The sequence below is a fragment of the Lampetra planeri genome, chromosome 26 (genome assembly GCF_965212315.1).
Source record: "Lampetra planeri chromosome 26, kcLamPlan1.2.h2, whole genome shotgun sequence".
Taxonomy (NCBI): Eukaryota; Metazoa; Chordata; class Hyperoartia; order Petromyzontiformes; family Petromyzontidae; genus Lampetra; species Lampetra planeri.
The window spans coordinates 10,824,786-10,968,964 of NC_136132.1; the positions used below are offsets into that span (position 1 = coordinate 10,824,786).

Consider the following 144,179-nt stretch of genomic DNA (forward strand, 5'->3'; position numbering starts at 1 on the left):
TAAAATAATAAAAATGAAGTGAATAAAAAGAATACAAATATCACGACGTTTCGATTGCAACACAAGCAATTGCCATCAGGTGAAAAAAGAGGGGGAAAAGCTGCTGATGCAGGCTGTTTAAAAGATTTGAAATGGGTGTAGCCCAAGGGTCATAAACCTAAAAACTTTACCGAAAGACCCAAAGAATATTAATTCCTGCAGTCACGAAAGCTTTAAGTAAAAAAAACAAGCTTTTAATATAATGTGTAACGTTAAATTCGCATCAGGCACTATGGTATAAATAAGTGCTGTCTCCAACTCTTATGATCTCTCTCTTTGTGCTATTTTAGTGTTGAAGGACAGACTTCTAAACTTCTTTATGGCACACACTGTTAATTATCTTAATACACAATCCCTATCACACTAAGGGGTATATGGTCCCCTCACCCGTTACCCTCAGAAGGTACAGCCTCCGGACCTTGCAGGCTATCTAATCTCCCTGCTATCCCAGCGTCCTCTGGCTGGACCTAGGGGATCTCTCCCCGACCACTGGTTACTGAGCCCTAGCCCTGATAGGGGCTGGAGGGCTTGGTCCAGGGTCCTAGACGTCTTCAGCCGACTTGGGTCTTCGTGTAGCAGAACTCCTCCAGAGCTCTCAGCGCTCTGGCTTTTATACCTGTTCGTGGCCGGGTTGTCCAATCCCCGGCCACCTTGTGGGACCCTCTGATTGGTCCTTCCCAATCTGGCGTTTGGATCCTACCTCACCCCATTTGACCCTGACCGTTTGATTGAGCGGGAAACCCTTGTTTACGATCCGCTCTCTCACAGTTTGCGAACAGCGAGTAGTTAACACCACTACACTATGAAGGGCAATTGCCTGAAACGTCGCCTCTTGCATAGTTTCCCTTTAAAGGCCATACAGTGTTATTGATTCTGATTCTATTTATGAGCATCTTTAACACCGTGTGCTGTGACGTCATGTTGTCGATAGGGGTTGACACAAATCTGTGGGTTTGTTGACGTCACGCTTTTGTTTGACACATTTTGACCAATACAATACAGTAAATGTATTTTTTACAGGCGCATTGTTAAACACCATTTAAATTAATTCTAGATTTGAAGCTTTCGTGACTGCAAGGAATCATATTCTTAGGTTTTTTCGGTAAAGTCACGTAGGTAAAACATCAAAATTAATGAAAATAAAATAAAACAAAAAATCACGACGTTTCGGAGGCAACACAAGTCTCCGTCATCAGGTGGGACCGTCACAGCCGAATTAGCTGCATCACTTGTGTTGCCTCCGAAACGTCGTGATTTTTTGTTTTATTTTATTTTCATTAATTTTGATGTTTTACCTACGTGACTTTACCGAAAAAACCTAAGAATACCATTTAAATTCAATGTTTTTTTAAAAGAGTTATCAAGCTATCTGTCGATGCTGCTGCGTTGGCAGCGGTGCATACAATGAAGGAAGACATTCTACAAGGACACTGGCCTTAATGGGGGGAAAAATATAAAACTGTAATCTTACCTATGAACGTCATTTTTTGTCTGTCTGTCCGTTTCTCTGTCTGTCTGTAGATACACACTTGCGAAGGATTTGGCTCACAAACCGTGGGGTGAATGTATAAAAAAGTGGCCAGGTACCATGCCGTAAGCCCCATGGTGAGCCAGCACTATTCTGTTTCCCCATCCATCAACTTTAAAGTAGTTAAAGTAACAATTTAGTGCAATTTATTATTATTTAATTATTTCATCGTACAGCACTAAAGCTGCCCGAGGGTTGCCCCGAGCAACGCACACGTGTCATCGGTAGAGGGGCTGGGATTTCTAATTTGCGTTCAAAATGCAAAACAAATACACACGACGCTGAGGTAAATTCATCAAAGTATCATGTCCTCTTCTCCCCCCACCCCAATGTGTGCACTTACTATTTTCGGGTCGGTAGATACTAATATTATAGGGCTTAGTATTATTGTAGCGCGGGCGAGGGGATGGTGGGGGGATGGGTAGCGGCCCAGCTCCCAGCCTGCCAAGGTGCCACCTCGGCCGGCTGGGCAATCTAGGCAAGGCCAGGGGCTCTGTACGGGACTAGGCTTCACCAAGGCACTCTGTCAGGTTAGTAGTTTGTGCTATAGAGTCGATATATACTGATATAGAGTCAGCATGTACTACTGTAGTGATAGAAGGTACCACCACAGTCAATATGTACTGCTGTAGTCATAGCAGGCACCACCACAGTATGAACTGCTGTAATCATAGCAGGTACCACTACAGTATGCACTGCTGTAATTATAGCAGGTACCACCAGTCAGTATGCATTGCTGTAACCACAGTATGCACTGCTGTAGTGATAGCAGGTACCACTACAATTGGTATGCACTGCTGTAGTCATAGCAGGTACCACCACAGTCGTTATGCACTGCTATAGTGAAAGCAGGTACCACCACAGTCGGTATGCACTGCTGTAGTGATAGCAGGTAACACCAAAGTCGGTACGCACTGCTGTAGTGAAAGCAGGCACCACCGCAGTCGGTATGCACTGCTGTAGTAATAGCAGGAACCACCACAGTCGGTATGCACTGCTGTAGTTACAAGCAGGTACCACCAAAGTCGTTATGCGCTGCTGTAGTGAAAGCAGGTACCACCAAAGTCGGTATGCACTGCTGTAGTCATAGCAGGTACCACCGGAGTCAGTATGCACTAAAGGCCGACTGAATTTCGGTTTCGGTTTTGGTTTCGGCGCCGAAAGTTGGCAAATGGCCACTTTCGCCATACTTTCGGTTTCGGCCAAAAGTAAATTTTTAACTTTCGGTTTACTTTCTAGATTTGAAGTTTTCGTGACTGCAAGGATCCATACTTTTGCCTCTTTCGGTAAAGTCACGTAGGTAAAGAAAAAAAAAACATTAAATCACGACATTTCGATTGCAACACAAGCAATCATCATCAGATGTGAACACCACAGCAAGAAAATTTATACTAAAGTGGGAGAGATGCCAGGAGGCTATATAAGTCAAAAAGGGGGGGGGGGGGTTGGGAGGGGAAATGGTGGGGCAGGGGGGAAAGGGAGCGAGGGGAGCAGTGCTGCTAATTTGCTTTGGGTGCCCTCATTGGTTTTAGCTGCAGTCGTAGCGGCTGCGTCGCTCTCTTTCTCCCTCCCCGCGCATCTCTAGCTCACTCGGTCTCTCGCTTCTGGCTCCGCCTACTTCCCCTCCTACCCACCCAGTTTCACATTCCCAGTCCCTGGCGTCAACGAGGCGCCCTCCACCGCATCGATACGGCGAGGCCGCGCTTATCCGGCAGAACCCGTACCGCCTCAGCCCGGCGGAGAAGGAGCACGTGCGGCTCGCGGACGACGAGATGCTCACCGCGGATGTCATCTTGCCGTCCACCAGCCCATGGGGAGCCCCATCGTGCTCGTTAAAAAACAGGATGGCAGCTTGTGTTTTTGCATAGATTTACGCAAGCTGAATAAGATATCCGTGGCAGACGCATATCCCCTCCCGCGGATGGACGATTCCCTAGATGCTTTGGCGGGCGCACAATGTTTTTCCACCTTGGACCTCCTGTCTGGGTTTTGGCAAGTACTGCTCGGCGAAGCTTCTAAGGCAAAAACTGCTTGCTGTACACCTCAAGGCCTCTTCTATATTAACAGGCTTCCGATGGGGCTCCACTCCACTCCGGCCACGTTCCAGTGGCTGATGGAGCGGGTCTCCAGTGGGACTCTTGCTTAATATACCTCGATGACGTGATAACTTTTAGTCGGACGTTTGAGGAACACCTCGTCCGGCTACACGCCGTCTTCCTGAAAATGTGGGCGGCGAACCTAAAGTTCAAGCCGCAAAAGTGCCACCTGCTCCAGAAGTCTGTACGCTACCTGGGGCAATTCCAGCATTGCAACGGACCCCGACAAGACGGCGTGTGTCCGGAGCTGGCCTACCCCCACCTCGGTGGGGGAGGTCCGCAGTTTTATTGGCTTTGCGTCGTACTATCGTCGTTTCGTCCAAGGGTTCGCCACCATCGCTAAGCCACTTCACGCCCTGACAGCTAAAGGCCGGAAGTTCTACTGCTGAAAGGAGGAGGCCGCATTCATCGCGCTCCACGTTGCCCAGGTTAACGCGCCCCCCCTCCGCTACCCCGACTTCTCCGTGCCATTCGTCCTGGACACGGACACGAGCAACACCGGCATTGGCGGAGTCCTGTCCCAGGTGGTAGACGGGGTGAAGTGCGTTGTAGCTTATGGCAGCAGGGTGCTGCCACCACCCGCACAACGCTACTGGGTTACGCGCCGAGAGCTCCTCCCAATTGTTGTTTTCATCTAACAGTATAGGCCCTACCTGTATGGAAGGTGCTTTTTGGTGTGCTCGCGGCGCTGCAGTACGTGCTGCGTGTGGACCAGCCTGCGGGCCAACTCTCACGCTGGCTGGAAATCCTACAGGAGTATTCCTTCATGGTGTCATACCGGAAGGGGGCCCAGCATTTGAACGCGGACGCCCTGTCGTGACTGCCGCCGAGCGACAGGTGCACGTGCTTCCAGGGCTCGGGGCGCTGTAGGGTGTCCCTCAGCGGTGTCCTGTGTTGCCATTTTCAGGTACCTCGCAACTAGCGGACCCCAGGCCACCTCGGCCCTGGCCCCCCGGCCTTAGGACAATGTCAACCCGGCTGGCCGAATGGCTGATCCCGGAGTGACACCGGGCTCACTGGGATGCTCACGGTGCCAGCTGGGGGCCTCGGGAGGGGGAGGTGCAGCCGCATACGATGGGCCGGACACAAGGACTGGTTCACGGCGGATTTTGTGACCACCCTACGCGCGCCCACACACCGCTTCGGGTGGTCGGGGTTCTGGTTGTTGCAGGGGTTCTGTTGATTTTGTCCTTGCTCTCTTTCCTCACATTTCCATTGTCCCCTCACATCCATGTATATCGTGTATATGTGGTACAGGTGGGCTGGGGTATTTATTGGGGTTCATGTTATCGTTGTGTGTGCAAGTCGATGTGTGTGTGGGTCGATGTATGTATGTGTGTCGTGGTGACGTCACCGCCACTTAGTGGCGAATGGCGGTTGTTGTTGTTGTTGTATGTGTGTGAGTTGCTGTTTGAGTGTGTGTGTGCGGGTCGATGTATGTGTGTGCGGGTCGATGTATGTGTGTGTAAGTCGATGTGTGTGTGTGTAAGTCGATGTGTGTATGTGTGAGTCGATGTGTAAGTCCATGTATGTGTGTGTAAGTCCATGTGTGTGTGTAAATCGCTGTAAGTCGAACTGCGTGTGTATAAGTGGATGTGTGTGTGAGTAGATGTGTGTGTGTGTGAGTCGATGTGTATAGGTTCATATGTGTGTGTAAGTCGATGTGTGTGTTTGAGTTCATGTGTGTGTGCAAGTCGATGTGTTTGTGTGTGTGGGTCGATGTCTGTGTGTGTGCAAGTCGATGTGCGTGTCTTTTTCGCCCGGGCAACGCCGAGTACTTCCCGCTAGTGGCTCATAAATATAATGCAGTGGATGTTTATCCAATGGTGGATAGACCTTGGCTCATGGTGATGTGGACATCGATATTCAGCAGTGGATAGACCATGGCTCATGATCCTGATGTACACGAGTTTGTACTTTACCAGCACCAGTGTGACACATGACACAGCACTGTGGACACGTGTCATTGCTTGAATGAAACATTAGGCCGCTATATGTTTTTGCTGGGTACGTGACCATTAATAATGAACTAAAATATATTATTTCCCACTTACAACGCATCGAATGCATCATAGCGCGATTTATAATTTACGGAAAAGTTTATACTCGGGCTAATAACTAACAATCATACTTAATACAGAATTTTTTGGTTAGATCGCGTAAATGTCGTTAAACCTGCCACCACCCGACACAGCCAATTAGCTAAGTTTGTCACGTAAACAGAACATGCCCATTGGTCACTAGTACAGCACACCGGTGTATTGATATTGGTTGTGAAACCCTACGTGTTAAACAATCATACTATAAAGATGGACACGATACAAAATACAATCCATACGACAAGACACATATAAGACAATCATATTTTGTATGTTACCAGGTAAAGCCCACTGAGCTATGTAGCTCTTTTTCATAGATACTTGGCCACAAATGATAGCTTAACGAAGTGGCGGCTTACCGTGTGGAAACTTACAGAAGCCAAAAACGCGTGATGTTGATTCTCGATGATTTTGGAAACATGAACCCCAAACTGCAATGATTCAAACACTCGTTTAACTAGCGGTGAATCGCTCAATTTGTGGCTAAATTTCAGTTCCGAGCATTAACTACGCAAGAGTGGGAGCGGACGTGTGACGCTCTCTGCTGTGCGTGGGGCAGAGCGCCACTTGAAAGAGGGCATCTCAAGAGGCAGCTCTGGGATATCCGCTTCTGAGGGCCGTTCCTCTATCTGCGAAACACGCGAACGGACTTATCTCCTGCTCAAGCAGATAAAAAAAAGACCAAAAATTATTTTAAAATGTGAGGGCAAGTCCATCCACTTCTAGGTTTCTGAAGTGTTAATGACCGTGTCGAGTTTGTCATGTCCTTCGATAAGGCCACTGTGCTCCCGTTGAACAACTCTTGCGGTCACAACTGCCGTTCACCACCCATAGTGGTGGTGATTTCACCAACTGCGTTTGTGCCAGGCTAGGTGCACCTCATCGTTACAAAGACGCTCACGGAGACACAACGGACCAAGGAAATTGTATTAATTTGCAAATTCTCATTTAAAAAAGTTACGCAAATCGATTTCACGCGGCATCGGAAAAAAGAGTAAATGGACTCGGGACGTCTCCCCCACGGCGATTCGGACGCCATGGCCCTGAAATTAATGCCCCATTAGTGGACCCAGGACGAATTCGATCTCAAACCGAACAGAGCAGTGTGGTGGATGTGCGCTCTCTCACTTGCTCATTCAGTGGCATTTGTAAGCCAAATAAAATTGATATTGCATTGCAATCGTTGCTCACCAACAGCATGTTGTGTTTGTGGATTTGTATGTGTATGCGCATATGTGTGTGTGCTGCGTGCGTATGTGGGCAGCGGAGTAGTGGTTAACACACACTGGCAACCCGAGTCAGATTCCCGCTCACGGCTAACATCGGTGATGAATATCTGAACCTGGTCCTGGACGTCCCCTAAGGTCGACTCAGCCTTAAATGAGTACCTGGTATGGTGAGTAAACATCAGCAATGGGTAGACAAAAACGGCCGGCCGGCCGGGCGTGTTGCTAACCACCCACCCCTTCGTGTGCTGGGTTGGTCTGCACAGGTGCTCGCTAACAACACTTTCCCCAACAATCTGTTAAGGCTATATTGGAGGCATTTTTCTCTTTGTGTGCTTGTGTGTCTGAGTACACGTGTGCATGTGCCTGCGTGCGTGCGTCTGCGTGCGCGTGTGCTTGCGCGTGTGTATGTGCATATGAGTCTGCGTGCGCATGTGTATGTGTGCATCATCACAGTCCAATGCTCTTTCACCAAATTCTGACAGTGCAGCAGCAGCTGCTGATTTGACGTTTACGAAACGGAATCTCGGGAAACGCGCCGCTACAATCAGTCGCAGTCGGCGCCAATTCGTCACTGACACGCAATCTCACGGCGCTACAACACGAAATGACCACGACGCCTAACCACAAAGCCGCACACCCACCACCACCACTACCGCGACGGTGAGACGTGACGCCACACGGCACCGCACAAAACCGCCGCCTCACCCCACCCCCGCCCCTGGCGGCGGCCTACAGCTTGGCCTTCCTTTGGAAGAAGCCTGCGATGGCGGCCATGCAGTCTTCGGACTGCCAGCGCTCAATGAGGCACTGGCACTCGCGCAAGTTGGCCGCATGCAGTGCCTCCCGCTCCGCGTCGCGTGACAGCTGCTTGGAGAACGCCAGGGACTGCGCACGCAAACGCGACGACACATGGTTAGTTTGCTTGTTCTTACCCCCCAGCCCCGGCACCTCCGAATAGCACGGTTAGTGATGTACGGTACGAAAGAAGTTCAACGCACGTACATGCCCTGCGACGCGACCTCGTTAAGCGGAGCGGCGCAAATGGCCATCGTCGCGCTTCGCACAGTTGGAGCATCGTTCGTACGGAGTAATAAAAAGTAATCCAAACTACAAAAACTTTTAATATTTTTACTGTACCAGGTAAGGCTTATTACGTGGATATGTATAGCAGCCAAATACTTTCATGCATGCATGTTGATTCAGACTCTTTCAGGAGGGTCCTGCCAAGTTTTTGCAGCAGTGGGCGGCAATGTTTGCTGCGTGTGATCCCAAGCGAGTCAATTCTCAGGTCATTCTTGTTCAGCACTGGGATGCTTTTGGGCCAATTCCCATTACAGTGAAAAACAGTTCAATCGTACACCTTACCGCGTGTTTTTTTACCATTATAGGAAATCTGAGAAGCCGGAGGAAACCCATGCAAAACACAGAAAAGGCACCCAGAGTCGGGGTTCGAAACCAGGTCCTTCTTGCTGCGATACATGAGCGTTAACCGCTGCGCCCCCCCCCCACCCCCACCGTGCCCAACTGAGCAATTTGCACAAAACAATAGAAATGATGGAACAACGATGGAACCATGCACCTTCTTGGGCAGTTTGGCCAACGTTTCCAAGCGAGCCCACACCTCCCGCTGGAAGCTGTTGTCGGGGTAGACTTCGGTGACAAGGCCCAGGTCGCACGCCTGCTGGGATGTCAGCCTCTTGTTGAAGAGAAGCATCTCAGTGGCCTGGGAGATCGTGAGGACAGGGTGCGCGTGAGACGGACAGAGGAAGACGAGCAGGAGAATGTGCGCACGTAGCATGCACTTACATGTTACGTGCGGATGTGTGTTGTTTATATGTGTTGTCACTCTGTGAATGTCCGAAACACCTGGAATTCTATTGGCTCAAGTAGACTCACACAAAGACCAGTAAACTCGCCCAGAGACCCACAGACTCAGTGGAGACACATTGGGCATGTTTCTCTGCTAATGCTCCAAAACTGGAATCCCATCGCTTCATGCATCCTTTGGTTACTCCTTTTGTCCAATCAGAATTTGATGCCGAGCTCTCTATTCTTCTTGATAACCTCACATGCAATTACCATTTGACCTATACCCTAGGAATGTATGTGGGTAGTCCAGGTGGTGCTGGTGGGTAGGAGGAGGAGCTGATATTACTGACAACGCTGCTGGCTAGCGGCTTGCGCGCTCGCATGATATTGGCGATCCTGGTGGTGTGCTAAGCCTCTGGAGGCAGTGGGCCAAGTGGCGTCGGTATGGGCAGCGAGCGCCAGGATGACAGGGCACGGCATGGCAGAGCTCACCTTGGCGGCGCCCATGAGCTTGGGGAAGATGTAGGAGGAGCAGCCTTCGGGGCTCTGACCCAGCTGGCTGAACGGGGTCTGGAACGTCGCCTTCAAGGGAGACAGAGCGAGCACCGTGAGCACGCACCAAGATACTAAAGAGCTATTAAACAATTTTTATTTTACCAGGTAAGGCCTACTGAGCTATGTAGCTCGTTTTCAGAAGCCACCTGGGTATCACAAATGATAGCGTAACGAAGTGGTGGCTTATCGTGTGGATCGAACCCACTACCTCCTGTATACCAGGCGATGGAGAAAACATCTCACCACCGGTGGCGCCTCCATTCTTCATGCAGGCAAATCGTACGCAAACGTTACTTGAGGCTAATGGTCAAAAGAATCAAGAGTACAATCGAGGTAGGCCAAATAATACGGAAAATATAGATGTAAAAAAAAGACTTGCAGATCAAAACAGTACTGACACAAAAGACAAGGTGTATGTGTGTGTGTGTCTGTGTAAGCACGTCTTTCTGAAGTCGACTACGAAGCGTAAGAACCCACCTGTTGCGAGATCGGACGACGAAGACAGCACGGAAGAGGTCCCTGCAATGTCCCCGGAGTCCGGGGCCCCGGAGATGCGCCCCGTGGAGCCTGGCCAACCCGTGCAGGAGGTGGTGGCCGTGGCCGGCCACTCACCACAGCAGGAGAGCTGGTGACTCCTCACCAGCCAGTTCGGCCAGCTGCTGCAGTCGGCCATGTATCTCGTCTCCCTGATGTTGGAGGTGGTAGCCCAGCTGCGCGTGCCCGTCACTTTTTTGGAGCGTTTTCTCAACGGACGCGACACAGCAATCGGCCGCCATCTTGCCCCTGGGTGCGCTGCAGTAACCAGGCGCCATTTTTTATGCAACACAGCAACCGGGCGACATTTTCTCCCAAGATGCGACACAGCAACTGGGCGCCATTGCCTCTGCTGCAGCGATGCCGCCGAGTGCATCTTCGGGAGCGCCCACGCCAGGCTTCAGCTCCGGCTCTTCCAAACTTCGTCGCCTACTGCCTGTTCGTCCAGCTGGCGGAGACTGGAAGTCCTTTCAAGGCCGGTTCGATGCGGCTTACGCCTCGGTCAGGTGGCCTATGGACGAGGCCCTCAAGGTACTCCTGACGGCATTAGATGATTCTCTAGCCGCATTAAATTTGATTCCGCCTGCGGACAGGGCAACGCTCCCCATGGCGTACGCCCAAATGGCTTTTATTTTTGAGCCGCCCTCCAGCGCACGCCAGAAGTTCTTGCTGCGGAGGCGAGGCTTAGATGCCTCTCGCCTTCCGCAGCTATTATTGGCGCTGAGTCGGGCGGCCTACCCCAATATGGATTGTGCGGCACTCAACTCATGTGGGAACTCGGTGTAGTTTTGGCTATAGCGGAGGAGGCGGACATCTCTTCCCTTAAAGTGGCGCAGGGGATCCAAGCACACCTCGGTCTGTGCCAGTGGCCTGGTGTGGCAGCGTGCGCAGGGAACCCAGGTCCAGCGAGGGCTGGCACGCCGCAGGACGAGAATCATCTTCCCGCAATCGCTGCACGCGACCAACGCTGGAGAGGCGCCAGGGGCCGCCGGCCGGAGCAGCGTCCACCATCTGCTTCCGCTGTCGCCAGCTTGGCCACATCGCGATGGGCTGCCGCAACGCTCCTGGGGCCTTCGGCGGGACGTCGTCTCCCTCCGCCTTCACATCAGCGTCATCATCTGGGCCTCAGGCAAGTCGCGGCGCATCTGCCACTTGGCCGCTCCTCCCACCTCACATCTAGTGAGGATAGGGTTCATGATCACCAGGGTACCACTAAAAGTTTGGAAACGCTCGATGTTCACTCACCGTCGGTTTCCGGGTGACCTAAGCGGGTCCATCAATGGGCTGCGCTTGCGCATCGGGTTGTGGCGGCCGCGGCGGGTTCCTCCGCGGCCGCTGGTTACGTCCAAGGGGTGTAAGTCCGGATTTTGGTGGACATGGGTGCATCGGTCACCATTATATCGGAATGCATTTTCAGGTTGTTCGATTGAGGCCTGTACAAGGGGCTTGCATTGCCGCTAATGGAGGTAGTTTAGGTATATTGCGTCACATTGTTGCCTCCATTAGAATTGGTCATATTGAATTGGAAGGCCCCGTCTTAGTCTCAAAGGCGTTGGCAGTGCAATGCCTTTTGGGCACAGATTTCTTGGCCAAAATTCCATGAAAATATTGATTGACCAGGGTTGTGTGGAGATGCCATCGGGCTGTCGTTTGAACTTTTTGCGTTCCCCCACCTTGTTGACTCCTCTTGCTGCCAGCATACGAGCTTTGGCTAGGGATTCCATGAACATTGCACCTGGGTCCCAAATATTGATACCGCTGAGGTTGCACAAACCCCTGAAATTTCATACGCCAGAGGCGGGCATCCTCTTAACTCCCACTAACTACTTTTCGCGGACTTCCTGTTTGGTGGGTTCCCTGATGGTCGTGTTGAAGGACCAGGAGCCCTTTCTACAAATTCTAAACGCGGGTCCTTCGCATGTAATTGTTCCGGCCGGCACCGTTTTGGCGCACGCGACCCCAGCTCTCCCACCAGACGACGCCATGCCGGTTGAGAGGGTTGTGGCTGGCGTAGTACAGGATGGAAAGCCCGACGATTCCTGGATTGATGCGTTTTGTCGGGAAAATGCCCTCTTGGCCCTCGAGGAGCAGCAGCGGCTCCGTGCGCTTATTGAACGATTCACCGATGTCTTCAGTCACAGCAAATTTGATATCGGACCCACGTCCTTATTAGAGCATCATATAGACACGGGGAATTCACCCCCCATTCGGCTGAATTCCCATCGCTTTATCCCTAGAGAGAAGGATCATGTCCGTTTGGCCGTTGATGAGATGTTGGCGGCAGACATAATCTCTCCTACTACTAGCCCTTGGGACACCCCTTATTGTGTTAGTCAAGAAACGGGATGGGAGTCTCCGTTTCTGCATCGACTTTCGTAAATTAAAAAAGATTTTGGTGGCAGATGCCTATCCCCTTCCTCGCATGGACGATTCGCTTGACGCCCTCTCGAGTGCGTGGTTCTTTTCAACCCTATATTTGCTTTCGGGCTTCTGGCAATTGCCATTGGATGAGGTCTCCAAACCCAAGACTGCGTTCTGCACACCCCAGGGGCTATTCCAATTCAATTGGCTTCCTATGGGCCTCCACTCGGCCCCCGCCCACCTTCTAACGCCTCATGGAGATGGTCTTGGTGGGTCTCCAGTGGGAATCTTGCTAAATTTATTTGGATGATGTCATCGTTTTCAGCCGCACGTTTGACGAATACTTGCATCGTCTCGAGTCGGTCTTCGTCAAAGTGCGTATTGCTGGCTTGAAATTTAAACCCTAAAAGTGCCATTTGCTGCAGCCATCGGTGAAGTATTTGGGCCACATTGTTAGTATGTCAGGTGTCGCCACAGACCTGGAAAAGACGGTTTGCATCCGTGCGTGGCCGACTCCCACATCTGTCGCGGAGGTTCGCAGCTTCATTGGCTACGCCTCGTATAACCGTCGCTTTGTGCGGGATTTTGCGACTGTTGCGAAACCACCCCACGCGCTCTCCGCTAAAGGCCAAAAGTTTCATTGGGGCAAGGAGGAGGAAGCAGCGTTTGTCGCACTTTGAGCATCCCTGGCAGATGCGCCCATCCTGGGGTATCCTGACTTCTCCCTGCCCTATGTGCTCAACACTGATGGCAGCGACACGGGTAAAGGGGCTGTACTTGCCCAGGTGGTCAATGCCACTGAAAGGGTCGTGGCGTATGGCAGTCGCGTGTTGTCCCCCCGCAGAGCAGCATTACTGTGTGACTCGTAGGGAGCTGCTTGCCATCGTGTTTTTCGTGCAATTGTATAGGCCCTACTTGTATGGCAGGTGGTTCACTGTTCGGACAGATCATGCGGCCCTGCATTATTCCTTGCACATCGATCAGCCGTCCCGCTGGCTTGAGGTGCTGCAGGTATTTGACGTCACCCACAGGAAGGGGGCACAGCATGGAAATGCGGATGGCAGGTATGCGTGCATGACGGACTCGGGTCGCTGCAGGGCCCCAATTGACACCGGGCTCCAGTTGGTGGTGAAAGCCGACACGGCTCCCCCTTCCGGGTGTGTCGCTGCACGTGGATTTCGGCCTAGGTCTCCCTCGGGATGAATGGTCTCGCTTGCAGATGGAGGACACCTCTCTGGTAAAGCTGCGACGCCGTGTTAAGTCGGACGGCCGTTTTTCCTCTCCGTCGACCGCCCCGGTTATTACCCTGCACGACGGCCTACCTATACGCTGAGATACGGAGCTGGAGAGATATTGTGTGATGGTGCCCACTGTCCTACGAGGGAAACCGACTCGTGCAGTTCACGAGAAGTTGATGTACCTTGGGTTCCACAAAACCTTTTAAACTCTTAAGCGGGATTATTACTGGCCGGGCGTAGAAAGCGACGTGGCACTACTTGTGAGTGGCTGCCACGATTGTGCACAGCAGAAGGCCCCGGTTGTGCGTGATCGGCTCCCGCTACAGTCCATCCAAGTTTCCCGTGTGAATTAACTTGTGGCCCTCGACATTTTGGGCCTATTTCCAACTTCCCAACGGGGCCATAAGTATCATTTGGTTGGGGTAGAATACCTCACACGTTGGCCCATGGCGTGGCCTTTGCAAAACCCATCGGCCTCGTCTATCACCGATGCCTTTTTGCATGGGTATGTTTTAGATAAGCGTGCCCCTGAACAACTGTTAACCAATCAGGGTCTGAACTTTTCTTCCCGGTTGCTCAAGGTCTGTGACCTCCTCGGCACCGAGAAAATACAGACCTCACCCTACCACCCTCAAACCGACGGGATGGTGGAGTGGTTGAATTGCACCCTCACATCCATGCTGTGCCACGTGAGCGCGTCTCAGTTGGACTGGGACCTGTTTATTCTGGGTGTCCTTGCTGCGTACAGGTTGGCCCCTCACTCCGCAATGGGGTTTTCACCCTTTTACGTAATGTACGCGAGGGAACCGGAGCACCCGATGCACATGCAAATGGGCCTGGGGCCGTCTAAAAAGGGATCCGCTGTGGCCGCTTCGATGAAGGTCACGCTCGACAGGCTGCATGAGGCACGATAAGCGGCTGTGGAAAATTCGGCCAGCCGACAAGCAGCTAACGAACGCTCACAAAAGCATCAGGGTTCTGGGCTGCCATGAGTGAAAGGGGAGAAGGCGTGGCTACATTGTTCCCAGGTGCCCATTGGGACGTCCCCAAAATTACATCGCCCTTGGCAGGACCCTATTGAGGTCGTGGAGGTCCGCCGGCCACAGTGTGTGCTCATCCGCTTCAGTCGCCGGCATTGATTTGTCCACCCGTCTAGGTTAAAAAGATACGTGTTACCTTGTCTTGTTGAATCATCCCCACTTCCGGAGCGGTCGGTGCTTGATGCGTCCGACGAGCAGGGCCGCCCTAGCCGGGATGCTATGCAGTGTTAGCCCTCTGTCTGTCCACCCACAGAACCCCTACGAGTAGCTCCCGAGGCACCGCCTGTTGGCCCCTTGGTGGCGAGGCCGACGTCGACGGGTACTCCGCCTACTCTGACACCGGACGCTGCCTGGGGGAGTGGACCGGCTGCACATACGCGCTCCAGGGGCACTCTTTTTCGCTGACCACCTCCCCTTGGGCACGTTGTCGTTGGACACCAGCCGACGCTGACGCGTGGTTGGCGCCTTGCACTGCAGGCTGAAGGCCTTCCTACACTTGCCCTCCTGCCTTATCATCTTGTTCACCCGCAGTTGGCTCTGCCTTCCCACCTCCATTTACGTCGTTATTGTTGATGTTGTAGTTACAATTGTTCTGATTGTTGGTTGCTGGCTTTACGCATTGGCCCCGATGCGGGGCAAATTTAGTATAATTAGCAGCCGGGACGGCAGATTTTTTTTACGAGGGGGGGGGGGGGGTGATGTAGAGGAGTAGTGTGATGTCATGTCATGGGTGCTGTAAGGGGATAACTTCGGAAATAGGGGCGGGTACAAGTGAAGGGGAGGAGCCACCCAAGGGGTACTTAAGGGTAACCCCGTGACGAAGGCGGGGTCGTTGTGGGAGCCCGGAGTGTGGATCGGCTGCAGGAGGTCTCTCCCGCTCATGACCGGACAGTGTTGGCTGAACCCCCGTCCGGGGTCCACGAGTGGAAGAGCCGAAGAGATAGCGGAGTGTAGGGCTCCAAGAAGTCTGTGAGAATTGGCTGAGAGTGAGTGGGGTTCTTCTTTCCTCGGCCGGGCAGTGTTGGATGAACCCCCGTCCCGGCCCGAGTGAGAGAGCCAAAGTGATAGCCGAGGTTAGGACGAGTAGAGCTCGGGGGTCTATGGGAAGGACCGAGTATAGAGAACACCTACCCCTGGTGTGAGCCTGAGTCTTTAAACAGTGTTAATAAATGGCGAAAGCCCTTACAAGAAGTTCCGTCTCCGCGTGGTTCTATGACACAACGCATTTATTTGTATAGGAGAGCGGTGGAGCAGCGGTTAGTGCGACACGTTGCAAACCTGGCGACCCGAGTTCAGTTCCCGCTCACGAGCAATATCAGTGGCGAATATCTGAACTGGTCCTGGGCCACCCCATAGGTCGACTCATAGACTTAAACGAGTACCCAGTGCTGTGTGTAAAAACATCAGCAACGGGGAGACAAAGGCGGTCAGGGCGGCAATGGCCTTGGCCATTCACGCCCACGTGTGTGTGCCGAGCCAACCTTCAATAATGCCTGCTACAACAGCGCTTGCCCCAACAGTCTGTTAGAGGGGCTATCCCCGGGGGATCCCTTGTGATGTAGACATGCATGTGGGTGGGTGGCCTACCCTGCTGGTGGCATAGACGGCGTCGTAGAGGCCGAGCAGCGTCACCGCCACGCCGACCGCCGGGCCGTTCACCACCGCCACCAGTGGCTTGGGGAATTCGATGAAGGACGACACAAACCTACTGCTCGCGCAGAGGTGAACAGCCATCGTTACCAACGCCAACCAAATGCCCCCATCACCGTCGTCCGTCGCTAGCCACCCCTCCCCCCCCCCCGCCGTCACCATCATCCATCACCCATCATCATCGCCAATCACCAGCATCTATCCTCACTGCTGCCCTTTACCACCGATAACTACCACCACTGTAGTGCATAAACAGCACTGACCATCATCGTCACTACTCGTCACCCGCCACCACCACCAATCACGACCTCCGCCACCCATCACCACCACCGCCACCACTGCCACTCACCACCATTGTCCATCACCACTGGCATTTATCAATCACCATCCGCACCCAACAACAGCACCACCTTTGACCACCACTGCCACCCCCTCACCCACTCCCCCCGGCTCACCGCAGCACCTCGGCGGCATCGAGCGCCATCTGCTTGATGCCGCCTGGCGGCATGTTGGTGAAGTTGCTGAGGTCGTTGCCGCTGCAGAAGTAATCGCCGGCGCCTGGGGCAAGAGGTGCATGCGTGTAGGTGAACACACACACGTGCGCGTACGTGCTCGCTCCCACTCTCGCCGGTGCTCACACATACACACTGGTGCAGGTGCACACACGGCTACAGTGTTTCATTCACGGTGCTATGAGTCTGGTAACCCAAGAGCAACTCCCAGCCATGGCTATCCGACCCCTCCCCACCCCTTCACTAAGCCACACTGACCAGCATGAAGTACGATCAGACAAACCCCGTGCCCTCATTGCAGTGGATTGCAAAAAGGGCTGCAAACTAATGATGATGTAGAGCATTGGAACAAGCATATCTATATGTAGATGCGATGGCGTATGGGGAATCTCGCCTGTAATAACGGCAAACGCAGACTCGTCTTTCCCAGCCTCCTCCAACGCCTTCATGATCTCTTTGTACATCTGGGAGGCAACACAGGTACTCAAGGACCATTGCAACACATTGCACCTCTCATGCGTCGGCACTTGCAAACCCGACATCCTCCGTGACCGATGATATGCACGTCTCAAGTCAGATGGTGGCAGGAGTTCCCAGTGAGCTACTGGACCATTCTTTCAACGGCGAGTCAGCCGGGAGATAGCGGTGGCAACAAAGCACCACAGTGGTGATATGTTAACCACCTCGCGTGGTATGCAGGAGGTCGTGGGTTCGATCCCAAACCTGACGCCTGCTGTATATTTGGAGTTTGCGTGTTCTCTCTCCCCGTGGTGGCGTGGATTTTTATCCTGGCTCTCTGGTTTTTCCCCTCCACATTTAGAATCAACGTGCGTATATAGTATTTGGCTGCTGTAAATTTCCACACAATATGCCACTAAGTTAAGCTGTAATTTGTGGTCAGGTCGCTTCTGAAAAAGAGCTATATAGCTCAGTGGGCCTGATCTGGTAAAATAGAAACATTGTTTAGTTTAGAGTTGGGTTTGCAGGCGTCACCGTGGTGTTGATGGCGTTCTTCTTGTCGGGCCGATTCAGCGTGATCACTGTCATGTTGTTCTCACACTTCAGCTGCAGGGTCTGGTAAGCTGTGGCTCCGGCCTCCGTCGACGGAGCAGCAGGAGCCTCGGCCGCCACCAGCGAGTCGATGAGCTGCACGTACTTCAGCCGAGCCTCCTCCTGCCGGGGTTCAACGGTCGGGGTGAGGGGGTGGTGGTGGTGGTGTCATCACGAGCAATAGTGACTAGAGAGACGGCTCATGCGGTCAGTCGCTGGGGATCAAACCGAGCTGAGACCTCAATCTGTAAACTAAAACTAAACTATTTTTTATATGACCGGGTAGGACCCACTGAGCTGTTAGCTTCATTTTTTATAAGCGACCTAGCCACGAATAATAGCTCAACGAAGTGGATTAGCGTGTGGAAATTTATTGCAGCCATGCAAACTGCAAATATACAGGCGTCAGGGTTCTGGATCAAACCCACGACCTCCTGTATACCAGGCGAGGTAGTTAACAACTCACCACCATGGCGTCCTCTAACCCAGGATCTCAACATACATACAAAGGTGGTTGGGTGGTTCATGGGGTTAATCGTTGGAGACCAAATCGGGTTGAGACACCTCAATCCGTATTGCAACAACTGGTGAGATGTGGTAGCGCTGGCCATGACGATCTCTGGACCTTGACCTGGCATTGAGGTTGCCATGTGCGACTTGCCGTACTCCCCACCAAGAAAGATAAAGTGAGAGGTGGTCCAGGTGGGCTAACGGGGCTCATAATGGCCAGGTCAGAGATGGTGAACGGGCAACGGCTGAGATCTTGGGTTAGAGTGAAGAATGTAGCCCTCCTCGACGTAGCTGGGTCTCCTCAAATGTAGAGAGCCGATGGTCTCAGCCCATTTACCAATTGACCACGCGCAAAAAAATACGTCGCGTGATGGCTCAATCCAGCTCTGAGAATATCCATTTGATTGCCATGCTGCGAACATGTCCACAACAAAGCTGTCAGAATCTGAGAGTTTGTTATCCATATAAGAACTCAATTACAAGGTCAACCTGGTGAAGATGGCCTTAGAATGGAAAGATAACACGAGCACATGCGCTCTAAATGTTGGGATAATAATGATTGTATGTTTGAAATAGCTGCCCTCCTTTACGCCGGGGCAACTCAGAACTTGCATCATCTCGAAAATTTTGATAGGGCACCCTCAGTGGAAACTATCTCTGTGCGGCACCTGGCCTGCAAGTGGGTATTCGTCTGCCAGTAGGGGGCAATTGTTGCTGCGCGTGATCCGTAACCCCAATTGAGTAATTTTCGGGTATTTTTCGAATTGGCAAATTTGGACCGTGATGCCAGCACACAGGGCATCTTTAACGTCGACCTCGAAGCAGACAAGGGCGTATCTTTACAGTTAACACAACGGCGGTAATGACCAGGGTGGCCTGCCGGCATTTGAACCGGCGAACCTCCTGGGCCGCGTCACCGCCCCGTAGCCTCCCGGAAGCGACATGCGGCGATTACCTTGCTGAGGGGTCCCAGGTTCTTCCACGCCTCCCACTTCATTTTGTTGACAAAGTCCAGCATTCCGGGCTTGGGGGTGTTGCAAGACCCCTGCGTGGACTGAACGGACACAGCAGGGCACATAAAGACCCACCGCCAACGCTCAACCACAGCGCCAAACCGACGGCTCAAAATAGAAATCGCCACCGACGCCGCTTCTACACCTCCCCCGCACCCAAAAATAACATTTGGCGGCTGGCTCAGGCTGCCTCCAACGCCATGGAAATTCCATCCGGGCCCAGCAGGGGGAAAACGTCCTGATAACGATTTCTGTCAGCAAGCGGCGCTGCAGATAGCAGCTTACGGGGAGGCCGGCGGAAAACTACTGACCGCTTCCGTCAAAATGCTGCCTTGCAGCAGGAAACAAAGACAAATATTCCCCCTATAGCCTCAACAGACTGTTGGGGCAAGTGCTGTTAGCGAGCACCTATGATGGCCGGCACGGCACACGAGCAGGTGGGTGGCCAGCAGCATGCCCGGCCGCCTTTGTCTCCCCAGTGGTGATGTTTACACATTGCACCAGGTAATCATTTAGGCTGAGTCGACCTACGGGAGGCCCAGGACCAGTTCAGGTAATCGTCACTGGTGTTGGCCATGAGCGGGAATCGAACCCGTGTCGCCAGGTTCATAGCGCAGCGCGCTTACCGCTACACTACCACTCTCCACCCACAGCAGGATACACACACGCACACACACACGCGCACGTAAGTACGGTGCTTTTGTAAAATATCTAATTATGAGAGGGAGGTGGGGCTGAGCCTTCGGTACGGGGGGCTTGGGCCCCCCCTCCAACCTCCTCCCACGGGACTGCTGCACCTGTACTCTCTCTCTTTCTATATCGCTCTTCATGTCACAGTCGACCCCTCCTTCTCTCCGCGTCCGTCTCTAAGAGGCCGTCTTCTCTGCACACCTCTTACTTTCCGTACAAGGGTGTTTCCCCTCTGGCCGGCCGCTATTTACCTCGGTGTGTGGTGGTGGTGATTGGGGTTGGGGTTGTGGTGATTGTGAACACAGCAACCCGACTTCGATTCCCGCTCACGCTAACACCAGTGACGGTTATCTGGACCGGTCCTGGGACTTCCCGAGGTCGACTCGGCCTTAAATGAGTACCCGTTGCAGTGTAAAAACTTCGCCACTGGGCAGACAAAGGTGGTCGGGGCGTGGCGCTGGCTACTCAGCCCCTCGTGTGCCATGCCGGCCTTCATAGGTGCTATTTGCTAACAGCAGTTGCTCCAACAACCTGTTAAGGCTATACGGAGGATTTTTGTCGTTGGTGGAAGTGGTGGTGGTGATTGGGGTTGGGGAGGTAATGGTGGGGGGTGGTGGTGATTGGGGTTGTGGTGGTGGCAGTGGTATGGGGGTGGTAGTTGGTGGGGGTGCGGGTACCACCTGCTTGAAGAGTGCGTAGATCTGGAGTTTTGCCTCATTTCCTGGGTCCGACGTCAGCTGTCCCAGCCGCTGCTTCGCCGCCTCAAACTCGGCCTCACTCGCCACGGGACGCATGGCCACGGCGGAGCTGCAGAGGCTGGCACAAGGATCGTCTCTCCACGGCACTGTCCTGCACGGCGGTGACGACGACGACGCGGAGGATGAGCACGTGATCAAGACGACGCGACGTCTCACCGCTCCGCGCTCCCGAGTGTGATCTCTCGAGTAAAAAAAATACTATTTTTATTTTTAGCAGGTAAGGCCTACTGAGCTATGCAGCTCTTTTTCAGGAGTGACCTGGCTACAAAGGATAGCCCAACGAAGTGGCTTATCAAGTGGAAATTTATAGCGGCCAAATACTCTAAACGCATGATGTTGATTCTAAATGTGGAGGGGAAACACCAGAGGACCCGGAGAAAAATCAACACGACCACGGAGAGAACAGGGAAACTCCATATATATAGGCATCAGGGTAAGGATCAAACCTACGACCTCCTGTATACCTGGCGAAGGAGTTAACTCGCCGCCGCAAGCGTAGAATGCGCAACGCGGCACAGCTTATAATCGCGCTCGGAGCAAGAATGATTCACAGGCATGGAAAACCACGGATGAGTCGCAACGCAGCCAGAACCAATGCCAATAATTGGCCAAGCTCTCTGGTTCTATGTCGGGATGTTTGGCCAACTCCATATGGGACATCTTCAGACTCCCAATTAAATCACGACTCATACCTAAAACCCACGCAACTACCGCAGGCATCTCTCAACTCCCAACAACTTCTGAAGACGGCCGCAGTAGCGCGTGGCGAAAGCCCGAGAGAAGATATGCTCAGCAAGAAATACCACACTCGGATCATGAGTGGCAGCGAAAACCTACACGTTGAATCCTCCGGAGGGACAATGCCACCGACGCCGCCGAGAAGTATGGCTGGCGTTTATGCTGTGAACTCTGTACCACTTTGCCAATCATCACTGATCAGTGGTAACGGTGGAGCGGGTGAATGATTTACCTGCTGTTGTTTTTCCTCGCGGTGCAGAACTGAACTCTAAAAGGGACGCGAGTCTGGATCGCCAAGCTCATCCCTTAAACAGGAACGACTCTGGAGGAGTCCTTGGTGCCATCGTCTTTCCACCGTGATATGCGAGAGCTCATCCTTGTGCTAATTTTGGCTCTTTAGTTAAAAGAGAAACGACGGATAAACACCTGGTGTGCTGTGCTGGACTATGCCCCAAATGTCTATGCTCCCGACTTCACCAACTTGCACTGACCAGTACGGTGAAGTATGGCCAAATAACCTTGATGACCCGCATGGCTTTGGGAGGCCCTCATCCAACAGTTTATTGACAAAAAAGGGATGTCTGTACATGTGCACCGCAATGAAGATCATGACAATGTCGACAGCAGTGTGATGATGATCAGGGTTTGAAAACTATTGTAATGCTGTCACTGTCCGCCAAATAGGTTCGAGAGAGTAACCAGGCAGGCCGTAGCCAGCCGGCAATCCTATTTTGAGTTTGAGTGGCAGCAGTGTGTCTGTACTTTGAACTTCTTTCGCACCGTATGTAGCCAAATGTGCCAATCAGAGGTGCAGGGGGAAGGACAACAAACTAAATACAAAAATAAGTTATCATGCAATGAGTTTTCAATCAAAATAATAAAAGTGCATAGCTCCAGTGGCTTCCTAATATCAGAAGAGCGTTTCCAGATGGCCACAGAAGAGCATCTGAAAGCGCACAATGTTGCGCTGTCTCTGTTCAATGGCCAGCCAAAATCCGCTGCTGTGTGGATGAACCGGAGTTCGTGTGGTGATTTATATGCTCCTTGATGAGATTAGCAAGGTATTGTGGTTCATTTGTGGCAAGAGCTTTAAAAGTGGCGACGCTGATTCCATTAAAAGTTGCTACTCACTCTCCCGTCCAGGTCACGCCTTCTCGTGAAACCCGACTCCTGCCGACGAGACAGCGTGTCGAATCCAGTCCAGAGTTTGCACGTGTTTGAACCAATGCCACTTGAAATTATGGGCTCCAAGATGGCCGCATGGCAAGCTTAGCTGATGGAATGTGTAATAGAAAAATGCCCAAATGAGATTATATATACATGGCTGTGCAGTGCACTTATGCAACTCGCAAACAACTACACCACCCCCCTCCCGCCTCTCTCTCTGGTGGTGACTTTGGCTGAGGTTGTGGTAACGCTGGGTGAAGGTCAACGGGTGTGTGGATTTCTTGGGCTTCACAGCCAAATTTCCAATCGCCTGCAGGAAAGCAGTTTAAACCCCAGGACCCATCCACCGACTTGTTGACCTGTGATGGTTCTAGACTACCGTGTGTGGTTTAGATGTTAGGGTTCTCTTCTTCTTTCGTATGACTGATGTACTATTTTTTTTTTATCAGAGAAGGCCCACTGACCTATACAACTCTTTGTCAGAAGCGACCTTGCCACAAATGATAGCTCAACGAAGTGGCTTGTCATGTGGAAATGTATAGCAGCTAAACACTCTAGCGCATGTTTCTAAATGGGGAGGGAAAAACCGGAGGACCTGGACAAAAATCCACGTGACCACGGGGAGAACGTGCAAACTTCAAATATAAAGGCGTCAGGGTCGGGATCGAACCCACGCCCACATGTCTACCAGGAGAGGGAGATAACATCTCGCCACCGCTGCAACTTCACATTCAGGTGGTCAAGCCAGACAACCGCGTCAGGAGCAGCGGAGTGCGTCACCGTGATGTTTCCTTCGTATTTGCGGATCGAGCGTTGGATGTGAGGGTTAGGGCTGTGTCGAGACCACTGGTGCAGCCTCCTCCCCATCATCATCTCTCCTGACCCCGTGCTCCCGCTTCTCCAATCCGTTTCCACTCTCCCATTTTCTTCTCTCTTCCCCCACCCATTCCCATTTTTTCCATTCACTATACAGGATCCTTGTGACTCTTACTTCCCTTTCCCGTGGGGCGGGTGTCATGGGTAAAACGTTGCTCGTGTCCGTGAAATATTGTGGGCGCTATGACTCGCATTATTATTCTTATTGCAGCATTAGCATGTACCTACAACAGCTATTGAAGATGGTCCGGGATCAAAGTAATACAACAAATAGGTGGGTGGGAGTCGGAGTGCTCTTGGCAATGTAACTCTGTACACCTCTACCTAATTACATGGCACTCTACATAATTCTTTGTGTCTTTTGGTAGTCACGTAGATACGTTAAAAATAATTAAATAAAACTACGACACAAGCGAGTGTCATCAGGTGGAATAAGTAATATTAAAAAATACTATTTAAAAACACGCTTTCATGAAATGTACCCTACTCGTAATAGCAGAACTCCACGACTCCAGGAAGTGGCCCCGAAGCTTGCCACGACATAAGGGGTCGTGGTGATTTACAGCCAACGTCACTTGAGCGTGGACAATTAGACCCAAGCCGAAACATAACATATAAAAAAGATAGTTAAAAAAAGTTTTGTTATGTTTTTATGCTAGAATATAGTATTGTCATCGGTATGACATAAGTATACCACGTTTGTAGTCGATACCACATTGGGAAGTGGGTAAAAATTGAGTTACGAGATTTGAGGATACAACAGAATTAATAAAAATCGTGTAATAAAAAGGAGGGGAAAGCAACTAAAGGCGAGACGCTTTAAAGGTTTAAAATGGGCGTAGCCCAAGCGTCCTGGTGTCAGAACGAAGTGGGAGGGGCACAAGTGCCCTCAGTCCAGCACAAGCGGAGAGGGTTACGTTAATGTGAAATCGGAGAATCAAGAGAAAGACGCGAACAACTTGTGGTACGCACAATGCAGGGGCGACACCGCAGGAACTGCAATTGCTGGTCCCATCTTTAGTAAAATAAAACTAACATCGGAAGGTGACAAGATGGAAACTTCACAGCTAGTTATGACTTAAACTTGTTAATGACGTCATTCCAACGATTGCTGAGTTGTGTACCCATCCTCGCGGTTGACGAGCGTTTTCGAAACGTCTCGGCCCGCAGCCGCCAAATCGCCGTCACCGACCTGAACGAAGCGCGGTGCAGCAGCAGCAGCAGCCCGCCCAGCTGAGCTCCAGCCGCCATGGCAAAGTGACGTCAGACCCGTGAGATGACGTCATGTAACCACCGCGGGCGCGTTGGTTACACGCCGGCACGTCACGCGCGAGGATGTAAGTGTGACGTCATGCAACGGGGGCGGGGGGTGCGGTGACGTCAGGAGTAGGTACGAGAGCTAAGAATCGGAAAATGTATTTACACTGCAGGAATCCGATGAGCTGTGAAGATCTTTTTTTCACAGATGTGGGTCAGTGTTTATAACCGAATAAAAAAACAAGCTTTTAATATGTGTAAAGTTGAATTCGCATCAGGCACCAGGGTATAAATAATTGCTGTCTCCAACTCTTATGATCTCTCTATTTGTGCTATGAAGAAGGGCCATTGCTTGAAACGTCGCCTCTTGTATAGTTTTCCTTTGAAGGCCATAAAGTGTTATTGATTCTGATTCTATTGACGCGCGTGTTTAACACCGTGTGCTGTGACGTCATGTCGCCGATAGGGGTTGACACAATCTGTAGGTATGTGACGTCACGCTTTTTTGACACTTTATTTTACCTGAAGACGATTGCTTGTGTTGCGATCGGAACGTTACCATTATATCTACGTGGCTTTACCGAAAGACCCAAAGAATATTAATACAATACGGTAAATGTATTTTTTTACAGGAGCATTGTTCAACACCATTTAAATTCAACGATTGCTTAAAAAAAAGAGTTATCAAGCTATCTGGTGATGCTGCTGCGTTGGCAGCAGTGTGCAAACAATGAAGGAAGACATCGATTATAGAAGGACACTGGCGTTAATGGGGGAATTTTTTTTAACTGTAATAGTCTATAAGATAAGAAGTAAACGAAATTTCGTAAATCGGAAAGGCTTTTTCCATTAATTTAATAAAAAAAAATTTGCATTCGTATATTCCTCACCTAAAAAAGTACACCTATATCACTTGTCAGAATAATAATAAAGCACTTAAATATTAAAGCGATTTAATCATAATTAATGTTAAACAAGTACTGTATTAACCTCATCAGGGAGCTCACCGTGAGATGTGCCGCGTGTTGAAATGACTGGCAAGGTGATGTGGGACGCGTTAGTGCTGCCACTTGCAGGGATTCCGTGACGCTGCCGGCGATCAGAATCAGAATCATTATTTAGTCTGCAGGAGTAAATCTGAAGAGCTATGAAGTTCTTTCTCACAGATGTCCGGTAGCGGATGGATGACGACGCAGTCTCCCGGGTGGCTTCTCGTCTGACGATCTCGTGGCGAGCGCGTGGCATTTTTGTCGACGGTGGAAAATGTTGTCCGGAAATTTTGGTCAAATAATTTCACGAGAAATTTCGTAAAACCACACTGGCTCACAGCTACACACCGGCACTCAGATTGGCACACAAATACACTGACACACAGATACAACACTGGCACACGCAGGCATACAAATACACATTTACTAATGTACACACAATGTCCAACGTGTCTAATCAATACTAAACTCACCACGCAGTTCACCAGCACCCAGTATAAAACCCACTACACAACTCACCAGCACCCAGTACTAAACTCACCACGCAGATCACCAGCACCCAGTACTAAACTCACCACGCAGTTCACCAGTTTCCGAGCGAGATCATAAGCTACGCGTGTGCGTGTGTGTATCTTTTACAGAGTTTTATTCAACACACGACACGATACCTTACGACTGTCACCGTGAGCACACACACGGTTGGCACAACGCTGAACCAAACAGATTCTCTCCCGTTAGATCGGATTGCCAGCTTGTTTATGGATTATTGTTGTTTTATTTTTCAGTAGCATTCAGCAGTAGTCACGCCAACTTGTAGCGCGCTCTAGGCCTCGGCAAGGTAAGGTCATTTACCCTTCTTACCGGGTAAACGGGTAAAGGTCAAGGGGTAAGGTAAAGGTAGCTCGGAAGAATTACCCGGTAGGGTAAAGGTAGGCTCGTTGCTTTTCACCTTTTACCTTACCTGCTAAAGGGTAAAAGGTAGGGTAGAGTGATTGTATTGTGGTAAGGTAAACGGTAAGGTAAAGGTAGGCTCTCCTCGAGAGAGGACGACTCAGGGACGCGAGATGGAGGAACCGCAGATGAGCGGGGGAAGGCAGCAGCAGCATCCACGCGATGAGCTGGGGCTACCAACAATTGCCCGCCCCCTCCCCAAGCTCTGCATCCCTCTATATATTAAGGGCGCCACGGTAACGAGATGTTAACTACCTTGCCTGGCATGCAGGAGGTCGTGGGTTCGATCCCGACCCTGATGCCTGTATATTTGGAGTTTGTGTTTCTCTCTCTCTTTTCCCGTGGTCACGTGGATTTTTCTCCGGGTTCTTTCGATTTTCCCCTCCACATTTTGAAACATGCGTTTCGAGTATTTAGCTGCTATACATTTACACGTGCTGATCAGCACTTCGTTGAGCTATTATTTTTGGCCAGGTTGCTTCTGAAAAAGAACTGTTATAGCTCAGTGGGCCTTACCTGGTAACATTAAAATAGTAAATAGCAGTAAGGTGTTATCGGCCAATTGATTGGTTTTCATAACCGAGGGAGGAAACCAAAGCACCCAGAGAAAACCCACGTGTGCGTGCGAAGGGGCAACGCTCTATCCCGTACAGACGGAACAGATGGAGTCCACAGTTTAGCTCTAGCGCCTTTTTCAGGCAAACCCACGGAATGGCTCCCTCCTCGACGCCCACGGGAAGGGAGTTTCACAACATCTGTGCGGTGATCCACCAACTCCCGCTGCTGCCTCCACAGTGCTGGATTACAGGCAACCGTGCATCGTCACGGCTGCCCGGTCATATAGAGGAGTGCTGGCGCAGTGGTTGGCGCACTGCACTTACCGGCCAGGCCACGTGCGTTCCATTGCTGCCGACCACGGCATTCGTCACCAACGCGCACTGCCCAGAGTGGTGAAGTATGGTCAAACAACTCGCACGACCCAAACGGCGTGGGGTGGCCTTCATCCAGCAGTGGATGGAAAAGGGCATAGACGTATTTATGTACTGTATCTATGGACAGAGTGCACCCACCTTCGAAACAAAAACGGACTGACTTCACGCTGGTGCAAGTGCAATTAGCGAGCACCTATTAAGGCCGTCACGGCGCGCGGCGGCGTGATGTGGCCTATAGCCCCGTACCACACCCGACCACCTTTGTCCGAACAGTGCCGATCTGTACACACAGCTCCACGTGCTAATTTAAGGCTGAGTCGACCTAGGGATCTCGACGACAAAGTTGAAGGCCGTCCAAACTCGTGCCACCACGGCCCCCCTCCCCTGAGCCAACCTTGCACCTCCGATTAGCACGGTTGGCTACGTACGGTGCGAACGAAGATCATCATACGGTCCGTGCATAGTGGGGCTGGAGGTTACTTATGACCTAAACACTAATCTCATGTCAAACCCGAACCCATGCAGCTCAGGTTCAACCCCCTATCCTAACCCCTACCCGAACCTTCACCCTAACCCGTACCCTAACCCCTGTCCTAACCTTTACCCTAACACCTCCCATAACACCGGCTCAACTCCCAATGCGAGAGAGAGTTCCATCACAACAATGCGCGCTACGCACTCGGTCTAGGGCTCGGCAACCTCCGGCTCCGGAGCCGCGTGCGGCTCTTCAAGGACTGCTGCTTCGTGGCATCATTCACATCGCATTGCGGCTCTTCAAATATTGATGGGGGTTTTTTTTTTTTACCGAATTCGAAAACAATGTCTCTGCTTGTTATTTTACTTGCAGACCCCTGCGCCAAGCACAATCCACGAGGCAATGTGCACTGGTGACTGTGCACTAGTTACTATGTACTAGTCAATGTGCACTACGTACACGTCACCGTGCACTATTAGTCGTGATGTACGAGTGAGTGTGCACGAAGTACTATCCACTATGTACGAGTTGCTATTTACTAGTCAGTGCGCACGAATGTACTTGTCACTATGTACCAATTGCTATTTACTAGTCACTGTGCACAAAGTACTGGTCACCGTGCACCGGGCACCGTGGTGGCTGGCGCTGCGCACTAGGAGCGCGTCATGATGAAGAATACGAGCGGGTCGAGGCACGTGCTGAGCGCCGTCACCTGCAGGCACATCTCGTTGAGCATGTACCAGCGGTGCCTCCCATCGCAGCCCGCTCCCGACGCGTCTGCCTGCGCCGCCACGTAGGGCAACCGCGTGGCGTGGTAGGGCCCGTAACACACCACGAACGCGGCGAACATCCACAGCAGCTTGAGCAGCGCCCTCATCTCCACGCTCGCCGCCCCGGGCGTCCCCGGCCGGCGTCCCCCGGCGCCGCGCCGCAGACGCCGGCCCAGGAGGCAGAAGCCGACGACGAACGCGACGCACGCGATGGCGTAGAGCGCCGTGAGGGCCACGTTCACCCGCAGGACGTAGGGCTCCTCGACTCGACCGCTGTACTCGAAGCAGGCGGACTCCTTCCTGGCCGCATCCCTCGTCGTGTTGGTGCCGATGATCTCGAGGTACACCGGGGTCGCGAGCGCCAGGCTGAACACCCAGGCCAGGGCGCACACGGGCAGCGTGTAGGCACGCAGCACCGCGCGCGCCACGTTCCCACCGCCGCCGCCCCCCGCGCCAGAATCGCCGTGCCGTCGCCACAGCTGCACGAAGCGGTAGACGCAGAGGCAGACGAAGAGGAGCACGGAGACGTACATGTGCACGTAGAGGAGCGCCGACACGGCCGAGCAGAAGCCGGCGCCGAACGGCCACGAGCGTTGGCGCGCGTAGTGGACGATGCGAAAGGGCAGGCTGAGCAGCAGCACGGCATGCGCGGCCATCAGGTTGAGGCCGAACACGGCCGGAGCGCTCTTGAGGTCGCGGGACGCGGGCCCCAGCACTCGCCAGCACGCCAGGCCGTTCCCCACCACGCCCAGTACCAGCAGGGTGCTGTAGAAACCGATCATCCCCTCATTGGAGCCCTGCGGGAGGAATTTGCAGTGCTCCGGTGGCATGCCCGCTGCCCGCTCCCTTTGCTCCGTCATGCAGAGGATTCGGTGTCCTGTTTGTTTCGAAACACTCAGCAGCAGCGCGCTCCGCTGTGGGCCGGTTCGATGATGGCCGTTGTCCTCCTGGACACGCGGAGCAGGAGGCGAGGTTCCACGGAGACTCGCGAGATGGGACGAGTTTTGTTTTGAGATGGAGTTGGAGGTCAAGCAGTGACCTCAGCCTGGAGGGAGCTGCATCTTTTGGGCAAGGGACCTTCCCTTCCTAGTCCCTCGTCAGAGCACAGATGGGTGCCACCTGCAGTCACAACACCAACGCACGACCAGCGATAGTCAATTCGTGCGTGGGATTTTGTTCTCGATGGGTGGGGCGGTAGCGCAGTGGATTGCACATTGAACCCCTGGCTATCCTGGGATCAATTCCCAGCCATGATTGCCAACCGGTGATGAGTGGTCTAATCGATAGAGGGGCGGCGACCCGTCCATACAGGCGAACTTGGCAGTCGCCTAGGGCGCCAAGTTAAGTTTGTGCGCCAAATTTGAGGGGGAAAATAAAATAAAGAAGATGTCAGTATTTTAATTCCCGTGCGCGTACAGAGGGAATATTAATTTTCATGAATTTCTCAATATTCCTGAGAATCTATTGGTTGGACAGACGGACGGACGGGACCAAACGAATCATTACTCCTCTGTTTAAAAAAAAATCTGCTTACAAAACATTACACGGAAAATATGGGCCGAAATGTCTCGCAGTTTAGCAAAAAAAACCTCAGCCTGGAGCTGCCTTTGGGGTTTGGGGCGCCGATTTCGCGACGTGCCCAGGGCGCCAGCCGCTGGCAGCGAGGGTAGGGCCGCCCATTGCTGGGCCCCACACCTCCCCACCACCTTCACCCACCTGCATTGACCAGTGTGGTGAAGTTTGTCATCAAACAACCTTCGTGCAGCAGTGGGCTGAGAACGGCTACAATTATTATTCATATTTTCATTGCGGAATGTAATTTCCAAAGGTAAAATGCAGCATTTAAACGGTCTTGACATCCAGACATGACATCACTTTTGAAACACGCGGCTATGGTTTGGCCATCTCAGGCTGCTACCGACCAGTTGAACACCCGGTTCGAGTTCAGGGCCCGCGTCGGCGAAGATGGAGCTTTCTCGCGCACATCCTGACCGGGAATAGATCTCGCGCCACCGCTGTCCGCGCACACGCAGAAGAAGTGTGACGCGTGGTGAGGTAAGCAAGATAGAGAGAGATAGAGTCAAGGAGAGAGTCAAAGAGTCGCACAGAGAGTCAGAAGAGAGTCAGAGAGTCGAACAGCGAGCAACTCAAAGCGAGAGTCAAGGAGAGAGGCAAAGAGTCGAACAGAGAGTCAGAAGAGAGTCAACGAGAGCGTCAAAGAGAGGGTCAAAGAGTCAAACAGCGAGACACTCAAAGCGAGAGTCAAGAAGAGAGGCAAAGAGTCGAACAGAGTCAAAGCGAGAGAGTCAAAGCGAGAGTCAGTCAGTCAAACGAGTCATCGAGCCTTGGGTGGGAGAACAGTCAGGTTGCCAGTTGACGCACATAGAGACCCATAGACTCAAGCAGATACCCATAGACTCACATAGAGACCCATAGACGCACCCAGAGACCCATAGACTCACGCGGAGACCCATAGACTCAAGCAGATACCCATAGACTCACATAGAGACCCATAGACGCACCCAGAGACCCATAGACTCACGCGGAGACCCATAGACTCAAGCAGATACCAATAGACTCACATAGAAACCCATAGACGCACAAAGAGACCCATAGACGCACAGAGAGACCCATAGAGTCAGACGGAGACATTTAGGCTCAAATAGAGACCCATAAACTGACAGTGACGCAAAGACTCGCGGTCGAGATCCAAGCGCTCAGAAACACAACAGACTCGCACAGAAACACAACAGAAACACAACAGAAACACAACAGACTCGCACAGAAACACAACAGAAACACAACAGAAACACAACAGACTCGCACAGAAACACAACAGAAACACAACAGACTCGCACAGAAACAACAGAAACACAACAGAAACACAACAGACTCGCACAGAAACACAACAGAAACACAACAGAAACACAACAGACTCGCACAGAAACACAACAGAAACACAACAGACTCGCACAGAAACACAACAGAAACACAACAGACTCGCACAGAAACACAACAGAAACACAACAGAAACACAACAGACTCGCACAGAAACACAACAGAAACACAACAGACTCGCACAGAAACACAACAGAAACACAACAGACTCGCAGAGGTAACGGTGCGGCTCGGGTGTGCAGGTACGGGCGCAAAAAACCGCGAGTCGAAGTTACGCAACGCTGCGTAAGCGTATGCTGTAAGTACTGTGTGTACTGCCGTGATGGAACTCACGTGGCTTGAGTACTTGGTCACAGCGCTCATCGTCCAGCCCGTGTGCGGGGAGCCCAGAAGCTTGGTACAGCCGAAAGCACGCGGTCCCGCCCTGCGAACGGTCTGTGGCGGGACTTCTGGCTTTTCGATGGCGTGGGGGGGGGGGGGATGGGTTACATACGGCAAGAGGGTAATGGTAATGTATGTGCTCACACACACACACGCGCGCGCGTGAGTGAGTGTGTGTACACGGACGCAAACGAGTGAATCGGTTTCCGTTCAGTTTCGCAAAACTCTAATCTCCACGCCGGGTGCCTTATCGGCCATGCAGCGAACGAGGGCGGGAGGACGGTGGGGGCGGCGATGAGGGCTGTGACGTGTGCACATTGAACTTTTTTCCCACCGTACGTAGCCAACCGCACTATTCGTGGGTACGTGGAGTGATGGGAGCATTCGATGTTGGTGGGGGCATGTAAAAGGGGGTGGGGGGTGGGTGATGGGATGATGGTGGTGCTGGGAGGGTGGTGATTGGAGTTTGGTGGTGAAGACGATGAGAGCTTGATGGTGGGGATGATGGGATGATGATGGGAGGATGGCGATTGGAGGATGGTGGTGAAGACGATGTGAGCATGCTGGTGGGGATGATGTGAGGATGGTGACGGGAGGAGGGTGGGTGTGTTGGTGGTGTGGGGACGTGTGTGCGTGGTGGGGCAGTGGTTTGGTCGCACACTCAACGTTTCCCACAGCCTATTTCCCGTCACACGCATGCTACTCTGGGGCGTGATTATGGCGGCAGCAATGGGTTCGGGAGCTAAATGCCAATGTCGAGGTCTGCCGCTGGCCACGACGGGAGGGCCCTCAGGAGAGAGAATTCGTGTCGCTTTGCTGTTCCTCGCCCGTTGAAGAAGCGCAGGCTACAGTGGTTTACTGTATGATCCATAGTGTGGATTGCATGGCTGCAATTGTACTACTGTGGCTGACGTCTTTAATTGTATATCTACGTGTCTCCCAAGGGTCTCTGTGCATCTCTGTGTATCTCTATGGGTGTCTGTGCGTATCTCCACAGGTATCTAAGGTTATATTTGTGCCTCTGTAACTTTACTACGTGGCCCATAGTGTGGGTGGCATGGCTGCAATCGCACTACTGTGGCTCGTGTCTTTAACTTTCAACAAGGGTAGCAGTGCGACACGTTACGAAATTACGATTTTATTGGTTCTGAAGTATGGTACGCTATTATGCTGCGATACTTTTAAATTAGTGACGCTACGGTTTTACGGTAGGATATTTATTCACCAGGTATGGTAGGAGAAGCACGCTTTTTTTGGGTCGTACCCTTCTCGTACCAACTCAGGTGGTCGATTAATTCGAAGCTAAGTTTCTTCATTTCTGATAATCGTACTCCCCTCTTGGCTTTAAAGAAGGCTGTAAGAATTTAACTCACGAGTTATAAAAAAAAATACAGCAGGCAAAGATGTATTCATAATATAGTTTTTTTGGGTTCGATCGCGTAAATATTAATGTCCTTAAAACCGCCACCACCCGACACAGCCAATTAGTAAGAGTTGTCACATAAACAGAACGTGCCAATTCGTTACTAGTACAGCACATCGGTGTGTTAGAGAGCAAATTCACAACATTTACAATCTGAGTACGATGTTTCGCCAGTAATTACAACTCGGCAACAATTACAACTAGCATCATCAGGCAGACAGCCACAAATCTGGTTGCCCGCCTGATGATGCAGGTTGTAAAAAAAAGACTATATTATGGATGATATTGGTCGCGAAAGCTATCATACCTCAGTGGGCCTTACTTGGTAACATAAAGAATAGTTTATAGTTGTTTGATTAGTTTATAGTTTTATAGCATGGGCCTGCTGTTGATGTTGTGATGCGGTTGATGGTTACCCACCGCAGTGCCTTCGACGAGGAGGAGGAATTTCAAAGCCAGGAGGTGTGCGATGTTCGGCTTGCCGAATTTGGTGTTTATTCTTCTTCTTATTATTATTATCTGTACTCATGGCATCGCATGGACGCTGTGAGAGGTCGAGGGAAGAGGACGAAAAAGCCTCGCCGATCACTGCCTCGTGGCGGCACTCGCTGGCATCACACGGATGCTGCGAGCGGCTTGAGAAGGCAGGACGGCGGGTGGGGGGGGGGGTCTTGGCGGACAAGATGTTGAAAAGATCTCTTTCGAACAGCCTCAGGCTCCCCTTTATTTCCCCCCTAACTTCAAAAGCCCGGGGTTGCATTGTACCGCACGGCCAATCGTGCGCCTACCGTTGATTACAGCCCTGACATGGATCCCGCTAAGACAAGCTGCGTGCGTTCATGGCCGATCCCTACTTCAGTAGGGGACGTGCGTAGTTTTGTAGGATTCGCTTCCTACTATCGACGTTTCGTCGCGGGCTTCGCGTCCATTACCAAGCCCCTCCACGCTCTTATGGCCAAGGGGGCAAAATTCAATTGGGGCAATGCAGAGCAGGCCACGTTTGACGCCCTTCGAGAGTGTCTGGTCAATGCCCCTCCCCTGAGTTATCCTGATTTTTCGGCGCCGTTCCTTCTGGACACGGACGCCAGCAATACAGTCATAGGGGAGGTATTGTCCCAGATCATCGATGGCGTCGAGCGTGTGGTCGCCTACGGAAGTAGGGTGTTGTCGCCCGCTGAGCAGCGATACTGTGTCACCCGTCGAGAGCTGCTGGCTATTGTTTTATTTGTACAGCAATACCGACCGTACCTGTACGGTAGAAAATTTACCGTACGCTCCGACCACGCTGCCCTACAGTATGCCCTCAGGGTTGAACAGCCGTCTGGTCAACTCTCCCGCTGGCTAGAAGTTCTTCAAGACTACTCATTCACCGTTATCTACCGTAGGGGTGTCCGACACGGCAACGCCGACGCGCTTTCGCGGATGTACGGTCGGGCCGCTGCAAACAGCCAGTAAATAACGCGCCTCCGTCCTTCACCGCGGCGGCCGAGGGTGTGATGGATCCCCTTCTGGAAACCGCCGTGCCCGCCGCCAAGGACGCCTTGTTGGGCCACGACTCTGACACGTGGGGCCGCCTCCAGGTGGAGGACGGTTTCCTCCTTGGGATACGCCGTCGAGCCAGCGAGGTCCACAGGCAAGGGGTTTCTGAGGGGCCAGTCTCTTGTTGTAAGGGATGGCCTGCTCATGCGATGGGATGGCAGCAACCAGAAATACAAGTTGGTCGTGCCCACGTCCCTGCGCGGGAGGGCTGTGTTGGCCGCCCACCAGCGTCTTTTACACCTGGGGATACAAAAAACCCTTGCCACGCTCCGGCTGGAATTTTTCTGGCCGGGCATGGCGGGGGACGTCGCTAACTTACTTCAAGGTTGCCCCCAGTATGCTCGGCGAAAGCCTCCCTCTAAACCGTCATGCCCGCCCCTTCAATTAATTCATGTATCCCGCGTGAATGAGCTGGTTGCGCTTGATATCTTGGGGCCTTTTCCTGTCACTCCCCGTGGTAATAAGTACCTATTGGTTGGGGTTGAGTACTTCACCTCCTGGCCTATGGCCTGGCCGCTCCCCAACCAATCGGCGGCAGCCGTCATGGAGGCCTTTCTCCAGGGCTATGTCCTCGATAAGGGCGCTCCGGTGCGGCTGCTGACCGATCAAGGGAATAATTTTTCGTCCACCTTGTGGAGATCCCAATCTTCTTGCGATTCGGACACCTCGCCTTACCACCCACAAACTGACGGCAAGGTTGAGCTAAACAGGACGTTCACCGCTATGCTAAGCCACCAGGTGTCCGAATCGCAAGAGGATTTGGATATCTGCCTACCGAATGGCACCTCATGCGGCTACAGGGATTTCCCCATTTTATTAGATGTATGGCAGAGAGGCCAATCCCCCAGTGGATGTTCAATTGCGTCTCATGCAGGCCTCCCTAAAATCCAAGATCGCCCAACACATTCGGTCCGATGTCCAAAAGTCGGTAGAGGTGCGAGAGGCGGCGAAGCACAATTCGGAGGCCCGCCAATTAGCCAACGAGCAACTGCGGAACCTCAGAGTTTCCACTCAAAAGTGGTCTGTGGGTGACAGGGCATGGCTCCATTGCCCCCAAGTGCCACTGTCAACATCACCGAAGCTATTGGCACCCTGGAGGGGCCCGGTCGACATTGTGCGGGTCGTTCGACCACAGTGTGTGAAGGTCCGCCACGAGAAGTGGTGCTGGTTTGTGCACCCGTCGCGTCTCAAACCCTTCTTTCCTCATCACATACACCCACTCCACGCGGGGGCCAAGGGCGTAACGTGTCCGACGAGCCGAGTCGTGCGATCGCTGAGCCTAACCTTCAGCCCAGCCGTGTTGTTGCTCCCTCAGACGCCTCGGGAGTAGCGCCTCGGTGGTGCACTGCCCCAGCCACTGCGGACACCTCCCGCTCGGCTGACACATCACTGCAGGACCCCCATCCTCCGCTTCATGCAACCCCGCGGCCACGTCTTCCCCCCGGTGCTCACGATGGTCCATCTACCAGAACTCGATCCAAATCTAAAACTTTCTCCTTAACACTGCCATGCTCATCCGGCTCTCAGGTCAGCTCGAGGCAGTGCCCTGAAGACGAAGACAGAAGGCCGGCTAGGCTAGGACCCCGGGACCCGACGTCCTTCTAAGGGCCGGGGCCGAGCGCGGAACAGTGGTCAGACCTGCACCTTGGCTGGATCGGGTCAGTTAGCCTCCCCGAGGTCACCCTTAGCCGGAGGGCTCTGAGTTAGTTCCAGTGATAGGGCACGTTAGCTCGGACGCTATACCCCCCTAGAGAGCGGGGTAAGAGCATTGTGTTACCTTGTTATAAATAAATGTGTTGCCTCTAAAGTAACGTCTCAAGTCTCCGTGGAACCCACTACAGAAGTAACCAGAGGTGTGGACTCGAGTCATGTGACTTGGACTCGAGTCAGACTCGAGTCATGAATTTGATGACTTGCGACTCGACTTGGACTTGCATAACAATGACTTTGTCCCACCTATGAGATGTGGACTCGAGTCATGTGACTTGGACTCGAGTCAGACTCGAGTTATGAATTTGATGACTTGCGACTCGACTTGGACTTGCATAACAATGACTTTGTCCCACCTCTGGAAGTAACAATTGCTGATATGATCTGTTGGCTCTCTCTCCAAATCATTGGCACTGCAAAAAGCATAGATTTACTTTTCCTGTTCAACCACTGGTGAAGATTTGTTGCACAAGTGTTGCAGCATATGTGTGGGGCCCACATCTTGTCCTGATCTCCAATTTTGCAGCACAAATCAAGGTGATAGGCTTTCTTAACGATAGCGTTTATAATGCGTTTTTGTGATGCAAAGGTCACTTCATCACAAACATAGCAGAATTTACCTGCTTTGTTCACACAAGTATGAGGCATCTCTGCTCACTTTGGCTTAACAGATTTGTGTCCCTATACGAAATAAAACACTGACAAATAATAGAGGACGACACTGTATGATTTATAGAGCTGATATAGCGCAATTTGTTCATCAGAGGGATGTAAGCCTATACTTTGTGGTTCTTTCGGTAACTAGGCACTGCTTTTTGCAGTGCCTAGTTATGATTGCATCATGCATGACTTCTAGGAATAACATGATGCAATTCATATCATGTGTAGGGGTGTTAATCAGCACTCCCCATCCTGTTGGCTGCTAGCTCCCCCTTCTTGTCAACAGGAGGCGGAAGCACTATCACGCCAGTGTTAGTGACCATGGCCCAAGGGCCAACGACAATCCCTGGGAAGCGGATCCTGGGACACATTCCCCGGACCCCGGGAGGGGGGACTGGGGGATGATGTCACCTTCCAGAAAGTTCTGGAAGGTAGGCGTGGCTAGGGCGGAGCAAGCCACGAACCAGTACATAAGCCGGACCTCTCAAGGGTCTGTCTCAGTCATCTCCAAGCCGAAGACTGAAGACCTGGGCTGAAGTTAAGACCCTGTTGGACCACAAGCTCCATCATCCTTCTAACGGGCCGGAGCTCAGTGAGGCCAGTGGTCAGGACCCGAAGACCCCGGCACGGTCGGGTCAGCGTAGCCTCCCCTAGGGCCCAGCCGGAGGACAGGAAGTCAACGGGGTCCCCAGTGCTCGGGCCCGTGTGTCCGGAGGCCATACCTCCCCAGGTATCGGGTAAAGGGGCCGCTACCCCTTTGTGTTAGGGACCTTGTAAAATAGATTCCTAATAAATATCGTGTTGCCTCGCAAGAAGTTATCCGTCGATTATTACTCACTACACATGTATGATGCAATACCAGGTTCAGATTGAATCATTCATTATTTTGTTCAAAAAGGAAGTATTGTCCAAACCCAGTCAAATATGTATTTGAGTAATTTCTCGTTTAAATTGAGATCCATTCCATTTATAACTCACTTTTCGTCCGTCATTCTCATGTCAAAGGTCGTACATACTGACCCAGAAGCATATATTTAAAACTAGAGCCAATCAACAATTTTAAGCTTCATTTTCATACTCAGTGACCCAGTATTAGTAAAGTTGGACTACATTTATTTCGGAAGCATTTTGCCTGTAGACGAGTATAATCGTCACTGGTGTTGCCCGTGAACGGGAATCGAACCCGGGTCGCCTGGTTCGTACCGCAGCGCGCTAACCACTACACTTCCCACACACACGTGTATTTGCATGCACACAAACATGCACACGTACAAGTATATTCAAAAGATAAATATTCCCTGGAAAGCCTTAAAAGTCTGTCGGGGAAGGTGCTGTTCGCGAGTAGGCCAGCACGGGAACACGACGGGGTTGAGGGGGGGGAGAGGGGGGCTGCACCGCCCCCGGCCGCCTTTATCTCCCCACTGCTGATATTTACACACCGCACCAGATACTCAATTTAATGCTGAGTCGACCTAGGGGATGCCCACAACCAGTTCAGATATTTCATCAACCGATTTTGGTTGTGAGCGGGGTTTTCAGAACTCGGGGCACCGGGTTTGTAGCGCAGTGCTCTGACCGCTGCACCACCGCTCCCCCGTACACTGGGTTTCAGAATCAGAATCTATTTTTTCTTGGAGAAATCCGATTGGCTCAGAAGTTCTTTTTCACGGATGTCCAGCACAGGGAAAGTTCCTTCTGCTCTGCTGCTCCTCTGGCCGTGTGAACGCCCTACCCGGTGTTGCTTGTGAGTCAAAGTGGCTTGGTTAAGACCCCCACGTCTCAACACCCATTCATTCTCTCTCTCTCGAGATTCCTTTGGTATGAATTCGAGTCTTTTTGTCGAGCAAAGCCTGCACTCTGCTGATAAGGCACCGCGTGTCGAAACCGGACCAAGAGTTTTGCTCGCCTTGCAACATTGCTGCGGTAAAATGATTTGTAAAAACATATATGTGTTCATATATTTTATGTGATATAAGGAAACAGTGTGGTAAATGATTACAGCCATGAGCACTCCACTGCTGGATGAAGGCCTCCCCATGTCGTCCCATCCATCACGTATGCAGCAATCCACCAAAGACAAAGACCCCCCGTACAACCTTCTTCACCAGACTGTCGGGGCAAGTGCTGTTGGCGAGTAGCACCCATGACGGTCAGCATGGCACGCGACGAGAGGGTGGGTGGCCCACATTATGCCCGGCCGCCTTTGTATCCCCAGTGGCTATGTTTACACACCGAACCAGGCACTAATTTTGAGGCCGAGTCGACCTAGGGGACACCTGCGCACGTGCCCGCTGCTGTTACTGTTCCCATTATCCGCAGCGGTGGTGAACATGAGGTAAGGGTGAAACCGCGTGCGGTTCGGTAACGGGGGTGGGGGTGGGAATGGCACATTATTAAATTATTTCTTCCGCCTCGGAAAGTAACGGCCACCACGGAAATGAACACGGTGCCAATTTTGGGCCATGAAGCTCACCTCGTGAATCTGGTGACTGCTGTGGCAGTGGTGCGCGCAAGAATGCGTCAAGACGATTAGGCGGTGTCACTTTTGAAATGATGAATTGTAAATATATCTCATTATCTCGTTCAGTTTTAGGGCAGTGTTACGACTCACACGCGTTGTTGTGTGTGTGCGCGCGGTTGTATGGGGAGCGGTGGTGTAGCGGTTAGCGTGCTGCTCTCCTGGGCCTCCTCTAGGTGGGCTCAGCCTCAAATTAGTACCTGGTGCGGTGTGTAAGCATCGGTACGAGAAAGACAAATGCGGCCGAGCGTGGTGCTGGACACTCAGCTCCTCGTGAGCCGTGCCGACCTTCATGGGTGCTACTCGCTAACAGCACTTGCCCCAACTGTCTGTTAAGGCTGTATGGAGGATTTGTCTTTGCATGTCTCAGTATGGGGGAGAGGTGGCGCAGCGGTTAGCGCGATGCGTTGCAAACCTGGCGACCCGAGTTCAGTTCCCGCTCACGAGCAATATCAGTGGCGAATATCTGAAGTGGTCCTGTGCCTCCTCTAGGTCAACTCAGCCTCAAATGAGTACCTGGTGCGGCGTGTAAACATCGCCACCAAGGAAACAAATGCAGCCGGGTGTGGTAAGAGCCACCCACCCCATTCGCGTGCCACTCGCTAACAGCACTTGCCCCAACAGTCTGTTAAGGCTACACGGAGGGGGAGGGGGGGGGAATCTTCGTCGTCGTTGTGCGACGTTGCTCGGATCTCTAAGAAGGTGCGTGTGGACTGGGGATGAATCCGTGGCGCGGTGAGCAGGAGGAGGAATCTGCGAATGGCCGCGATGAAATCTCTTTATTCGCCGACTCACAGCAGCAGCTCCGACTCACAGCTCCTCCCACTCACAGTAGCTCCTCCCACTCACAGTCTCCCCTCCCCGCGCACCCACATCGCGGCCGCCGTCAGTGGCGAGCGTCCCAGTCCTTCCGGCAACCCTCGTGGAACTCCCACAAACATTTCACCATCAAGTCCGTTGGTGGGGTGATAACAGCGGCGATGGGCAGGCGTACACAAGCACAGATAACAAACGAAAAAAACAACAACACTCGACACATTCGTCAATAGCACACGCACACCCATTCGTTGGCGAGACACCGTGATATATAGAGGATTACAAAGCTTGGGGCAGTTGGTGGTCGCTGTGCCTGCTCACCGCCTGGCTGCTGCCTTCTCGCTTGTCTGTCAAAGTTCTTGCCACAAATGAACGCCAGCGTCGGCTAACGTTGGTCTAACACTCCATGTCTCCTGAGGTCTCCAAGTCGCCCTCTCCGCCCCCCCACTCTCTGTCTTTGGAAGTGAATATTGTGCAGCGTGTTATAACACGGATATTAGTCTTATTATTAAGACACAACACTTTGCTGATCTCGTCAAGGAGCATAAACCATCACGCGAATTCCGGTCATCTTCCCAGCAGCAGCCGCGGCTTTTGGCTACTAGCTACTAGCCATCGAACAAAGACTGCGGCCACCGAATCGTTCTCGATGCGCTTCTGTGGCCGTCTGGAACGCTCTTCCTTCCGATATTCGGAAGCCACTGGGAGCTATGCACTTTTAAACCATCTGGATTGAAAATTAATTTCTTTAGAACTGCTGGTGCGATGTGTGAACATCGTGCCCTATCTCTATGCGCTTCTGTGGCCGTCTGGAACGCTCTTCCTTCCGATATTCGGAAGCCACTATCTGGATTGAAAACTTTCTTTAGAACTGTTTTTTGTGTTTAGTTTGTTGTCCTTCCCCCGCACCTCCGATTAGCGCGGTTGGCTGCGTACGGTGCGAAATAAGTTCAACATACGTACGTACGTGTCCCAGGAAGCACGGAACGTTTTACCAACGTAGAAGTCGTCCTCTCCCTCTATCTCTCTTTATGAGTGAATATTCTACAGTGTGTTATTATAATACTGCCCGAAAGAGGAAATTGTGTATAATGGGCGGACGTTTCGGGCAATTACCCTTCTTAAAAGCAGTAACACATAACACGCGTGTGCTCTAATACCCACGGGGTCCCCGGATAATCATTACGAGCGCTATTGCCAGTGACATCCACGCATCCAGCAGCGCGTTACGACGGGCGAGACTGCTGATGAGATCCAAAAGGCTGAAACCGGTCCAGAGTTGAGTTTTGCTCGGTTCAACAAAATGCTGCTCGATGGTGTTTGGCGCATGGGTTATTTATGTCTGGGGAGACAGAACGGGGTTTCCGCCGATGTTATCCTTCTCCACATCATAGAGATTAATCAAATTCTCCCCGCCAGTAAGACGGCCCATTGCCCGAAACGTCGCCAATTATGTACGTTCCTCCATCGGCCGGTGCTGTTGACGATTGCGTGGGATATTCACTGCGGTCGGCCTCCTCTCAACTGGCAATCGGTGCAGAGTGGCCTACCGAGCTGCGAGCCACTGCGACACGCAGAGGCACAGATGATGATGATCATGGGCGAGATCAAAAGAGAAACGCAGCGAGAGATGGAGATGAGAAAGAGCTGTGGACCGGAGGTAAAGATTTGCCGAGTTGTGAGATGAACAAGAGAGACGGGAGCGATGTCGATAAGAAGTACAGATTTCGTGGAACACTCCACAGTATGGGAAGAAAGCGTGAATTCTCGAAGGACGGAGAGAGAGAGATTTAGAGATATTTCGCCGGGAATTCTATCGCGCTTGGGGCGAAGGTTCGATCTCGGAACTCCTCAATGGAATTCCGCTCACCACACCGCGTCGCGTGCCTCTTGTCCCGAGGGGGGCCCATTTCAACGCGCGGTCCAGAATGCGTGAGCTCCTCGTCGATCGAACCTTCGCCCCAAGCGCCATAGAACTCCCGGAGGAATATCTCGTTCTCTTTCTCTCTCTCCGTCCTTCGAGAGTTCACGATTCTTTCCCATACTGTGGAGTGTTCCACGAAATCTGTACTTCTTACCGACATCGCTCCCGTCTCTCTTGTTCATCTCACAACTCCTCGTCGAGGAGCTGACGCCGCACACACGGGCGGGTGTGGCGTGTCCCGGGGCCGTCCCCCGGTGGAGTTTGAAACAATTGAACAATTATAACAACAGCAGCACCACCCCCTACCCGTTTTTCTCAAACCACTGCTGGATGAAGGCCTCCCCACGCCGCGTGGTGCACGGTGGGAGTTGTTAGACCATACTTCCCCGCGCTGGTCCAGTGCGCGTTGGTGAAGGTTGCCGGGGAGAGACAGTCCAGGTACTGGTTCAGGTAGCGTTCGTCGCCTCGCTCACGTTTGTCGTTGTTGGCCTGGGTATCGAACTCGTATCGTTCGTAGCACAGCGTGCACCAACCAACCACTGTGCCACTGCTCTCCCAACTGCGTATTATTCACTCATCAGAAAAAAATATTGTTGTACTGCACTTCTATGCTACATCATCTCTACTCCCCGACTTCACCGAGCTTCATTGACCAGCGCGGTGAAGTATGGTCAAATGACCCCTCACCAACCCGCACGGCGTAGCAGAGGGTGAACTTATCCAGCAGTGCAGTAACAAAAAGGGGGGGGGGGTGGGGAGAAGTGATATACGAAGACAAAGATCCCCCGTGTAGCCTTTAACAGACTGTTGGGGCAAGTGCTGTTAGCGAGCACATTTGAAGGCCGGCACGGTACGCATGGGGGTGGGTGGCCAACACCACGCCCGGCCGCCTTTGTCTCCCCAGTGCTGATGTTTACACTCTCGCAGCAGGTACTCATTGAAAGGCTGAGTCGAGTTAGGGGAGGCCGAGGACGGGTTAAATTATTCGCCAGTTATTGGTCTGGAGCAGGAATCGAACTCGGGTGGCCGGGTTCGTCGCGCAGCGCGCTAACCATTGCACCACCGCTCCCCACCAGTACATAGGGACGCCACGGTGGCGAAATGTTAACTACCTCGCCCGGTACACAGAAAGTCGTGGGTTCGATCCCGATCCTGACGCCTGCTGTATATTTCGAGTTTGCGCGCCTCTCTTCCCATGGTCGCGTGGATTTTTATCCGGGCTCTCAGGTTTTTCCCTCCACGTGCGTTTAGAGTATTTGGCTGCTTTAGATTTCCACGCGATAAGCCACTTTGTTGCGTTGTCATTTGTGGCCAGGTCGCTTCTGAAAGAGAACTACGCAAGCTCAGTGGGCTTGAGCTGGTAAAATAAAAATAGTTAAATAGCTTTGGAGTGTTTTCTTTTAACATCACGCAGGGCAGCTCAGAACAGCGGTGTGCTGCATCAACTTGCCCCCCTAGAGCCAGCACGTGTAGCTACGGTGCTCCTGCAGCACCACTCGAGCACGGCAGGCTAGCAGTGGAGACAGGCGAGACCACGTGTGTGTGTGTGTGCACCTAGCCTGGCACAAGCGCCGTGGTGACGTCAGCACCACTTTGGTGGTACACGGCTGCTGTTGTTGGCCGCTGCTGCTGCCGTTGTTGTTGCGTGTGGTGACGCATGCGGGTGCGTGTGCTCGCTAACAACACTTGCCCCAACAGTCTGTTCAAGCCCATACGGGGCATCTTTGTCTTTGTATTGGGCTGTGTGTTGTGTCGGTGCGTCAGTGGCGACACGTGGCCTGGCCGTGTCCGCGGCGTCACCACGAGCACGCCACGCGCGCGCGCTGCCTACACGGTGCGTGGCGTGTGTGTGGCGTGTTCACGGCGGTGGTGGTGGGGGGGGGGGGTGATGGCGGTTGGGGGGGGGGGCAGCGGGTTGGGGATGTGGGGGGGCACCACATGCACAGGGGGAGCCAGAGACTCCCTCGCCCCCCCCCCCCTAGAGGAAGGCGAGCAGCGTGGACGCCGCGGCGATGAGGAGGGCGGCGAGGAGCCCGCAGCCTCCGGGGGCCGCGAGCAGGAGCATGAGGGGGGACCCCGCGGCGCTGCAGTCGGGCTCGGAGCCCTGGGGGCAACTGCACACGGACGCCTGGAAGGCCACGTCGGCGTTCTGGGGGGGCACGCCCGAGTCGGTGACGCGCAGCTGCACGCGGTGCAAGCCCAGGGGCAGCGGCCGCGTGAGCACCAGCTGAGCGTGCGTGCCTGTGGGGGGGGGGGGAGACATGGGGGGAAATGTGGAGAAATACGGGGGAGATGTGAGATGTTGGGAGGTAGAGAGAGAGAGAGGCATTGCGAGACGTATGGGAGATACGGGGAGGTACGTGGGGATGCATAGTAGACACGTTGGGAGACATTGGGAGATATGGGGAGACATGGGAAGATATGGGGAAAGATGTGGATATGCATAGGATCGTGGGGAGATTCGGGGAGATGTGTGGGGATGCATAGGAGAGACATTGGTTGACGTTGGGAGATGTGGGGACACGTGGCGGGGGGGGGGGAAATGTGCTGAGAAGCTTTAAACTATTGTCATTGTAGTGGGTATTTAATGTGGCGCTACACTCTGATGTTGTCGGATAAAACATTTATTAAAAAGTCTATTTAATGAAGTAGAACGTGTTGTCTATATTTATTTAAAGTTACACATTTCTCAAACCCCCCACCCCCCCTCGTCACATCGTCACAAATGTCTGACCACGCCCCCTAGGTGCGTGACGTCATTTATGGACGGCCCCAAAGTTCTCACGCGTGGACCCCCCCCCCCGCACCCCCAACCCGGGGCCCGCCAGACGTCTGCGGGGCCGTTACCGTTGGCCCCTTCGAGCTTCCACGCGGCGGCCGAGGCGCCGCGCAGGACGAAGGAGAAGGGGCCGCCGTTGGTTCCCGCGTCCCGGTCGGAGGCGCGCAGCAGCGCCACGGCCACGCCGCGGACCCCCTCGCACACGCGGCCCTGCAGCGGCGTCACCATCGGAGCGTTGTCGTTGACGTCCACGAGGGTGATGACCAGCGTGCTCGTGCCCGTGGCCGGGGGGTTCCCTGCGGTGGTTGGGGAGGGGGAGGGGGTAGGTTTCAGTTTACAGTTTCATTTATTAGGTACTAGCTTTACTACCCGGCTTCGCCCGGGGCTTGGATTCGCCACGCCCGGCCGCCTTTGTCTCCCCAGTGGCGATGTTCACACACCACACCAGTTACCCAAAAAAATACAAAAGTCTATTTTAATAATTTTTGAATGGTGTACAGTCTGGAAAGTACCCACATGCCAAATTTCAAGTTTGTTGTATGTCGGGAAGCACGCTAAACATTAAACATTTTGAACAGACACACATAATCACAACTTTGCCTTTTATATATATAAAACCCTATGAGCCATGCGGCTCTTGAATCGGGTGCAACCGCAACAAACAACAACATGAACAAGAAACATCTTAAAGTGACTACACGCAACAGAAAAATCCAAAAACAGCAAAGTCTTCCAGAAAAAACACAATATTTCAACGTTGGGTGTAAAAATCCCAGTGGGATGTAAGTCAAACAATACCAACCATAAGACAATTTAGATAAAAGTTATCAGGCTAACTCTGTACTACAACAAACAAACATGGCTAAAGCAAAAACTTTTCAAAATTACCAAAATAAAGCTATAAAAACAATGTAACGGTGATCATAGGAACTGTGATTAAAATTTAACAATAAACGATATACATAACATGTACGACCAAACTTTGCAGCCATAGCTGGCTGCAAAGTTGGAGTGACTCATTCAGCTGGCTGCATGAGTCACTCCATAACAACAGGAGTATCAGTAGCAGTATCAACATTTTTCAATACACCTTTAAAGATCAGCATACTATAATCAAAACTCAAGATCATACTTTCCAGCGGTCGATTCTGAAAAAAACGAGCCATATAGATTAGTGGGCCTTACCTGGTAAAATAAAAATATATATATATATAATTTGGTACACACAAGATAAATTGAGAGTGATTTATTTTTCAAAGTAAGCTAATTATTTTGTGTCTGTGCCAGGCTAGGTGCACTTTTATGACGATGATGTCCTAGCTGCTGATACTATATCTGCTGTTGCCGAAGATAACATTGCTAATGCTGTTTTTGCTGCTGATGCTACTGTTGCTGCTGTTTCTGCTGAGAATGCTCCTGCTGCTGCTGATTATGCTGCTGCTGCTGATGCTGCTGCTGCTGATGCTGCTACTGCTGATGATGGTGCTGATGCTGATGCTGTTGCTGATAATGCTGTTGCTGATGCTACTGCTGCTGATGATGCTACTGCTGCTGATGATGCTGCTGCTGATGATGCTGCTGCTACTGATGATGATGATGCTACTGCTGCTGATTGCTGCTCACCGTCGTCCGTGGCGAGGAAGGACGCCGTGTAGTACCGCCCATCCTGGACAAAGCTCGACTCCCGATCGAGCTTAGCGGCGGTTCGCACCTCGCCGGACACCGAGTCCACGCGCAGCCAATTGGCCGGATCGCTCAGGATGGAGAACCTGGGGGGGGGGAGGAGGGGGTAGGGGGGAGGAGGAGGTAGGGGTGGAGGAGGGGGGTAACGGGGGAGGAGGGGGTAGGGGGGTAGGGGGGAGGAGGGGGTAGGGGGGGAGGAGGGGGTAGTGGGGGAGGAGGGGGTAGGGTGGGAGGAGGGGGTTGCGGTGGAGGAGGGGGTAGGGGAGGAGGACGGGGTAGGGGGTGGAGGGGGTAGGGGGGGAGGACGGGGTAGGGGGGGAGGACGGGGTAGAGGAGGGGGTAGTGGGGGAGGAGGGGGTAGGGGGGGAGGAAGGGTAGCGGGGGAGGAGGGGGTAGGTGGGTAGGGGGGTAGCGGGGGAGGAGGAGGTAGGGGGGGAGGAGGGGGTAGGGGGGTGGGCTCTCATGAAATTGTCTTTTCTGAGACCAAGGTGCTCTGCAAACCTCCTGGCTACCATCAAAGGTTTGTACACGAAGCCATCCAAATATACAAACACAGACATAATTTCAACCGTGATGATGGGTACAAACTTAGTAATCATTGGAAAGATGTTATTAACCATGCAAAAAAGATTTAACTACACATGTTTGGACCATCTTATTTGACAGGCACTATTCAGTTACCATATAGTTTTTTCTTTTTTCACACACTGGTTTTCCTACTTTAAGTTTTACCACACATATTTGGCAAATCTAGATTTAATCCCAGCAACGTAGCAAAGTGCTGTTTCATCTACATAACAAAGGCTCAGTCCCATTCACACCCGCCGCACCTTTACATCAGCCGCACCTTAACAACTCTTAGAACCTCCGAGTCCAACCAGTCTACACAACAAAGACTCATTCCTGGCAGCGGTTTCAGCCGCACCACCTCTACATAACAAAAGGCTCAGTCCCATTTACAGGCACCTTTACATCAGCCGCATCTTAACAACTCTTGGAACCTCCGAGCTCAACCAGTCTACACAACAAAGGCTCATTCCTAACAACGTGCTTCAGCCGCACCGAACCTCACAATAATAATATCCAGGGCCTACCTTGGCTCCTCCCACCCTCAACCAGTATATATGTAGGGCTTGAGATAGCGCGCCACGCATCCCCCGCCTCTGTTGCTATGCGAGCAAGCACAGTACAGTGGGGTGATGTGAGGTAATGGTTGTTGTGACTTTAGGCGAAGTGGGTCGTTAAGAGTTGAAACAGGTGTCAGGGTAGCCGGGAGGACATAGGCTAGTGATTGGCTGGAAAGGTAATTGGGCATTAGCCGGCGTCGCTCTGGCGGCGAAAACAAGGCCACGTGACACGGGGGGGGGGCAGGGGGCGAGCGATAAGCAGAGGGTAGAGATAATTAGGGTGATTAATTGGTGTGGGGATATAAGCCAGAGCGCAACGGAGAGAAGGGAGTCCTGTACGAGTTGACGTCGTGGATGGAGTTGCAGCAACGGTGCCCAGGGAGTCGCAGAGCAAGTGATAGTAGAGTAAGGTGTAGAGCAGGGGTCCTCAAACTTTTTAAACAGGGGGCCAGTTCACTGTCCCTCAGACCGTTGGAGGGCCGGACTATAGTTAAAAAAAACTATTAACAAATTCCTATGCACACTGCATATATCTTATTTTGAAGTGAAGAAACAAAACGGGAACAAATACAATATTTAAAATGAAGAACAAGTAAAGTTAAATCAACAAACTTGCCAGTATTTCAATGGGAACTATGGGCCTGCTTTTGGCTAATGAGATGGTCAATGTCCAGTTCCATATTTGTCACTGCTAGTCGTAACAAGTGATGCAAGTGTGCATCCGTTAGTCTAGATCTGGTTGGAGATTTCAAATGTTTCATTCTGGAAAAAGTTTGTTCACAGACATAAGCGCTGCCAAAGATGGTTGCCATTTTGAGTGCATGGTTCCTGAGATGAGGATATGTCTCAGAGGGGAGAAATGCATAGAAATTATGAAGGCTGCTTGACTTGAATGCGTCTTTCAGAGTGTCACAATTCTGCAGTTCAGCCAGTTCCATTTGGTAAATTGTATCCACATTTTCAATGTCAATAGAAAATGGGTTACGGAAAAGCTGTATGTCCTGTTCAAGGAGATGAAGCTCTTTAAATCTAAATTGGAACTCCTTTTGCAATTTTTCCAGTGAATCCACACATGTTTTGTTTGGGAATGCAACCAATGGTTTTTCCGCTAACAGATTTTGAGTTGTGGGGAGATGGCAGAAGTTTTCCTCCTTCACTTGTTTGATGAGGAGGCCTAATTTTACTTCAAATGCTTTGACGTGTGATTGCATATCACAGATGAGCTTCCCCTTTCCTTGAAGTTGCACATTGAAACTGTTGAGTACCTCTGTTACATCTGTCAGAAAGGCAAGGTGCCATTTCCATTCTGCATCATTGAGCTCTGGTACTTCTTTGTTTTTTGAAAACAGAAAAGCTGTAATCTGTGGAAGTAAGTCATAGAAACGTTTCAAAACTCTCCCTCGACTCAGCCAACGGACTTCTGTGTGGTACAGAACATCTTCATAGTCAACATTTAGCTCAGACAGAAATTCCTGAAATTGTCTGTGGTTTAGTGCATGAGCTCTAATGAAGTTAACAGTCCCACTTCAGTGATTTACTACATAGCGCTTGTTGGTGGATGAGGCAGTGTATGGCTATTGGATGAGAATGGTTATGTTTGTCCATCTCTTGGTTAATGCGAGCAATTACTCCTTTCTTAGACCCCACCATGCTAGGAGCACCATCAGTTGTCACACTGGCTAGTTTAGCCCAGTTCAGCTCCAAATCATTCACAGTTTGGCAAACCTTTTCATAGATATCCTCTCCTGTAGTTGTTCCTTTGATGCTTTGCAGTGCAGCAAGCTCTTCTGTGACTTCGAAATAGTCATTCGTCCCACGAATAAAAATTAGAAGTTGTGCAGAATCACGAACATCATTGCTTTCGTCGAGTGCCAAGGAAAAATAGGAAAGTTTTTTTGTGGAGTTTTGCAAATGCTGATGGAAATTGTCTCCCATTTCTTCAATCATCCGTGTAATTGTTGGTCCTGAAAGACTCACTGCAATAAATAAATCGGCCTTCTCTGGACACATCTCTTTGGCAACAGAAAGAAGGAATTCTTTAACAAATTCTCCCTCAACGAATGGTCTGCCAGTGCACACTATTAGCTTGGCAATTTGAAAACTTGCTCGCAGTGATGAAATATTTAGCTGCTTCTGCTTCACAAAAGTATTTTGCTGAGTTGTTAATGTATTTTTCAGTTTTAATATTTTATCTTTTCTCACTTCTCCGACCAAACAATCATATTTATCTTTATGTTGAGTTTCATAGTGTCGACATAAATTGTATTCTTTGAACACAGACACTATATTCTGGCATATCAGACACACAGCTCTTTCCTTGTACTGCATGAAAAAGTAATCATAAGTCCACTGTTTTTTGAATATCCTACACTCCGAGTCAATTTTTCTCTTTCTTGACATCATTGTTTCCTAGGGAGTCAAAATTGCTATTAGTAAAATACCAATATATACAGCGCTACAAAAACAATATACCAGCAATAACTTTGCCCACACAGAGACATACAGACTGCACTGCCCATCAATGCAGTCTGATTGGGGGAACTCCGCTTTTACCCCAGGCTCACACTGGTGCGGGTGCCATTAAAACGTTAATTACACCTGCAGTTTTGTTCCCAGATCGCAGTGCGATCTGCGAACTCGCATAGGAATCTGATCGCATGGGGGAGAAGACCCATGCGATCTACTGCAGGAAAAAAGAAGGCACATGTGCCTTTTTTCTTCCGAATCTAATGCAAGTTCAGCCATACAAGCATATGGCTGAACTCGCACTGCTCAGAGATCGCAACAGTATGAACCGGGGCTTACACAATATACAACATATAACCTCATATAATTGAATAGCAATCAGAATATAAATGCACTTACTGTCATTTAAATTGGGTTTCCTACTCCTCGGCTGTCTGTCACTGACCAGCACGGGAAAACAGCAGGCAGCCCCTCCAGAGATCAGAGATCACTCTGTTATTACCCCTCTATCATTTACTCAGCACACAGGAATATCACTGGGAGTGGAGCCGAGGGGCAAGTGAGGGAGCTGAGGGAGGGAGAGCCAGTCAAGCACAGCCAGGGGAGGGCTGGCAGCCTTAGGCCTGGGGGGCAAGTCCAGTCAATTGGCCCATTGAACCATTCACCAGCGCAGCCCAATGAGTGCCCACCGCCGCAGCTCAATCATTGCCCACCGCCGCAGCTCAATCAGTGCTCACCAGCGCAGCCAAATCAGTGCTCGCCACCGCAGCCCAATCAGTGCCCACCACCGCAGCCCAATGAGTGCTCACCAGCGCAGCCCAATTAGTGCTCACCAGCGCAGCCAAATGAGTGCTCACAAGCGCAGCCCAATTAGTGACCATGGGCCGGATAAATGCCCTCGTGGGCCGCATGTGGCCCGCGGGCCGTAGTTTGAGGACCCCTGGTGTAGAGAGACAGTGTTAGTAGAGTAAAGCGTAGAGAGACATTGTCAGTAGAGTAAAGCGTGGAGAGACAGTGGTAGCGAGAACGCAGTGAGCAGACAGGGTAGCCATGCATCGGAAGGATGCAGAGTAGGAGAAACCGTAGAGACGACAAGCGTAGCGATAGTGAGGTAGAGAGACGCAGAGCGACGCGGAGCGGAGTGAGTGCACGGAGAGACGCGGAGCGGTGGCGCAGCAGAGCGACGCGGAGCGGAGCGGGGTTGCGCCGAGACGCGGAGTGGTGGCGCGGCGAAATAAAGAGAGAGAAAGACAGCCCTTGTACGAGTCGTACATATAAACAAGGACTGTTTTCTTGGAATTTCTCTTACTTGATACAGCTATCGTGCTGTGACGGTTCCACCTGAAGACGGAAGCTTGTGTTGCCTCCGAAACGTCGTGATTTTGATTTTACTTTTATTAATTTTAATTTTCTTTTTTACCTACGTGACTTTACCGAAAAAAACCTAAGAATATGAATCCTTGAAGTCACGAAAGCTTCAAATCTAGAATACCTTATGGGGTACATGTGCATGTACAGCTCGTTTGTGGACCCACTGCTATGTGCGTGTCTCCACACGCCGTGTGTGGGGGGTTCTTTGACCATACTTCACCACGATGGTGAGTGCCAGTTGATAAAGTGAGGAGAGAGGGGGGGAGATAATTACAGAACACCGGATGTTGCTTTACCATGCAGACATTTACGACGATGATCTTATTGGCATTAATCATCGAGGACAGACTCGCTGAGTCTCAAGACACACCTTTGTTGTTTGAGGAGGGCCCTGCCACATGAAGACGTTCATTGTAAACATGACGAGAGTGAGCGGTCATCCACCGCGTAAACGAGGCAATGACACCACGAGGTGTCGCACGCATGGGGGTCCCCCACCCCCCCACCCCCCGCAACAACCAACTTGCTGTACCTGCCATCATCTCCCGGCCACCTGCGCCTCCAACCCCCTCCACCTCCAACCTCGTGGTGAGGTCGAGGAAGCTCCGACTGAATGAGATTGTGGGGGTGGGTTCCGTGCTGAGGGTGTTGCGTGACGTTGGGGATATCGGGGGGCGGGGGGTGATGTGAAGGGTGGTGTGCGTCTTGTCATCATTGCAGGCAGGCGAAAGCTCCTCGGAAAGAGCACTACTTAGTGCCTCCCCCCCTCGTTACGATTTCACGAGAGGAGCGGGACAGGGCGGAACGGCAGCAGTTGCACCCCCGGTGAAGGACATCAGAGGTCACCACCAATGTCATTGTTTCGTGACATCACAACAGCTCGCCATTGCTTCCTTCCGACCGACTGCGTCCCCAGATGTTGCACGCTCGGCAGCCGACCTCTGAGGTCCCCTCTCACGAGTCTCATAAAATACAAAGATGCCCCCCGATAGCCTCAACAGACCTGTTTTGGGGCAAGTGCGAGCACCTATGAAGGCCGGCACGGTACACAGGGAGGTGGGTGGCTAGCACCACGCCCGGCCGCCTTTGTCTCCCTAATAGTCTCATCACCACCGTCACCAGTAGCATCTGGCTCCAGGCATTGCCCCCGATCGCCTACCTCTGGGTGCCACTCCCAATGCCCTTCTCGGTCACGTGACCTTCCTCCTCCACCCTGCACCCGTGTCCCACCCATCTCAACCCTCCTCCTCTGCGTGATCACGTGCGCAGCGCTTTCCTGCAACAATCTATTCTGAACCTCCGAACCACCAAGTTGCTAGGCCCATCCTGCCACAATATTCCCTCCCTCTCGCGCCCATCTCTCGACTGGAGGGGTCACAGTCTTCGTCAGTTGTTGCTTTGTTAAAGACCGTGCTCATTATTATTAATAGCGTTACATGTGCACCCCCACCCCCCTCTCCCTTCCGCTCTCCCCCTTTCTTTCCACTTCTCTCTTCACCCCTTCTCTCCCTTCGTCTATCCCCTTCTCGCTCCCCCTCTCTTTTTTTTACGATCAATGGAAACAAGAAGATGCTCGGTGTAGTCGGCACTTTGCTTCGTTCATAATTTCGTTTTTTTTAATGCTTTGCTTTATGTAACCACCCCCCCCTCCTTTATAAATGAAATATATCACACAATAGTTCACTCTCTGCTATCCTTACCCCTTCCCCCTCTCTCTCTGCCCCCTCTCTCTACCCCCCTATCTCTCTACCCCCTCTCTCCCTACTCCATGTCTATGTTCCCCCTATGTTTTCTATGTACATAGTTGTAATTTGCTTACTACGACAAGTGCTGCATCTGCACCCAGTCCTTCTCGCAGTCCTCTTCTCCCCTTCCTCTTCTTTCCTCTCTCCTTTCCCTCTCGTCGCTTCTCCACCTGCCTCTCTCTGCCTCTCTCTCATGCCCTCTCTCCCCGCCGTGCTCTGGTGCCAGGTCCGTTTCTCCTCCCGCGAGACCCCAAATATAGGAGCCCTGCAGAACCCGGTGTCCTTTCACCAGCGATCGCCTCTCCGCACGAGAGTAGCCACTTTGCGTCTAATCCACTGCTGGATGAGGGCCACGCCACGCTCATTGTGGGGGGGGGGGGGGTTGTTTTGACCATACTTCACCTCGCTGGGTCAGCGCGGGTTGTGCAGGCGGGTAACATCCCGTATGCGCGGGAGCATAGAAATACAGTACAACTTTCTTTGCCGTGCTGCCCTCTTGCTGCCCACAACGTAATTCTGTAGCAGCCTATGGCACCTGTTATGCATGGCGGTCGTCCATCCAAGACACCACTATCCAGGGCTACCGCTCTGCTCAGCATCCGAGATCTGGGCCATGCGTAGATTCATCCCTCACCCTCACCCGCCCCGCCCCACTCCTCACCATCCCCCACCTCACCCCACCCCCTACCGCCACAACTCACCCAGCTCTACTCTCATCCACCCCTCACCCCACCCACCTCTCCCCTCACCACACCCCCTCACTCACTCACTCACCCACCTCCCCTCACCCCACCCACCTCTCCCCTCACCCCACCCACCTCTCCCCTCACCCCACCTACCTCCCCCCTCACCACACTCCTTCACTCACCCACCTCTCCCCTCACCCCACCCCCTCACCCCACCCACCTCTCCCCTCACCCCACCCACCTCCCCCCTCACCACACTCCCTCACTCACCCACCTCTCCCCTCATCCCTCACTCACCCACCTCCCCTCACCACACCCACCTCTCCCCTCACCCCACCCACCTCTCCCCTCACCCCACCCCCTCACCCCACCCACCTCTCCCCTCACCCCACCCACCTCCCCCCTCACCACACTCCTTCACTCACCCACCTCTCCCCTCACCCCACCCCCTCACCCCACCCACCTCTCCCCTCACCCCACCCACCTCCCCCCTCACCACACTCCCTCACTCACCCACCTCTCCCCTCATCCCTCACTCACCCACCTCCCCTCACCACACCCACCTCTCCCCTCACCCCACCCACCTCTCCCCTCACCCCACCCCCTCACCCCACCCACCTCTCCCCTCACCCCACCCACCTCCCCCCTCACCACACTCCCTCACTCACCCACCTCTCCCCTCATCCCTCACTCACCCACCTCCCCTCACCACACCCACCTCTCCCCTCACCCCACCCACCTCTCCCCTCACCCCACCCCCTCACCCCACCCACCTCTCCCCTCACCCCACCCACCTCTCCCCTCACCACACTCCCTCACTCACCCACCTCTCCCCTCACCACACTTCCTCACTCACCCACCTCCCCTCTCACCCCACCCCCTCACTCACCCACCTCCCCTCCCCTCACCCACCTCCCCTCTCAACCCACCCCCTCACTCACCCACCTCCCCTCACTCACCCACCTCCCCTTACCCCACCCACCTCTCCTCTCACCACCTCCTCTCACCCCACCCACCTCTCCCCTCAATCGCCCAACACTCCCTCTGCGGTCTAAGTCACAGTTTGATACCAAACAGTCGATTATTCATGACACATTCACATGCACTTGCATGTGACTCGAATATCCCCGTTTCTCTGCAATTTCGTACAATAGTCACCCGAAATGTGCTAAACCTGTTTGTAAGTTGTATGTATGTATGCTGAACTTCTTTCGCGCCCTACGTAGCCAACCGTGCTCATCGGAGGTTGATTGTAATCGTGCTGTGATCGGTCTCGACGGGAACTGCATCAGCCGATTTGCGCTTCGGGGAATGTGTCATGAGCGCGTCGATTTGTGCTTGCGAAACATTTTCGAATTCTCATGCTTCGATTTATATTTGCTTATAGTGCTGAAACTTTATTTTATTGGTTTTCCTTTTGTCATTTCTCTGACACAGGTCACACTGTAAAATAAAAATTAAACCATGAACTCATTCACCCACTCACTCATATACTCACTCACATACTCACTCACCCACTCACTCCTTTACTCAGCCATTCATTAACTCACTCACCCACTCACTTACTGACCCACTCAGTGACCCACTCGTTTACTCACCGAGCCACCCACCCTTGCAAACCAGCATCTATCCCGGTCGCCTAGAGCAGCCGTTCTCAAGGGGGTCTGCTAGAACCACCCACGCAGCTAGAACCAACCACCCAGCTAGAACCACCCACCCGGCTAGAAACCAACCACCCAGCTAGAACCACCCACCCAGTTAGAACCACCCACCCGGCTAGAACCAACTACCCGACTAGAACCACCCACCCAGCTAGAACCACCCACCCAGCTAGAACAACCCACCCAGCTAGAACCAACCACCCAGCTAGAACCACCCACCCAGCTAGAACCAACCACCCAGCTAGAACCACCCACCCAGCTAGAACCACCCACCCAGCTAGAACAACCCACCCAGCTAGAACAACCCACCCAGCTAGAACCAACCACCCAGCTAGAACCACCCACCCAGCTAGAACCACCCACCCAGCTAGAACCACCCACCCAGCTAGAACCACCCACCCAGTTAGAACCACCCACCCGGCTAGAACCAACTACCCGACTAGAACCACCCACCCAGCTAGAACCACCCACCCAGCTAGAACAACCCACCCAGCTAGAACCAACCACCCAGCTAGAACCACCCACCCAGCTAGAACCACCCACCCAGCTAGAACCACCCACCCAGCTAGAACCAACCACCCGGCTAGAACAACCCACCCAGCTAGAACCAACCACCCAGCTAGAACCACCCACCCAGCTAGAACCAACCACCCGACTAGAACCACCCACCCAGCTAAAACCACCCACCCAGCTAGAACCACCCACCCAGCTAGAACCAACCACCCGGCTAGAACCACCCACCCAGCTAGAACCAACCACCCAGCTAGAACCAACCACCCAGCTAGAACCAACCACCCAGCTAGAACCACCCACCCGGCTAGAACCACCCACCCAGCTAGAACCACCCACCCAGCTAGAACCAACCACCCGGCTAGAACCACCCACCCAGCTAGAACCAACCACCCAGCTAGAACCAACCACCCGGCTAGAACCACCCACCCAGCTAGAACCAACCACCCAGCTAGAACCAACCACCAAGCTAGAACCAACCACCCGGCTAGAACCACCCACCCAGCTAGAACCACTCACCCAGCTAGAACCAACCACCCAGCTAGAACCACCCACCCAGCTAGAACCAACCACCCAGCTAGAACCACCCACCCAGCTAGAACCACCCACCCAGCTAGAACCAACCACCCAGCTAGAACCACCCACCCGGCTAGAACCACCCACCCAGCTAGAACCACCCACCCAGCTAGAACCACCCACCCAGCTAGAACCACCCACGCAGCTAGAACCACCCACCCAGCTAAAACCACCCACCCAGCTAGAATCACCCACCCAGCTAGAACCAACCACCCAGCTAGAACCACCCACCCGGCTAGAACCAACCACCCGGCTAGAACCACCAACCCAGCTAGAACCAACCACCAGCTATAACCACCCACCCAGCTAGAACCACCCACCCAGCTAGAACCACCCACCAAGCTAGAACCAACCACCCAGCTAGAACCACCCACCCAGCTAGAACCAACCACCCAGCTAGAACCAACCACCCAGCTAGAACCACCCACCCGGCCAGAACCACCCACCCAGCTAGAACCACTCACCCAGTTAGAACCAACCACCCAGCTAGAACCAACAACCCAGTTAGAACCACCCACCCAGCTAGAACCACCCACCCAGCTAGAACCACCCACCCAGCTAGAACCAACTACCAGCTAGAACCACCCACCCAGCTAGAACCACCCACCCAGCTAGAACCAACCACCAGCTAGAACCACCCACCCAGCTAGAACCACCCACCCAGCTAGAACCACCCACCCAGCTAGAACCAACCACCAGCTAGAACCACCCATCCAGCTAGAACCACCCACCCAGCTAGAACCACCCACCCAGATACAACCAACCACCCGGCTAGAACCACCCACCCAGCTAGAACCAACCACCCAGCTAGAACCACCCACCCAGCTAGAACCACCCACCCAGCTAGAACCAACCACCCGGCTAGAACCACCCACCCAGCTAGAACCACCCACCCAGCTAGAACCACCCACCCAGCTAGAACCAACCACCCGGCTAGAACCACCCACCCAGCTAGAACCAACCACCCAGCTAGAACCAACCACCCAGCTAGAACCACCCACCCAGCTAGAACCACCCACCCAGCTAGAACCACCCACCCAGCTAGAACCAACCACCCAGCTAGAACCACCCACGCAGCTAGAACCACCCACCCAGCTAGAACCAACCACCCAGCTAGAACCACCCACCCAGCTAGAACCACCCACCCAGCTAGAACCAACCACCCAGCTAGAACCATCCACCCAGCTAGAACCACCCACCCAGCTAGAACCACCCACCCAGCTAGAACCAACCACCCAGCTAGAACCACCCACGCAGCTAGAACCACCCACCCAGCTAGAACCAACCACCCAGCTAGAACCATCCACCCAGCTAGAACCACCCACCCAGCTAGAACCAACCACCCAGCTATAACCACCCACGCAGCTAGAACCAACCACCCAGCTAGAACCACCCGCCCAGCTAGAACCACCCACCCAGCTAGAACCAACCACCCTGCTAGAACCACCCACCCGGCTAGAACCACCCACCCAGCTATAACCACCCACCCAGCTAGAACCACCCACCCAGCTAGAACCACCCGCCCAGCTAGAACCACCCACCCAGCTAGAACCAACCACCCGGCTAGAACCACCCACCCGGCTAGAACCACCCACCCAGCTAGAACCACCCACCCAGCTAGAACCACCCACCCGGCTAGAACCACCCACCCAGCTAGAACCACCCACCCAGCTAGAACCACCCACCCAGCTACAACCAACCACCCGGCTAGAACCACCCACCCAGCTAGAACCAACCACCCAGCTAGAACCACCCACCCAGCTAGAACCACCCACCCAGTTAGAACCAACCACCCGGCTAGAACCACCCAGCTAGAACCACCCACCCAGCTAGAACCACCCACCCAGCTAGAACCAACCACCCGGCTAGAACCACCCACCCAGCTAGAACCAACCACCCAGCTAGAACCAACCACCCAGCTAGAACCACCCACCCGGCTAGAACCACCCACCCGGCTAGAACCACCCACCCAGCTAGAACCACCCACCCAGCTAGAACCACCCACCCAGCTAGAACCACCCGCCCAGCTAGAACCCAGCAAGGCGGGGGAGCGGGGCCCGCGGCTGCCCTCACCTGACCCTCTGCAGCTGGCGAATGTCGGGGTCGGTGGCGTGGAGGTCGAGCAGCAGCGTGCCCTCGGCGACGTTCTCGGGCCACTCGAGGCGAGCGGCCAGCGCGCTGAACGACGGCGCCTCGTTCTGGTCCACGAGGCGGACCGTGACCGTGGCCTCGGAGGCCGTGGCGGCCGCCAGGGCCTCGGGCACCACGGGCTCCTCGTTGTCCACGCGCAGCACCAGCGTGTACGAGTCGGCCTGCTCGAAGTCCAGAGGCTGTCGGGGTGGGGGGGTGAGTGCGTGGGGTGGGGGAGTGTAGTGGCTATCGCGCTGCACTACGAACCCGGCGACGCGAGTTCCATTCCCGCTCACGGCCACCACCAACACCAGTGAGTCGAGGGTTAGTCGAGTAAGTCGAGAGTAAGTCAAGGTGAGTTAAGGTGTGTCGAGGGTGAGTGGAGGTGAGCTCAGGTGAGTCGAGCTGAGTCGAGGGTGCGGGCCGCTCACCTCGGTGACGGTGAGGTGCGCGCGGTTGGTGATGGGGTCTGTGGTGATGTTGAATCGCCCGTCGGGGTCCCCGGACACGATGGAGTAGACGGCCCTCCAGTTGGGGCCCCCCTCCACGTCGCCGTCTGTCACGCTCAGGTTGAGCAGCGAGCCATGGAAGTTCTCGGCGATCGTCAGATCGATCTGCGGCGGACGGGTACAGCAAGTAGGTTCGCGATGTCGGCCAGGGTCGTGACCGCCAACGCTGCTACGCCAGCGCCACCACCAACCATGACAACAACCGCCCCAACCACACCACGCCATCGTTTTCATCCTCCTGCCTCTACTCGCCAATTACTCTTAGACACAGAGAGACACACACCGTACACACACAACAACAACAAGAACCGCCATTCGCCACTATGTGGCGGTGACGTCACCACGACGCTTGTGCCAGGCTATGTGCACCTTGAGGCCACGTGAAGTGTCGAACGCCCGCTGGCAGGAGGTCACGGGGAAGACCCAGGTGCCACGGGTTGACTGACTGAGATGATTGGCTGATGCACCACCTGTGCCCCCTACTGTGCCAACTTGCTGTGCTATAAACACCCGCAGCTCCGCTCGTTGTTGTGAGCGTCGCTCCTCTGCCCTCCGTTGTTGTTGGAGGGCGACTGCCTCCAACTGCCCAGCAGCGTCTTTCACGAGCCTCCTCCACAGAGCCCGATCTTGACCCCGCTGGTACCGGTCATCGGCAAGTCCACTCAGCTCCACATCCTCCTGTACCACATCACTCCATCTCTTCTCTAGCCCGTGCCGCGCCCGTTTAGCCCCCTCTATCCGGCCAAACAAAAGCTGTTTAGGCATGCGGTGACTGGGTATGCGGGCTACATGACCCAGCCAACGCAGCTTTGCCTGCCGGAGGAGCTCACCGATGGGACTTTGCTCAGATCTTTCAAATATATGTGAGCTCCTCACACAATCCAGCCTGGTTAAACCCAGGATGGATCGTAGGCAGGCCAGCCTAAATGTTTCCAATCGGCGAAGATGCTCCATTAGGGGGGTCCACGTTTCGCAAGCGTAGAGAAGGGAGGGAATGACCGTGGCCGAGAAGACTTGATGCTTCGTACGGAGCGACAGACCAGGTAGCTTCCACACAGCGTTACGCAACCGATGAAAAGATATTGCCGCCCAACTGATTTTCAGTGAGACCTCTGCTATCACACCAGAGCCGGTCATGTGCACACTGCCCAAGTATGGGAAACTATCCACTCTCTCCACAACTGCCCCATCACCGATTGGGAGTGGGAGTGGAGTGCCCGATGGTACAAAATACCCAGGCAGGTGCTTAGTTTTGGTGGGGCTGATGGTAAGGCCCCACCTCTTAGTGGCACGCTCCAGTTTCAGCAGCAGCGCCTCCAACTCCTCCTCTGAGTGAGCGGCAATTACCAGATCATCGGCATACATACAGTAACATACACACACACACATATACAGACACACGTATAGACAGACACACTCGTACACACACACGCGTACACACAAAACAATCCCCCGTATAGCCTGTAAAATATCTCACGGGGGGGTGGGTGGCCAACACCACGCCCGGCCGCCTTTGTCTCCCCGGTGACGATGTTTACACACCACACCAGGCACTCATTTCAGGTTGAGTCGACCTAGGTGAGGCCCAGGACTGGATCAGATACAGTTTTAGGTTCTGCCTTTTCTCCACTTCCATAGGATTCGTGTAAAGAATGTGTCGGTCTAGCTCCTTGTCAGTGAACACGCTCCCTCCATCCTGCAAGGTCACGTGACTGCCGCCACTGCCGAAGGTCTTGGGGCTGTGCTCTATGGGTCTCTATGCAACTCTATGGATCATCTCTCTGCAACTCTATGGATCATCTCTCTGCAACTCTATGGGTCTCTCTGTATCTCGATGGATCATCTTTCTGCAACTCTATGGATTATCTCTCTGTAACTCTATGGATCATCTCTCTGTATCTCTATGGACCATCTCTCTGTATCTCTATGGGTCTTTCTGTAACTCTATGGATCATCTCTCTGTATCTCTATGGACCATCTCTCTGTATCTCTATGGGTCTCTCTGTATCTCTATGGACCATCTCTCTGTAACTCTATGGATCATCTCTCTGTATCTCTATGGGTCTCTCTGTATCTCTATGGACCATCTCTCTGTATCTCTATGCACCATCTCTCTGTATCTCTATGGGTCTCTCTGTGTCTCTATGGACCATCGCTCTGCAACTCGATGGGTCTGTAGGTGGCCGTCCTCGTAACGGACGGCTCAACTCAATGTGGGGCCCTTTGCTGGCTGAAAGAAGAAAGAGTTCTGGGTCCATACCCCCCCCGCCCTCCCCCCATCCCCCGCCCCCCCCACCCCCCTCGTACCTCGGTCTTCTCGAAGATGGGGGGGAAGTCGTTGACGTCCTGCAGGATGATGGTGGCCGTCACCGAGCTCGAGAGGCCGGCTTCCGTCTCGGCCATGTCCGACACGTACACCACCACCTCGAAATGGCGCTCCTTCAGCACCTGCAGCGGCCGGAATATGGTGTGGATGTGGATGGAGGGGGGGGGGGCAGTGGAGGGAGTGGAGGGGGGGCGTATGTATGTTTAACTTCTTTCGCACCGTACGTAGCCAACCGTGCTAATCGGAGGTGGGTCCGGGGCAACCTGCGGCTCCGGAGCCGCGTGCGGTGGCTCTTTGAGGAACAGCTTCGTGTGACACGTTATTTATTGAGGGCCACCGTCTCGTATTCACGTTGCCTTGCGGCTCTTGACATACATTGAGCTGTTTTTTCTTTACCCAATTCGAATAAAAATGGCTCTTTTTTATTATTATTCAGTTTGCTGATCCCTGGTCTGTCGCCTTCAGCGGTGGTGTCGTGGGTAGCGCCCGGCGCTACGAATCTGACGACCAACTTTATGATAATAACCGTTATAGTCACGACCCCTTTATCCGCGAAAGCCACCACACCGAGTCCAATGGCTCTTATTTAGGAGGGTTCTGCTACATTTGGCGGGGTTATTTTCCGTAAGATATTTTCAGCCAATGTAGGAGTTTATGCAAGTGGGAGCGTGGCAGGAGACTAGAGCAATCACGCACGCGCCGCCCGGAGAAAACCCCACGCACATGAGGGGGCAGCAAAATCCATCCCCCCGTACATATGGAAACAGATGGAGATTAGACCGCACTTTGGCATACCGCCCTCTCCTACGAGCGAGGGTGCGATTGCTTGTCAACGCCTCTGGATGGGAAGAACGTTTCACAACACTCGTGGGATCCACCAACCTTCGCATCTCGATTTTCACACCCCCGATTGGCACGGTTGGCTACGTACGGTACGAAAGAACTTCAATGTACAGTTTGTTCTCCTATAACGCGGTAGTTGCGATCGTGAAGAACACAGCGTTATGGAATAATCGCGTTATAATTAAACAATATAAAATATAGGGTCAAAGCACAGTCCGTGCTAACGCGTGAGATGCACACGCAGGATGAACAAAGCCAGGCGCGTGGGTAGCGTCTAGAAGCATCCAGCAGCATCCCACTGCCTTGTGCGATGCTACGCAGAGGCAGCCGTACCACCGCTTATTGCTACTCGCGCGGCGTAATTCTGTTCACATTCCATCGCGTTATATCCAATTCGCATCCGCGTTATAAAAATGTGTTCCCTAATACATTAACCACGTTATATTCAATTCGAAACATGAAAACACGCGGTGTTATAGGAGAACAGAGTGCACATACTTAAATGCATACTCCCCAACTGTACAGGATTAAGGCAGGTTCAAGTTGATTTTGTGAAACCAGGTAAGAGCTCAAGAGACCAGGATGAGTTTAATTTGCAAGCGTCGCCAAAATAAACAAAATAAAATCGATAAAGTTAACCACATAAGTAAATAGAAATCATGTGAAAAACAACCGTGTCACATGGGCAATTGGCTAGGTTAGTGGTGATGTTAGTGATGAGGGTTAGCAGTGAGGTTAGTGATGAAGTTAGTTAGCACTTGCAGGGCTGCGCCTTTACCCAGTCCATCTCTGTTTACCCTGACCTCCCCGTGACCCTCTCTCCCTCGACCCCTCTCACCTTGTCTACCCTGACCCCTCCCGTGACCCCCTCTCACCTCGTGGTCGATGAGCGCGGGGTCGCTGGCGGTGACAATGGTGCCGGAGTAGGGGTCGATGTCGAAGCTGAGCGCGGGCTCGGGATCGCTGGGCGCGACCTCCAGGCGGTAGTGCAGGACCCCGTTGTCCGTGTCGGGGTCATCCGCGTCGGTCGCGGTCACGTGCATCACAGGGGATCCTGGGGGGAGGGGGGGTAGCAGCAGGCGGGTCAAGGTTATCAGGGTCAGAGTTAAGGTCATGGTGAGGATGTTAGGGTCAGGGATATGATCAGGATCAGTGTCGTTGTGGTGGTCAGGTTAAGAGTTTACGTTGGTGCTAGGTGGACGATGCATCACTGCTCAGGTGAGATTCATGCTATTGGGCGGACCACTGTGTCAATGTTCATGGACATGTTCGTGTCCACCCTAGCGTCCAACCTCGTGTCCACTCTGGTGTCCACCTTGGTATCCACCCTCGTGCCCACCCTGATGACCACCCAGGCGTCCACCCTGGTATCCAACCTCGTGTCCACCCTGATGTCCACCTGGGTGTGCACCCTCGTGTTCACTTTAGTGACGATCCCGAGTGCCCAACCTCGCGTCCACCCCAGGTGTCTACCTTCGTGCCCACCCTGGTATCCACCCTCGCGCTCACCCCGTCGTCCCCCCTCGTGCCCAACCCGCGGTGCACACACCTCGCGGTGCGTGCTCGTAGAGTCGTCCCACGTACGGCTCGTGGAGGAACTCGGGCCGGTTGTCGTTCTGGTCGATCACGAACACGTCCAGGGGCACCGGCAGCTCCACGCGGTTGTCCAGCTCGTTCAGAGCCGTCACGCTCAGCTGGAGATGCACGGCACAAACATCGATCTCTCTAAGCCACCGCTCGTTAGCAAGCACCGATCTCTCTAAGCCACCACTGATCTCTCTAAGCTAGTGGTTCTCAACCAGGGGATACGCGAACCCCTGGGGGTACGTGGCAATGCCCCAGGGGGGTACGTGTGGTGATGTATGAATGTGTGACATTATATCGTACCTGAGAGTCACTGGCGAATAATCGCGTGTGAATCTGCCAAATATAAAATAATAACTACGATAACATTTACATCCACGTGGTAACCTATAACAAGTTGAACCATCTTCATAAACTCACTTACCGTCAACAATGTTGGCGGTTTCCAAGAGTAACCAGCGAGCGTGAACAAATTACGCGACGCGTGCAGAACGTCCGTTGATTTTTCGTGTTATTCGCTCGCAGTTGCTGAGCTAGTCAGGGATTACCTCACAAAATGGAAACTTTGGTTCAAACATCGATGTCCATTGTCAAACATTTATTTCTAAGAGCCTTGTTGAGTCAGGCAAAGGGGGGTGCTCGGTTGAAACAGCTCAACAAGGGGGGGGGGGTACAGAGAGTATCCGAGACAAGGTTGAGGACCGCTGCTCTAAACCACCAGCTCAAGCCTGCCGTACACCACGTGACTGCTGCCCCCCCTCCCACACCCCCCACTCTGAATCCATCCTCCCATCTCCCTGCTGCCGGCCGCTGTGAAAACAGCCGCCGCTCCTCCCTGCAGCTCACCTCTGCCACGTTCATCCCTTCCCTCTTCTCCCTCTCTTCCCTCCGCTCTCCATCACCATCATCACCATCGTCATCATCGTCACCACCACCACCACCACCCTCTCATCCCCCGACATCCCGGCCCGCTCATTCCGTTTTCCCCCTCCTCTGCCATGCTGCTCTTCCTGAGCCGCGGCCCTCCTCTCTGTCCGTCTTGGAGACATCTTCTCCCTTCGCCACTCATCTTCAGGTTTCCCACAGCATGGAACATCTCTAATTCTATTAGTCCCCTTCGCCGTGCGTGTGCCACGGGTACGTAGTTGTATTCGGGCTACGATCCTAGGCGCAGGGGACGTGTGGATACGAAACGCCGGGTGCTCGGAGCGGTGGTCGCAGTGGGTGAGCGCACTGCGACCACGAACACGGCCGGCAGAAGTTCCATTAGCGACCCCGGCTAACATCACACACACACACACAAAACAAAGGTCCGCCGTGTAGCCTTAACAGACTGTTGGGGCAAGTGCTGTTAGCGAGTAGCACCTATGAAGGCTGACAGGGCACACGAGTGGGTGGGTGGCCAGCACCACGCCCGACCACCTTTGTCTCCCCAGTGACGATGTTTACACACCGCACCAGGTACTCATTTGAGACTGAGTCGACCTAGGGGAGGCCCAGGACCGGTTCAGATAATCGTCACTGATTTTGGCCGTGAGCTGGAACCGAACTCGGGTCGTCGGGTTCGTAGCGCAGCGCGCTAACCGCTGCACCACCGCTCCCCACAGTACACACAGACACACACACCACACACACCACACACACACCACACATACACACAGTACACACACACAGACACACACCACACACACAGACACACACACACACAGACACACACACAGTACACACACACACCACACATATACAGTACACACCACACACACCACACACATACACACACTACACACACACAGACACACACACACACCACACATACACAGACACACACACAGTACACACACACCACACACACAGTACACATCACACACACACACCACACACACCACACATACACACACTACACACACACACAGTACACACCACACACACACCACACACACACAGTACACACACACACAGTACACACACACCACACACACATTACAAACCACACACACACACAGACACACACAGACACACACACCACACACACAGTACACACCACACCCACACAGTACACACACACACAGTACACACACACCACACACACAGTACACACCACACACACACAGACACACACAGACACACACAGACACACACACCACACACACAGTACACACATACACACAACGCAACACACACAGTACACACAGTACACACACCACACACAGACACACCACACACAGTACACACACCACACACACAGTACACACAACACACACACAGACACAAACACACTCACAAACATCGGCGCAGGCGGTGCAACTGCGCCGGGGCCAACAATGCCACCAAATCGCCGGCTAGGGCCACTGCGGAGTGGCGCAGCTGTCGCAAGGCGTTGGGGGGAGGAGGAAGGGGGGGGGCACGCGTGGACCCGCGTGTCGTGAGCGGTAGCAGCGAGGGAATTCCCTTGCCCCCAGCCCACCGTGCAGCCGACTCCCAGCTCCCCACCACGTTCACGTTCAGGCTCACGACACGATTCGTTTTCTCCGTTTGCCAAAGAGTTCCGCCTTCCTATCTGTCTACAACATGCACTCGGAGCGAGCCGCAACGACACAGGGTCCCACACATATATATAGAGCCTTTAATATATAGAGAGCCTTTCAAGGACTGTTGGGGCAAGTGCTCTTAGCGAGCACATGTTGAGGAACAAAGACAAAGATCCTCCGTGTAGCCTGTAACAAACTTTTGGGGGGGCAAGTGCTGTTAGCGAGTAGCGCCTATGAAGGCCGGCACGGCGCACGAGGGAGTGGGTGGCCAACACCACGCCCGGTCGCCTTTGTCTCCCCAGTGGCGATGTTTGAGGCTGAGTTGACCTCGGGGAGGGCCCAGGACCGGTTCAAATAATCGTCACTGGTGTTGGCCGCGAACGGGAATCGAACTCGGGTCGACGGGTTTGTAGCGTAGTGCGCTAACCGCTCACACGCACACACACTCCCATATACAGACACAGACACACACACGTCCATATACAGACACACACACACGCGAGTCCAACCCCACCCGCACATACGCTACCACAAATATCTCACTTTTCAACTGCTGTTCAGCGAGCACCTATGACTGCATTCTCCGGATTAGAAGACGCACTTCCACCCCATGTGTTTGAAACGAAATGTAGGGGGTGCGTCTTATTATCCGGTGTGTGTGTGTGTAACTTTAACTTTATTGACGCGAGGCACGAGTTTATGGATGCGTCTAACTTTCCGGAGCGGTCTTATACTTCGGAGAATACGGCACGACCATTGGCTGGCGGTGTTTATAGGGGGTTACGTCTGTGTGTGTTGAACTTCTTTCGCACCGTATGTAGCCAACCGCGCTAATCGGAGGTGCGGAGGGCAGGAAACGAACTGAACACAAAGAATCAGTTTCAAAGAAATGGGTTTGCAAATCTAGACGATGATTTAAAAGTGCCATAGCTCCAGTGGCTTCCTGATATCGGAAGCAAAGAGCGTTCCCGACGGCCGCATCTGAAAGCGCGCGATGCGGTGACCACCGTCTTCGTTGTTAGCCACCGCTGCTGCATTGATGACCGGAGTTTGCGTGATGCTCCTTCAAGAGGTGGAGGGGGGTTGGGTGGAGGGGGGGTTGGGGTCTAGGGGCAGGGGGTGGTGGTGGGGACTCACCTGGTATGAGGACTCCTCCTCGCGGTCCAGGGATCCCGTGACGAACACCTCGCCCGTGCGAGGGTCGATCACGAACAGATTCTTCGGCTCCTCGTCCGCGCCGGGACCCGACAGCGCGAAGCGGGCGTCCTCGTCGCCTGCGCTGATGCGGCCCACCTACAACATCGACATCATCATCATCGATAGCATCGTCATCGTCATCATCGATATCATCGATCGTCGTTAACGATGGACATCAGCCATCGTTGTGGCTATGTGTGCGGAATCATCACTCGTGCTGATGCGGACCACTACACGATCGAAATCACCATCATCATTATCATCACCATCATCATTATATTCACCATCATCATTATAATCATCATTGACATCATCATCACCATCATCAGTAGTTGTGGTGGTGGTGGAGACAGTGGTGGTCGTTGTGGTGGTGGTGGAGACAGTGGTGGTCGTTGTGGTGGTGGTGGAGACAGTGGTGGTCGTTGTGGTGGTGGTGGTGGTGGAGACAGTGGTGGTCATTGTGGTGGTGGTGGAGACAGTGGTGGTCGTTGTGGTGGTGGTGGTGGAGACAGTGGTGGTGGTTGTTGTTGGTTGGTCGTTGATGCGCTGGTTGTTGTCCAGACGGCCGTGCCCGTTCTGGTTGTTGTTCTGGTTGTCACTACTGGTTGTTGTTCTGGTTGTTGTTCTGGTTGTTGTTCTGGTTGTTGTGGCTGTGGTGTTGTTCTGGTTGATGTATCAGTGGTGTTTGTTGTTCTGGTTGTTGTGGTTGTGGTATTTGTTGTTCTGGTTGTTGTGGTTGTGGTGTTTGTATTCTGGGGAGCGGTAGCACGCTGCGCTACGAACCCGGCAACCGGCGTTCGATTCCCGCTCACGGCCAACACTCGCGATGGTTATCTGAACCTGTTCTGGGCCTCCCCTAGGTTGACTCAGCCTCAAATGAGTATCTGGTGCCGCACCAGATACTCGGCGGCCAGGCGTTGTTTTGGCCACCCACTCCCTCGTGTGCCGTGCCGGCCTTCAAAGGTGCACGCTAACAGCACTTGCCCCAATAGTCTGTTAAGGCTATATGGGGGATCTTTGTCTTGTTACTGTAGTGTTTGTTGTGGTTGTGGCAGTGATGTTTCTTGTTCTGGTTGCTGTGGTCGTTGTTGTTGTGGCTGTGGTGTTTGTTCGGGTTGTTGTTATTGCTGTGGCGTTTGTTGTGGTTGTGGCTGTTGTTGTTGTTGTGAGACCTCACCGTGCCGATTCGCCGTGGGAAAGGCGGCCTCTGGTTCTCCGAGACGAACATCTCGGAGGCGAAGATCGCCCGGCGCTGACGGCCCTCGCTGCCCGCCTCCTCCTCCAGCCCCGCCGTGGCCACGAGCAGCAACCCGGCCTGCACACACCGGGGTCAAGGTCAGAGGGTCAGTGGGCCAAGGGCAGTGGGTCGATGGGCCAAGGCCGACGGGTCGGTGCATCAAGGTCAGTGGGTCGGTGGGGCAAGGTCATCGGGTCATTGTGTCATGTTAAGTGGGTTAAGGTCAGTGGGTCGGTGGGTTAAGGTCAGTGGGTAGGGCAACGTGGCCACTCCCCCTTCATGCCACCACGGGCCGCGCCGTCGCCGCCTTCCTCCTGCCAGGTGATTTTCTTAAGTTTCGTCTGCTTTGTGCTCCTATCGTGTCTCTTTGTATTATTTGTTGTCGCAACCTTCTGACCCCCCCCCACTGGAGATCTGTGAAAGAGAGTTTCAGAACTCATCGAATCCCTCCAGTATAAATCAATATTCTCATCTTGAGGTCGCTCAGCTGTTGCGCAGCCGAGACCCGACCTCGAAAGTGTTTTGATGTCGCGGGGTTTCATCAGCCGTGCGCGCGTGCCGTGGAACACGTGGCTCATGCGACACGTGGTGAGACTCTGGACTCTGAAGAGGTCTCACGCCTGAATGCGTGGGACTCGAGAGCAGTGTTCCCCTCACTTATTATAGCCGTTAAGACATCACCGGTGGGTGTGAGGTGTGTGAGGGGCCGCCACACAGTTGAAACAATTGCTGGGTTTGACGGCAGCGCGATGGTGTCGGCCAATCCGTTTCAAAGACAACGCGAATATTAAATTATCAGAGCACGTGTGTTTGCACGTTTTGCCACAAGCACCGCGTGTGGTCAACGCAGACCTGGTGCCCTGCACAAGGCAGCGAATTGTGGCGTTTGAACATCTGAACAGCTCCTGTTTTATTGCCAGGATGGTTACAACCTATTCTTGTTGTTTCATTAGTTTTATACCGGGAAAAAAAAAATGCCCCATAGATGTAGCACGATGACGACGATGACGACGATGGGGGGGGGGGGTGTAGTCACGTGCTGTGTATTGTCGGGGGGCGCACTAAAGGCCACCCAGGGGCCTTGCAATGAAGAAGGCTTCTTGAGACTCTGGAGATCACACGCCTGAATGCGTGAGACTTAAGAGATATCCGGATAGGAGCGCGAGGCGCCGGGGAGTTGATCAATCGCAAGGCGAGGAGGAGGAGGATGAGGACGAGGATGGGGTGAGACTTGAGAAGCGATTTTTCTATGGGGCGGGTGGAACTTTGGGCCTCTGCCCACGCGTTCCTAAAGCCGCGCGTTTATAAATAATGCAGTGCTCATATAATAAATATATAAATATAAATCACTCGTTAGAAGTAGTGTTATTATTAATTATTACTGCAAGTTCAGCTTTGTCGCAGTGATTTGTATGGATGTAGTAGCGCCCTGTCTTCGCATGTGGACCTCGATCATGATCAGCAGCAGCAGTGGTCAATCCACTGCTGGATGAAGGCGTCCCGCCCCCCCCCCACCCCTGCAAGCCAACCTCATCAGAATCTTTATTCATAATGGAGGAATCCGATGAGCTATGAAGCTCTTTTTCACAGATATCCAACAGGGGCACGGGGTCACACCAGGGTGGTCACCACCCTAACCACGCCGGGTTGGGGAGTGGCCACCAGGGTGGTCACCCACTTTCGCCGATAATACATCATCAGTGTGAGTGAGGAGCCGCCACACATTTGAAACCATTGTTGTGGGTTTGACAGCAGCACGATGATGACGATGGGGGGTGTTGTCATCAGGGGCCGCCAGTGGCCCGCGGGCCGAACGCAGGAAGAGCAGTATGAGCATGATGAGCATGATGAGCAGGATCCCATGACGCAAGGGGTCGCAAGTGGCGGCTCTTTAAGGACCGCTTCGTGACGCGTTCTCTGTTGAGGTTCACCACCGTCTCGCACCTTCACCACGCTGTGCATTGACGGCTCTTGAAATGTTGTGGGGGGTTTTTTGTTGACCGAATTCGAACAAAAAACGTTTCCCCTTTGTTGTTATTTTGCTTGCTGACACCCCTGGGATGAAGGCGAGAGACGCGGGGGGGGGGGGGCTTGCCACTGGGATCAGCAGTTCACCAGCAGATGAACTCGCTCACGAGCAAAGCCCGGCACTGCTGATGAGGCGCTGCGTGTCGAAACCGGCCCAAAGAGTGTTGCTTGTCTTGAATCAATGCTGCTGAAATGACGCAACTCCCACAAGGCCGCGGGGTTGATGGGGATGTGAAAACAAATACACGTACTGTGCGTTTATATTTCAATATGGAGAGATGGAGTTGTGTGAAAGTTGATCTATAATTACACTTCTGAATAGTGCGTTATGATGCCTTTAAGCTGCGTGTGGTGTCTACCCGTTACTTTGTTACCCAAGTTAACAAGCTGCTCACCGCATGTTCGGCACCAATGCAAAACACATGAGTCACGGTTCGAGTCCCGGGTGAAGGTCAGTGGATGGTAACCGGACATATGATTGTGTGTATATATATTTGCATTTGTGATCCCTTAGAAAATGAATAGGCGGACATGAAGAGGAGGAGGGTGAGAGTTTTCAATCGTTGCGTTGTGATAGCGTTCAGAAACGACGGCGACGCTGGAAAAGAACTTGGAACAAAACGTTGAAAAGTGGGCGCACAAAGTCTGAAGAGGGTGCGGGCTTGAACTTACATAGAGAGGCAGAGGGACGGGTAGAGAGAGAGAGGGAGGAGGAGATACGGGCAGGGGAGAGGGAAGAGAGCGAGTTGGTAGGGAGATAGGGACGGGGAGAGATTTGAGCTGGAGAGAGTGTGGAGAGAGTGGAGCTGCAGGGAGAGAGTGAGGAGGGAGAGAGAGGGGGAGCTGGAGGGAGAGAGGGAGGGTAGAGATGGGAGCTGCAGGGAGAGTGAGGAGGGAGAGAGAGGGGGGGGCTGGTGGGGAGATAGGGACGGGGAGAGATTGGAGCTGGAGAGAGTGTGGAGAGAGTGGAGCTGCAGGGAGAGAGTGAGGAGGGAGAGAGAGATGGGAGCTGGATGGAAAGAGGGAGGGTAGAGATGGGAGCTGCAGCGAGAGTGAGGAGGGAGAGAGAGGGGGGAGCTGGATGGAGAGAGGGAGGGAGAGAGTGGAGTTGGAGAGACGGAGCTGATTCACGCGAATTCCGGTCATCCTCGCAGCAGCAGCAGCAGCAGCTTTTGGCTGCTGGTCATCGAACATAGACAGACGGTCGCCGCATCGGACGCTTTGAGATGCGCTTCCGCGGCCGTCTGGAACGCTCCTTAGGAAGCCACTGGAACTATGTACTTTTAACTAATCTCGATTGACAACCTCATTTCTTGAGAACTGCTTTTTGTGTTTAGTTTGTTGTCCTTCCCCCGCACCTCCGATGAGCGCGGTTGGCTACGTACGGTGCGAAAGAAGTTGAGCATACATACGGGGGAGCTGGAGGGGGAGAGAGCTGGGCAGAAGGGAGTTTGAGAGAGGGCAGCTAGAGAGAGGGAGGGGAGAGAGCGGAGCTGGAGGGAGATTGAGCTGGAGAGAGAGGGAGGAGAGCTGAACAGAAGGGAGTTGGAGGGAGCTGGACTGGAGGGAGGGAGAGGACGGAGAGGAAGGCGATCCTGTACAGTGCAGTGGCCCCGTGTTTTAAATAAAACCCCTGAGTTGGCTTCTCTCGGCCCCGCCGCTCCCGGCCACCCGAGCCGACCCCCAACGCACGCACAAAGACAAAGCTCCCCCGTGTAGCCCCGGCAGGCTGTTGGGGGCAAGCGCTGTTAGCGAGGAGCACCTATGCAGGCCGGAAGGGGCACACGAGGAGGTGGCTAAGCTAACACCACGCCCGGCCGCCTTTGTCTCCCCAGTGGCGATATTTGCACATCGCACCAAACACTGGTTTAAGGCTGAGTCGGCGCACGGGAGGTCCAGCACCGGTTGATTTAATCGTCACCGGTGTTGGTCGTGGGCAGGAATCGAACTCGGGTAGTCGGTTTCATAGCGCAGCGCGATAACCGCTACAATACCGCTCCCCACATTCAGAGACACACACACAGACACTGCACATACACATGCCCACATATGTACAGAGCTCCACCTAGGCCGACACATAGACACCTGCTCCGATATGCTCATTCAAACTACCCACGCCAAATCGTACTCACCGACACCGACTGTCACTCTCTACTCAAGCCAACACTCTCACTCACCCACCCACTCACTCACCCACCCACTCACTCACCCACCCACCCACATATCAACCTACTCACTCATCTACCTACTCTCTCAGTGACTCACCCAACTACATACCCACTCACGTACCAACATACTCGCTCATCCACTTACTCATTTAACCACCCACCCATCCACCCACTCAATCTCTCACCCAACCACCCATCCACTAACTCATCCACCCACTCCATCACCCATCTACCCACGCACTCATCCATCAATTGACTCGCTCACCCAATGTTCAAATGACTCGCTCGCCGACTCACTCACCCGCTCGCTCACTCCCACCCACCCACACCAACACAGAATCAGAATATTGATTGACACTGGAGCAATCCGATGAGCTGTAAAGCTCTTTTTCCACGGATGCCCATCAGATTTCGCATTCAACTCCAGCAGGTCGGCCGCTATCCCCCTCTCATTCCTGTGCAAGAGCTCTCCTACAACGCCCTTCGCGTGGCTTTCCATGACCGCACCTCCAATGAGCGCGGTTGGCTACGTACGGTGCGAAAGAGGTTCAACGCATGCACGCGCACGCACGCGCTTGACAGCTGGGAAAGATGACGAGACGAGCCGACCCGCTCGGCCGCTGCTGCCCTGTCAAATTCAACATCACAAGCAGGCGGGGTGATTGATGATCCAGCATTCACCGATTCACTTCCATTCACTCGCCGTCGGTGCCTCCTTATCGCTCTGTTGTCGTTACTGTCACGGCCACTCATCGATCCCCTTCCTACGGTGTTGAGGACTCGGTTGCATAGGTATGCTGGTCACTGCAAAGTCGCAGCAATACACTCATTCCGCTCACTCGCCCCACTCAAGATACAAAGGTTCCCCGCCCGTACAGCCTTAATAGGATGTTTGGACAAGTGCTGTTAGCGAGCACCTTTGAAGGTCGGCACGGCGCACGGGGAAGTGAATGGTCAGACACCACGTCCGTCCGCCACTGTCTCCCCAGCGCCGATGTTTACACACCGCCATGATGGACTCATTCCATGCTGAGTCGCCACAGGGGAGGCCCAGGACTGAGGTTGAAAGTCGCCACTTTCATTGGTCGTGAGCGCGAAACGAACTCGGCCGGACGCGTTCGCAGCGTAGTGCGCTAACCACTACGCTGCCGCTCACCACACTCACCCATTCACTCACCACACTCACCCATTCACTCACCACACTCACCCATTCACTCACCACACTCACCCATTAACTCACCACACTCACCCATTCACTCACCACACTCACCTATTCACTCACCACACTCACCCATTCACTCGCCAACTCAGCCGCTTAACCACCACATTCGCACTGCGCGCACAAAACGCCAAGCAGCCGGCAACCTGCAGCACGACTGGAGGTGTTACTCGTCGGCGTGATTACCTTTCTTGAACTGGGCATGGTTATTCATTATCAAAGAGAAGTGTCATGAACGGCAGTGCGGTGAGCGAGTGAGTGGGTGAGTGGATGAGTATGCGATTGAGTGGGGGGTGATAGGTTGAGTGAGTTAGTGAATACACGTGTAAGTGGGGTGGGTGAGTGACCGGGTGAATGCGTGGGTTAGTGAGTGGGTGGATTGTGCTAATCAATGGATGAGTGACTGTGAGTGAGTGGATAGGCGGGTGAATGTGTGAATGTGGGGAGCGGTAGCGTAGCGGTTAGCGCGCTGTGCTACGAAATCGACGACCCGGGTTCGATTCCCGCTCACGGCCAACATCAGTGACGATTAAATCAACCGGTGCTGGGCCTCCCCTACGTCGACTCAGCCTCAAACGAGTACCTGGTTAACGATGTTTAAATATCGACATTAAGGTGGCCGGGCGTGGTGCTGGTCACCCACCCCCTTCGTGCGTCATGTCAGCCCTTCACAGGTACTTTGCAAGCGGCACATGCCCCAAAAATCTGTTAAGGCCATACGGGGGATCTTTGTCTTTAATGTGTTGTGATTTGCAGCGAGACGGTGGTGGTCGAACACGGTATGGATGAGACAGATACGGTCTGTCTGGCCGAGTCCTCAACACAGGGAAGTCAACTTCTCTGCGTTTGCCCATCGTTGTCGATCTCCTCGTGTCTCTGTCGTCTCCCCCGAGCTTTCGTATGCACCCTACGTTGGACTTCTTTCGCACCGTACGTAGCCAACCGAGCGAATCGTCTTCATCTCTAACACCCCCGCCCGCCCCTCTCTCTCTTATCTCGCTTCCTCGTTCTCTGCGCCCGGCGATCCCGTAACTTGAATCCATTTCTTTGCCAAACAATTCCACCGCAACTGGTGTCACCCGGCGCGTCGCGGGTGGCAATGAATATTCACGAACCACCACCCCACCCCACCCCACACCCCCTCCTCCTCTCCCTTGGCCGATCGCCTCGCCCAAGTTAAAGTTCGAATCCCGGCACGGCCCGTCGCTCGACTACTGGCGCTCGTGGGACAAAGTGCCCATCCCTCGTGCCCCCCCCCCCGGCCCGGATGTTGCGGCGCCGGCACCGTCCCACCAACAATCTGAGCCACGCCAATCGCCACTGCTCTTACCGTTACCCCCAACACCCCCACCACCCCGTCTTTACCATTGCTGCAGCACGGCAACCGTCCTCACGGTATTCTCCAAACTCAACGCCCTCCCCGGCCGCCTTTGTCTCTCGTAGTTACTCTTCTGATGGTTACGTACCGAATGTCGTGCTCAGGCATGGCGCTCGCTCGTAATATCGACCGCGGGCCGGGAATGGAACCCAGGAGGTCGGGTTCGTCGTAGCGCGTTGCATTTACACAATAACGGGCTATCATCAACATCAGCCATGGTCGATCCACTGCTGGACGAAGGCCTCCGCCACCAACGCCGTCGCAGTCTCTCGCGGTCTTGCGGTGCACCGATCCTCCTGATGGCTCCCCGAGCACACGAGCTAATTCAACATCGCTCCGACTCCCTCGTTGGACGGAACACCCCAATCGGAGCGCGTTCTCTCCGTTGGCTTCCACTCCGTCGCCAGTCTCGACCGCCCATCATTGGCGACCACGATCATCATCATCATCGACATCATCGTCGTCGTCGTCGGTGTGGCGTTCTACCACCGTGGCCCGAGGCTTCGGTCGGCCCACAGCCCATCGAGGGTAGGACAGGAGCAGGAGAAGAGACGCAAAGACAGAGATCCCCCGTGTAGCCTCACGCAGGGCTTGTTGGAGCAAGTGCTGCTAAGCGAGCTCCGGTGAAATCCAACGCGGCGCGCGCGGGCACGGCGGTGCGGAGAGCACCACGCCCGGCCGCCTTTGTCTCCCCAACACGAAACGTTTAACGCACCCGAACGCGCAACGCGTGAGGTTGAGCTCACCTGAAGGACGAGAACCGCCAGAGCGCGCAGATGGCTCCCCATGGCTGGCTGGACACGTGGAGACAGAGATAGAAAGAGGGGGGGAGAGAACGAGAGGGGAGATAGTAGAGGAGAGGGGGGGGGGGAGGAGAGAACGGAGGGGGCGGTGAGAGTTATGGGAGAGAGAAATAGAGGAGAGTGACCAGAGATTGGGGGGTAGGAGGGGAGGGGGGAGAGAAATCGGGGAGTGTAGAGAGAGAAAGAGAGGGTAAAGAGGTTGGAGAGAGATAGCAGAGAAGGGAGAGTTTGGGGGGAGAGTGGAGAGAGATGGGGCAGAAAGATTGGAGAGAGAGAGAGAGAGAGCAGAGAAGGGAGTGTTAGGGGAGAGTGGAGAGAGATGGGGCAGAAAGATAGGAGAGAAAGAGAGCAGAAAAAGGAGTGGTAGGGGAGAGTGCAGAGATAGACAGGAGGGAGTTAGAGGGAGGGAGTGAGAGAGAGTGAGAGTGAGTGAGAGCGAATCCTAACTCTCCAGCCCCCCCCCCACCCTGTGCCTGCTGCGAGTGGAGCTGTGATATAATTACACGCGGAACATGCATGGGGGGTAGGGGGCACACATGGAGGAGGGGGGGGGGTCAGACCGATTGACGCGGGTTCCATCGGGAATCATTTTTAAAGCGTGGCCTCAATGCTTGCTTCCATTATTCGTCGTGTGCGGACATTCCACATTGCCGTGGCGAGGACCAGTACGGCGTCGCGTGGTTGGGCATGGCCCCTCGGTGAGAGGAATGGAATGTAATGGGCGAGCGCATCGACGGAACTACCGTTTTTGTGTTGCTACAAAGTGGTACCTGATTTACCGACCTCCGGCCGAGATGATGTTAACGTAACTAAACCTTTTTATTTTGCCAGGTAAGGCCCCACTGAGCTACGTGGCTCTTTTTCAGAGGCGACCTGGCTATCACAAATGATAGCTCAATGAAGTGGCTCATCATCATCATCATCACGTGGAGATTTATAGCAGCCAGAGACTCTAAACGCGTGATGTTGATTCTAAATGTGGAGGGGGGGAAATCGGAGGACCCGGAGGAAAATCTACGCGACCATGGGGAGAGAGAGAGAGAGACACGCAAACTCCACATATACAGCAGGCGTCAGGGTCGGGATCGAACCCACGACCTCCTGTATACCAGGCGAGGTTGTTAACCTCTCGCCACCGTGTACACAGAGGCAGAGCCGTCCCGAGGGCGTGGCGAATCGGGGCGACCGCCCCAGGCCCCGTGCTTTGGGGGGGAGGGGGGCACCGTCATTTCGACATCACAGTGTCAGCTGGAATACTTCCGGTTTAGTTTGAAGGCGTCGGGGACCCACACAGTGGGATTTTAATGTAAACATGAACGTTCTTACCGCCTTTACTGGACAACTGTGAAAAAGAGCTTAATAGCTCATCGGATTCCCCCAGTATAAATAAAGATTACAATTGTCATTTTCCCCGGGCCCACAACCCCCTCTCTGGACAGCCATATGTATGCACCTGTATGTTGAACTTCTTTTGCACCGTACGTAGCCAATCCGTGCTTAATTGGAGGTGCAATTAGTCGGCCCGGCAGAGAGGAGCTCAGAGAACTTGAAATAAGTCCGACGCTTCCTGAAGCTGGGGTTACCGCATAACGCAATCTTCAGAGGTCGCCGGTTTCGATTCGATCGCCTGGGCGCGGCAGTTGAATGAATGGGCACGCTTTGTAAGCGCCCCCCAAACTTCATCCAGCCCTCCTCCCCACCCCCTCGACACCCCCGCCGCGTTTGCCCACCCACAGGAGTAGAAAGTACTAATTTGCGGTGCACCACGTGATGCAGTCGATCGTCAGGTCGAGCGAGGTGGGGTCTCAGTTTGGATACATGAAGACGTCTGTCAAGCGTGGAAGAGTAGGCCAAGACACCCTCGAGAGTGGCTCTCTTTAGAGCTTCCGCCACCAGTTGCCTTGAGCAAGCAGTCGCAGGGCTGCACCTCTAGCAAAGACAAAGGTCCCCCGCATAGCCTCAATAGACTGTTGGGGAAAGTGCTGTTAGCGAGCATCTATGAATGCCGGCACGGCACACGAGGTTATGGAGCCACGCCCGGCCACCTTCGTTTCCCCAGTACTGTTGTTTACACATCGCAACAGGTAGTTGTTTCAGGTTGAGTCGACGTAGGGGAGGCCCAGGACCGGTTCAGATAATCGGCACTGGTGTTGGTCGTGAGCGAGAATTGAACTCGGGTTCGCCGGGTTCGTGGCGCAGTTCATATCCCACACACTCACCACACTACACGCGCATTATCCCACTCACTCACCACACCACGCACTTCATGTGTCACACGCACGCACGCACGAACTCAAGGCACGCACACACGCCAGTGTCGCACAGGCCGCGCGGATAGAGGTCCCTTTGACCAGATAAGTGCGATCAGAGACGTAGCAACCTGGATCTCTCCGCTTGCCTCCTCTGCAAGAAAGCCCCACGCGGAGCGCCGTCACAGAAGCGATGGCGTCCGCCGTTTCTGCCGACTTACAAAAACAGAAAGAACAACCCCCATGTCCTATTCTGGTCCAGGGGTTGAACTTAGTTATTATTACATAAAGGCAGCGTCAGTGTGTGCGTGCGTGTTCGCCGGGCCCTACATTCAGACCATCCCCTGTTGCTGGGCCCGAACCAGCACGGCGGAAATTCCACATTCCTGCGGCAAAGGGAACCGCGCCAAGCCGGAGAGGATGCCCGCTCAAAGGAACGCGGTTAGAAATTGTATCGACCCAGACAGCGCACGGGGGATGATGATTGGTGCGGGGTTTGCGTGCGAGTGGACAAGCGGGGGGCACGTTGGGGTTGGCGATGGACCCCGAACTCCGGCACGCATGGGGACCCCGACCCCCACCCCACCCTGGGGTCCCGGCATACCGCCGCTGTGCCCACACGCCCCGCTATATTTAGGGGCCCCGACTCATTCCCCACCACCCCACCCCAATCGCCCTCCCCCTCCCCCCCCCCCCAATTTCTCCCCACTCCCCCCCCCGCCCCCCCTCTGGCGTCGTCACCGTGCCACATTTAGAGGCGAACACGCGGTTTGGCCGGGCAGGTGTTTTGTCACATCAGAGGTTTTTTTTTACCTCTAGATCTTGACACACTCAGTCTCATTTTTTGTTTTTAACTCCAACACGTCCATCAATGGTGGGGGGGGGGGGGGTATATATAATGGGCGACGTTTCGGGCAACGGTCCTTCTTCAGAGCACATGTTTTATCGGTCCGAGCAGAGAGATAAGAGCTCAACGCTGGCCTTGTCGTCCCCTGCGTCTCACGTACAGAGCTTGGTGCTGCACGACGGACATGTGATTCATGCCATGGGGCCCATTGGCTATCCAAGATTCCTATGCAAAGCCAATGTACGTCTCATTTACATATGACTTGCATAAATAGTTCACCCATTCTTGCTTATCGATGAGCCAAATAATGATCGACGCTAATCGATGAAGCAATGAATCGCTACGCGCCTCGATCACAATCTGGCGATGTTGCTGCGAGCGCAGCTACACAAACTGCAGAAGGGCTATTGCCCGAAACGTCGCATTAATTTCAAGACCATACACGGCTGGTGTTACTGACTCACGTGCTGACTTATCGTTCGTTCCACGTTGTTCCGCACTCCGCAAGAGAATGTCCGAAGCAAATGCCCTCTGCCTCCTGAGCGGCCTGACCAGTCTCGAGACAACCACCAAGAAACGAATGACACCACGAGTAACAATCCGCAACTTCTCGTCTCCAATGATCGTCGTGTCAATGTGTAACACGCCACCACCACCGCAGATTGTTCGCTCACTCCCGCAGTGATGAGAGAGAGAGAGAGAAGACGACTCGGCAACCACAGACGAATGGAAAGGCATCAGCAGCAGCTACGCGATGAATCAGAATCTGTATTTACACTGGAGAAATCCGATGAGCTACAAAGCTCTTTATTAACAATAATTTAAATTATTGTGAGATGTCCAGTCGGGGCAGGTCAGCACGGCGCAACAACAAACAATGCAAACACTCGATAGCAGTGCAAAGTATCGGAAATATAAGAAAATAATTTATAAATATACAAACATAACTAAACTAGTACTTTTATCTTACCAGGTAAAGCCAACTGGACCATTAGCTTCTTTTTCAGAAGCGACCTGGCCACAAATTATAGCTCAACGAAGTGACTTACCATCACGTGGAAATTTATAGCAACAAAATACTCTAAATATGACCTGGCCACACCAACAGTTGTCCTTCCAAGCTCTGCGGCCCTCTATATATTGAGGTGTCATCGGTGCCGGAGGAAGCCGGAGCATCCGGAGAAAACCCATACGTCCGTGCGAGGGGGAAACACTCTATCCTGTGTAAACGGAACAGATGAAGTCCACAGTTTTGGTGTACCGCCTTCTCCTGGCGAGCCAGGGTAGAAACACATAACGTATATATTTCTATATTTCCCTGAATATATCGGGCGCCGCGGTGGTGAGACGTTTACTACCCCGCCTGGTGTCCAGGTGACGATGGTTTTGAACAGCGTGGGTTCGATCCCGACCCCGACGCCTGCTGTATATGTGGAGTTTGTGGATTTTTCTACAATTCCTCCGGTTTTTCCCCTCCACATTTAGAATCAACGCCAGGCGTCTCGAATATTTGCCTGCGAGAAATGTCCATGCGATCAGCCACTTTGTTGAGCCATCGTTTGCGGTCAGGTCGCTTCTGAAAAATTGCCCTGGAGCTCAGTGAGCCCTACCTTGTAAAATAAAAATAGTTTAGTTTTTTAAGTTTATCGGCCTGTTATTCCTTGAGCACGAAGGTTTTTATTCATCTGGTCTGGCAATACGAGAGCAGGGCTCACGGGGGACAATGCGGGGGGGGGGGGGGGTGGCCCCTCCTCTCCCCCTCTAACCCCCCCCTCACCTCCTAACTTGCCCCTTCATCTGTTGCGAACTGTACTTACAGTGTGGCACTGCGGGGCCCCGGCACGTGATCGTTGCTAGAATTGTGGTGAGACACCCCACACACAACGCCGCCCTCCCCCTCCCCCCCAATGGTTGGTGGATCACGCAGAGACTTAGTGCAGCTCTCAAAAACCCACGTGGCTGGGACGCAATGATGGCGCAGCCCAGCAGCAGCAGCACGTGGGGTCGTGAGCCCGCCTGCGTTGGCGACTTCGCGGTGTCATCCCCCCCCACCTCTCGTTCCCTCCCCACGCGGAGGCAAGGTCCCCCTACCCCTCCCCCCACCTGGCAGTCTCCAGCCGTGGCCGCGTGTTCACCGTCTTCACGGAGTCGGTTTAAATATAAATGCGTCGTTAAACCCGCCACCACCCGTCACAGCCAATTAGTAAGGGTTGTCACGTCAAAAAAGCATGCCCAATTCGTTACTAGTGTAGTGGTGATACGTGCTGGCGGGGAGGATCGTGAGACAGTGCGTGGTGGGTGGCTACATCACGGTCCGCAGGCGGGTGCCCACATCGCGGTCCGCATAGGCCCCACCCCCTGGAGCGGAGGGCTATGTAAGGCGATGCGCGGGAGCACTCGGGGAGTTGGTAACCGGCGAAGACAGAAGACGGAGGAAGAGATAGGCCCTGGGACCCCTAGCCCCGCTGCCCTTGTAAGGGCCGGGGCTCTGTGAGGCTCAGAGGCGAGGCCTTGGGATTCACGGCCCGACCCCCTTGTAAGGGCCGGGCTGTGTAACTCAGTGGTCGAGACCCGTGGCCTGGCAAGGCGGGTCTGATAGCTCCCCGTGGGGAGAGCGTAGCCGGAGAGCCTGAGTGCAAGGCAGAGTTAGGTACGCGTACCCTACGGGAGAGACTGAGTGCGTGGCCGAGCCGGGCGCGTGTAGGGGTCTGATAGCTCCCCGTGGGGATAGCGTAGCGGAGAACCTGAGTACAAGGCAGAGTTAGGTACGCGTACCCTACGGGAGAGACGGAGTGCGTGGCCGAGTCAGGCACGCGAAACATAGGCGTTATCTCGGTTGTGCCTGTTACTGTGCAACCATTGTGAATAAACAAGTGCTGCCCCGTCAACTCGTCTCCCGCCATAATTGAAGATATTACGACTGGCGTCAGAAGTGAAACTGTCTTCAAGTTATGGATACCAGGAAGACTCATCGGACTCACGAACGTGACCGGGAGGACGACCACGACGGATCGGGACAGCGAGCATCGAGGGGAGAGGAAGAGGAGATGCCGACGCCACAGAATATTACAGCACACCGGTGCGTTGGAGAGTTAACCCAGATATTAACCGGTAAGGGGCCGTCCATAAATGACGTCACGCGATTTTGGACGATTTTTGACCCCCCCCCCTCGTCACACGGCGTCATAAAAAAGTCAGACCCCCCCTAAAATATGACGTGACAAAGCTCTGCACCCCCCCAAATAAAACATGCTTCAAATCGCTTTAAACTATTGTCATTTCGATTTAAAGCTTTCGTGACTGCAGGGATTCATCTTCTTGGCTCTTTCGGTAAAGTCACGTAGAAGGGAAGTAATAAAATAATAAAAATAAAACATAATAAAATAATTCTCACGACATTTCGACCACAACGCAAGCAGCCGTCCTCAGGTGAAGAACATGTCTGTCGATAAGACAGAGTCTGAATGACACGTCCTAGGCTTGGAGCGTCTATTTAAGCTGGGAGGGAGGAGGAAGAACGCCTTGACAAAAGAATTTGCATATGAAGAGGAATTTAGCATATTTATGGGAAATGCAGGAAATGCGACTAGTGCTACTTGTGAAATGCGTAGGAGGTGGGCGGGGGGTTTTCAAAGTCATATTATGCCCATGCATTATGCAGGATTAGCAGCATCAAAGGGAGGGGGTAGGGGTAGCATTAATTAAGGGAAGGAATGTTAATAGTATGTAGCTGCAGTAACTAAACAACCACGTAAAAAGCTAAAGTATAAACTACATAGTATCATCAGTATGCTAAATATACTCTCAATAAGCTGAGCTACTAACCGTGAGTAATACATTACAATTCTAGGTCGCAAAAAATATAATATGCTTCCAGCTAAACTTTTTAAACTTTTTCCTTACATCACATGGGTCTATCCCGTACTATATGCTGCCATAGACAAACCCAACAATAAATTGTATACTGTATTACTATACACTACCCTATGTCTTAGAATAATACATAGTGTAATATTACACTATGTATTATTCTACCCACCCAACTGTATACCACACTGATGTATATTCACTATACAATTACGATACTATATTACCTTATACATTGTATTAAACATTACACTTTAATACTATTTATTATTATACAATATGCTATACACTATACCATTGACCGTCGCGTCAAAAGTACTAAGAGGAAGCAACGAAATATGTCAATGGGAGAGTGGTGGTAGGAAGCTTGCAGCGGAGCAAAGAATCCATTCCCTGCAGAGAATACAAGATAATTAGTCAATGTCAGTGAGTGGAACGCGGTCTGAAAGTCACCGTAAACGGGGACACAATCAGTTAAGATCCGAAATGGTTTATTACGTCCTTACAATGATTGCTAAGCCGGAATCCATCTTCTCGGTTGAAATTGTCTCTGTGTTTGTATATGTGGATCGCCTCATGAACGAATCTCTCATGGTAGCCAGATGGCTTGCAGAGAACCTCTGTCTTGGAGAAGTCAATATCATGTGAACCCACTGAATTGTAACAGTGATCTGCCACGGCTGAGGTGTTTGTCCTACCGTGTTTCAAGTCTGCTTTATGTTCACGGATGCGGTCCGAGACATGTCGTTTGGTTTCTCCAATGTAACTGCTACCACAGAGGCAACTTAGTTTGTAGACGCCAGGGTACTGTATGTCTGGAACCACATCTTTTACAGACGGGACCAGATCACGGATTTTATGTACTGTGTTGAATCGGACCTGGATCTTGTGTTTAATCAGGATTTTGGAGATCTTTTTTGTGACCCCAGCAATGTAGGGTAAGGTGATGGTCTTGAGAGGCTCCTCAACAGGATCCTTCTTGATGGTTGGAGTGATGGCTTTGCGGATTGTGTAGTCGGAGTAACCATTAGCCTTAAGAGCTTGGCGTACGTGTTTGAGTTCACTGGCAATGTGTTCCTGGTCGGAAATGCATTGGGCTCTATGGTATAGAGTCTTGATGAGGGAATTCTTCTGGGATGGATGGTGGTGGGAATCCGGTTTTAGGTAAGCATCCGTATGGGTGGCTTTCCTGTAGACAGAGAGGGCACCCCAATGGGCTCCCCTCTATCTCCGGTTGTAGCCAATGTCTTCATGGAGATATTTGAGACTGACGCCATCCAGACTGCCACTCTACGCCCGACCTTATGGAAGAGGTACGTAGATGACACTTTTGTCATCTGGCCACATGGCCGGCCTGCTCTAGACCAATTTCTCGACCACATCAATTCCATACACCCAGCCATCAGATTCACCATGGAAGTCGAAAAAGATGGCAAGCTATCCTTTTTGGATGTCCTAATTAAAAGGAGACCTGATGGTTCAATGAGCCTAGGACGTGTCATTCAGACTCTGTCTTATCGACAGACATGTTCTTCACCTGAAGACGGCTGCTTGCGTTGTGGCCGAAACGTCGTGAGAATTATTTTATTATGTTTTATTTTTATTATTGTATTACTTCCCTTCTACGTGACTTTACCGAAAGAACCAAGAAGACTATTGTCATTGTAGTGCGTATTTAATGTGGCGCTGCACTCTGATGTTGTAGGAGAAAACATTTATTAAAAAGTCTATTTAATTAAGTAGAAGGTGTTGTCTATATTCATTTAAAGTTGCGCTTTTGATGTGACGTCACATTTCTCCCCCCCCCCGTCGTCACACATTGTCACAAATCTATGACCCCCCCTAGGTGCGTGACGTCATTTATGGACGGCCCCTAATGGATATCCAGTGTAATTTATCTATACACATTGGCCCCCCTCCGGCCTCCGCACCCGATTGTCTCACAAGTGACGACATCGCACCGATCCCTCTCGTGAAGACCGAAGCAGGAGGAGGATTTCTCCACAACTTTGGGCTGCCCGCCCGATGGTGCCGGTTGTTGTAATTACCGGCGAAACGTCGTACTCGATTTGTAAATATTGCAGTGGGTTTACTCTCCAACGCACCGGTGTGCTGCACCAGTAGCGAATCGGCACGTTTTCTTTACGTGTCGGACCTCACTCATTGGCGGTGTCGGGTGGTGGTGGGTTTAACGACACATATTTTTTACGCGATCTCATCCAGAGACCTCGATTTCACGGAGCCGTTTAGGGGCCGTCCATAAATGACGTCACGCACCTGGGGGGGGGGGGGGGTTGAGTAAAGTGACGTTACATCAAAATGCGCAACTTTAAATAAATATAGACAACACGTTCTACTTAATTAAATATACTTTTTAATAAATGTTTTCTCCTACAACATCAGAGTGCAGCGCCACATTAAATACGCACTACAATGACAATATTTTAAAACTATTTGAAGCATGTTTTATGCTTTTTTTGGGGGGGGGGGCAGAGCTTTGTGACGTCATATTTGAGGGGGGGGGTCTGACGTTTTGTGACGCTGTGTGACGAAGGGGGGGGGGGGGTAAAAATCGTCCAAAATCGCGTGACGTCATTTATGCCCGGCCCCTTCGGCATGAAACCTCGGCAGCCGGTCTGCTCGCGAGAGACGCCTATTGACAGGCGGAAGAATTTCAGTCCGCACCCCGGCGGCACGATCATGATCATCACGTTGGCCTCTGCTGAGTACAACTACAGAACGGTTAAGGGGCCGTCCATGAATGACGTTACCTCGATTTTGGACCATTTTGAACCCTAGTCACACGGCGTCACAAAGAGTCAGACCCCCCCTCAAATATGACGTCACAAAGCTCTGCCCACCCCCCAAACCATAAAACATGCTTCAAATCGTTTTAAACTATTGTCATTGTAGTGCGTATTTAATGTGGCGCTGCACTCTGATGTTGTAGGAGTATTGCTATAACAATTAGTGTTGTTATAACAATTCTATATTTATTTAAAGTTGCGCATTTTGATGTGACGTCACATTTCTCAACCACCCCCCCCCTTGTCACAAATCGTCACAAATGTCTGACCCCCCCCCTAGGTGCGTGACGTCATTTATAGACGGCCCATAACCAATTAAAAAAACATTTTACCAGGTAAGGCCCACTGAGATATATAGCTTATTTCTCAGAAGCGACTTGGCCACAAACAATAGCTCAACCAATCACCTCCTGGAGACAGGCGAGACAGCTGACACCCTCTACACGACGCTGCTTCATCTTGTCCCCGATTTAACCGCGGTGGCTATGAGATGTTAACTCCCTCGCCTGGTCTACAGGAGGTCGTGGGTTCGATCCTGACCCCGACGCCTGCTGCTGTATATTTGGAGTCTGCGTGTCTCTCTCATCACGGTGGCTATGAGATGTTAACTCCCTCACCTGGTCTACAGGAGGTCGTGGGTTCGATCCTGACCCTGACGCCTGCTGCTATATATTTGGAGTCTGCGTGTCTCTCGCTCTCCCCGTGGTCGCGTTGATTTATCTCCAGCTCTTACTGGGTTTCCCTCCACTTTTAGAATCAACATTCATGCGTTTAGAGTATTTGGCTGACAATACATTTCCACGTGATCAGCCATTTCGTTGAGCTATCATTTGTGGTCAGGTGACTTCTGACAAAGAGCTACATAGCTCAGTGAGACTTACCTAGTAAATTAAAAAAATAGTGTTTAGTTTGATACGTATTTTTATTACTTAACTATGGACATTATAGCCTTGAATCTTGACGTAAAGCTTTCGTGACTACAGGAATACATGTTCTATGAGTATTTCGGTAAAGCCATGTAGATAGAAAAATTATAAAAAATATCACGACGTTTCGATCGCAACACAAGCAATCGTCTTCACCTGAAGCAATCGTCTTTACCTACGTGGCTTTACCGAAATATTATATAGCCTTGGTCTGAACTGAATACACTACGCCGCCGTCCTATCGTCCTTTACTTTTGATTGCCTCGGCACGATGATTATAACTTCGAACAGGAAAACAAATCGCTGATTACAGTTTTTCGTCGATTAATCAACTCAGTTGAATAATTAATCGATTGTCCCACCTCTGACCATCTCTCCGCAGACGGGCGCACAGTTAATGTGCATCGACATTCCCTCGGTCCCGTCTATACAAATCCGCCTCACCTCAACGAGAACCAACCTCTTTGTGGACTAGGAGATAGCGTGGCTTACCAAACATTGTTAGCATGACTCTCCTAAAATTTTAAACACGATTATTATAACGCCAATTACAGTGAGTTCTCCCAATACGCCGCGTGATTTCAGAACGCGAATTAGATATAACGCGGTGAATGTATGAGAGAACACATTGTTTTTTTTATAACGCGGATGCGAATTGGATATAACGCGATTGAGTGTGAACAGAACTACGCCGCGCGAGTAGCAATAAGCGGTGGTACGGCTACCCACGCGCCTGAGGCTTTGTTCAGCCTGCGTGCGCATCTCGCGTGTTAGCGCGGACTGTGCTCTGGCCCTAGATTATGTATTGTTTCGTTATAACGCGATTTTTCAATAGCGCGGTGTTCTGCAGCAACAAACCGCATGTACCTCGCAAAGCCTCACTGAGATTCAAGACTCATCTTGTGGAGTTGGCCGACCATCCCCAATGTAGGATCACAGAACTTGGGCAATTGTTGGTCGCGTCGGTTCTGGTTAACCTTCCCGAGTGCCTTTGGTTTCCCCTGGCCTCTCATTCTTTCAATCAACGAAAGGCGTGTCCGTTACAAATTAATAATATACAATCGGTCTTTATTTATCTATCCAGGAAAGCCACACTGAGCGCAAGGACTCACGTTCAGGAGGGTTCTGTATTGTGTTTGTAATGTTGTGCTCAGCCATTGGATGAGTTGCGCTTATTAGTAGTAGTATTATACACGTGGGAAGAACCCGGAGCGCGCGGAGAAAAACCACGCGGAGCGAGGGGGGCGACCACTCCATCCTTTACAGATGGAAACAGATGGAGATTAGTCCACGCGTTGCTGGGCTGCCTTTCCCCTGGCGAGCCAGCCGGGGAATGGGGATTGTGGTGAGCTGCGGTCGAGCGGGTGAGGGGTGGGGATTGTGGTGAGGGTTGAGTTTCTAGAGCAACGTGGAAGAACGGGGAGGTGCGGCAAGATCAATGAAGACGATAGACATGGAGTAGGGAGGGAGGGGGTAGAGAGAGGGGGGGGGGGTAGAGAGAGGGGGTAGAGAGAGAGGGGGGGGGGTAGAGAGAGGGGGTAGAGAGAGGGGGGGGGGTAGAGAGGGAATGGGTAAGGAGAGCAGAGAGTGAAATATATTGTGGAATATTTCATTTAAAAAGGGGGGGGGGGAGGGGGGGAGAGGTTTAAATAAAGCAAAGCATAAAAAAACTAAATGATGAACGAAGCAAAGTGCCGACTACACCAAGCATCTTCTTGTTTCCTCTGATCGTAAAAAACGAAAAGAGAACCAATGGTGGGTGGGGGATCCATGATGACGATGATCATTACGATGTTGATCACAACGACGGTCGTGATGATTACAAAGACAGCGCCTACGGTGATGCAACTCGCCCCTCCCCTTAGGAGTTGTTGTATTGTTCTGAGCCCCGCCTCCCTCGCCCTCTTGCCCCTCCCCTCTCCGGCCGGCGCGTTCTTTGCGTGACCGTGCGCGCATTCCGTCACGCAACCAACGTCGCACCAGGTACGCGCCAGGGATTGTGTTTACATGCGGCACGGTCGCGACACGATAGGGGTTGGGGGGGGGCAGGCACGTGAGAGGCGGGGGGGGGGAAGGCGGGGGGGGGCAGGCGAGCGTGGCGGCTTCCCACCGGGGATTCCTCGCCTTAAATCCCCTCCTCCGATCTTGGGAGACACAGACAGCGAGCGAGAGAGACACTCACACACAAGAGACAGGGAAACAGTGGCGAGGGAGGGAGAGAGACACAGACACGCACACACAGAGACACACACAAAAAGCAGTGGCGAGGGAGAGAGAGACACACACACAGAGACAAACGCACACACAGACGCACACACAGGGATAGAGAGACGCACGCAGAGACAGCCGTGGTGAGCGAGAGACACGCGCACTCGCGCGCGCGACAGGGAGACGAGTCGTCGCGTGGAGCGTGTCTGGAGGCGGCGGCTGCTGCGGCAGGGGGCGGGAGTCGAGAGGGGTCTGCGAGGAGGAAGCCGAGACGAGACCCCCCCCCCACCCCACTTCGCACGCCATGGGTCTCGCCGGCGAGCAGCTCCGAGCACAGCGAAGCCTTCTCAGCGGGCAAACCCCGAGAGCGCCCGCTCCGAGTGGCCGAGTGGCCGCCAGGGAGACGTCCCCAGCTGGGGTCGGGGCGCCGTTCCTTGCGTAAAACGGAAAGGGTGCTCCGTGCAGGAGGCGGAGGAGAAGAGGGGGGGGCGGGGGGGTAGAGGTGTGCGTGGGGGGTGGGAAGGGGGGGGGGGCAGCAGTGGCACCCCCGCCGCTATGGGATGCGCTCACAGCAAGATCCTTCCCGACTGCCCCAAGGGAGGCCACGTGGACTTCGTGAAGACGGCCACGAGCGGCGTCGAGAAGCAGCGCGGCAAGGAGGGCAGAACCAAGGGGGGCTCCAAGGACAAGCAGTTCGACGACCCGTGTCTGCTCAAAGCGGCGGCGGCATCGGTGGCGGCGGCCGGCGACGGCGGCGACATCGGCGGCGAGTACATCGACCCCTCGTCTCGCAAAGTGGCCAAATTCCGCGCGAAATTCGACGCGCGCGTCACCGCCAAGTACGACCTCAAGGCGCTGATCGGCCGCGGCAGCTTCAGCAGCGTGGTGCGCGCCGAGCACCGCTCCTCGAGGCAGCCCTACGCCATCAAGCTCGTGGAGACGTCGGCCACGGAGGGCCGCGAGGCGTGCGCCTGCGAGCTGGCGGTGCTGCGCCGGGTTCGGCACCCAAACGTCGTGCAACTCATCGAGGTGCTCGAGACACCGACGCGCACCTACCTGGTGATGGAGCTCGCCACGGGCGGGGAGCTCTTCGACCGCATCCTCGCGCGCGGCTCCTTCACGGAGCGCGACGCGGCGAGGGCCTTGTCCATGCTGCTCGAGGGGGCGCGCTACCTGCACGCGCTGGGCATCGCCCACCGCGACCTCAGGCCCGAGAACTTGCTCTACTATCACCCGGGCGCGGACTCGCGCCTCTTCATCACGGACTTCGGCCTCGCGGGCAACGTGCGAGCGGGGCAGGGCCACGGGCAGGGCCAGGGGCGAGGGCACGAGGAGGACGGGCTGGGGCCGTCCGTGCGGACCGCGTGCGGGACGCCCGAGTACACGCCCCCCGAGGTGCTGAGTCGGCGCGGCGCGTTTACGCAGGCGGTGGACATGTGGGCCATCGGCGTGATCTCTTACATCCTGCTCAGCGGGACCATGCCCTTCGAGGAGGAGACGAAGAGCCGCCTCTTCAGGGCCATCTTGCGCGGCAAGTACAGCTACATTGGCGAGGTGAGAGCGGAGGAGGCGAGGTCGGAGGGGGTGGGGTGGTGGCACGCTGCGGCCAGGTAGAGGTGAGAGATAAACGGAGAGATGGATAGAGAGGCAGGTGACAGGGGCCGGAGACAAAAGAGAGAGAGAGATGGACAGTGACGGGAGTTATACCCGCAAAGTAATGGCTTGTGCCGCGCACGGATTTCAAATATTTCGTTACAACAGCGCGCTCGCGGTGAGCGGTGCACCACGTCGCGTCTCTTCTTCAAGATGACATCACAGGAGCGAGGACGCAGTCGGGCACGTGGCCGTTCATCCTCATATTGCCCGGCGACGGGGGGGAGGAGGGGGGGTGCTCAGGCCGCGTGTCCTTCACAACGAGTTGAACAACAAATTTAACAATTTTCTATTTTACCAGGTAAGGTCTACTAAGCTACGTAGCTCTTTTTCAGACGCGACCTGCCCACTGATGATAGTTCAACGAAGTGGCTTGTCACGTTGAAAGCCAAAGACGCGAAACGCTTGGTGATGTTGATTCTAAATGTGCAGGGAAAACCGGAAGACCCGGAGAAAAATCCACGCGACCACGGGGAGAGAGACACGCAAACTCCAAATATGCAGCGGACGTCAGGGTCAGGATCAAACCTATGATGTTAACTACCTCGCCTGGACACCAGGCGAGGTAGTTAACATCTCGCCACCGTGGCGTCCGATAGATTCAGGGAAATATATCGATGTATACGTAATGTGTATATTCCCTGGCTCGCCAGGAGAATGCGGTACACAAAGTGGCTCATCATCATGTAGAAACGTATAGCAGCCAGATACTCTAAACGCGTGATGTTGATTCTAAATGTGGAGTGAAAAAAAACCGGAGGAAAACCCACGCGACCACGGGGAGGGAGAGACACGCAAACTCAATATACAGCAGGCGTCGTCAGGGTTGGGATCGAACCCACGACCTCCTGTATACCAGGCGAGGTAGTTAACATCTCCGAGCCACCGTGATGATGATGAGAGAGAGACATCCAAACTCCAAATATACAGCAGCAGGCGTCAGGGTCAAGATCGAACCCACGACCTCCTGTATACCAGGCGAGGTAGTTAACATCTCCGAGCCACCGTGATGATGTTAATCGTCGCAGCTCGCGAATTGACCCGCGTTAGAGAACGGCCCGCGGACGCATGTATCGCAGAACTACTCCGGAGATCCCTGTCCAAGGGCCCACCTTACCCACAGCGAAGGACGCAATTCTCAACATCGCGTTCAGTTTACGCAGTCATTGGCTATCGGGCTGAGGCCATCATCTCGCTTCACCTGAAATCACGGACGACTGGAACCCGGATTCAAACCCAGCTCATCAGCGGTGCCGGCTGAGTGATCTGACACAAACATTATGAACCCTGCTGAGTAATGGGCCCATGTTCGCATGGTGTCGCGGTGCTGGTGGTGCTGGTGGTGGGGAGCGTGAGAGAGGTGCGGATGAGTTCCTCTTTGATGAGAATGTTGCTTTCGGGGTCGCTCCAGCGAGCGTGGCTCCCAATTAAATGAGGGACAGGAACAAGTCCCGTCTTGCCTGGGGGTCCCGGGCCGCGACAAGCGACCCCCCCCCAACTACACTCCTCCACATCGTCCCCAAGCCAACCCTCTTCTGCCCTTCTTCAGCCCGCAAGGTCACGCATCAACATGCGTCCTCCGTGACCTTCTGTCCCTGCGGCCCATCTGCCCCTCGCTCCCTCCCTCCCCACCTTCCCCCGCCTGTCTCCTCGCCCCCTTATTGGAGCACAATACAATGTGTATCATCATCCAGTAGTGGATTAATCGTAGTTCATGATGATCATCATCACGATGACGATGGCGTCTGAATGGGAGGGGCTATCAGGCCGCTGTACAGAAGCAGTGGACCGATGTATTGTGGAGGGGGAGAGCCAGGCAGTCATAGGCAGAAGAGAAAGGGTCTTTAGCCTGGATTTGAACATGGACAGGGGGGCCTATGGAGACCCATAGACTCACATAGAGATCCACAAACTCACACAGAGACCCACAGATTAACAAAGAGACCCACGGACTCACATAGAGACCCACAGACTCGCATAGAGACACATAGACTCACACTGAGACCCACAGACTAACACAGAGACCCACAGAATAACACAGAGACCCACAGACTCAGATAAACCCATGGACTAACAGAGAGACCCATAGACTCACACTAAGACCCATAGACTTAGATGATTATATGGGTCTCTAAGCCCACCCAGGGCCATATTCTGGTCACCCTGCACGGCAGCGAGGCGAAGAGTTTTACAAATCTCTGAGTGATCCACCAACCCTTGCTTTCCAAAGCCCTGGGCCACAGACTCGCATATCCACCACGCTCGGCATGCAAATATGATGAATCAAGCGATTATCCTTCACAAGTCGGGAGGCTCGGGAGAGGTGGCCACAGTGGTTCGCACACTGCGCCATGAATCATGCGACCTGAACGTGATTCCCGGCCACGGCTAACATCAGTGGCGAGTAATATCTGACTGACCAGCGCGGCGAAGTGACGATCAGTCTCCGTGACCGCCGCGGCGTGCATGCGGTGCGTGCCACGTGGTGTGGCACTGCTCCCACGAAGATCTCGAGGCGTCCCGGGACGGGTGTTGAACTGGACTCGTTCATGTTAGCGTCTAGAGCGACCTCCACTCCCCCCATCACCACCATCACCACCGCGTCCTAGCGTCCTATCCCCCTAGGGATTAACACCTCCTCGCAAAGTCACCAGCTAATTAATTTCCTGTTTAATTATTGGAGTGTGTGGTGAGCGCCGGGGGGTGGGATATTTATTTGGGGGGAGGAGGGCAGAGAGAGGGGGGGGGTATTTAGTTTGGAGGTGGGGGCTGGGGCTCGAGGGGCAGGGGGTCAGAAGGGTGAGGGGGGGTGGAAATGCAGGGGCGCTGCGGTGGCTAGGAAATGTTATCTCCCTCGCCCGGTGTACAGGAGGGCGTGGGTTCGATCCCGATCCCGACCCTGACAGCTGCTATATATTGGAGTTCGCGGCGTCTCTCTCTCTCTCCCAGTGAGAGCGTGGACTGTTACTCCGGGTCCTCCGGTGTTTGCCCCCCCCCCCCTCCGCCACATTTAGAATGAACATCACGCGTTTAGATTCATTTGGCTGCGACACATTTCCGCGTGATGATGACGATGATAAGCCACCGCTTCGTTGAGCGATCATTCGTGATGTCCAGGTCGCTTCTGAAACGATCTACGAAGCTCAGTGGGGTCTCACACCTGGTAAAATACACAAATAATAGACTTAATTTCCGTGTGTGGCCTTGAAATTAATATAACATTTAATATAGTGGACAACGTTTTTGGCAATGGCACAGACAACGAGAAGCCAGAGAGTTGATGACAAGAGCTGTTTACATCATTCTCGATTTGAAGTTTTCGTGACTGCAGGGATCCATACTCTTTGGTTCTTTCGGTAAAGTCACGTAGGTTATAATTTATTTCATTTAACATCTACGTGACTTTACCGAAAGAACCAAAGAGTATGTTTACATCATTGTTTATACATAATTTGTTTACGTAATTAGGTGTAAATTATTCGTTCGCATCATTTGGAGCCTGATGAGAAATACATTTTGAAGTATGTCTTATCATGACCCCAAGTTTTCTAAACAGCCGTACGAAGAGTTACCCTGTCAGCAGCGATGGACCACTGTACGAACTCTTCTGATCTGTACAGTATTAATAGCCCTGAGCACGTGTGTGTTTGTATAGGTCCTGGGAGTGTATGTGTAGCGGTTAGCGCACTACGCTACGAACCCGTCGACCCGAGTTCGATTCCCGGTCCTGAGTCCTCACCTAGGTCGACTCAGCCTCAAATGAGTATCTGGTGCGGTGTGTAAACGTCGCCACTGGGGAGACAAAGGCGGCTGGGCGTGGTGTTTGCCATCCACCCACCCTTCATAGGTGCTCGCTAACAGCACTTACCCCCGACACTCTGTTAAGGCTACACGGAGGATCTTCATCTTTGTCTGCAGCCACTGTACTTTTAAATGATGTGATTGTCTCCCGCCAGTTCAACAGCAAATCAAAGCTCCCCCCTCCACCCCCTCCCTCACCCCCCCCCCCGCCCCCACCTTAAATTCCTCCATCCCCCGCACCCCCTCCCTCGGGCCCCGCGGCACCTGGTCTCACCTGGCAGTGACGTCAGAGGCGGCAGGTGCCGTGACGCGCGAGGTGTGGCGCTGTCACGCGAACAAGTCGCAGTGACCCCCTCCTCCCCTTTCATGCCTGCCCCCCCCCCGAGCCCCCCCCCCACCTCGGAGCAGGAGCGGAGAGGGTGGGCGATTGGGGGGGGGCAATCACCCCCCTTGAGAGAGACCCCCCCTGCCCCACAAATCGGTGTTCCATTGATGTTACGCGAGAATATACAGCCCATGTTTATTTAAGGTTGCTGATCTCGGGACTTATTATACATCCTGGCATTTTGAGAGCGCCCCCCGCCCCCCCAACCCCCCCCCCCCCTCCATCCTTGTGAAGTTTCTAAATCCGCCGATGAGTCACAGTCACACCTGTACAGGTCACTCCTGTAGTCACTCCTGTACACTGTCACACCTGTACACGGTCACTCCTGTACACTGTCACACCTGTACACTGTCACACCTGTACACCTGTACACTGTCACACCTGTACACTGTCACACCTGTACACCTATACACTGTCAGTGACCCCTGCACGCAGTCACACCTGCACCCAGTGACACCTGTACACTCTCACCCCTGCACACTGTCACACAGTCCCACCTGTACACAGTGACACCTGTACACGTGCACCCCCCCCCCCACACCTTCTTCCTCGTTTCCACCTCCCCCCACCCCACCCCACACATCGCGTGCCACGCGCTCTGACCCCCGGCACGCGCGCCCACGGTCGTCGCGTGCGAACGGGAGAAGATGTCACGCACACATCACACACACACACACCACACACACACACACACATACCACACACACCACTCCACAGACACACACACACCACACACACCACACACACACATACATACACCACACACACACACCACACCTTACACCACACACACACACACCACACACACACACGACACACACACCACACACACACCACACACCACACACACACCACACACACACGACACACACACCACACACACACCACACACCCTCCACCTACTCCGCACCACACTTTGCACAATTCCTTCCGACCCCCCCAGACTGCTCCTGTGTACCTCTCTGCACCTTCACCTATTCCCTCACCTCCATCCCCACTCCTCCCTCCCTCACCTCCATCCTCACTCCTTCCCTCACCTCCATCCCCACTCCTTCCTCCCGACCCCCCTCTCCTTTCCTGTGTGGTGTGTGTGTGTTGTGTGTGTGGTGTGTGTGTGTGGTGTGTGTGTGGTGTGTGTGTGGTGTGTGTGTGTGGTGTGTGTGGTGTGTGGTGGGGGTGTGTCTGGTGTGTTTGTGTGGTGTGTGTGGTGTGTGTATGGTGTGTGTGTGGTGTGTATGGTGTGTGTGGTGTGTATGTGTGGTGTGTATGTGTGGTGTGTGTGTGTGGTGTGTGTGTGTGTGGTGTGTGTGTGGTGTGTGGTGTGTGTGGTGTGTGTGTGTGGTGTGTGTATGTGTGTGTGGTGTGTGTGTATCTGGTGTGTGTGGTGTGTATGTGTGGTGTGTATGTGTGGTGTGTGTGTGTGGTGTGTGTATGTGTGTGTGCTGTGTGTGTGTGGTGTGTGTATGTGTGTGGTGTGTGTGTGGTGTGTGTGTGGTGTGTGTGTGGTGTGTGTGTGGTGTGTGTGTGCGGTGTGTGTGGTGTGTGTGTGTTATGTGTGTGGTGTGTAGTGTGGTGTGTGTGGTGTGTGGTGTGTGGTGTGAGTGTGTGTGGTGTGTGTGTGTTGTGTTCATGGTGTGTTGTGTGTGTGGTGTGTGTGTTGTGTGTTGTGTGTGGTGTGTTGTGTTTGTGGTGTGTGTGTACACATGTCTTTGCAATGTGTGTGTCAATAGCCACCCTGGACACCCCTGCAAACGCGATGTTCTAACCTATGCGAAATCTCTTTTTGTGTTAATATATATGTATAAATAAATACAAATATAATATTTGTATAAGTATATGTACATTTATTTACATACTTTTATATATAAATTAAAATATATATGTTTTATTTATATCAATAAAAATATAAATACAAACATAAAAACATTGAAACGATTTAATATTTATGTAAAAATATATTTATATATTTATATAAATAGACCAAAACAGCACTTGCTTCAACAAATGAAAAATGTTATTCGGCGAAGGGCAGGGACCTTTCTCTTTGTCTCTATAATCCTGTCCAGTGTCCAGTTTGTTGTCCTTCCCCGGCACCACCGATGAGCACGGTTGGCTACGTACGGTGCGAAAGAAGTTCAACACACACACGCGCGCACACACACACACAGACACACACAGAGACACACACAGACACACACACCCCTTGTCCCATCTCTACCCGCAGCCTTGGCCCAGCGTCTCCAACGTGGCCAAGGACTTCGTCGACGGCTTGCTGAAGGTGGAGCCGACCGAGCGCCTCTCGGCCGCCCAGGCGCTGCGTCACCCGTGGGTGGCCTGCGCCGTGTCGCCCTCCTCCGTCTCGTCCTCGACGTCCGCCACGGACGGTCACGCCGCCGCGTCCACCACCACCACCGCCACCGCCGCCGCGGCCAACCCCTCGCCCGCGGTCGGCTGCCGTCCAGCGGCGTCGTCCGCGTCGTCCGCGTCGTCCCACCGCAACCTGCAGCGCTCCATCTCGCAGAATCTCGCGCAGAGGCGCGCCGCCGGCTCGCGGGCTCACAGCTCGCGGTCCGCCGCCTCGGGGCGGTCTCGGGGCGGCGGCGGAGGGGTCGTGATGATGGGTCGACACCACCACTCGCGATACGTGCAGCAGCAGCAGGAGGTGGAGCAATATTGATTGGACGCAGCGTTGCCGGAAGACACTCTGGCGTCGGGCATTCGTAGCGACGGGCAACAGCATCGGGAAAAGCAGCAGCGGCAGCAACAGCAACAATAACAACAATAACAGCAACAACAGCAGCAACAACAATAACAGCAACAACAATGACAGCAACAACAGCAGCAACAACAATAACAGCAACAGCACCAACAACAATAACAGCAACAACAATAACAAGAATAACAATAGCAACAACAATAACAGCAACAACAGCAACAATAACAACAGCAGCAACAACAACAGCAGCAGCAACAACAACAACAGCAGCAACAACACCAACAATCACAACAACAACAGCAGCAGCAACAACACCAACAATCACAACAACAACAGCAGCAACAACACCAACAATACCAACAACAGCAGCAACAATAACAACAGCAACAGCAACAACAACAACATTACCAAAAGCCAACGAGACCATCAGCGGCTGCTACAGCTGCAGCAGAGGGGGGCATTTGGCACCACTTAGAAGCAGAAGCGACAGCGACATGAGCAGCAGCAGCAACGTTCTCGTGTGGCAACAGCAGCAGCAGCAGCATCAGCAGCAGCAGCAACGTTCTCGTGTGGCAACAGCAGCAGCAGCAGCAGCACGAGCAGCACCAATTGAGTCGAGCAGTGCCGGCATGCAGACTCAACACCCAGGGACGCACGCGGTCACGCGGTCACCCACCGTCTAGCCGTGCGGTGTATATATATAGACGACGTTTCGGGCAATGGCCCTACTTCACATAGCAGGTACAGAGAGAGGCCATGTTTCAAAAGTGTAACTCTCATCGGGGTCCCTTGGTGTAAACACGTGCAGTCTGCAACTCTTATCGTCCACTCTGGCTCTCTATGTATGTGCTACGAAGAAGGCTCATTGGCCGAAACGTCGCCTCTTGTATATGTTTGTTTCCTTTTTAGGCAACGGCACACAGTGTTGTTGTTGTTGACGAACGTGTTGTCTTGTTGTTGTTGTTGTTGTTGTTGTTTGTGCACCACTGCCAGCAGCAGCACCAGATGGTTCGTGTAGCCGCGTAGACGATTTGCAACCGAATGTGTCAGCGAGCGCCTATTAAGGCCGGTGCCGCTCGGCACACGACACAGTGTAGCGGGGGCAGCACCACACACGCCCGACCGCCTTTGTCTCCCCGATGCTGGTACCGCTTCGACGTTCCCTACTTCGGATCGAGTCCGTCACGGTGGCTCACGACACCGCGACGCGCGCGCGTGGCTGCGCTGTGACACGCGCGTGGCTTTTCTTTATGACGTTAACAGAATCCGCAGTCTGCAGGGTCGCTATCGCGAATAGCCCCAGGTGTGCGTTAGAGCCTCATTTCTCGAGGGTTGCTTATGAACAACAACAGCAACAATCAACGGCGCCTCGTTCTTTGTTTTCGATACGGACTGTGACGGGAAAACGACGCGCGCGGGGCCTGGCCACCACGACGTATCGCGGGGGCTGACAAGCGGCCCTATGGGCCATGGGCGAGACTGGTGACGGAATCGCAGCCAAAGGATGGGGACGCGAGAGATGGCGGGGGGGGGAGACCAGGCACGGCGGAGATGGAAGCGATTTAACCGATCGAATTTTCTATTCTATTTCGGAATTAATAAAGCGCCCTTTACAGAATCTTTATTTAGCCTGGAAGAACCCGATGAGCCATGAAGCTCTTTCTTCCCCCACAGATGTCCAGTGGAATATGACGCGGGGGAGCGAGGTGGCTGACGGTTGTGACGACGACGACGACGATGAGAGATTATTTGAGATGAAATCGGCTCACGCCCCGCGGGAGAGACGAGATGGATGGATCGTGGCGGCCTCGTAGGACACGTGCGGGATGGCCACACGGCGTTGGGGTGCGGAGGGGTGGGGAGGGGTGCGGAGGGGTGGGGACCTTCATCCAGCAGTGGACAGATCATGGCTTAGTACGATGTTTTATGGTTTTGTTTTTTTAACTCACGGTTTGCAGAGTGCGTGCCCACGTGTGCAGGAGGAGTTTCACGGCGAGCTGGAACGCGTCGGCGTGTGGCGCACACGAGCACTGAGTGTCACTGAGTGTCACTGAGTGTCACTGAGTGTCACTGAGTGTCACTGAGTGTCACTGCCACTGAGTGTCTTGGCACGAGGGACGCTCCGAACTGAAACGCCTCCTCACCGTCTCTCCTCCTGCGACGAAAACTCAGAATCAGAATCTGTATTTAAAGAGGAGGAATCCGATGAGCTATTAAGCTCTTTGCGTTTCACAGGTGTCAGCAGTCAGGGCGGGTGGCATCGCCCGCAGAGTTGGGGAGGAGCCAGACCCCCGGCTCGCCAGGCGAATGCAGTCGAGCACGGCGGATGGGGGGGGGGGGGGCTCCGGTTACCTCCCCCGCGCGTCAAATTGTACAACAATACCTTAAGACACAGAGGACCGCGGAGCTCGGGCAACTGTCGGCCGCCAATGGGCAATGCGGATTGTCCGAAACGCCTCCACGGCTGTCTATGCCCCCTGCCATTCCGCACGGGTCAATCTGCACGGGTCACTCCGCACGGGTCAATCTGCACGAGTCACTCTGCACGGGTCACTCTGCACGGGTCAATCTGCACGGGTCAATCTGCACGGGTCAATCTGCACGGGTCACTCTGCACGGGTCAATCCGCACGGGTCAATCTGCACGGGTCACTCTGCACTGGTCAATCCGCACGGGTCAATCTGCACGGGTCAATTTGCACGGGTCACTCCGCACGGGTCAATCTGCACGAGTCACTCTGCACGGGTCACTCTGCACGGGTCAATCTGCACGGGTCAATCTGCACGGGTCAATCTGCACGGGTCACTCTGCACGGGTCAATCCGCACGGGTCAATCTGCACGGGTCACTCTGCACGGGTCAATCCGCACGGGTCACTCTGCACGGGTCACTCTGCACGGGTCAATCTGCACGGGTCAATCTGCACGGGTCAATCTGCACGGGTCATTCCGCACGGGTCAATCTGCACGGGTCAATCTGCACGGGTCAATCTGCACGGGTCACTCTGCACGGGTCAATCTGCACGGGTCAATCTACACGGGTCATTCCGCACGGGTCATTCCGCACGGGTCAATCTGCACGGGTCAATCTGCACGGGTCAATCTGCACGGGTCAATCTGCACGGGTCAATCCGCACGGGTCAATCTGCACGGGTCAATCTGCACGGGTCAATCCGCACGGGTCAATCTGCACGGGTCAATCTGCACGGGTCAATCTGCACGGGTCAATCCGCACGGGTCAATCTGCACGGGTCACTCCGCACGGTTCAATCTGCACGAACTGACGAGGGCGTACGGGGCGGCGAGGGCAGTCATTCACAGCCGTGACCCCACATAATGCAGGGTTGCTTCAAACAAAACATGTTAACGACTTGTATGGAACTATCGTTTTAATGGCAAAAAAAGAACGGATACCAACACTGTGACGTGATAACAAATGTAACGTTAATAGCTTCAAAAGGTCGTAGGGTCTCCCATTTGTTCGCCGTCGTTGTCAACGCGTGCCTGGAATCTTCTCCGGTTTGGTCCCCGGAGCCGTGGAGGCAGCACATTTCCTCGCAAACATTCTCAGAAGTGTTCACATTTGTTGTTTTTACCCCCCGAAGCACCCTGGACTCGCCGGCTCCACTGAGACGGAGCGTCGCGTTTGCAGCGGCCCTCGGATGGAGCACGCGAGTGATTCACGCATTCGGTAGCCGCCGATCCGCTGCCCCCCCATCTCCATCCCTACCTCCAATCGGCTACGAGGCCAAACGGGACGTCTTGACAACAAGCGTGTTCAGTTGCACCTCTGTGTGCCTGCGAGAGTTGGGCATTTAAAAATTGAAAAAAGACTGACAGATATAGGATGTTGGCACGAGAAATGGATTGCCACGGAAGGATGCTGTTGCTGCTGCTGCTGAACCCAAAGAGTGACCCAAACGTAGAAGCAAGCAAAAGGTCGCACGTGGGAGAAGACGACCTGATGGTGATGATGATGGTGATGATGGTGATGATGATGGTGATGATGATGATTCAGGCAGCGGTGAGAAGGAAACTGGCCACTGTCTGAACACATATGTAGGAGCATGGACAACAACAGGGACATTCAAAGTGTGCTGTTGTTGTTGTTGCTCGGAAAAAGGGGAATGGACCGGAAAGAGAGGAAGACGTCACAGAGAATGTCTCGACGAGGACGACGACACGATAAGAGAGTGGTGCCAGAGAGATGTGGCCACCACTTGGGTTGATTGGCACAAAACATAGGGAAGTGGAAACAACAAATAACGACATGTGCAGTGGACACCTACTACGGGCTTTATCTGCCCATGGATCGTGATGATGATGATGATGATCACTACCTCGACCCTGGTCCGCATTTTACAACCACGATCATTTCACACGCACACACTAGCGGCGTGTCGCTGAATGTGGGGAGCGGTGGTGCAACGGTTAGCGCTACGCTGCGCTACGAACCCGGCGACCAGACTTTGATTCCCGCTCACGGCCAACACCGGTGACGATTATCTGAACGGGTCCTGGGCCCCCCCCCTAGATCGACTCAGCCTCAAATGAGTACCTGGTACGGTGTGTAGTAAACATCGCCACGAGAGAGACAAGGGCGGCCGGGCGTGGTGTTGGCCACCCACCCCCTCGTGTGCCGTGCCGGCCTTCACAAGTGCTCGCTAACAACACTTATGCCCCAGCAGTCTTTTGAGGCTATACGGGGGATCTTTGTCTTGTTTCTGTGTATCTAGGTGTATGTGGTTATGGTTTCATCTGTCTATGTGCGTCTGTCTCTCTATGTCTGTAAGTATGCGTATGTCTGTGCGTATGCGTATGTATGCGTGCGTGTGTGTACGTTGAACTTCTTTCGCGCCGTGCGTAGCCAACCGTGCAAATCGGAGGTGCGGGGAAATCGGAGGTACTGGGGGAGGGGGTAGTGTGTGTCTACGCGTGTGTGTGTACGTGTGTGTGTGTATGTACGTGTGTGTGTACGTGTGTGTGTGTCTGTGTCTCCATACTTCACCGCGCCTGCTCCTGGGTGAGTAGGGGTGAGCAGTCGCGACTGACGCTGCAATGGAGCGATAAAATCGTGCACCCGACGACATCACCGATCAGAGATTTTCCCGCGATATATATGCAAGAAAGTGAACGCGGCTTTACCCACGTGCGGTCACCGTGGATCGAGATTAATTGGCATCGGTTCTACACAGTCGACCCATAATAAACAAACATCGCGTCAATCATGATCGTAATTTGGGGGGGTTAATCGCCGTGTCGATCAATTGCCAATCGATCCGTCGATCGGGCGATGATGTGACACGGCTCCCGCTTCACTCCTATTGGCTTGAGATCATCATCAAGATCTCGGTGATTCCGTCGCAGTCCGCTTTGATCGTGAGCCTCGTGCGGGCGACTCGGTTGGGCGCGCGTGTGGCTCAGCTCCCTGCCACCCCGCACTGCCTGGGACCACAAATGGACTCGGTCACAAATATCTACGGGGCCATTTTGTTTTTTTGGCCAGTGTCAAAAAGTAATGAATAACACAGGAGTTGTGTTAAGATGTGCCAACCCTACATAGATACAGTTTGCAAGGAAGCAAGTGCTACATTAACCACACACGGCACTTGTGGCAACACGTGCAAACAAAGACGTGCTCTGACAATGCGCGCATTGTCTTGTAAACTGATTGGCCTACACCAGAGACAGGCTTCTTCATGGCCTAGTCTCACCAACGCCAGGCCAGATAACGCCAAAGGGCGAACAGCACAAAGTCAATGCAAGAATTGGAGCATTTGTAGCTCGGGTTGAGCAGTTATGTCTATGGGACCTTTTGTTGTCAGTACGTGTTGATGGCCACGATTCCATATTCAATAATCCGTTTCTACGTCATGGTCTCCACTATTACGTGGCAGTGTCCACTAGTACGTCGTGGTCTTCACCGTTACGTCGTTCGTGTTGGCACTGTTGATTTCGTCTACACCGCCCGTCCCTCTCGTTTGCTGCACCAGGCTAAAGGCCACGCACGTGCATGCACTGCACTGCTAATTTAAAGTAATCGTAAATTATCGACCATAGGTGATTTTTAATCGATTGATCGTAACATGCACCACCTCGCCCCCTACCCCTCCCCACCACCCCCACCCTCACCACACCCGCACCCCCACCCCGTGCGCACACAAATTGCACGATGTGTGTGTTACAAGCGAGATGTTGAAGATTTTTGTTTTTTTAAACTTCGATATTTTTGCACAAAATTCCCGTTGGGTGTCTCCATTTCTTTATTTATTATTATTGTTGTTGTTATTTTAAAACATTTTGCTGGTGAGGAATGAGTGAGAGTGGACGAGGTGGTGAGGATCGAAAGGAGTGGATCGTTGGGTGCGGGAGGTTCCAAGTCACAGGATCACGGACCCTGACGGCCACTCGCACCGAACAATAAAAATAAACAAATAAACTTAATTTTTTATTTTAGCAGGTAAGGCCCCACTGAGCTATGTAATTTTTTTTACAGAAGGGGCCTGGTTATCACAAATGATAGCTCAACAAATTGGCGGCTTATTATCACGTGGAAAAGTAGAACGGCCAAAAACTCTGAAACGCGTGATTCTTAACGTGGAGGGGAAAACCGGAGGGCCCGGAGAGAAAAATCCACGCGACCATGGGAAGAGAGAGAGACACGCAAACTCCAAATATTCAGGCTCCAGGGTCGGGATCGAACCCATGACTCCCCTCCTGTATGCCAGGCGCGGGAGTTAACATCCCACCACGTTAATGCCTGGATGAACGGTCGCCTCTTATAAGAGCCACACCCTTAAACGTGTCCCGGCTCTCTTCGGATCTCGGAAGCTCAGCAGCCTTCAGCCTGGATGGTGCCGAGGATGGGAGATGGCACGGCAGTACAACACGTTGCAGGTTTGGGCTGCGAAGTGGCCAGTAGATAGCAGTACAGCAATGGATTATTGGATCCATCTGTGCGGAGCACTTCGTATTTTCCCCGTCGTGTGTATGGCCGGGTGGGTTTTCTCCAGGGTTAACCGCTTCCCAGAATCAGGATTAGAATATTGATATAAACTGGAGTTATCCGATGAGCTAGAAAGCTCTTTTTGACATGTCCATCGGGACAGGTTAGAACGTAACAACAACTGAGGATTATGGGAACCTCATTTGCCAGTAAAAATATGATAATTATTTTTTTACCCTTCTATCTGACAACAAAAGTGACACCTTTTTACAAGGAGTCATGTTTGCATAGACCGCAATACCTGCAGTCATAATACAAACAAAAGAACATAACTCTGATAATGTGCACTGTCCTTGAAGTCTTTGAGTTGTGCGCCTTTTGGCGTCATCTTGTCCAACCCATGTGAGACTAGGCTCTAAGGAAAGCTGTCTCGGGTGTGGACCAATCAACTTCAAGGACAGTGCACATTATCAGAGTTATGTTCTTTTGTTTGTATTATGACTGCAGGTATTGCGGTCTATGCAAACATGACTCCTTGTAAAAAGGTGTCAGTTTTGTTGCCAGATAGAAGGGTAAAAAACCAATTAACAACTGAGGATACACAAAACACGATAGGATAGGAAAGCTAAACATTACAGTACTTGAAAAAATGTGTTCAAATAAAACTCAACTGTGTTTTATTTTCGTGGCACACGAAGCCAAACTCTCGCCAATGGAATTGGCGCAACATCCCACAGTCGTAGGAGGCTACCTATTATCTCCCAATCACAACCAACCTTCATCTTATTATAAAAGTCCGGCGTTCCGTGCGTCCATTTGTCCGTCAACTAAATGATGAGAGCCTTTTAGAAGGCCTGGAACAAAGAGTTATAGAGAGTGGACCGCCGGATACACATACTACATACAATAAAGTCTGTAGTATCTACTACACATCCTACATATAATAGAGTCAGTAGTATCTGCACACATTGGGGGTGGGGGGGGAGAGGACATCTGTGGGGGGCGACGGGCGAGGCGGGAGAAGCCCTCAACAGGAGCTAGAATGAGATGGTCGTCGGCCGCCGAAATTCTCGTCTATCAACCACCACGATCATCAACCATCACCATGATCAACCACCGCCATCATCACCCACCGCCATCATCATCACCCACCACCATCATCACCCACCGCCATCATCACCCACCGCCATCATCACCCACCGCCATCATCACCCACCGTCATCATCACCCACCACCATCATCACCCACCGCCATCATCATCACCCACCACCACCGTCAACCACCATCGCCATCATCACCCACCGCCATCATCACCCACCGCCATCATCACCCACCGCCATCATCACCCACCACCATCATCACCCACCGCCATCATCATCACCCACCACCATCATCACCCACCACCATCATCACCCACCGCCATCATCACCCACCGCCATCATCACCCACCGCCATCATCACCCACCACCATCATCACCCACCGCCATCATCATCACCCACCACCATCATCACCCACCACCATCATCACCCACCGCCATCATCACCCACCGCCATCATCACCCACCGCCATCATCACCCACCGCCATCATCACCCACCGCCATCATCACCCACCGCCATCATCACCCACCGCCATCATCACCCACCGCCATCATCACCCACCGCCATCATCACCCACCGCCATCATCACCCACCACCATCATCACCCACCGCCCTCATCACCCACCGCCATCATCACCCACCGCCATCATCACCCACCGCCATCATCACCCACCGCCATCATCACCCACCGCCATCATCACCCACCACCATCATCACCCACCGCCATCATCACCCACCACCATCATCACCCACCGCCATCATAACCCACCGCCATCATCACCCACCGCCATCATCACCCACCGCCATCATCACCCACCACCATCATCACCCACCGCCATCATCACCCACCGCCATCATCACCCACCACCATCATCACCCACCGCCATCATCACCCACCGCCATCATCACCCACCGCCATCATCACCCACCGCCATCATCACCCACCGCCATCATCACCCACCGCCATCATCACCCACCACCATCATCACCCACCGCCATCATCACCCACCACCATCATCACCCACCGCCATCATCACCCACCGCCATCATTACCCACCGCCATCATCACCCACCGCCATCATCACCCACCACCATCATCACCCACCGCCATCATCACCCACCGCCATTATCAACCACCATCATCAACCACCACGATCATCAACCATCACCATCATCAACCACCGCCATCATCAACCACCACCACCGTCAACCACCATCGCCATCATCACCCACCACCATCATCAACCACCACCACCATCCTCACCCACCACCATCATCAACCACCACCATCATCAATCACCATCATCATCAAGTGGCTTTAACAGCCACTAGATGCAATGTTGCGAAAGGGTTATGGGTAGGGCTCGTGTGAGCTTGGCTCGTTGGCCAATGTGACCAGCCATAGGCCATAGGGGGTTATGTAAAGTTCACATTTGCATCTCATTTGCATCTCATTGTTCGCCACTGGTTGAGTCGTGACGTAACCAACACGGTGGTGGCGTGTAGTGCAGGGACGTGCGGTCAGGGGAGGCAGGGGAGGCAGAACCTCACCTGTCATACTCCAATGAAAATAGCTGTTACGAAAAGTAAAAAAAAAGAATAATCAAATAAAATAAATATTAAGATTTTTCCACTGATCTGTGTTATAAATGTCATTTCTGTACGATTCCAATAATTTTATAGTCAAAATCGCCAAATTTGCGTAGCTCCGCTGCAAATACAGGAAGAGAGGAGAGGTGAGGCAGCGACGAGCTCAGCCTCCCCTCTGATTGCACAACCCCTCAGTAACTGGATGGAGCGCGGGCAATAAGCGAGTGCCTGTTACTATCTCACTATGTCACCAATGTAATGTTTGTAGACCCCTTCGTTTCATGTCTTCGCCTTCCATACTCCAGGTAACTTATTTCACGTATGTGTATAAAGATTTTTAGGCTCGCTGGTCTTGTCATGAAACTGCAATGAAAAAGCACCAGGGGAGGCAGCTATCACATCTGCCTCACTGAGGGGGACGTGTCTAACACGCCCCCCTCAGTGAGGACACGCCCCCTCTGTGAGGCCACGCCTCCCTCAGTGAGGATACGCCCCCTCAGTGAGGACACGCCCCCTCTGTGAGGACACGCCCCCTCCGTGAGTACACGCCCCCTCAGTGAGGACACGCCCCCTCTGTGAGGCCACGCCTCCCTCTGTGAGGCCACGCCTCCCTCTGTGAGGACACGCCCCCTCAGTGAGGACACGCCCCCCTCCGTGAGGACACGCCTCCCTCAGTGAGGACACGCCCCCCCAGTGTGTGAATCTGTCTCTGACACGAGCCAGTGCCTCCCCAGCCATTGACCTCACCACACGTCGCTGATGTAGCGCAGTATAGACAAGGCTCGATTATATAAATATTGTAACCCACTGCTCTACGGGAAGTCTGGCAAAAAACAAATCACCGTCACCAAGCCGCAGCGTGTTCAACGTGACCTGGCACGTGGTCGTGACGGGCACCGCGAGATGCGACCACCTCCGTCCAGTGCTCGCCGAGCTGCATTGGCTTTCGGTTGCCGAACGAACTTGTTTTCATTTATAAATTTGTTTTCATTTATTTTATTTTTAACCTACGTGACTTTACTGAATAAAGCAAATAGTTTGCTGATCTTGTCTCTCAATAAGTAATATAATTTTTTTTTAAACACGCTTTAATGAAATGTACCGTACTAGCAATGGAAGAACTCCACGACTCCAGGACGTGGCCCCGAAGCTTGCCATAACGTAAGGGACCGTGGCCAATTACAGCCAACGTCAGTTGACCGTGGACAATTAGACCAAAGCCGAAACATAACACATAAAAAAAATGTTAAAAAATATATAATTAATAATCTTTATGATACAATATAGTATTGTCATCAGTATGACATAAGCATACCAAGTTTGCAGGCGATACCACATTGGGAAGTCTTTTAAAATTGAGTGACAAGATTTGAGGATACAACAACGACAACAACAACAGACAGAGTGAGTTAATAAAACGTGAGTGGGTTGGTTGCGCAGGTGGGACGGGGGCGGGGGTGCAGGTTAATACTTTTGGGGGGTATGTACCATGAGGTATGATTCACAGTGGAAGTTACAGATCCCGTGAGGTCATTCCAAACGAGTGGTCGGTCGTGCCAATCGCGTGCCGGCACCACGGTCCAAACTTGCCAAAAACACATTCCTGCGGAGGGAGCTGGTAGGGACGTTGGGTTGCTCGGTCAATGGCCAGGGTCAACGGCGGCGTGGTGTATTCCACAAATATGTGCGACTGTGAGGGCGGGCACAAGCCGCCGTGAGTAGGTTAAACGTTGAGTTTTATAAGGGCACCACGGGGTGACCAGCCCCACCCCTCCCCACCTTCCCCACCCAGCCCCTCCCCTCCCACCCTCCCCTCCCCACCCAGCCCCTCCCCACCCTCCCGTCTCCACCCAGCCCCACCCCTCCCATTTTTGGACGCACGACGGACGGACGGACACAATAATCCCCTGTGGACTGGTGTTACCAGGAGGTTCCTGCCAGTAAATACATTTTTTATGACTCAAATGACTCAGGTTGGGGCCCACAAAGAGCAACAACGCTCCCTACGGGCAGGAGCGGAAGTCCTCAATTCTTAGCGCGCGTTCATCCAGGAACACCTCCCTGAGTCTCAAGACTCTTTGTCAAGAGGGTCCTTGCCAGGTGGGACGATGTTGCCGCTGCTGCTGCGTGTAACCCACAAGGAGAAAATTGGCCGGTTATTTTTGTTGTTATATTATTGGGATGTTCTGGCCGACAATAGTTGCTGTGTATCTTTTTGTCTTCGCTATGGGAGAAATAAAGCGGAGAACTCGGAGAAACCCCACACAGAAGCATGGGGAGAACCTACAAACTCAACGCAGAATTGTCCCCGAGTCTAGAGTCGAACCTCGGGGCTTCTTGTTGCGAGGCATGAGGGTTACCACCGCGCCACCTCCGCCCTGTCGCCCCACAGCGACCCTAGCGACTGTTTTTTGTCCCAAAGAGCATCGAGCGGTGTTGATCTTGTGTTTACTGAACCCTCCTGAGCTTGTGGCGGAAATTCCACATTCCTATGACGGGGGCTGAGTGCATCCGAAGGACGACCACTGGTGATCTTCCGCACAAAGTGGTATTCTTGTACGCTCTTTATCCACCGCATTGGGATGTGATTTGGCCAATGCCAGCTCCACTGTCTGTGTGTGTGTGTTTATCTATGGTAGTGTAGCGTTTTACACGCTGCGCTACGAACCTGGCGGCCCAAATTCAAGTCCCGCTCACGGCCAACACCAGTGACGATTATCTGAACCGGTCCTGGGCCTCTCCTAGGTCGACTCAGCCTCAAATGAGGACCTGGTGTGATGTGTGAGCATCGCCACCAGGGAGACATGCACACTCATGCCAACGCTTTAGTGGAACGTCACACGAGGGGGCGGGTGACCAGCACCACGTCCGGCCCTCTTTGTCTCTCCAGTGGCGATGTTTTCACATCGCACCATGTACTCATTTGAGGCTGAGTCGACCTAGGGGAGGCCGAGGATCGGTTCATATAATCGTCACTGGTGTTGTTCGTGAGCGGGACTTTAATTTGGGCCGTTGGGGTTCGTAGCACAACGCGCTAACCGAAACACAACCGCTGCCCCTGAGACGCATTGACTCACACAGAGACCCATAGACTCACACAGGGAGACCAATAGACTCACACATAGAGGCCCATAGACTCACACAGAGACCCATGGACTCATACAAAGGCCCATACACTCACGTAAAGACAAATAGATTCGCACTGAGACCCATAGACTCACACACAGAGACCCATAGACTCACACAGAGACCCGTAGAATCACACAGGGAGGCCCCTAGAATCACACTGAGACCCATGGACTCACACAAAGACACATAGTCTCACATTGAGACCCATAGACGCATACACAGAGACTCATATACTAACATACAGAGGCCCATACACTTACACAGAGGCCTATAGACTCACACAAAGAAACCCATAGACTCACACTGAGGCCCATATACTCACAGAGACAGCCCATAGACTCACACAGAGACCGATAGATTCACACAGAGAGACCCATAGACTCACACGGAGAGACCCATACACTCAAAGACACATCGACTCACACTAAGATCAATAGACTCACGCAGAGACCGATAGATTCACACAGAGAGACCCATAGACTTACACAGAGAGACACATATACTCACACAGAGATCCATACTGTAGACTCACAACACAGAGGCCCATAGACTCACGCAGAGACCCATGGACTTACACAGAGAAACCCATACACTCAAAGACACATCGACTCACACTAAGATCAATAGACTCACACAGAGACCGATAGATTCACACAGAGAGACCCATACACTCAAAGACACATCGACTCACACTAAGACCAATAGACTCACACAGAGACCCTTAGACTCACACACAGAGACCCATAGACACACAGAGACCCACAGATTGGCACGGAGTTAACCCCGCAGCTCACGCCATGACCACGAGGCGGCGCCAGCCCCCTACACTCGAGCTCCTCTTCCTGGAAGAACACGAATCGCGCCGTGAATCCGCTGGCACTGCCGCCGCTGCTGCTGCGTTGACGGTGGTGCACAAAACACAATCAACAACAACAGCAGCAGCAGCAACTCAACACGCGCATCAATCACGCTCTGTGTGTGGTCATACAAAGAAAACGTATAATAGGCGACGTTTCGGGCAATGACCCTTCTGCACAGCACACAGAGAGGTCAGGTAGGTGAGTTGATCAACACTCTCCACCGTCGTCAATCCGCCGTGACGTTTCGAGCAATGGCACTTCATAGATCATAGGGCAGAAGAGGTAGAATGGCAAACACGCTATGTCCGCCATAAGTGCGGTAAAGAAGGACCATTGACCGAAACATCGCGCACGCTTCGATGCACCCACATTGTATACTTTTCGTTTTATTATTTTTTAAGACCATACACACGGAGTCGCTATTGATGAACGTGTTGATTTTTTTTGTTGCGAGCGATATCGGATCGGTTAAACGAAAATCGATTTGCATCCACAGCCACTGGGGGGGGGGGAGGGGGCGATAATAGGGGGCGCGTTTAGGGCGGCGCGTGGAGGGGGCTCGTGGAGGGGGGGGTGTGGAGGGGGGCCTGGAGGGGGGGCACGTGCACGGGTACACCACGTGCACGCGCATCCTTGACAAGGTCAAATCCGACGCGTGAATCCCGACCCCCCCCCCACCTCCCAATCGTCACCCCCCCCCACCCGACCTCTCAAATCAAAGCCCAGCCACCCACATCTCCCATCCACCCTCCCCATCACCCCTCGCCCCCCTCCCCCTCGCCCCCCTCTGAATGCCAACCCCGTTCCATCGTCTCGCTGAGCTCCATTGAGACACGCGCACAGCGCCAGTGTCAATCCACTGCTGGATGAGGGCCTCCCTCCAACCCGGGTTGTTTGACCATACTTCACCACGGGGACATGGAAGAGCAGTACAACGACAGATCTGCTGCACTGCCTCTGCTGCTTATAACGCAGTCCCGTAGCCCTATGGCAACCTGTTTGTGTGTGCGTGTGTGTCTGTGTGTGTGTGCGTGAGTGTGTCTGGGTGTGTGTGTGCGTGAGTGTGTCTAGGTGTGTGTGAGTGCGCGTGAGTGTGTCTGGGTGTGTGCGTGTCTGGGTCTGTGTGTGCGCGTGAGTGTATCTGTGTGTGCGTGAGTGCGCGTGAGTGTGTTTGGGTGTGCGTGTGCGCGTGAGTGTGTCTGTGTGTGCGTGAGTGTGTCTGTGTGTGCGTGAGTGCGCGTGAGTGTGTCTGGGTGTGTGCGTGAGTGTGTCTGGGTGTGCGCGTGAGTGTGTCTGTGTGTGCGTGAGTGTGTCTGTGTGTGCGTGAGTGCGCGTGAGTGTGTCTGGGTGTGTGCGTGAGTGTGTCTGGGTGTGCGCGTGAGTGTGTCTGTGTGTGCGTGAGTGTGTCTGTGTGTGCGTGAGTGCGCGTGAGTGTATCTGTGTGTGCGTGAGTGCGTGTGAGTGTGTCTGGGTGTGTCTGTGTGTGTGTGTGTCTGGGTGTGTGTGAGTGCGCGTGAGTGTGTCTGTGTGTGCGTGAGTATGCGTGAGTCTGTCCGTGTGTGCATGTCTGGGTGTGTGCGCGTGTAATGGGGAGCGGTCGTGCAGCGGTTGTCGCTACGCTGCGCTACGAACCCGGCGAACCGAGTTCAATTCCCGCTCACGGCCAACGCCGATGACGATTATCCGAACCGATCCTGGGCCTCCCCTGGGTCAGACTCGGCTTCAAATGAGTACCTGATGCGGTGTGTAAATATCGCAACTAGGGAGACGAAGGCGGCCGGGCGTGGTGCTGGCCACTTCACCCCCTCTGTGCCGTGCCAGCCTTCACAGGTGCTCGCTAACATCGCTTGCCCCAACAGTCTGTTGCAAGCTATAGGGGGGGGGGTCTTTGTGCGGAGCGGTCGTGTAGTGCTGAGCACGCTGTGCTGCGAACCCGGCGACCCCGGTGCGGTGTGTAAACATCAGCACTGGAGAGACAAAGGCGGCCGGGAGTGGTGTTGGCCACCCACCCCGTCGCGTGTTGCGCCGGCCTTCTTAGGCGCTCGCTAACAGCGCCTGCCCCAACAGTCTCTTAGGGGCCGCCTTTGTGTCCCACGTGTTGTGGTGAGACATGCCAAAGCTTTAGTGGAACATTTAACCTAATGGTCACTGCATATACGTTGCGGACGGTTCCAGGTACCCATTTAAGGCCGAGCTCACCTAGGAGAGGCCCACAATCAGTTCAAAAATCCCTCGCGTCTGATGTTAACCGTGGTCGTGAATCGAATTCAAGTCGCCGGGTTCATAGCGCAGTGCGCTAACCACCGCGCCACCGCTCCCTTCCGTGTATATTTACGCGTGTGTCTCTATACGATGATAGATATTTATCGTGTACGTGTCTCTGCGTGCGTGCGTGTGGCTCTATATATAAACCGCATAACCTCCCCTGAAGCGATGCGTGGGGTGGCGGATTTTGGTGCGTGAGCCTCAGGCTCCCGGGGGGGTTCCGGTTCCCCTAATCCAGAGTCGGCGACCCCCTGAGACCGGTCGCGATTAGCCGGGCGTTGGGGCTGAGCGAGCACCTGTGATGAACAAAAACTAAAAAAATGTTTGACAAAAATGTTCATCAGGTCAAGCTCACTGAGCTATATCGAGCTCTATTTTCAGAAGCGAGCTGGCCGCAAGTGGCTCGTGATCATCATCATCATCCTTTTGAAATGTAAAGCAGCCAAATACTCCAAACGCGTGGTGATGTTGATTCTCAATGTGGAGGGGAAAACCGGAGGACCCGGAGAAAAATCCACGCGACCACGGGGAGAGAGACACGCAAACTCCAAATATAACACAGGCGTCAGGGTCTGGATAGAACCCGCGACCTCCTGTAGACCAGGCGAGGTAGTTAACATCTCACCACAGAGAGAGAGACGCAAACCCCAAATATAACACAGGCGTCAATTCATAGCAGGACCCTCCTCAAGCAGAGTTTATGGGATTTGGCGAATCGCGTGCATGCCATGCATGGCATTGAATTACGATCCCCACCATCTTTCCATCACCACCATTATCACTACCATCACCACCATGACCATCATAATCATGAAACCACACCTAACATCAACTATCATCATTCAGCACCATCATAGATCATCATAGATCATCAATCATCATCATTATTACCCACCACCAAGAATAAGATAAAGATCTCCCGTATAGCCTTACCGGATTGTTGGGCCAAGTGCTTTTAGCGAGCACTTACGAAGGCCGGCACAGCATAGGAGAGGTTGTGTGGCCAGCACCGCGGCCAGCCGCCTTTGTCTTCCCAGTGGCGATATTTACACATTGCACCACGTACTCATTTGAGGCTGAGTCGACTTAGGGGAGGCCCAGAACCGATTCATATAATCGTCACTGGTGTTGGCCGTGAGCTGAAATAGAACTCGAGTCGCCGGCTTCGTAGCGCGTGGCACTAACCATTGCACTACTGCTCCCCCATATGACCCACCCCCACCATCATCACCATCATAATTACAATCTAACCACCACCATCATCACCATCATAATTACAATCTAACCACCACCATCATCACCATCATAATTACAATCTAACCACCACCATCATCACCATCATAATGACAATCTAACCACCACCATCATCACCATCATAATTACAATCTAACCCCCACCATCATCACCATCATAATTACAATCTAACCACCACCATCATCACCATCATAATTACAATCTAACCACCACCATCATCACCATCATAATTACAATCTAACCACCACCATCATCACCATCATAATTACAATCTAACCACCACCATCATCACCATCATAATTACAATCTAACCACCACCATCATCACCATCATAATTACAATCTAACCCCCACCATCATCACCATCATAATTACAATCTAACCCCCACCATCATCACCATCATAATTACAATCTAACCACCACCATCATCACCATCATAATTACAATCTAACCCCCACCATCATCACCATCATAATTACAATCTAACCCCCACCATCATCACCATCATAATGACAATCTAACCACCACCATCATCACCATCATAATTACAATCTAACCACCACCATCATTACCATCATAATGACAATCTAACCACCACCATCATCACCATCATAATTACAATCTAACCACCACCATCATCACCATCATAATGACAATCTAACCACCACCAACATCACCATCATAATTACAATCTAACCACCACCATCATCACCATCATAATTACCATCTCACCAACACCATCAATCATCATCGTCACCACCATCACCATCAGTTGCTGATGAATTACCATTGAGACTGCTCCTCCGATTAGCACGGTTGACTACGTAAAATGCGAAAGAAGTTCAACATACATATATTAGCCGATCGCAAATAACAAGATCATTAGAACATGTGTTAATTATTATAAATTATCATGTAATTAATTCGTTGTCTCCTCATCTCGCATCAATTGGCTTGGGGGGAGTCGCGTTGCAGGAAAATAAAATTGAAGATGCAAAACACATCTGTCTATAGCACTGCGTTGCAATAGGCGACGTTTCGAGCAATGACCCTTCTTCACAGCACATGGAGGTGTCAGAGAGATGCCACTTCGCTGGTCCGCAACGTCACCGATGTCACACACGTAGACATTGTTTATTTAATAGGGTCACACACACAGACACAGTGTTGTCTCCCCCACACCCACCCTACCTCTCAAATCAAAGCCCAGCCACCCACATCTCCCATCCACCCTCCCCATCACTCCTCGCCTCCCTCCCCCTCGCCCCCCTCTGAATGCCAACCCCGTTCCATCGTCTCGCTGAGCTTCATTGAGACACGCGCACAGCGCCAGTGGCAATCCACTGCTGGATGAGGGCCTCCCTCCAACCCGGGTTGTTTGACCATACTTCACCACGCCGGGTGAGTGCGGCTTGGTGAAGGCGTGGAGAGCGGAGACGCGGCTGGGGACATGCAAGTGCAGTACAACTGTAATGTAGTAACTCGGCGGGAGACGACTTCACGGGTAACACACTCTTTATTTTATCAAACTCGTTCACAGGTGACTAACACCTACTTCGTATCTCGGGTGACAAACACCCACTTAGTATCTCGGGTGACAAACACCCACTTAGTATCTCGGGTGACAAACACCCACTTAGCTACTTGGCGACTAACGCCCACTGAGCTACTCGGATGACCAACATCCACTTAGTATCTCGGGTGACAAACACCCACTTAGCTACTCGGCGACTAACGCCACTGAGCTACTCGGATGACCAACATCCACTTAGCTACTCGGCGACTAACGCCACTGAGCTACTCGGGACACTCCCTGCCCGGGGTATCCGTCTCGACTGTGGGTCCCCAGCCCGACCCACGGGGGCGTCGGACCCCGGGTCCCACAGCCTCGCCTCCGAGCCACACAGGGCCCCGGTCCCCACAAGGACGGCGGGACTAGGGGTCTCGGGGCACTAGGTCTTCAGCTCCGTCTTCGGGTCTTCAACTGGGTAACTCTCCCCGAGTGCTCTCGCGCGTCCCCCTTTATACCCCACCTGCGGACGTCGCTGCGAGCACCCACTTATTCGACCAATCGCTGGGCGCTGGCTACGATCCTCTTTTCCCACATCTCATCGTGCCTCACCACCCACGCCGCGCCGCCCCGTCATCTGTCACTCCCGGCGCGCGCGTCCACACCACGCCCACAACGCGTGCCCAACCCCGCACCCCGCGCCGCCCCGTGATCCATCACTGTCACAGTCGGCGCACGTCAATACCACCACTACATCACCCCCTACCACATAGCTCGCAGCCGACCCGGCTGCTATAAAAATATACAACCCGCCCTGTGTGCCCCGTAACACCACACAACAACAAGAACAACAACTAACGTAACAACACAACACGACGCGAACACTACCATCCGCAACCATCAACCAATGCCACCGCGACAATAGAACAATATATACAAACCGGCGAGTGACAATAGCAATGTGTATGCAGAAAGGAAAATAAATGGACAAAAATTTTTTTTTTTTTTCTTTCGACTCGTGCGGTGTCCCCTTCTTTCCGAGCGTCCCTACAACGGGACAATACCCCGGCAGAGGGGAACACCGGGCGAGCTCGGTGTAGAGAAAAAAACGTCTTCATGAAAATTGTTGAGCCCTAGCCCGAGTCCGCCTTGCCGGTCCGTCGTACGGCACCAGACGCGGTTGAACGTCCGGTGGTGCCGGCGGTTCAGGAAGACATCGGCCAGGCATCGAGGACCCGTGCGTGCCCCGGGGTTCAGGCTCCCGACGGTCAGCAGCCGTCAAGCCCGAGGCACCTGGGGGTGGGTCAGGTGGAGACACGTGAGGATCAGCCTGCGACACCTCCCTCCCCGAGTCGACGGTCACATCACACGCCCGGTCGTCACGGCACAGAACGGGGTCACACGGTGCCGCATAGGGCTTCAGTCGGGAGGGGTGCACATACCAACGGCGTTTCCCCCATTTAATCTGTATACTCTGGGGTCGTGCAACCCGCACAATTTCCACCGGTCCCCTCCAAGGTCTCAACAACTTGGGGGACGTAGCCAACGGTGCATGTGGACAATGCAGCCAGGCCTTATCGCCCGGTTTCCAATCATGCGTATGCACCCTCCGCTCATGCAATCTCTCGTTCGCAATTTGCCGCGATCGCGAATTCAACCTCGCCGCCTCCCGCGCTTCAGCCAATTTGGCGATATTAAATTTGATGTGGTCTGCCAATTTAGATTTTGCACGTGGCTGGGAAATCCCCAGTTGGACGTCCATGGCCGGATCGGCCTCCCGCCCATACATAAGAAAAAATGGGGAAAACCCCGTCGCCGCATGAGGGGCCATTCGATAGGCCGCGAGTACCCCCGGCACCTGTAAGTCCCAATCAACCTGATCGTCGCAGACCTGTTGGCACAACATAGACGTAATCGTCCTGTTCAGACGCTCAACCATCCCGTCAGTCTGCGGGTGGTAGGGGGAAGTACGCACTTTCTTTGTACCCAACAGGTCGCACACCTCGCGCAACAAAACGCTCGAAAAATTCTTTCCTTGATCCGTCAGCAAGCGTTCGGGGGCGCCCTTGTCCAAAACATAACCCTGGACAAAGGCGTCCGCCACCGCCGCAGCCGACTGGTTGGCGAGCGGCCATGCCATAGGCCATCGGGTGAAGTATTCCACGCCAACCAGCAGGAACCTATTTCCCCTTGGTGTAGCCGGAAAGGGCCCCAAGATGTCCAACGCTACCAATTCGTTTATACGCGAAACCTGAATGGATTGCAGCGGTGGATTAGCTGCCAATGGTGGCGGTTTCCTTTTGGCGCACCCTACGCATCCCTTAAGAATATTCGCCACGTCGTTACCCATCCCCGGCCAATAATAGTCTCGCTGGATTAGGGCGAGCGTTTTGTGAAAACCCAGATGCATGAGCCGTTCATGAGCTGCCAGAACAACCCTACCCCGCATAGCAACAGGCACAACGAGCACGTGACGCCGGGACATGTTGTCCCACTTCATCAAAAGGCCCTGTCTGCACACCCAGGAACCGACCCGCGCCTCCCCTAGCTCGGGAGCGCCAACTTTCCGACGTAGCGTAAGTAGGGAGCTGTCGGACATCTGGAGACGGCCCCACTCAACGAGGGGCAACGACAACAGCGAATCCCTCCCCGTGGGGGCGTCCTCTCCCGGGGTGTCAGAGGCGGCGAGCGCAACTCCCGGGGTGCCGGCGACCGGGGGTTTGCACCGCGCCGATCCCAACAAACATGTGCAGTCCGTGCACGGAGGCAACCGCGACAAGGCGTCCGCATTTGAGTGTCGCAATCCCTTGCGGTAAATCGTCGTGAATTGGTAGTCCTGAAGGACTTCCAACCATCGGGACAATTGGCCCGATGGCTGTGCCACGCGCATAGCGTATTGTAGAGCCGCATGGTCCGTACGGACCGTAAAATGACGGCCGTAAAGATACGGCCTGAATTGCTGTGTAAAAAACACAATCGCTAACAATTCACGACGAGTTACGCAATAGCGTTGTTCGGCGGGGGAAAGAACTCTACTACCGTAGGCGACCACCCGTTCAACCCCCCCGACCACCTGTGAGAGCACCCCCCCGATACCCGTGTTGCTGGCGTCTGTGTCAAGCAAAAACGGTTGTGTGAAATCGGGGTAACACAAGGGGGGAGCCTGCACCAAGGCGTCACGAAGGGAGCAGAACGCAGCCTCCTCTTCCGCCCCCCAGTGAAACCTCACACCCTTAGCCGTCAAAGCGTGCAGGGGCCTGGCTATGGTGGCAAATTGCTTGACAAAACGACGGTAATAGGAGGCGAAACCAATGAAACTGCGAACCTCCGTGACCGAGGTTGGCGTTGGCCATGAGCTGACGCAATGCGTCTTAGCAGGGTCCGTCGAGATCCCTGAACGACTCACGATATGGCCCAAATACCTGACCGATTCCCGAAGCAGAAAACATTTAGCCGGTTTAAATTTAAGCTTAGCGGAACGCATCCTGAGGAACACCGCTCTCAGTCGATGGAGGTGCTCCTCGAAAGTCCGACTAAAGACGATGATATCGTCGAGATAAATCAAACAGGTATCCCATTGGAGGCCCGACAAAACCAATTCCATGAGTCTCTGGAACGTGGCGGGAGCGGAATGTAAGCCCATGGGCAAACGGTTGAATTCAAATAGGACACCAGGTGTCCGGAAAGCAGTTTTAGGTTTAGACTCGTTATCGAGTGGCAATTGCCAAAATCCAGAAAGCAGATCGAGTGTGGAAAAAAACTGTGCTCCCGCCAAGGCATCCAGCGACTCATCCATCCTGGGGAGCGGATACGCATCCGCCATCGAGATTTTGTTTAAGCGGCGGAAATCGACACAAAACCGCAAGGACCCGTCCTGTTTCTTTACTAGAACAATAGGAGCACCCCACGGACTAGAAGAGGGCGAAATGATATCGGCCGCCAACATATCATTAACCGCCGATTGCACATGTTCCTTCTCGGCTGGGCTGAGCCGGAAGGGATTCTGACGAATAGGGGCCGCGTCCCCTGTAGCTATGTGGTGGCGCAACAGGTCAGTGCAGCCGATATCGTACTTATGTTTGCTGAACACATCAGCAAACTCGAGTAGCAAACCCCTCAATGCTCCCAATTGCACCTCGGACAAGTTAGCAGAACCGGCACACAACGAGTCCAACCACTCAGTCCCCTCATCACTTGGAGGATGCGACTTGACAGTGAAATCTGCTTGAGCCACGAGCCGTTCCTCAACGGGTAGCGGCGCGGCGTGAGCCAGCACCGTTCCCTGCGCAATTACGGCCGGTCGCGACCCCGTATTCAGGACCATTACGAACGGCTCACTGTCCCCTCTCACCATGGTTTGAGCAACCGCTAAGTCGAGGCCCCTTCTGGCCCTGTTAGACGGCCCCAACAGCACCCCCTGTGCCTCCGCACCCACCTCGAGTGGCTTCCTGAACCGAAGGGGTACTAACATTTGCGATCCCGGGGGCACCCGTACAGTGTGAGTTGCCAGCGCCTGCACCGTCGCACAAACCGTGCGCATTTTTGTAGGGCCCGTCAAGAACGCAACCCGCCGACCTGACGGAAGCTCTATGCAGGCCTGATCTATAAGAATTTTGATGGGCATTTTGGACAAAAAGTCCGTACCTAGCAAACAAGGAACGGCCAGCGATGATGATACAAAAATAGGGCCCGCCAATTTGATGTCACCAATGCAAATAGTCGCCCTAATCTGGCCGATGATCCCCAGGGATCCCCCATTCGCCGCATAAAATGGCACGTCTACTGGCAGAAGGGGTCTACTTTGGACGGGAAGAATGTTATAAATAAGGTCCGAGATGATGGTGGCCGACGCACCCGTGTCAACAAGCACCCGGACCTCAACCCCGTCAATGAACCCCGTTACCACGGACGACCCGGCCGACGCAGCCACGATCCTGTGGGCCAATTCGGACCACTCGACTGCTTGCGGGCCGCGTACGGACCCCCCTCGCCGAAATGAACCCCCGGCACCCAGCCGCGAACCCCCCACCGCCAAGCGGCGACCCGAATGTGCCGTGTTTGTGGACCGAACGTGTGAGGTGCCGCGACTTGCCGGGTTTTGTTGGGATGACTTGTGGCCCTGGTCGTCGTCCCGACGTGGTCCTGTGGCGCGCTGACGCGGGGCCCGGCACCCGGCTGCGACGTGACCCCGAAGGCCGCAGTTGTAGCAGACGATGGACGTCGTAGGTTTCGGTTGCTCCAGCTTGCGGGGTGAACGTGTGGGCGAACGACCTCCCGTTCTCCACTCCCCCGGACGCGATGCAGCGAAGGCCTGCTCCTGATCCGCAGCTGGCTGAGGTTCGGCGATCGTGGCGGCCAGTGCCGCGTTCCCCGCCCATTTGCAGATGACCCCCGGCTTGCGTTTGAGGACCTCGTACGCGTGAATGCTCGTGGCGATCGCCAGGGAGCAGATATCCATCTCGTCCGCCACATTGATGGGGACCCCCAACTCGTGGGCCAACACTAGCAGCTGCTCCGTCACCATGGCGTCCTTCCCCTCCTTATCCATGCGGGGAAAAGCTGCGTCCGCCAAGGCGAGTAGTGCCGTGCGATAGGCGAGCGTCGTTTCTCCAGCCACCTTCCGCCGATCGTAGAACTGGTGGCGACACGTGGAGGGCGGCCCGAACACCTTCGCCATCAGGTGTAATGCGGCCTTGAGCGTAGAGCGGGACGACCTTGCAGCAGATGTGAAGGCTGCAAGCGCGTCGTCGTCAAGCATCGCTGGCAACGCACGCAGGGCAGTGGTGTCGGACCACCCCGACATCTCCTGATGAGCGAGGAACCTTCGTTGGAAGGCTCCCCAGTCGCCCCCATCCGCCTTGAACGCCGACAGCGCGGGCAATCTTTGCTGGAGGACCCGATCGTCGTCGACGTCGGAGAGATTTCCCCGCGCTCCGCTGTAGTTGTGTAAAATGTCGGCTCGGTTGTCAGGCGCAAAATGGAGAGCTCCGGCGCGCGCTGATGACGTGGGCTGCGCTGAGCGGAGGTGTCCGGCCACGTGGCGTCCGTCTTTCCCGCCAATCGGTGGCGGCCCCCCAAAAACGGCGGCAACTTCCAGACTTTTGGCGCGAAGCGCCTTTTGGCGGGATTCCTCCAACGTCGCTTCCTCCACCAACCCCGCAGCCGTTTTTTCCGCTCGCCGGAACGGAGATGTCGGCCAAGACAGCGGCGGCGGCGAGTAGCAACTCCGCCAACCGGGAGTGCGCGTCTTGGAGGCTGGTGTCGGAGGCAAGCGGAGCGTCGGCCATCACCGCGAAGTGCTGCATCGGCGGCAACTCCTCGTCCTCTCCTCCCGAGGTTGGTGTCCCCGGTACGCCGTCGTCGTCCCGACCTCGCTCGTGGGTACGGGTAGTCTTCCTCGTGTCCATACTTTTTGAAGACAGGTTTACTTCTGACGCCAGTTGTAATGTAGTAACTCGGCGGGAGACGACTTCACGGGTAACACACTCTTTATTTTATCAAACTCGTTCACAGGTGACTAACACCTACTTCGTATCTCGGGTGACAAACACCCACTTAGTATCTCGGGTGACAAACACCCACTTAGTATCTCGGGTGACAAACACCCACTTAGCTACTTGGCGACTAACGCCCACTGAGCTACTCGGATGACCAACATCCACTTAGTATCTCGGGTGACAAACACCCACTTAGCTACTCGGCGACTAACGCCACTGAGCTACTCGGATGACCAACATCCACTTAGCTACTCGGCGACTAACGCCACTGAGCTACTCGGGACACTTCCTGCCCGGGGTATCCGTCTCGACTGTGGGTCCCCAGCCCGACCCACGGGGGCGTCGGACCCCGGGTCCCACAGCCTCGCCTCCGAGCCACACAGGGCCCCGGTCCCCACAAGGACGGCGGGACTAGGGGTCTCGGGGCACTAGGTCTTCAGCTCCGTCTTCGGGTCTTCAACTGGGTAACTCTCCCCGAGTGCTCTCGCGCGTCCCCCTTTATACCCCACCTGCGGACGTCGCTGCGAGCACCCACTTATTCGACCAATCGCTGGGCGCTGGCTACGATCCTCTTTTCCCACATCTCATCGTGCCTCACCACCCACGCCGCGCCGCCCCGTCATCTGTCACTCCCGGCGCGCGCGTCCACACCACGCCCACAACGCGTGCCCAACCCCGCACCCCGCGCCGCCCCGTGATCCATCGCTGTCACAGTCGGCGCACGTCAATACCACCACTACACAACGACAGATTTGCTGCATTGCCCTCTGCAGCTCATATCGTAGTCCCGAAGCCCTATGGCAACCTGTGCGCGTGAGTGTGTCTGGGTGTGTGTGAGTGTGCGTGTATGCGCGTGAGTGTGTCTGGGTGTGTGTGTGTGAGTGTGTCTGGGTGCGTGTGTGCGCGTGAGTGTGTCGGGGTGTGTGTAAGTGTGTCTGGGTGTGTATGTGTGCGTGAGTGTGTCTGGGTGTGTGTACGTGTGCGTGTGTGCGCGTGAGTGTGTCGGGGTGTGTGTGTGTGTGAGTGTGTCTGGGTGTGTGTGAGTGTGCGTGTGTGTGCGTGAGTGTGTCTGGGTGTGTGTGCGTGGAATGGGGAGCGGTAGTGCAGTGGTTAGCGCTACGCTGCGCTACGAACTCGGCTAGCCGAGTTCAATTCCCGCTCACGGCCAACACAGGTGTAATGTTGTCTCTTGCACACATTACACCTTGCCAACACAGGTGTGATGTGTGCGAGAAGATGAATGTGGTTTTCGCCCACAGTAACCCGCCCACCCGACGTATCCCCGCTGATTCCCCCCTCCCTCCCTCCTACCCCCTCGCCCCCGGGCTCATTCACTCGCCCCAGGCAGGAACACCACCGTCTCTGTTTCTCGTGTGAATGTGAGAGAGAGAGAGCGAGAAAACATTTTGATCCTCGTCTTCACCACCACCACCAAAAACATATCGAGACCCAACCCAGCCATCACAATAAACATCTCCCCAACAAGTTCAGCACACACACACAAAAACGCAAGCACGCCTCTGGCCTCCGCGTGACGTGCACGGACCATTATAAATTACACAGAATATATTTATTTTCAAAATGAAATAATAATAAAATATTTTCTTGGGCTAAAACAAAATAAGCAAAAGTCTCGTATGTCGGTTGCCGAACCACGCGGAATGCCCCCCCCCCCATCTAAGTGCGGCCCAACAACCCCCCTCGACTCCCAGCACGGCGTCGGGGAGGCCCTCATCATCCAGCAGTGGATTGATACAAGGGCAGTGCATGTGAACATTTTAATGTACGTGTCGTATGTTCCCAAATCAATGGGGGAGTCCTGGTGGCTGGGTGGGTGGGTGATGTTGAGCCGGCACCGCTGAGAAAGCCGGGGATCGAATTTGGATTTCAGCCGCTGCTGCCTGTGGTGAAACGACCGACTTGTCCAGACGCAGCGAGTAGCCCGGCCACCAAGGACTTGCAGAGGAGCTTACGGACGTACACAGAGACCCATGAATTCTCATAGAGACCCATAGACTCACATAGCGGCCCATAGACTGACATAGAGACCTATAGACTAACATAGAGACCTATAGACTCACATAGAGACCTATAGATTCACATAGAGACCTATAGACTCGCATAGAGCGAGTTGTGATGAAACCAGATTCTCAAGCGTCGTGAGATGATGGTCGTAGCACGGTCACCAAGAATTCTCAACGAGACCCATTGACTTACTCAAAGAACCATAACACCTACAGAGACATCAGTGGACTTACATCGAGATCCATACGCATATACATATATACCCATTGACTTACACGGAAATATCCGAGCTTCGTTGCCAGTCTCTCGGATCTAGGATGACTGCGGTTACTGAAGAGCCCAATGCGAGATGCAGGAGGCGCTGGATGGGCTGGGTGGGTGGCTGGGTGGGTGGCTGGGTGGGTGGCTGGGCGGGGTGGGTAGGTGGGTGGCTGGGTGGGTGGGTGGCTGGGTGGGTGGTTGGGTGGCTGGGTGGGTGGGTGGCTAGGTGGGTGGCTGGGTGGGTGGCTGGGTGGGTGGGTGGCTGGGTGGCTGGGTGGGTGGCTGGGTGGGTCGGTGGGTGGCTGGGTGGGTGGTTGGGTGGCTGGGTGGGTGGCTGGGTGGCTGGGTGGGTGGCTGGGTGGCTGGGTGGGTGGGTGGCTGGGTGGGTGGCTGGGTGGGTGGGTAGGTGGCTGGGTGGGTGGCTGGGTGGGTGGCTGGGGTGGGTTGCTGGGTGGGTGGCTGGGTGGGTGGCTGGGTGGCTGGCTGGGTGGGTGGCTGAGCGGGTGGCTGGGTGGGTGGCTGGGTGGGTGGTTGGGTGGCTGGGTGGGTGGGTGGCTGGGTGGGTGGCTGGGTGGCTGGGTGGGTGGCTGGGTGGGTGGCTGAGCGGGGTAGCTGGGTGGGTGGCTGGGTGGGTGGCTGGGTAGGTGGCTGGGCGGGGTGGCTGAGTGGGTGGCTGGGTGGGTGGCTGGGTGGGTGGGTGGCTGGGTGGCTGAGCGGGGTGGCTGGGTGGGTGGCTGGGTGGGTGGCTGGGTCGGTGGGTGGGTGGCTGGGTGGGTGGGTGGCTGGGTGGGTGGCTGGGTGGGTTGCTGGGGTGGGTGGCTGGGTGGGTGGCTGGGTGGCTGGCTGGGTGGGTGGGTGGCTGAGCGGGTGGCTGGGTGGCTGGGTGGGTGGGTGGCTGGGTGGGTGGCTGGGTGGGTCGGTGGGTGGCTGGGTGGGTAGTTGGGTGGCTGGGTGGGTGGCTGGGTGGCTGGGTGGGTGGCTGGGTGGCTGGCTGGGTGGGTGGCTGGGTGGGTGGCTGGGTGGGTGGGTGGGTGGCTGGGTGGGTGGCTGGGTGGGTGGGTAGGTGGCTGGGTGGGTGGCTGGGTGGGTGGCTGGGGTGGGTGGCTGGGTGGGTGGCTGGGTGGGTGGCTGGGTGGCTGGCTGGGTGGGTGGCTGAGCGGGTGGCTGGGTGGGTGGCTGGGTGGGTGGCTGGGTGGTTGGGTGGCTGGGTGGGTGGGTGGCTGGGTGGGTGGCTGGGTGGCTGGGTGGGTGGCTGGGTGGGTGGCTGAGCGGGGTAGCTGGGTGGGTGGCTGGGTGGGTGGCTGGGTAGGTGGCTGGGCGGGGTGGCTGAGTGGGTGGCTGGGTGGGTGGCTGGGTGGGTGGGTGGCTGGGTGGCTGAGCGGGGTGGCTGGGTGGGTGGCTGGGTGGGTGGCTGGGTCGGTGGGTGGGTGGCTGGGTGGGTGGCTGGGTGGGTGGCTGGGTGGGTTGCTGGGGTGGGTGGCTGGGTGGGTGGCTGGGTGGCTGGCTGGGTGGGTGGGTGGGTGGCTGAGCGGGTGGCTGGGTGGGTGGCTGGATGGGTGGCTGGGTGGGTGGGTGGCTGGGTGGCTGGGTGGCTGGGTGTGTGGCTGGTTGGGTGGCTGGGTGGGTGGCTGAGCGGGGTGGCTGGGTGGGTGGCTGGGTGGGTGGCTGGGTGGGTGGCTGGGTGGGAGGCTGAGCGGGGTGGCTGTGTGGCTGGGTGGGTGGGTGGCTGGGTGGGTGGGTGGGTGGCTGGGTGGGTGGCTGGGTGGGTGGGTGGGTGGCTGGGTGGGTGGCTGAGCGGGCTTCCTTGTGCGCTCGCCGGTGAGGCTCCAGGTGCACGATGCCCACCAGACCGATCCACCTCCAGTTTGTGCGATCTTGAGCAAGGGGCCCATGCATAGATGTCGCATTATTATTAATTATTTTTTATTATTAGTGGGCTGGTAGGAATAATACTAATACCGGTACAGGGATATCGACCGCACACACACGCGCACACACACACGCACATACGCGCACACACGCACATACACGTACACACGCACACACACCGCACGCACACACACACACACGTACACACACATGCACGCACGCACACGTAATGAAGTTGTGTTGCTACGCTTCCAGTTCGCCGTGAATAACGATCCGAAGCCCAATAGCGCCCATTCATCACGCCGCTCGAGTGGGCCGGACACGCACGCACACACACGCACACAGTCACACATATACACACACGCACGCACACACGCACACACAGACACGCACACACACGCGCATACACACGCACACACACGCACGCACGCAAACACACACGCACACACACACACGCGCATACACACGCACACGCACACACATACACACACGCACGCACGCGCACACACACGCACACACACACACACACGCACCTCTCACCTGCAAGGCAGCGGTCGCCGCTTCTCCTCCCACATCTCTCGTCGCGGCAGCTGTAACGATGGTGCAAGTTTGTTTTTATCATCAATTCCTCCTCCACCCCTCCCCGCCACTGTTCACCCACCAGAATAAATGAGTTCGCCCATAGTCAGTCGATCAAAAAGTTTCGCCGTGAGGCGCCGGAAGCGACGGCCATCTTGTTTAATTCACAGATCGCAGGGGGAGCGGGCGGCCATCTTGTCGGACGGACAGACGGACAAACGGACGCGGACGGACGGACGATATAATCTATTGGTGGTCTGGTCCACTTCGTTCCTACCAGTATAACTACTTTGTATCGTGTCCCCGCCGCCCAACTCCTTGAGTTGGCCTCCCCCTCCCCCTGAGAGTCTCGCTCGGACGCTCCAGCGTCAACGTGGGAGCGTCAACGTTGGAGCGTCCGAGCTATGGCGTCAACTAGTGCTGTTGCGGTTGTCCATGATGGTCCTGACATTCCAGGTCCCAAATTTTATTTCATATTTTATTCATTATTATTATATAAGATTATTTTTCGACCCCCAAAAAAGTGGATGGTGGGTACTACTGGCCGCCGTGAAGCAGTCTGGGGGAGGGCACGAGGCCGACTATTCTTGTTAAAGGTTTCTTTTTGGGGGGGGGGGGGGGATTAGACTGAGGGTGGACTACGTTTGGGACGGTCTTTGTGTTTTGATGGTGTGCGCAGAGGGCACCATAAAGGGGGGGACTGCTCTGTCACAGTTGCAGCTGCCGAAAACGACACTGCCGCCTCGTCCGAGTGTCAGGGGCGCCACGGTGGGCTGGAGATGTTAAAACACCTCGCCTGGTGTACATGGAGGTCATGGGTTCGATCCCGACAACCGACGCTTGTATATTTGGAGTCTGCGTCTCTCTCTCTCTCCGTGGTCACGTGGGTTTTTCTCCGGGTCCTCCGGTTTCCCCCCCTTCCCTCCACATTTTAGAAACACGCGTTTGAGAAACAAATCATGTCCACACGACGATAAGCCACCAACTTCGTTGTGCTGCCATTTGTGATGGCAGGGTCGCTCCTGCACAAATAAAGATCTCTAGAGCTCAGTGGGGCCTCACGTGGTCAAATTAAAACATATTTGACGTCGTGAGTTTGTCCTCTGTCATGCCGTGTGGGTCGTGAGCGTTGTTTGACCACTCGTCGAGCTGATACACCAGTGGGGCTTTGCCTGGTAGGATGGGAATGGTTCAGTTGTATTTGTTTGCGTGATTTGTTTACCTTTCTTGTTCTTTGCACTACTCTCGTGTTTGTGTACTGTTTGTTGTTGTGACGTTCTTACCCCCGTGCCCCTACTGGACATCTGTGAAAAAGAGCTTTACAGCTCATCGGATTCCTCCAGTGTCAATATTATGATTCTGATCGGTGCGGGTTGTTGAAGAGTGTGGAGCACAGACGCGGCAGCGTAGAAGTACATTACAACAACGGGAAATTGTGGACCAGTTGCTGCAGAATGCGTCTGGGAGTATTTGACCGCACTACATTTCCACGCGACGATAAGTCACCGCACTTCGTTGGGCTATCGCTTGTGATGGCAGCGGGGCCTTACCTGGTAAAATAAAATCATGATAAATTATACAGTTAGAATGATATTGCTCGCGAAAGCCGACGTGTTGAACCCGTTAAAAATCTAGTTTAGAGTTTACAGACGACCATCTAATAACTGCTGGGGAGCCCCCGGGACATCACGGCCACGGTCTCCCGACCGCCGAAGGAAATTTTAATTTTGTATTTCGTGTTCGAGGGAGAAGAACGGACAGTGGAGTGGAGGGGGATGGGGGGGCTAGGGGCAGATGTGCGTGATTTATTCTCACGCGGGGGCCGCCCTTGCACGCCGGCGAGCTCGCGATCTTGGCCGGGCAAGGCACCCCGAGCACGTAAGCCGAGACGAGTGGGAAACGCGCGGCCTCCTGCAGCCCGACATCCGCCTTCACAGCCGCTGAGGATACACATCTAAATATATAAACATATGATGTATACAAAATGGATGTCCATGAGTCAACACAGAGACTCATAGACCTACAGAGAGACCCATTGCCATACATAGAGACCCGTAGACCTACAGAGAGACCTATCGATCTACATAGAGACCCATAGCCATACATAGAGACCCATAGACCTCCATAGAGACCTATCGATCTACATAGAGACCCATAGACCGACTAGGTTCTCAAGTTGATCGTTGTCGACTCCGTCGCCAATAACCGCACGCAAAAATAAACACCCATTGCATTGAATCTGGTTTCCCACTACATTCTCCTGCACTCTATCTGCGAGGCTTGAAATGTTCCACGTGATATCCGTGCGATGGACGACGCTCTTAGCTTGGCACGCGATCTGGACGCAGTGCGCGTTCCTGCAGCGAGGGCTGCTTGGACTGGTAGTATATGCATTGTCTTTGAAACTGATTGGTCTACACCAGAGTCAGCTTTCTTTAGAGACTAGGCTCGAAATAAGAAAGCTGTCTCGGGCGTGGACCAGTTACTTTCAAAGACAATGCATTTCCTACCAGAGCGTGTTTTTTGTTGTTTTAATGTTCACCCCAAGCATATGTGGTGAGTGCAGACATGATTCCGTGCAAAAGGTTTCAGTTTGGCGTTTTAACATCTGAACACAACTGTTTTATTGCCAGATTGGGTAAAACCTATTCTGATATTGTGATACTGGCAAGGGAGGTCCCACGATGCTTGGACTGCCTTGGGAGTTCAGCAGAACCGCCGCTGACGCCGTCTCGTCTGGCGGCGTTCTCCGGCACAAGGTGATGCGCCGCTCGCTGCAAGAAAGTTCCAGAAAGGTTAACGTCGACCCATGATCACAATTGCGAGGAAAACATTCACCGGTTCATTCGCCTGCTGGTTTACGACGTGGGGCCGCGGTGGCGTAGTGATTAGCCGCAGTGATTAGCCGCGGCGGTCCTCCGACCATACTTCACCACGCTGGTCGGTACGGGTTGGTGAATGGGGGGGAGCAGGGAGGAAATGAGACCCAGGGCGGCTCCCGATATCAGACGCCCCACCATGGGCGTCGAACTCAGGCCGCGGGGATAATGGCTCACAGCGAGACCCGCCCGTGTATTTTCGATCTATAGTCAAAGTAACAATTTTATTCTTCTAAAATGCCGTTGCGATGAACACCGCCGAGAATAAGATCCAAGTCGCGCCTTGCCTGCGGCTCCGCGCGCCTCTCGTTTGTGCGGTATTTTGGTCACTCGTAGCGTCCATGGCGGTCAACGCATCAACGATTAAATTAATTTTGAAAAAAATATTTTCAAAAGAAATGGCACGCGTGAACATTCGCACAAGGGACATGCATTTGGCCATAAAACTGGTTCCTAAACCCCTGCGTACCAACCCCCCCCGCCCAACTAAAGACAAAGATCCCCCGTATAGCCTTGCACGGACACGTTGTGGCAAGTGCTGGTATTAGCGAGCACCACTTAAGGACGACAAGCAACAACGGTCGGGGCTGCGGGCCAAGGTTCTGATATTGACACTCGGCAGCAACAGCCACTCACTCGTTTACGGCTCAGTCGACCGAGTTGACCGCCTCCGAGATCACTCGCCGCTGATGATCGCCGTGGCCGGGAGATGTTGAAGGTGTGTTTTTTTATTCGTCTCGAAAGAAACTAAATCCAAACTATTTATTAATATATTTTTTATTTTTACCAGGTGAAGCCCCACTGAGTTTCGCGGTTCTTTTTTCAGAAGCGGCCAGGCTATCACAAATGACAGCTCAAAGAAGTGATTCATCACCACGTGGAAAATGTATAGCAGCCAAATACTCGAAACGTGTGAAGTTGATTCTAAATGCGGAGGGAGAAACCGGAGTACCCGGCTAAAAATCCACACGACCACGAGAAGAGAGAGACACACACAGGCTCGGGATCATACCAGGCGAGGTAGTTAACATCTCCTAGCCACCGTGGTGATGATGATGAGAGAGACACTCAAACTCCAAATATACAGCAGCAGGCGTCAGGGTCAGGATCGAACCCACGTCCTCCTGCATACCAGGCGAGGTAGTTAACATCTCCTAGCCACCGTGGTGATGATGATGATGAGAGAGACACTCAAACTCCAAATATACAACAGCAGGCGTCAGGGTCGGGATCGAACCCACGTCCTCCTGCATACCAGGCGAGGTAGTTAACATCTCCTAGCCACCGTGGTGGTGGTGATGATGATGAGAGAGACACTCAAACTCCAAATATACAGCAGCAGGTGTCAGGGTCGGGATCGAACCCACGTCCTCCTGCATACCAGGCGAGGTAGTTAACATCTCCTAGCCACCGTGGTGATGATGATGAGAGAGACACTCAAACTCGAAATATACAACAGCAGGCGTCAGGGTCGGGATCGAACCCACGTCCTCCTGCATACCAGGCGAGGTAGTTAACATCTCCTAGCCACCGTGGTGGTGATGATGATGAGAGAGACACTCAAACTCGAAATATACAACAGCAGGCGTCAGGGTCGGGATCGAACCCACGTCCTCCTGCATACCAGGCGAGGTAGTTAACATCTCATAGCCATCTTGGGGCCCCATGGTAGCGAGAGACTAGAGTTCACCGGATGAAAACCCGACCACGCGTGCGAGGGGACAGAACTCAACGCGTGAAGCATGCAGGCGATCAGCACCACCCCCTCTCTCTCCCTACACCCCCCGCCACAGCGGACACACACAGGCCGCGGTCGGGTCCAACTCGCCTCGTGTCGGTCCCCGATTCCAGCACCCACAGATGGGGCCCGTACATGCCCCCCCCTCCGCCACTGTGCGCTCCCCCGAGACGCCAACGTTGACCATGACGTGCACTCGGGGGGGGGAGGGGGGGCTGGAGGAGAGTGGGGGGCAGGGAGTGCCTGGCTAGCTGCGCCGTGCTTGGCTATGGGGGCGCATGACGGGTGTGAGTGCCTTACCGCGTGTTGCTATCGAGGACAGAATTTCCCAGTCCAGTATCTCCATCCAGCAGCCTTCTCTCTCCATCTCTCGTTCCGTCTCTTCTCAAGCGTCTACCTCCCACTCTCCATCCATCTCTCACTCCACCATCTCTCACTCCACCATCTCTCATTCCACCATCTCTCACTCCACCATCTCTCACTCCACCATCTCTCACTCCATCTCTCACTCCACCATCTCTCACTCCACCATCTCTCACTCCATCTCTCACTCCACCATCTGTCACTCCACCATCTCTCACTCCATCATCTCTCACTCCACGAAATCTCACTTCACCATCTCTCACTCCACCATATCTCACCCCACAATCTCTCACTCCACCATCTCCCACTCCACCATTTCTCACTCCACCATCTCTTACTCCACCATCTCTCACTCCACCATCTCTCACTCCATCTCTCACTCCACCATCTCCCACTCCACCATTTCTCACTCCATGTCTCAATCCATCATCTCTCACTCCATCTCTCACTCCATCATCTCTCACTCCATCTCTCACTCCATCTGTCACTCCACCAACTCTCACTCCACCATCTCTCACTCCATGTCTCACTCCATCATCTCTCACTCCATCTCTCACTCCACCATCTCTCACTCCACCATCTCTCACTCCATCTCTCACTCCATCATCTCTCACTCCACCATCTCCCACTCCATCTCCCACTCCACCATCTCCCACTCCATCTCTCACTCCACCATCTCTCACTCCATCTCTCGCTCCACCATCTCTCACTCCACCATCTCCCACTCCAGCATCTCTCACTCCACCATCTCCCACTCCATCATCTCTCACTCCACCATCTCTCACTCCACCATCTCTCACTCCACCATCTCTCACTCCACCATCTCTCACTCCACCATTTCTCACTCCACCTCTCACTCCACCATCTCTCACTCCACCATCTCTCACTCCACCATCTCCCACTCCATCTCTCACTCCACCATCTCTCACTCCACCATCTCCCACTCCACCATCTCCCACTCCACCATCTCTCACTCCACCATCTCTCACTCCACCATCTCTCACTCCATCTCCCACTCCACCATATCTCACTCCACCATCTCTCACTCCCCCATCTCTCACTCCACCATCTCTCACTCCACCATCTCTGACTCCATCTCTCACTCCACCATCTCTCACTCCATCATCTCTCACTCCACCATCTCTCACTCCACCATATCTCACCCCACAATCTCTCACTCCACCATCTCCCACTCCACCATCTCTCACTCCACCATCTCTCACGCCACCATCTCTCATTCCACCATCTCTCACTCCACCTCTCACTCCACCTCTCACTCCACCATCTCTCACTCCACCATCTCTCACTCCACCATTTCTCACTCCACCATATCTCACCCCACAATCTCTCACTCCACCATCTCCCAATCCACCATCTCTCACTCCACCATCTCCCACTCCACCATCTCTCACTCCACCATCTCTCACTCCATCTCTCACTCCACCATCTCTCACGCCACCATCTCTCATTCCACCATCTCTCACTCCACCTCTCACTCCACCATCTCTCACTCCACCATCTCTCACTCCACCATCTCTCACTCCACCATATCTCACCCCACAATCTCTCACTCCACCATCTCCCACTCCACCATCTCTCACTCCACCATCTCTCACTCCACCATATCTCACTTCACCATCTCTCACTCCACCATATCTCACCCCACAATCTCTCACTCCACCATCTCCCACTCCACCATCTCTCACTCCACCATCTCTCACTCCACCATCTCCCACTCCACCATCTCTCACTCCACCATCTCTCACTCCATCTCTCACTCCACCATCTCTCACGCCACCATCTCTCATTCCACCATCTCTCACTCCACCTCTCACTCCACCTCTCACTCCACCATCTCTCACTCCACCATCTCTCACTCCACCATTTCTCACTCCACCATATCTCACCCCACAATCTCTCAATCCACCATCTCCCACTCCACCATCTCTCACTCCACCATCTCCCACTCCACCATCTCTCACTCCACCATCTCTCACTCCATCTCTCACTCCACCATCTCTCACGCCACCATCTCTCATTCCACCATCTCTCACTCCACCTCTCACTCCACCATCTCTCACTCCACCATCTCTCACTCCACCATCTCTCACTCCACCATATCTCACCCCACAATCTCTCACTCCACCATCTCCCACTCCACCATCTCTCACTCCACCATCTCTCACTCCACCATATCTCACTTCACCATCTCTCACTCCACCATATCTCACCCCACAATCTCTCACTCCACCATCTCCCACTCCACCATCTCTCACTCCACCATCTCTCACTCCACCATCTCTCACTCCATCTCTCACGCCACCATCTCTCACTCCACCATCTCTCACTCCACCATCTCTCACTCCATCTCTCACTCCACCATCTCTCACTCCATCTCTCACTCCACCATCTCTCACTCCATCATCTCTCACTCCACCATCTCTCACTCCACCATCTCTCACTCCACCATCTCTCACTCCATCTCTCACTCCACCATCTCTCACTCCATCTCTCACTCCACCATCTCTCACTCCATCATCTCTCACTCCACCATCTCCCACTCCATCTCCCACTCCACCATCTCCCACTCCATCTCTCACTCCACCATCTCTCACTCCATCTCTTGCTCCACCATCTCTCACTCCACCATCTCTCACTCCATCTCTCACTCCACCATCTCTCACTCCACCATCTCTCACTCCACCATCTCTCACTCCACCATCTCTCACTCCACCATTTCTCACTCCACCATCTCTCACTCCACCATCTCTCACTCCACCATCTCTCATTCCATCATCTCTCACTCCACCATCTCTCACTCCACCATCTCTCACTACATCTCCCACTCCACCATCTCTCACTCCACCATCTTTCAATCCACCATCTCTCACTCCACCATCTCTCTCTCCACCATCTCTCACTCCACCATCTCTCACTCCACCATCTCCCACTCCATCTCTCACTCCACCATCTCTCACTCCACCATCTCTCACTCCACCATCTCTCACTCCACCATCTCTCACTCCACCATCTCTCACTACATCATCTCTCACTCCACCATCTCTCACTCCATCATATCTCAATCCACCATCTCTCACTCCACCATCTCTGACTCCATCTCTCACTCCACCATCTCTCACTCCACCATCTCTCACTCCATCTTCCACTCCACCATCTCTCACTCCACCATCTCTCACTCCACCATCTCTCACTCCACCATCTCTCACTCCACCATCTTTCAATCCACCATCTCTCACTCCACCATCTCTCTCTCCACCATCTCTCACTCCACCATCTCTCACTCCACCATCTCCCACTCCATTTCTCACTCCACCATCTCTCACTCCACCATCTCTCACTCCACCATCTCTCACTCCACCATCTCTCACTCCATCATCTCTCACTCCACCATCTCTCACTCCATCATATCTCAATCCACCATCTCTCACTCCACCATCTCTGACTCCATCTCTCACTCCACCATCTCTCACTCCACCATCTCTCACTCCATCTTCCACTCCACCATCTCTCACTCCACCATCTCTCACTCCACCATCTCTCACTCCACCATCTTTCAATCCACCATCTCTCACTCCACCATCTCTCTCTCCACCATCTCTCACTCCACCATCTCTCACTCCACCATCTCCCACTCCATCTCTCACTCCACCATCTCTCACTCCACTATCTCTCACTCCACCATCGCTCACTCCACCATCTCTCACTCCACCATCTCTCACTCCATCATCTCTCACTCCACCATCTCTCACTCCATCATATCTCACTTCATCATCTCTCACTCCACCATCTCCCACTCCATCTCTCACTCCACCATCTCTCACTCCACTATCTCTCACTCCACAATCTCTCACTCTATCTCCCACTCCACCATCTCTCACTCCACCATCTCTCACTCCACGATCTCTCACTCCACCATCTCTCACTCCACTATCTCTCACTCCACCATCTCTCACTCTATCTCCCACTCCACCATCTCTCACTCCACCATCTCTCACTCCACGATCTCTCACTCCACCATCTCTCTCCACCATCTCTGACTCCATCTCTCACTCCACCATCTCTCTCTCCACCATCTCTGACTCCATCTCTCACTCAACCATCTCTCACTCCACCATCTCTCACTACATCTCTCACTCCACCATCTCTCACTCCACCATCTCTCACTACATCTCTCACTCCACCATCTCTCACTCCACCATCTCTCACTCCAACATCTCTCACTCCACCATGTCTCAATCCACCATCTCTTACTCCATCTCTCACTCCACCATCTCTCACTCCACCATCTCTCACTCCACCATGTCTCAATCCACCATCTCTCACTACATCTCTCACTCCACCATCTCTCACTCCACCATGTCTCAATCCACCATCTCTCACTCCATCTCTCACTCCACCATCTCTCACTCCACCATCTCCCACTCCATCTCTCACTCCAGCATCTCTCACTCCACCATCTCTCACTCCACCATATCTAACTCCACCATCTCTGACTCCATCTCTCACTCCACCATCTCTCACTCCATCATCTCTCACTCCACCATCTCTCACTCCACCATCTCTCACTCCACCATCTCTCACTACATCTCTCACTACACCATCTCTCACTCCACCATCTCTCACTCCACCATCTCTCACTACATCTCTCACTACATCTCTCACTACATCTCTCACTACACCATCTCTCACTCCACCATCTCTCACTCCACCATCTCTCACTACATCTCCCACTCCACCATCTCTCACTCCACCATCTCTCACTCCACCATCTCTCACTCATCTCTCACTCCACCATCTCTCACTCCACCATCTCTCACTACATCTCTCACTCCACCATCTCTCACTACATCTCTCACTACATCTTTCCCTCTCTACTCGATATCTGCATCCCCCCTCTGCTCCCGCTCTGACACTCTTCCGCCCCCCCCCCTCTCTCCGCCTCTCCCCCATGCGCATCCTTTCGTCTTCCTTACACGCTCCCATTTCTCGCTCTCTCTCTGCTACAATCTCTCCTCTCCGCTCGCCATCTCTATTTTTTTCTCTGCATCCCTGCTCGCACTCTCCCTCCTCTGTTCATCTGTGCCTCGCTCTAGTCTATCTCCCCCCCCCCCGCCCCCCATATCCTTCCACTCACTTCCCCTCTAATTTTCTCTCTCCATCCATGTCACCCCCTTCTCCACACTCCTCTCGCTCCTCCTCGCGTCCCCATAATTTATGGATGCTTCTTCACCTGCTTGGCGATTTCCGTGCGACGCCCCAATCTGTAAACATCACCCGCGACAATTACTTAGCGCAGATGACATTTCCTCCCCTGCCAAGTCTCGTCGGGTTCCCCCCCCCGGTCTCCCCCCCCACCTCAACTATCCCCCCCTCCCCCATTCCCCCACCTTCAACTCTCCCCCACCGCCCCCCCTAAAATATGAACGCACCATTCGACTGAGCTCATCTGCAGAGATGTAGAGAGAGAGAGAGCGTGAGACGCGGGCGATGGGTGACTTCATTCCCGACGCTACGAGCCCGACCACCCCCGGATTCGATCCCCCCGCTCGCGGCCAACACCACCGGTGACGATTGTCCGAATCGGTCCTGGGCCTCCCCTAGGTCGACTCAGCCTCAAATTAGTGCCTGGTGGCGATGTGTAAACTCTCGCTGACAGCACTTGCCCCGACAGGCTATATGGGGGCGGGGTGATATTTGTCTTTGTGGTTTAGAATCGGCCCGAGTTCGACCCCACGCATCCTTCATCGCGCACTGGTCTGTGCCTCCCCTTAGGTCGACTCAGCCTAAAATAAATAACTACCTGCCGTGCGTGCGTGGTGTGCGGCGAGGGACGTCAGTAAGCGAGGAAGAGGAGTAGGAGGAGGAGGCTGAATACGCGGAGTCGCCTGCGTGTGTCCACGACAAGCCCGTGCCTTCGGTGGGAGGCGAGGGTGCGTCGTGTCGCCAGGCGACTCGCTTGTGGAACGCCGCGCCCCGTGCGTTCGGGATGCTCCGTCAGCGGAGGTCTTAAGGGCTCTCGTCTGAAAGCCACATTTTGATTCTCCTCTTGCGTATCCGTCTGCGCTTTTAAGGGGTCAATCTCCTTTTAGTTTTAACGTGAATGGGGTTATTTCTTTTTGCACCACTGGGATTCTGTTGCGAAGCGCTGTGGGGCCGTGTGTGAATGGTGCTCTCTATGAAGCTGACGTCCACTCGTTTCCGGCCTTAATAGGCGCTCGCCAACACGCCGTTTGCTACAGCGGTCTACAGCGGTCTTGCCTGGGACGAGAGCGTTGTTCCCTTTGCTCGCAGGGGAGGAGAGGCGGGGTGGGAGGTGGGAGATGGTGGGGGATATTTTGGGCTGCGGGGAGTTGGGGGGGGGGTGCCTCGCATTGAGTCGTGCGGAGTCAAATGGCTTGAGACGACTTAATTCAGGTCACGTGCGCACCGAAGCAAAGACAAAGATCCCCACCACCACCACCCACGCCTAGGTAGCCTTTAACAGACCGTAGGGGACAGTGCTGTTAGCGAGCACCTATCACGCCCGGCAGGACGCCACGATGTGGGAGTGCGTGGACAAGCACCACGCCCGGCCGCCTTTGTCTCCCCAGTGCGGATGTTTTACACGCGGCACCGGGTACTCGTTTACGCAAACGGACACGTTCTGTACATTCAAAAGACAAAGATCCCCCGTATAGCCACAGCAGGCTGTAGGGGAAAGTGCTGGAGGCGAGTAGCACCTTAGATGGCTGCCACGAGTACAGCAAGGGGTTTGGATGGGGTGGGGGCAGCACCTTACCCGGTCGCCTTTGTCTCCCCACTGCTGCTATTTACAAACCGCCACCAGATAATCACTTTAAGGCTGAGCAGACCTAGGGGAGGCCCAAGAGCGGTGTTCAATCGGCACGTTTGACAATTGCTCAGGTGAGACGACTCGATGTGATTGGCCGTGTCGGGTGGAGGAGGGGACTTTAGGGCACGCGTTCTACTCACCGCGTTCTGATCCAAACAAAACACAACGAATCGTTAATCACGAGGTTGGTGACGCAAGCCCCTAACTAAATAACAAGAACACTGAGACCTCCTTTACCAGTAGCAAAATATAGTAATAGGTTTTTACCCTTTCATCTGGTACAAAAACTGACACCTTTATACAAGGGGTCATATTTGCAATAACCACAACACGAGCAGTCAAAATGCAAACTAAAAGAAACAACTTCTTAGTTCGTTCGGTAAAGTCACGTAGAAGGGAAGTAATAAAATAATAAAAATGGTGAGAATTATTTTATTATGTTTAATTTTTATTATTGTATTACTTCCCCTCTACGTGACTTTACCGAACGAACCAAGAAGATGAATCCCTGCAGTCACGAAAGCTTTAAATCGAAAAAGAAACAACTCTGATAATGATAATGAGGACAGTGCATATCATTATAATTATCAGAGTTGTTTCTTTTTTTTAGTTTGCATTTTGACTGCTCGTATTGTGGTTATTGCAAACATGCCCCCTTGTATAAAGGTGTCAGTTTTTGTACCAGATGAAAGGGTAAAAACCTATTACTATTAATAACAGAAGTACTAATTTTTGTAGAATTCGGGATTTTTTTATCAATATTTCATGAGCCGCAACGCAACGCGAATACGAGACGGTGGTGGTGTGCCCTTCACGAATCAACCCCTGGGTGAAGACGGTGGCTAGGAGATGTTAACTACCTCGCCCGGTATACAGCAAGACGTGGGTTCCATCCAGACCCTGACGCCTGCTGCTGTTCTTTTTGGAGTTTGCGGTGTCTCTCTCGGGGTTTCCCTCCCCGTTTAGGCACACGCGCGTAGAGGATTTGGCTGCCATCAATGTCCGCACGGGAAGCCGCCGCGTCGCTGAGCCATCATTTGTGGCCATATAACCTCAGTGGGCCTCACCTGGTAAGACACAAAGTTTCGTAGTTTCGTCTTTTTTGTTACAGTCACACTGTTGGTGTCGAGGAAGCAGGTCGAGGCGCGTGGCGTTCCCGTATGCTTTATTCACGATACACGTCCATGATCGAACACGGCCGGTTACATTCACGAGACTAAGAGGCGAGGGCCGCCCAAAGCGCGGGGCCCGGGGCGATCGCCCCGATCCGCCGTACACCCTGCAAAGAACATTCGGCTCCCCTCCCCGTGCTAGGAACGCGCGGAGCCCCGAGGCACAGCAAACCGAGACGTCCTCCTCCAGCGGAGCTGCAGCCTAACTCATCCACAAACTCGGCAGCCTCCACCAGAAGGGGTTCCGCACTCAACCCTAAACCCCGCGGCGAAATCGAGCCCCGCTGTCAACCCGACACCCAGCGGCCTTCATCAACGGTGCAGCCTTCATCAGGAGCTCTCACCGTCAGTGAGCTCCACCCTGAACCCTCAACAGTACAGCCTTCGTCAGGAGCTCTCACCATCAGTAAGCTCCACCCTGAACCTTGCAGCCTTCATCAGGAGCTCTCACCATCAGTGAGCTCCACCCTGAACCCTCAACAGTGCATCCTTCGTCAGGAGCTCTCAGCATCAGTGAGCTCCACCCTGAACCCTCAACAGTGCAGCCTTCGTCAGGAGCTCTCACCATTAGTGAGCTCCACCCTGAACCCTGCAGCCTTCATCAGGAGCTCTCACCATCAGTGAGCTCCACCCTGAACCCTCAACAGTGCAGCCTTCGTCAGGAGCTCTCACCATTAGTGAGCTCCACCCTGAACCCTGCAGCCTTCATCAGGAGCTCTCACCATCAGTGAGCTCCACCCTGAACCCTCAACAGTGCAGACTTCATCAGGAGTCCTCATCAGTGAGCTCCGCCCTGAACCCACAACAGTGCAGCCTTCGTCAGAAGCTATCACCATCAGTGAGCCCTACACTACAATCCTCACCAGAACCGTGGCATAGCGTCTCCTCTAAGTTTAACACTTAGGCTCTAACGCGACAGCCACAATTCGTTTCAGGCGGAACGGTCACAATTACATTTTCCTACGTTCGTTTGCTCCCCCCCCCCCCCGACTGCCGCCTTCGCTGCTATAACAGCGACGGCGGCAACGACACGGACGCGGGCTCGAGCACGTGGTGCGAGCGAACAAAAGCAGGCCACGTGTTCACAATCATCGTCGTCATCATCATCGTCATCATCCGCATCATCATCATCATCCGCTGCAGCATCAGTAGCTGCAGGGAGGCTCGGGTTGATGCTCTTGGCGAGAGGAACCCGCCCAACCACCGCCCTCCTCTCTCGCACGCGCAAGGGCGCCGCCATCGAGGAGGCTGCACGAATTTAATTCGTCAAGTTATTAAAAAATTCAAACGGCAGGCAAAGACTCCTTTCTCAAAATGACACTTTACCATTGATAAGAGGTGATAAAGTTTAAGCGTTTTTAATCAACATCTAGAAATTATACGATTTTGGATTAAATGTGTTTTTTTATGTAAATTCGAGCAAACAGCAAAAAATCAATCACGTTTACAGAAGATTATTTTTCTTAAGCCTAAGGAGCTTTCTACAAAAATAAATGAATCAAGAAAAACGTTATAAGCTCGCTTGTCATCTATTCCACATTTTCTATAAAAAAAAATGTTCTTAGAGACACAATGAGGGCACGGTATTGATTTTTTCTGAGTACGAAATACGAAAAAATATCGCACCCTGCGTGCTGCCACCCTTGATCGCGCGGTGGCATCTCGTTCCGGGATTGGCCGAGTGAGCCCAGTGCAGCCTCCTTCTCATCCTCCTCATCATCATCCTCCTCATCCTCATCATCATCCTATTCATCCTCATCCTATTCATCCTCCTCATGCTCCACTTCTTCCACTACCTCATCCTCCTCCTCATCTCCTCCTCATCCTCCTCTTCCTCCCCATCCTCCTCTACTCGCCTCCTCTCTATTTAGCCTTTGCTCACCTTCGGGCTGTTTGACCACAAATCATCACGCTGCACAACGCGAGAGCTGGGGGTGGGGAGTGCAGGGAGGGGTGGCGTCAGATATCACTCGCCACTGATGGTAGCCGTGACCGAGATTCAAACTCAGCCATGTCTCTAGGTTTACAGCGCACTGTGCTAACCACTGCGCCACGGTTCCTCACCACCAGCCCCCCCGGCCGCCTCAATGTATCGTAACTACAGTGTATTATCCACAAGAGTTTTTTTTGGGTTAGATCGCGTCAATATGAATGTGTCGTTAAAGCCGCCACCACCCGGCACAGCCAACTGGTAAGGCTTGTCACGTAAACAGAACGTGCCAATTCGTCGCTAGTACAGCACACCGGTGTGTTGGAGAGCAAATCCACAACATTTACAATCTGAGTGCCACGTTTCGCCAGTAAATGCAGTATATTAATTTGTTTTAAAGGTTTGCTGGCTGGCTGGCTGGAGGGAACGACGGGCGGGCGGGTTTGCGGTCACGCCCAAAGGACGTGCTCGTTGTTAGTTCAACAGAAATTGATTTCAGTTGGCGCGGCTCCAGCGTCACGAGGGCAAACGTCACAGCCCTTTTGTCACTCCACTGCTGGATGGAGGCTCCAACAAGCCGCTGTCGGTCACGGTGGGCGTTTGACCATACTTCA

At 53.5% G+C, this 144,179-nt stretch overlaps 4 protein-coding genes across 6 annotated transcripts; 1 reads left to right on the plus strand and 3 right to left on the minus strand.

The window, feature by feature from the left end:
• Positions 1-6,675: 6,675 nt before the first annotated feature.
• On the minus strand, positions 6,676-26,012 carry LOC144727737 (enoyl-CoA delta isomerase 2-like). 3 transcript variants are annotated; one of them, XM_078606794.1, is made up of 10 exons: positions 25,757-26,012; positions 20,634-20,802; positions 19,206-19,304; positions 17,684-17,863; positions 17,085-17,154; positions 16,634-16,736; positions 16,116-16,236; positions 9,293-9,382; positions 8,571-8,714; positions 6,676-7,876 (listed from the first exon to the last, which is right to left on the minus strand). In XM_078606794.1, the coding sequence occupies exons 2-10, from the start codon at positions 20,745-20,747 to the stop codon at positions 7,721-7,723; spliced, it is 1,077 nt and encodes a 358-aa protein (XP_078462920.1). In that variant the 5' UTR covers positions 20,748-20,802; positions 25,757-26,012; the 3' UTR covers positions 6,676-7,720. The 3 variants fall into 3 exon arrangements, with proteins under 3 accessions (XP_078462920.1, XP_078462918.1, XP_078462919.1); XM_078606792.1 differs by lacking the exon at positions 25,757-26,012 and adding an exon at positions 24,685-24,837; XM_078606793.1 differs by lacking the exon at positions 25,757-26,012 and adding an exon at positions 21,549-21,638.
• Positions 26,013-26,146: 134 nt separating this feature from the next.
• LOC144727738 (putative G-protein coupled receptor 34) lies at positions 26,147-32,367 on the minus strand. Its single transcript, XM_078606795.1, has 2 exons — positions 32,098-32,367; positions 26,147-29,985 (listed from the first exon to the last, which is right to left on the minus strand). Exon 2 carries the CDS (start codon positions 29,724-29,726, stop codon positions 28,749-28,751), a length of 978 nt encoding a protein of 325 aa, XP_078462921.1. The 5' UTR covers positions 29,727-29,985; positions 32,098-32,367; the 3' UTR covers positions 26,147-28,748.
• A 10,773-nt stretch (positions 32,368-43,140) lies between these two features.
• LOC144727739 (cadherin-13-like) lies at positions 43,141-77,655 on the minus strand. The gene is given in 13 exon segments (XM_078606797.1): positions 43,141-44,702; positions 44,705-44,938; positions 44,941-44,976; positions 45,583-45,810; positions 47,138-47,283; positions 59,413-59,669; positions 59,901-60,083; positions 62,286-62,426; positions 64,023-64,201; positions 64,697-64,841; positions 68,397-68,552; positions 69,634-69,771; positions 77,233-77,655. Coding segments are annotated over 13 exon segments (2,025 nt in total). The 5' UTR covers positions 77,275-77,655; the 3' UTR covers positions 43,141-44,562.
• A 13,077-nt stretch (positions 77,656-90,732) lies between these two features.
• On the plus strand, positions 90,733-100,366 carry LOC144727740 (serine/threonine-protein kinase H1 homolog). Its single transcript, XM_078606798.1, has 2 exons — positions 90,733-91,747; positions 98,257-100,366. Exons 1-2 carry the CDS (start codon positions 90,749-90,751, stop codon positions 98,707-98,709), a joined length of 1,452 nt encoding a protein of 483 aa, XP_078462924.1. The 5' UTR covers positions 90,733-90,748; the 3' UTR covers positions 98,710-100,366.
• The last annotated feature ends 43,813 nt before the right edge of the window (positions 100,367-144,179 follow it).

Excerpts from the sequence above, each read along its gene's own strand:
- LOC144727737 (XM_078606792.1), bottom strand. The coding sequence starts at position 24,743 with ATGGCGGCTGGAGCTCAGCTGGGCGGGCTGCTGCTGCTGCTGCACCGC. Across the intron at positions 17,155-17,683 it reads AGAACGCCATCAACACCACG|ATGTACAAAGAGATCATGAA; the intron begins GTGACGCCTGCA and ends GTTGCCTCCCAG. Across the intron at positions 8,715-9,292 it reads AGCTCATGGGCGCCGCCAAG|GCCACTGAGATGCTTCTCTT; the intron begins GTGAGCTCTGCC and ends ACGATCTCCCAG.
- LOC144727738 (XM_078606795.1), bottom strand. The coding sequence starts at position 29,726 with ATGACGGAGCAAAGGGAGCGGGCAGCGGGCATGCCACCGGAGCACTGC.
- LOC144727740 (XM_078606798.1), top strand. The coding sequence starts at position 90,749 with ATGGGATGCGCTCACAGCAAGATCCTTCCCGACTGCCCCAAGGGAGGC. Across the intron at positions 91,748-98,256 it reads AGTACAGCTACATTGGCGAG|CCTTGGCCCAGCGTCTCCAA; the intron begins GTGAGAGCGGAG and ends CTCTACCCGCAG.